The sequence below is a fragment of the Delphinus delphis genome, chromosome X, assembly GCF_949987515.2.
Source record: "Delphinus delphis chromosome X, mDelDel1.2, whole genome shotgun sequence".
NCBI classification, from domain to species: Eukaryota; Metazoa; Chordata; class Mammalia; order Artiodactyla; family Delphinidae; genus Delphinus; species Delphinus delphis.
In genome coordinates this window covers 273,741-417,919 of record NC_082704.1, presented here as the reverse complement: position 1 = coordinate 417,919, position 144,179 = coordinate 273,741, and the positions used below count along the sequence as shown (strand labels likewise).

Genomic DNA, 144,179 nt, shown 5'->3' with positions numbered 1-144,179 from the left:
TATTACTAACTCACTATTCTGTGTCACTTTCCCCATTTTACAATAAGGAGGATAAATTAATAGTCTCTGAGGGCCCTTCTTGCTCTGAACTTCTATGAAGCTGTACTTCTCACCATTTTTGTCCTTCTCCAAAACTGTGGGGAGAAGGAAAAGATATGTTGGATTACTTTTACTCTTTCAGCTTAACAATTAGCTCTTGAGTTGATTAATGCTCTGCTGGCAACGGCTGTATTTTAGTGAAGATGATTTAGTATCTCAGCAATTGCTAGTTGCTTATAAATGTGCCAGCTTGGTGTATTGAAATTAGTAGAGTTTCTAAAGGTATTTCAAATTTGCCTTAATTAATTAAATGCTGGATAGATGCAGTCCAAGGTTAACCACTTAATAAATCGGCAACCAAATAAAAAATGGAATCAAATATTTTGAGCAGTTTACTGGAATGGATCTGGGCTCTACACCAAGAGATCTGTAGCAATGCTGGCAGCAGAGTGGGTCATTTTCAAGCTCCTGACTCATTGTCACTATACCCTTTCACCCAGGACTGAATCCTTCCCCGCAAGAAAACTACACAGTATTGCTTCAGCTATAGCAATAATGGTTGTGTTAATATCCATAGACTAAAAGAAAATCTCCATATGAAATGTGAATGACTGTGACAAGAACCATCTTTAATTCACTGTGTATTTGAACATAAGAATATTGTAAAGGAGGATAATAATGATAGTTCTTAGTACGTAGAAAAGTTCTTTGCTGTTTCTCTGAGGTGGTATTTAAGTTGAAGACTAGATTAAAGGTAAAGGGAAGTTGCTTAGAAAAAGGAGTCATAAAGAAAGATGACACTGCTTAGAAGACTAAGATGACACTACAGAATGTTGTTGAAGATTTGAAAGCAAGAAGTAAGATTTGGCTGTGTACATAGTGAGTAGATTAATTCAGGAAAATTTCTGTTTTCTGAGAAACTAAAGGAATAGGTATTATCACTCAAGTTGCCAAGGAGCTGTATTTGTAAAAAATCTGAGCATATTGTTAAGCCAAATTATAAAGCTAACAAACACATTAAGCAGCTGCTTTGTACTCAGCTCTGTGCTAAGTGCTATGGAGAACATGAGGAAGAAATGAGATTCATGTCTGAGAGTACTTACCAAGACAGCATCATATAATGGAAAGAGTTATGGACTGAGAGTCAGAAGACTTGAATTCCACCAGCTTACTCTGTGACTTTGGCCAAGGGACTTCTCTCTGAGCTTCAGATTCTCAGACTGTTGAAATAATATTCAGTGAGATGGTATATGAGAGTACTTCAGAAATTAAGAAGAGCTGGTCAGATGCTGTCAATGACAATACAGTTGCTAATAACTGGAGGTAATAATGATGTAGTAAAAAGAACACATTGATATTCAAACAAACCTGGGGTTGAATTCTGTCTTTGTCATTTACTAGCTGTACTGGCTTTGGGTATTTACTTACCTTTATGAGCCTCAGTTCTCCATTTGTAAAATTAGGATAATGATAACAACAACAAATATTTATAATATTATTGCCTGTCACGTAGTAGGTATTTAGTAATGGTAGCGTTTATTACTCATACACAAAATGAATACAGTTAAGCAGGAAACTGTATGATATAAGCTGTAAAAGTAATGGGAATGTAAAATTCCATGTCAAAGTATATTGTGAGCAAAGTTTCATGATAGCAGAAATAACTGAGTAACCCTTTTCAGAAATTTTATATAATGAAAATAGGCCTTTAAAAGAACATGTTTGTATGTTTTAAGAAATGACGTGAGATGTGAGAGTTGATGAGGAAGTAAAATTTATAAAAGTTGATGACTCACTGGTGAGTGGAAACATGGCAAGTGAGGGAGAGTGACTTTCAAGTTTTTGTCTTGGGTGACTGAATATATGATGATACAATATATCATTCAACAAAAATTTATTGATGCGTACTATGTACCAGGCTCTGAAAATAAGGCGATAAGTTAGACATAGTTCTTGTCTACATGTATATTACAATCTAGTGGAGGAAACAAGATATAAATAAAATTAACAAAAAATGTAGTTTTGAAAATGAGTATTAAGTAAGAAAAGTAAAGAGTGCTATGTCAAACTATGTCGGAGAGACATACTAGTGAATACAGGAGGATAACAAGGTTTTGAGTGAAAAACAAAATGATGACTTCATTTTTTGAACATGTTAAGTTTTGAAGTATCAGTGGGAAATATAGTTGAAGATATCTAGAAGGCATATGAAGATATAGATTTGGAGCTCAGAATAAGATCTGGGTAGCAAACATTAAAAGAAAATTTATTCAAATGGTGATTGAAGTTATAGGATTACACGAAGTTACCTAAAAACAGCACACAGAGCAGGGGATCCCAGAGGGTGTGTGTGTGTGTCTGTGTGTGCAGTTTTTTTTTAGATTTTTAAGAATTTATTATTTTTTATTGAAGTATAGTTGATTTACAATGTTGTGTTAATTACTGCTGTACAGCAAAGTGATTCAGTTATACATTAATATACATTTAAAAAAATATATTCTTTTCCATTATGGTTTATCATAGGACATTGAGTATAGTTCTCCATGCTATATAGTAGGACCTTGTTGTTAGTTTTGTTTTAGTTTTAATTGGATTTGAATATCTTTTGTTGGGACACACACTCTATAAGTCAAACACAGTCCTTATCATTCCCTATTTTCTTATACCTGAACAACTTCAACCTCATAAATTTATTTTACCTGTTTGGCCTCTGGAAACATTTGAGTTTTCAATTTCTGGTATGGCCAGAAAAGTAGTGGGCTTCTTAACATTTAACATTAAAAAAAATTTTAAGCTAGCAAAATATTTTAATTATTATTTTTAAATTATGATACAGAAAAATGGACTTTTTCTATTTTGCTATACAGTTCTATTAATTTTAACATAGATAGATAGATAGATATAGATATAGATATGTAATCACCACCACAATGTGGATACAGTTTCAATGCCCCCCAAAACTCCTTCATTCTACCATTTTATAGTCATCCCCTCCCTCTGCTCATAAACCCTGACAATCTATTCTCCATCCTTATAGTTTTACCTTTTTCAGAATGCAATATAAATGAAAGAATGCAGTATGTAGCCCTTTGAGACAGGCATTTTTTATACAGCATCGTGTCTTTGAGAGTCATCTAAGTTGTGTATATCAATAGTTTGTTCTTTTTATGGTGAATAATATTTTATTATATGGGGGCACTACAGTTTGTTCATGCATTCACCCATTTAAGGACATTTGAAATCTTTCCAGGTTAGGGCAATTATGAATAGAGCTGATGTAAACATTGATGATCAGATAAAGTTTTCATTTCTCTGGTGTATAAACAGGAATTGCCAAACTATTTTCCAAAGTGGCTGTAACATTTTTCATTCCTTCTAGTAATGTATGAGAGTCACATTTGCTCACATTCTTTTCAGTACATGGTATTGCCAATATATATATTTTAAATTTATTTTTGGCTGCGTTGGGTATTTGTTGCTGCATGCGGGTTTTCTCTAGTTGAGGCGAGCGGGGGCTACACTTCGTTGCGGTGTGTGGGCTTCTAATTGCGGTGGCTTCGCTTGTAGCGGATCACGGGCTCTAGGTGTGCGGGTTTCAGTAGTTGCAGCTTGTGGGCTCAGTAGTTGTGGCTCATGGGCTCTAAAGCGCAGGCTCAGTAGTTGTGGCGCACGGGCTTAAATGCTCCACGGCATGCGGGATCTTCCCAGACCAGGGATCGAACCCGTGCCCCCTGCATTGGCAGGAGAATTCTTTTTTTTTCTTTTTAACATCTTTGTTGGAGTATAATTGCTTTACAACTGTGTGTTAGGTTTTGCTTTAAATCAAAGTAATTCAGCTGTACGTATACATATATCCCGATATCTCCTCCCTCTTGCATCTCCCTCCCACGGTCCCTATCCCACCCCTCTAGGTGGTCACAAAGCATTGAGCTGATCTCCCTGTGCTATGCGGCTGCTTCCCCCTAGCTATCTATTTTACATTCGATAATACATATATAAGTCCATGCCACTCTCTCACTTTGTCCCAGCTTACACTTCCCCCTCCCTGTGTCCTCAAGTCCATTCTCTACATCTGCGACTTTATTCCTGTCCTGCCCCTAGGTTCTTCATAACATTTTTTTTTTACATTCCATATATATGTGTTAGCATAGGGTATTTGTTTTTCTCTTTCTGACTTACTTCACTCTGTATGACAGACTCTAGGTCCATCCACCTCACTATAAATAAATCAATTTCTTTTCTTTTTATGGCTGAGTAATATTTCATTGTATATATGTGCCTCATCTTCTTTATCTATTCATCTGTCGATGGACACTTAGGTTGTTTCCATGTCCTGGCTATTGTAAAAAGAGCTGCAATGAACATTGTGGTACATGACTCTTTTTGAATTATGGTTTTCTCAGGGTATATGCCCAGTAGTGGGATTGCTGGGTCGTATGGTAGTTCTATTTTTAGTTTTCTAAGGAACCTCCATATGGTTCTGCATAGGGGCTATGTCAATTTACTTTCCCACCAACAGTGCAAGAGGGTTCCATTTTCTCCACACCCTCTCCAGCATTTATTGTTTCTAGATTTTTTGATAATGGCCATTCTGACTGGTGTGAGGTGATACCTCATTGTAGTTTTGATTTGCATTTCTCTAATGATTAGTGATGTTGAGCATTCTTTCATGTGTTTGTTGGCTATCTGTATATCTTCTTTGGAGAAATGTCTATTTATGGTCTTCTGCCCATTTTTGGATTGGGTTGTTTGTTTTTTTCATATTGAGCTGCATGAGCTGCTTGCAAACTTTGGAGATTAATCCTTTGACAGTTGCTTCATTTGCAAATATATTCTCCCATTCTGAGGGTTGTCTTTTGGTCTTGTTTACGGTTTCCTTTGCTGTGCAAAAGCTTTGAAATTTCATTAGGTCCCATTTGTTCATTTTTGTTTTTATTTCCATTTCTCTAAGAGGTGGGTCAAAAAGGATCTTGCTGTGGTTTATGTCATAGAGTGTTCTGCGTATGTATTCCTCTAAGAGTTTTATAGTGTCTGGCCTAACATTTAGGTCTTTAATCCATTTTGAGTTTATTTTTGTGTATGGTGTTAGGGAGCATTCTAATTTCATTCTTTACATGTAACTGTCCAGTTGGCCCAGCACCACTTGTTGAAGAGGCTGTCTTTTCTCCATTATATATTCTTGCCTCCTTTATCAAAAATAAGGTGACCACATGTGCATGGGTTTATCTCTGGGCTTTCTATCCTGTTCCATTGATCTATATTTCTGTTTTTCTGCCAGTACCATACTGTCTTGATTACTGTAGCTTTGTAGTAAAGTTTGAAGTCAGGGAGCCTGATTCCTCCAGCTCCGTTTTATTTCTCAAGATTGCTTTGGCTATTCGGGGTCTTTTGTGTTTCCATACAAATTGAGAAATTTTAAATTCTAGTTCTGTGAAAAATGCCATTGGTAGTTTGATAGGGATTGCTTTGAATCTGTAGATTGCTTTGGGTAGTAGAGTCATTTTTACAGTGTTGATTCTATCAATCCAAGCACATGGTATATCTCTCCGTCTGTTTGTATCATCTTTAATTTCTTTCATAAGTGTCTTATAGTTTTCTGCATACAGGTCTTTCGTCTCCTTAGGTAGGTTTATTCCTAGGTATTTTATTCTTTTTGTTGCAATTGTAAATGGAAGTATTTCCTTAATTTCTCTTTCAGATTTTTCATCATTAGTGTATAGGAATGCAAGAGATTTCTGTGCATTAATTTGTATCCTGCTACTTTACCAAATTCATTGATTAGCTCTAGTAGTTTTCTGGTAGCATCTTTAGGATTCTCTGTGTATAGTATTATGTCATCTGCAAACAGTGACAGCTTTCCTTCTTTTTCTCTGATTTGGATTCCTTTTATTTCTTTTTCTTCTCTGATTGCTGTGGCTAAAACTTCCAAACCTATGTTGAATAATAGTGGTGAGAGTGGGCAATCTTGTCTTGTTCCTGATCCTAGTGGAAATGGTTTCAGTGTTTCACCATTGAGAACTATGTTGGCTGAGGGTTTTGTCATATATGGCCTTTATTATGTTGAGGAAAGTTCCCTCTATGCCTACTCTCTGGAGGGTTTTTATCATAAATGGATGTTGAATTTTGTCAAAAGCTTTTTCTGCATCTATTGAGGTGATCATATGGCTTTTTTCCTTCAATTTGTTAATATGGTGTATCACGTTGATTGATTTGCATATATTGAAGAATCCTTGCGTTCCTGGAATAAACCCCACTTGATCATGGTGTATGATCCTTTTAACGTGCTATTGGATTCTGTTTGCTAGTATTTTGTTGAGGATTTTTGAATCTATGTTCATGAGTGATATTGGTCTGTAGTTTTCTTTCCTTGTGACATCTTTGTCTGGTTTTGGTATCAGGGTGATTGTGGCCTTGTAGAATGAGTTTGGGCGTGTTCCTCCATCTGCTATATTTTGGAAGAGTTTGAGAAGGATAGGTGTTAGCTCCTCTCTAAATGTTTGATAGAATCCACCTGTGAAGCCATCTGGTCCTGGGCTTTTGTTTGTTGGAAGATTTTTTTTTTTTTTTTTTTTGCGATACGCGGGCCTCTCACTGTTGTGGCCTCTCCCGTTGTGGAGCGCAGGCTCCGGACGCGCAGGGTCAGCAGCCATGGCTCACGGGCCCAGCCGCTCCGCGGCATGTGGGATCTTCCCGGACTGGGGCATGAACCCGTGTCCCCTGCATCGGTAGGCGGACTCTCAACCACTGCGCCACCAGGGAAGCCCTGTTGGAAGATTTTTAATCACAGTTTCAACTTCAGCGCTTGTGATTGGTCTGTTCATATTTTCTATTTCTTCCTGGTTCAGTCTCTGGAGGTTGTGCATTTCTAAGAATTTGTCCATTTCTTCCAGGTTGTCCATTTTATTGGCATAGAGTTGCTTGTTGTAATCTCTCATGATCCTTTGTATTTCTGCAGTGTCCATTGTTACTTCTTCTTTTTCATTTCTAATTCTATTGATTTGAGTCTTCTCCCTTTTTTTCGTGATGAATCTGGCTAATGGTTTATCAATTTTGTTTATCTTCTCAAAGAACCAGCTTTTAGTTTTATTGATCTTTGCTATCATTTCCTTCATTTCTTTTTCATTTATTTCTGATCTGATCTTTATGATTTCTTTCCTTCTGCTAACTTTGGGGTTTTTTTGTTCTTCCTTCTCTAATTGCTTTAGGTGCAAGGTTAGGTTGTTTTGTCGAGATGTTTCCTGTTTCTTAAGGTAGGATTGTATTGCTATAAACTTACCTCTTAGAACTGCTTTTGCTGCATCCCATAGATTTTGGGTCGTCATGTCTCCATTGTCATTTGTTTCTAGGTATTTTTTGATTTCCTCTTTGATTTCTTCAGTAATCACTTTGTTATTAAGTCGTGTATTGTTTAGCCTCCATGTGTTTGTATTTTTTATGGATCTTTTCCTGTAATTGATATCTAGTCTCATAGCGTTGTGGTCAGAAAAGATACTTGATACGATTTCAATTTTCTTAAATTTACCAAAGCTAGATTTGTGACCCAAGATATGATCTATCCTGGAGAAAGTTCCATGAGCACTTGAAAAAAATGTGTATTCTGTTGGTTTTGGATGGAATGCCCTATAAATATCAATTAAGTCCATCTTGTTTAATGTATCATTTAAAGCTTGTGTTTCCTTATTTATTTTCATTTTGGATGATCAGTCCATTGGTGAAAGTGGGGTGTTAAAGTTCCCTAGTATGATTGTGTTACTGTCGATTTCCCCTGTTATGGCTGTTAGTATTTGCCTTATGTATTGAGGTACTAATATGTTGGGTGCATAAATATTTATAATTGTTATATCGTCTTCTTGGATCGATCCCTTGATCATTATGTAGTGTCCTTCTTTGTCTCTTGTAATAGTCTTTGTTTTAAGATCTATTTTGTGTGATATGAGAATTGCTACTCCAGCTTTCTTCTGATTTCCACTTGCATGGAATATCTTTTTCCATCCCCTCACTTTCAGTCTGTATGTGTCCCTAGGTCTGAAGTGGGTCTCTTATAGACAGCATATATATGGGTCGTGTTTTTGTATCCATTCCGCCAGTCTGTGTCTTTTGGTGGGAGCATTTAATCCTTTTATTTTAAGGTTATTATCGGTATGTATGTTCCTATTCCCATTTTCTTAATTGTTTTGGGTTTGTTATTGTAGGTCTTTTCCTTCTCTTGTGTTTCTTGGCTAGAGAAGTTCCTTTAGCATTTGTTGTAATGCTGGTTTGGTGGTGCTGAACTCTCTCAGCTTTTGCTTGTCTGTAAAGGTTTTAATTTCTCCATCAAATCTGAATGATATCCTTGCTAGGTAGAGTAATCTTGGTTGTAGGTTTTTCTCCTTCATCACTTCAAATATGTCCTGCCACTCCCTTCTGGCTTGCACAGTTTCTGCTGAAAGATCAGCTGTTAACCTTATGGGGATTCCCTTGTATGTTATTTGTTGCTTTTCCCTTGCTGCTTTTAATATTTTTTTCTTTGTATTTAATTTTTAAAAATTAATTAATTTATTTTTGGCTGTGTTGAGTCTTCGTTTCTGTGTGAGGGCTTTCTCTAGTTGTGGCAAGCGGGGGCCACTCTTCATCACAGTGCACGGGCCTCTCACTATTGCGGCCTCTCTTGTTGCAGAGCACAAGCTCCAGGTGCGCAGGCTTAGTAGTTGTGGCTCACGGGCCTAGTGGCTCCGCGGCATATGGGATCTTCCCAGACCAGGGCTCAAACCCGTGTCCCCTTCATTGGCAGGCAGATTCTCAACCACTGCACCACCAGGGAAGCCCCGTATTTAATTTTTGATAGTTTGATTAATATGTGTCTTGGCATGTTTCTCCTTGGATTTATCCTGTATGGGACTCTCTGCACTTCCTGGACTTGATTGACTATTTCCTTTCCCATATTAGGGAACTTTTCCACTATAATCTCTTCAAATATTTTCTCAGCCCCTTTCTTTTTCTCTTCTTCTGGGACCCCTATAATTCGAATATTGCTGCATTTAATGTTGTCCCAGAGGTCTCTGAGACTGTCCTCAATTCTTTTCACTCTTTTTTCTTTATTCTGCTCTGCAGTAGTTATTTCCACTATTTTATCTTCCAGGTCATTTATCCGTTCTTCTGCCTCAGTTATTCTCCTCTTGATTCCTTCTAGAGAATTTTTAATTTCCTTTATTGTGTTGTTCTTCATTGTTTGTTTGCTCTTTAGTTCTTCTAGGTCCTTGTTAAACGTTTCTTGTATTTTCTCCATTCTATTTCCAAGATTTTGGATCATCTTTACTATCATGACTCTGAATTGTTTTTCAGGTAGACTGCCTATTTCCTCTCATTTGTTTGGTCTGGTGGGTTTTTACCTTGCTCATTCATCTGCTGTGTTTCTCTGTCTTCTCATTTTGCTTAACTTACTGTGTTTGGGGTCTCCATTTTGCAGGCTGTAGGTTCGTAGTTCCCATTATTTTTGGTGTCTGCCCCCAGGGGCTAAGGTTGGTTCAGTGGGTTGTGTAGGCTTCCTAGTGGAGGGGACTAGTGCCTGTGTTCTGGTGGATGAAGCTGGATCTTGTCTTTCTGGTGGGCAGGACCCCATCCGGTGGTGTGTTTTGGGGTGTCTGTGACCTTATTATGATTTTAGGCAGCCTCTCTGCTAATGAATGGGTGGGGTTGTGTTCCTGTCTTGCTAGTTGTTTGGCATAGGGTGTTCAGCATTGTAGCTTGCTGGTTGTTGTGTGTACCTGGGTCTTAGCATTGAGATGGAGATCTCTGGGAGAGCTTTCTCCATTTGATATTACATGGAGCCAGGAGGTCTCTGGTAGAGTGATGTCCTGAACTCGGCTCTCCCACCTCAGAGGCACAGGCCTGATACCCAGCTGGAGCACCGTGACCCTGTCAGCCACATGGCTCTTTTGGGAAGTCTGAGGTCTTCTGCCAGCATTCAGCAGGTGTTCTGTAGGAGGTGTTCCACATGTAGATGTATTTCTGATGTATTTGTGGGGAGGAAGGCAATCTCCACATCTCACTCCTCCACCATCTTGAAGGTCTCCCCCCAGCAGGAGAATTTTTAACCACTGCACCACAAGGGAAGTGCCACTGATATATATTTTTAAAATTTCTTTCCTGCTATAATAGTAAATGATTCATTTTTTTTAGTAAATATAAAATATAAGGTAAAATGTATGAAGTAAAATCCTCCATTGCCCCTTCCACTAACCATGAGAAAACTGTTAATGGTTTTGTGTATATCTTTTCAGAAGTATTTAACTTATTCATGAGTATATATGGACCTTTACAAGTACCCTTTTGTTACTTTTATAACTTTAAATCGTATTATAAGAGAATATGGTTCTGAACATAAATGTATATTGTATATGATATAAGGCTAAGGTTCAGGGGTTTTCTTTTTTGCTTGTCTTATTTTGTTTGTGTATTTATGTCCAATTGTTGCAACACCATTTGTTGGAAAAACTATCTTTACTGCATTGAATTACTTTTGCACCTTGGCCAAAAATCAATTGGCCATATTCATGTTGGTGTATTTCTGGGCTCTTTATTTTGCTCCACTGATCTATGTCTATTCCTTTGAAAATGCCATGCTCTTTTGATTACTGTAGCTTTACAGTAATTCTTAAAATAAGGTAATGTGATTGCTCCAAATTTATTTTTTCTTTTTCCAAATTGTTTTAGCTATTCTAGTTCATTTGTTTTCCTTATAAATTTTAGAATCAGTTTGTCTATATCTGCAAAAAAATCTTGCTGGGATTTTGATAATAATTGCATTAAACTTATAAATAAATTTGAGTAGAATTTGTATCTTTACTATGTTGAACCTTCTAATCCATGAACATGTTATGTCTCTCCAGGTCTTCTTTGATTTCTTTCATGAGTGTTTTATAGGTTTCAGTGTACAGAACCTATACATGTTTTGTTACATTTACACTTAAGTATTTAACCTCTTGGGGGTTATCATAAATTGTTTTATTTAAATTTTTTTATTTCCAATTGTACATTGATAGTATATAGAAGTACAATTGATTGTTGTTTGCTGGCCTTATATCCTTTGATTGCTAAACTCACTTATTATTTCTATAATTTTTGGCAGATTATGTTTATATATCACTGAATTAAATTTCCTAATACTTTGTGTTGGTTTTGCAACTGTGCTCTCCAGTGATGTTAATCTGTTGTTTCTTGTAATTTCTTGTAACATCTTTGGTTTGGTATAATAGTAACACTGGCCTCATCGAATAAACTGGTAAGTACACCCTCCTCTTCAATTTTTCTTAAGAATTTGTGTAGAACAAACTTCTTTCTTCCTTAAATGTTTGACAGAATTCACCAGTGCAAAACCATCTGAGCCGTGTGTTTATAATTTACATTATAAATTCAGTTTCTTTAATATAGATGAAGGTACTCAAGTGATCTATTTCTCCTTGAGTGAGCCTTTTTTTTCAGTTGGCAGCAGCAATCTACCATAGGACATGATTATCCCTTCAAGTCCTTGCTGGGTATGCCAAGAATGCAAGGCCCTGAACACTCTAACTGGATTGTTTCTCAGGGTTTTATTTTCAGTGAACGGTCTAGAGGGATGAGGTAATGTCCCTCCTTTGGACAGTGTAGTGGTTCACTATAAAAATGGTGAATACCCTGATATAAGTGTTTCTCTCCTGTAATGCAGCCCACTGAGTGTGTAAGTATCTATCTAGGAGTCTCATGTTTTCTGCCAGCATCCATGAAACAGTAAGACATTATCTCAATAGCTTGTCATAGGGTAAAATCGTAGACCCTCACAATTCTTGACAATTTTGGCAATGAGTATGGCTGTGGGCTGTGTTAGTGGATGTGAAAAGATTCCCCAGGATGTAATAGAGAATGTTTCTCCCCAGTGATGGGAGGGCCAAGGTGGAAATAAGGGTCCTCCACTGTTCTAGCTGTTAATGAGACCAAGGATTGCAAAAAAACCCTCCAATGATTTTATGATTATTGTTCACTCTCATCTGGGTGGGAGTTTGAAGAGATGTTAACATAACAATAGGGCAGCAAGCCCTGGAACTCCAGCCAAAATGCAATGTATGCTGAGTCAAAGGACCTCCAATGAGGATATAGTGTCAGCTATGTAGATATAGAGTTTTGAATGGAACAAAACATTAGAAGTTCTTTTGTTGAGCCTGAGCAAGTGTCCACTTGAAAACCAAAGTAAATGTAAAGGTTTGTTGTGGAACTTCTTTCTCTCTCTGCACCCCTGATGACTCTCTCCTCTTCTCCCCCAATCTCAAGTGATTTAAGAAAAAATCTGGGTTTACTCGGGAATTTGGAGGAAAGTAGGGACTCAAACTTTTATAACTCTATTAGATATAGGCACCCAAGTCACCATCTTACCTGGTCCTGTGAGGGTATTCAAAAACATTGAGGATTGCAGGACGAAGTTGCAGCAGCATGTGTGGGGGCAGAAAAGGCCTCTGGGCCTGGGTCCTTGATGGTCTCTAGGAGGTACATGGGGAAGAGGCAGCGCCAACTCTGTGTCAAGGAGCCAAAGGGGAAAAAAGCTTCTGTGCAGCTCAGCCTTATAAAATGTATCTGTAAAAATCCTGCAGCATATGTCATACCTAAAGATTGAAGAATTAATATTTTCTCTGTAAGATTATGAACAAGGCAAGGTTGTCAACTCTCATAATTTCTATTAAACATAGTACTGAAAATCCTAGTCAGTATGTAAGGGAAAAAAAGAAATAATCAGTATACTCATTGCAAAGGTAGAAGTAAACCTCTATTCATAAATGACATGATCATCTATGTATAATAACTTAAGGAATCTACTTAAAAAGCTATTTGAACTAGTAAGGTCACAAGACATAATGTCAATATACAAAAGTTAATTGTATTTCTATGTATGAAGCAATGAACAATTAGCAATTAAAAATTTTAAATGCCATTTACAAAAGCATACAAAAACATTAAACATGAATGGATAAATTAAATAAAATAAGTGCAAGACTTCTACACCTTAAAGCAGTGGTTCCCAACCTTTTTGGCACCAGGGACCAGTTTCGTGGAAGACAATTTTTCCATGGACGGGGTGAGTGGATGGTTTTGAGATGATCCAAGTGCATTACATTTATTGTGCACTTTATTTCTATTATTATTACATTGTAATATATAATGAAATAATTATACAACTCACCATAATGCTGACAGCAGACGGAGCTCAGGCAGTAATGTGAGCGATGGGGAGCTGCTGTAAATACAGATGAAGCCTCGCTTGCTCACCTGCTGCTTACCTCCTGCTGTGCGGCCCAGTTCCTAACAGGCCACGGACTGGTACCATTCCATGGCCCGGGGGTTGGAGACCCCTGCCTTAAAGTACAACACATTGTTGAGATGAATAAACAGAAGATATAAATAAATGGAGAGATATACCATGGTCATGTATTGGAAGGCTCAGTATTTTTTAGATACTGTGTTGGTTTTCTATTGTGTAAGAAATTACCACAAATTTAGCAACTTAAAACAACACAAATTTTTTATCTCATAACTTATATTAATCAGGAGTCAAGGTACAAGTTAGTTGGACCTTCTGTTCAGGGTTTCACCATGCTAGCTGAGATCAAGGTGTTGGCCAAGGCTATGCTCTCATCTGAGGCTCAGGGTCCTCTTCCAAGCTCACTGGTTATTGGAGAATTCGGTTACTTGCAGTTGTAGGACTGAGGATCAGAGAGTCACTGACAAGTCCTCTGAAACACTAGAGCAAATGGATAAGTTGGAGATTTTCAGGGTAATTTGAAAATTCAATTACATCTAGCCACTAAAGTAGAACAACGAAGTGGAAGCTCATGCAGCGGTCTATGGGAAGTTTTGCCTTTGTATAAGTTATAACCTCTTTGGGATCTAGCATCTGATGGTAGATCTGGGGCTGCTGTTGATCAGCAGGGTCAACAGTCAGAAATAAGAGTTACATGTTGAGCAGAGGAGAGCAATGACAAACTGGAATCTATCAGGCGCCTCTGCATCTATCACCATATTTGCAGATTTACATTTTTCAAAGATGGCTGCAACAATATCTTCCACCTTATATGCTCATGAGAAATATGACCTTGCCACTTCTCCATCAAGAGGTGCAGTCTATTTCTCACCCCACTGAATCTGGGCCCCACCTGTGACTACTTTGACTAACAGAACGTGGTGTAAGTAAAACTATGCCAGTTTTGAGCACAGCACTTTCCTGGCATAAAAACTTCTGATTGCTGCTTCTTGGAACACTCACTATTGGTACATTCCCTCAGGGAGCCCCGTTTCCATGCTGTAGAAACCCAAGCCTCACCTACACATGGTGAGGCCATATGTAAGTGCTCTAGTCCACAGCCCCAGCTGAGCTCCCAGCCAACAGCCAGCTATGTTCATGAATATCATAGTTGGACGTCCATTTCAGTTGATCTTTTAGATAAATTCAGCTCCAGATACCATCTGTCTGAAGCTGTGAGAGCCCAAGTGAGAGCCACTCAGCTGAATCCAGTCAATCCACAGTACCATAAGAGAGCATAAAGTTTTTCAGCCACTAAGTCTTGGGATGATTTGTTATGTCACAATAGATAATCAAAACAACATCTGATCATGAAGACCCTCCAAGGATTATAGCCATTGCTTCACTTCCACCTCCCAAATCTCACATAGATTCCTCTAACATGGAACCATTCAAATAAAGGGATTCTGGGAAATGTAGTTTCCAGCTCAACTAAGTTGACAATAGAACACTCGGTATACAGAGTTTAGGTATGTAACTGTGGCTACTGGAATATGAACTGACATGACACAAGCAGAGGCTTTAAATATGTTTGTGTGTTAGCTTATTCTTGCACTTTTGCCACCTGCCATGAGAATAACTTGCCCTGGGTAACCTCTGGTGTGATCCCACAATGATAGGATACATGGAGCAGACCTGAATCCAACCCTCAGTCTGGAATCAAGCCTAGCCAAGCCCAGCAGAGCCCAGCAGAACCACAAATGACTAGCAGATATTTGAATAAGAAATAAATACTTATTTAAGCCACTGAGATTTTGGAATTGTTTGTTACATGAAATTATTTCAGGCAATAACTATCTATTATAACTGGTAAATAAGTGGAAAAAAACCAAACATTTTTTCTGCCTTTCTTGATGAACGTACTTTAGGGTAACCAAATAGTTGATGTAAAAAAGTTCTTTATAGAAGAATCCCAGCTTATAAATGCAAGAATGTCACCATTTTGAAACCTATAATGAAATGACAGTTCTAGGCAAAGATCATCAAAAACTGCAAAAATTATTAGGTGAAAAGTCATTGGGTAAGTTTATAATGGACAGATCAGGCTGACAACACATGAACAACCTAATCAGAGTTAACGTCACAAAAAGAGAGAGACAACCAGATATTATGTGATGCGATAGGAAGTAAAAATAACACTACTTATAATTTATTCTTGCTAAAATTTGAATCTAAATCTGATATGCCTCTATGCCTTACTACAAGAAGTACAGGGGTCAGAGGAACTGGTGAGTGGTGGTACCAGTTAATGAGTTAGGGAAGGCTGGAAGAGGTTAAATGATACCATGGGAGAGGTGCACTTAGCAAAATCCAGAGTGTGGGAAATTTTACAGGACAAACAACTGACTTCTTCCACAAACACATTGAAAGGAAGGAAAAGAGAAATAGAACCTATAGATTAAAAAGAGATTAAAGACACACATCAATCAACTGCAACATATGCACATTGCTTGGATCCTGATTCAAATAAACAAATTGTAAAAGATGTAGGCATCAACCAGGGAAATTTGGATACTGAATGAATATTTGATGATATTAAATAATAGTTATCTTGGGCTTCCCTGGTGGCGCAGTGGTTGAGAGTCCGCCTGCCGATGCAGGGGACACGGGTTCGTGCCCCGCTCCGGGAGGATCCCACATGCCGCGGAGCGGCTGGGCCCGTGAGCCATGGCCGCTGAGCCTGCGCGTCTGGAGCCTGTGCTCCGCAACGGGAGGGGCCACAACAGTGAGAGGCCCGCGAACCGAAAAAAAAAAAAAAAAAAAAGTTATCTTGACTTTTAAAATTTTTATTGAAGTATAGTTGATTGACAGTGCTGTGTTAATTTCTGCTGTACAGCAAAGTGACTCAGTTATGCATATATATGTATATATATATACATATATATATATTCTTTTTCATATTCTTTTCCATTATGGTTTATCACAGGATTTTGAATATAGTTCCATGTGCTATACAGTAGGACTTTGTTGTTTATCCATTCTATATATAATAGTTTGCGTCTGATAATCCCAAACTCTCAATCCATCCCTCACCACCCCCACCTTGGCAACCGCAAGTCTGTTCTCTAAGTCTGTGAGTCTGTTTCTGTTTCATAGATATGTTCATTTGTGTTGTATTTTAGATTCCACATATAAGTGATATCATGTAGTATTTGTCTTTCTCTTTTTGACTTTCTTCGCTTCATATGATAATTTCTGGGTCCACCCATGTTGCTGCAAATGGCATTATTTCATTCTTTTTTATGGCTGAGTAATAATTCATTGTATGGCAATATATATATACATGTCACAACTTCTTTATCCATTCATCTGTTGATGGACATTTAGGTTGCTTGGCTATTGTAAATAGTACTGCTATGAACATTGGGGTGAATGTATTTTTTTAATAGAGATTTATTGGAGTATAATTGCTTCACAATACCATGTTAGTTCCTGTTTCACAACAAAGCAAATCAGCCATATGCATACACATGTCCCCATATCACCTCCCTCTTGAGCCTCCCTCCCATCCACCCTCTAGGTCATCACAAAGCACTGAGCCGATCTCCCTGTGCTATGCTGCTGCTTCCCACCAGCCAACCATTTTACATTTGGTATAGTGTTGTCTGGATATATTCCCAGGAGTGGGATTGCTGGATCATATGGCAACTCTATTTTTAGTTTTCTGAGGAATCTCCATACTGTTTTCCATAATGGCTGCACCAATTTACATTCCCACCAACAGTGTAGGAGAGTTTCCTTTTTTCTTCATCCCCTCCAGCACTTGTTATTTGTAGACTTTTATTTTAACCTCTTTTTTTTTTAAAATTGGAGTATAGCTGTTTTACAATGTTGCATTAGTTTCTACTGTACAGTGAAGTGGAGTTCTCTGTGCTATACAGCAGGTTCTCACTAGTTATCTATTTTATACGTATTAGTGTATATATGCCAATCCCAATCTCCCAATTCAACCCAGTCCCCCTTTCCCCCCTTGGTGTCCATACATTTGTTCCCTATGTCTGTGCCTCTATTTCTGCCTTGTGAACAGGTTCATCTGTACCACTTTTTTAGATTCCACATATATGTGTTAATATATGATATTTGTTTTTCTCTTTCTGACTTACTTCACTCTGTATGACAGTCTCTAGGTCCATCCACATCTCTACAAATGACCCAATTTCACTCCTTTTTATGGCTGAGTAATATTCCATTGTATGCATGTACCACATCTTCTTTATCCATTTGTCTGTTGATGGGCATTTAGGTTGCTTCCATGACCTGGCTATTGTAAATAGTGCTGCAATGAACACTGGGGTACATGTTTCTTTTTGAATTATGGTTTTCTCAGGGTATACGCCCAGTAGTGGGATTGCTGGGTCATATGGTAGTTCTATTTTTAGTTTTCTAAGGAACCTCTGTACTGTTCTCCATAGTGGCCGTATCAATTTACATTCCCACCAACAGTGCAAGAGGGTTCCCTTTTCTCCACACCCTCTCCAGCATTTATTGTTTGTAGATTTTTTGATGATGGCCATTCTGACTGGTGTGAGGTGATACCTCATTGTAGTTTTGATTTGCATTTCTCTAATAATTAGTGATGTCAAGCATCTTTTCATGTGTCTATTGGCCATCTGTATGTCTTCTTTAGAGGGATGTCTATTTAGGTCTGCCCATATTTTGATTGGGTTGTTTGTTTTTTTGATATTGAGTGGCATGAGCTGTTTCTATAATTTGGAGATTAATCCTTTGTCCGTTGATTCGTTTGCAAATATTTTCTCCCATTCTGAGGGTTGTCTTTTTGTCTTGTTTATGGTTTCCTTTGCTATGGAAAAGCTTTTAAGTTTCATTAGGTCTCATTTGTTTATTTTTGTTTTCATTTTCATTACTCTAGGAGGTGGGTCAAAAAAAATCTTGCTGCGATTTATGTCACAGAGTGTTCTGCCTATGTTTTCCTCTAAGAGTTTTATAGTATATGGCCTCACATTTAGGTCTTTAGTCCATTTTGAGTTTATTTTTGTGTTGTAGACTTTTTAATGATGGCCATTCTGACTGGTGTGAGCTGGTACCTCATTGTAGTTTTGATTTGAATTTCTCTAATAATTAGCTATGATGAGCATCTTTTCATGTGCCTATTGGCCATCTGTATGTCTTCTTTAGAGGAATGTCGATTTAGGTCTTCTGCCCAAGAATTAGTTATGTTTAGATGTGATAGTATCTTTTGATGCCACTAAGGAATAATTGTTATCTTTAATGTGGTATTGTGATTATGTTTAAAAATGAGTCCTTATCTTTTTGAGATATATAGTGAAATATTTATGAATGAAATGATACATCTTGGTCTTGTTTCAAAATCGGGGGGTATAGATGAAACAAGATTAGCTAACAACCTAGGTTTTGGCTGGAGCATTTGGGTGCATGGTGGTATAGTTAGTAAGATGTGGAAGCCAGAGAAACAGGTTTTGATTAGGAGAAGGAAAGTGCCAGATCAGGAGTTCTGCTTCTGATACATTAGTGTTGAAAAGCCTATTATATGTAGAAATGGAGCTATCAAGCAGATAATTAGATATGAGTCAGGTGTTCAGCTGAGAAGTCACACTGGAGATGTAACTTTGGGTGTCACCAGATCCTATAGTTTACACTCTCTCTATTTGATCTCATCTATCCACATGTCTTTAATACATTCTAGATGAAGTGGAGCTATTCTTTTCTCTAAAGTTCCTACCACTCCTACAGGGAGTATCAGTTTATTCAGCCATTTTGGATGACAAGTTAGCAGTGTGTATTAAAATTAAAATGCACATCCTCAATGACCAAACAATACCACTTCTCTGTATCTACACTAGAGTAACATTTGCACAAAAACAAAAGCAGACATGGCAAGGGTACTCCCACAACCTTATTTGTAACAGCAAAAAATTTGAAACAACCCAGATGTACACCAACAGGAGAATGGCTAAATTTAAAATATTTCCAAATCATGGAATATTATGCAATAGTTAAAAAAAGAATGCAGAATATCTCTGGGTACTGTAATTAAAAGAGCTCCAAGATATATTGCTGAATTTAAAAAGCAAGTTTCAGATACTTCTATTTCTATGTTGATACCTTATAAAAAAACAGTGTGTATGTATACATGCACATGTGTATACATATATTTGTATATATGTATTAAAAAGTTTTAAATATTTCAAATATTCTACGACACATAGCATTGGCTACATTTGGGTAGGATACTGGGTTTGGGGGCTGGTCAAGCAAAATTTTAGCTTTATTAGTAATGTTTTAGTTTTATAATGAAAAGATATTTACCTATTACTTGCAAAATTATCTTTTATCTAATTTAAAAGAGTGGAGTAATTTCATATAATTATCTGGAATCAAGTCATACTGAACTATAGTGAAGTGGTTAGGAACAGGGGCTTTGGAGTGGGGCTTCCTGTATTTGAATCCTGGCTCTGCAATTTAGTAGCTGTGTTTGAGCAAGATGCAAAAATTCTCCATGCTTCTGTTTCCTCATTTTTAAAATGGAGATAACAGTAGTACTTACTTCAAAGGATTGTGTTAAAATAATATATGCAAGAGGCTTTAAAAATTGCTTAGCACATAGTAAGTAATCAATAAATCTCAACCATTTTTATTATTATTGTTTTCATTTCCATTAATAGGCTTAATAGGTATATTAAAGGTGTCTGGATACTATTCTTGTGAATAAGATGATGAAATGTAGCCTGAATGTTATTGTTAGGATATTCATAGCGAATTCATTCATTAAATATTTTGCATGCATATTATGTGCAATTGTGTCCAAAGTGTTTTCATTCATAGATTGCTGTCTGCATGAAAAGCCATAGTGTAGTACTATTCAATGGTTTTGTCAAAAACTTGAGAAGAAAGAAAAAAATGAAGATCATATAAATCTTCAAAGGAATACCAATTCCACTGATAACATGCAATGTTGAATCCAATAAGATGAAAGTATTTTTTTCATAAAGTAAAATAAGCTTAAATTAGATCTTAAAGTTTCTTTCACCCAACAGCCTCTCAATGCTATAATATTCTCACCAGTATCCCAAATAAGAATCATTCTATCACTTATTAAACGTTGATTTGAACAGAGGACTCATTATTTCGTGATGCAGACGGTTCAATTGTTGGGCAGCTAGAACTGTAGCTTATGTTGATTCTAAATCAACAACTCTGCAACTTCAAGAGCTGGCTCCTTTTCCCACTAGAGCTACACAAATCAATTCTCTTTCATCTTTTACATGTCAAGTTTTTGAATATTTGTAGACATTGATCCTGCCATCCTAGAATCATTTCTTTTTCAAGCTAAAAATTCCTGCACTTATTTGGCTTCCTACCACCCTCTTTATCCTCTGAACCAATTCCAGTTCTTTGGTGTTCTACTTAAAGTGTAGGGCTTAGTATTTTTGTTGCTGGGAAAGTACATCTACTATTGCAACTCACCACTTTTGCACCTATCAGAGAGATAATCTGGAGCAGTTGTTCTATTGACCTCATATAATTAACCCTTGTGGTGTCTAATTAAAAAGAAATATATATCAGGGTCCCTATGTTTCCCTGTGGAACTGTTCTAATTCATCTTTGTCCTCTGGCTACTACTTTACATAAGATAACCATAGGGCAGTTAATTTTGGAAACACATATGATAGAAACTTGCAGTTCAGTCTTTTTTCCTTAATGTACTTTCAATCAATCCTTCTGGCTATACTCAATGATAATTTTCTTATACCTACTTATTCTTTCATCCCTAACCCTATGTAGGTGATACTAAAAATTAAACCTTAAAATGACATGGTCTAGGTTACCCTCATACTCAGACTTACCCAAGTTTCCCCTCTGAAGCCAGGTGACAGACATTTTCCTCAACTGGGGGAAATCTTGGCCTACTCTCTCTCAGAAGTAGGAGAAATCCAAGGGAGGCCACACCAGCATACCTGAGCCTGTTTCTTTAGGCTTTTATAGGCCCTTTGGTTATCAAGTTCTGACTCTTAGAGAGGCCACAATTTACTCTTTTATTCGGATCACTGAATTCAGTTATTTTGTTCCTCTGGCCCATTAAGGTAAATCTCAGGTGACTCCCATAAGACTAACTTCCAAGCACTAGGGCTCCATCCTTAGATCTCTTCTCTATCTATACTTACTCCCCTACCTCAACCAATCTTATAGTGTTAAATACCATACATATGCTGATAATACAAAATGTATGTCTCCTGTTCAAATCTCTCCCTTAAACTCTGCCATCCATGGTGTCAGATTCATCACAAGCCTGGCTCCTTTTAAAGTCATAGATGGCTGCTGGCAAACATCAGGACTACATTCCTCCTTGTTCCTATCTACTGGAAAATAGACTGCATTTCTTCCCAGAGTCAGAATTTTACCAAAGGCTTTGTCTATAATAATTTTCTATTATCATTTAGTTTTCTCTTTTAATCTGTTAATATAATGAATTACTTTTATACATTTTTTTTCAAATGTCACTTTTTATTCCAAAATTTCTTTTTTTGGCCATGCCACACAGCTTGCAGGATCTTAGTTTCCCAAGCAGGAACTGAACCTGGGCCCTTGGCAGTGAAAGCACGGAGTCCTAACCACTGGACTGCCAGGGAATTCCCTATACATTTTTAAATATTAAACCACTCTTGCATCTCTAATGTAAAACCAACCATTTGATTCAATTGTTAATGTTCCGTGTAGGATTTAACATATCTTTTTATAAATGAAATGGGCATGTCTCATAATGCTTTTACATTATGTGTTTTACAGAGTGTCTTTATCTGATCTTGGTATCATGATTATGCTGTCTTCAAAGAATAAATTAAGAAGTATCTCTTTTTTCTATTGCTTGAGAAAGTTTGATTAAAATTAGTGGATCTTCTTGAAATTTAGTCAAACTTGCCTGTAAATCAATCTGGACCAGGTGTTTTATTGGAGCAATATTTTTAAATACTGCTTTAATTTATTTCATGATTCTAGGACTATACAAAATTTTATATTTCCTTGGGTCACTATTGGTAAGTTTAAGTCAAACTTCTTAATTTTGATGTTGATATCTTCTATATTCTTCTGAATCATTTTCGTCTCCTTGACCTAACACTAATTGAAAGAAAAGTGTTGAAATCTACCTCTATGTGGTAGATTTGTCAACGTTTCCCTGTATTCTATCAGTTTTTGCTTCACAGTTTTGAGGCTATAAATATATTTAAAATGTAAACATTTACCATTCAGTGATGATCCTTTCTATGTCTAATATTTTTGTGTTAAAATCTATTTTATCTGAAATTAATGTAAGCACACCATTTTCCTTTTCTTAATATTTGCCTCGTATTCTTTTTTTTTCATCCTCTTACTGATAAAAAGTCTTTAATTGGGCTAAATTCTAAACATTTGATGCTATTATTGTAAGAATTACTTTTAACAATTTATAGGTAACCTTCAAATTAGCAAATTTGGATCACTTACCCTTTAATTCTAAATGGAAGTTAATTTAGAGAAATCTTAATTATGCAGTTGACCTATGACACATGCAGACTCAACTATACACATTCATTTGGGGAGTTAGTCCATAATGATTTCTATTCGTTCAAGCTTGCTGCAGGTATCGTTCGTGTCAACAACCCCTCTTTTACTACACACAGTGTATTCCTGTATTTAAATGGTGGACTTGAAATAATGGTAGTACAGTTGTAAAAATTAAGAGAAAAAGAACTTTGAGTTACTTCAATTCTATCATTTTGTTTGAACACTTGGAGTTTTTATTTGTTTTTAAATTCAAAACACTGTAACAGTATGAACTGTGAGATAGAACACTTGTTTCATAAGTGAGAGTTTTAGTTCACACATGAAATATTTTACTGAGTTGGATTAATGTGCTTAAAATTGAAATTTAGCATTTTAAAATTGTCATTTAAAAACTAAAGAAGAAATCAAAAAGATAATGATTTTTGCATATTGTTACATAGTATTGAAAATATTTTTTTCATATGAAGGAAGAGAGCATTAAAAAATTATCTACTTCAGGTGATAAATACATTAAGTATGCCACTGTTAGGCCATTTGCTCATTCTCTTTATAAGCTTTTAGAATTTTCTCCTCGAGAAATTCTGAAATTTCACTATGGCTAGGTGTGGGTTTTCCCTTGTTCTCCTTAAGAGTACTGCCAATAAGAAGTTGTTTGTCTCTAATTCTGGAAAATTTATCTACATTATTCCTTTACATTTTCATCTTCTCTATTTTAGTTTTTTTCTCCATTTCTTAGACTCCTATTACCCACATGTTAGCACCTCTACTTCTATTACACATACATATCCCCAAGGTTTCCTTTTATATTTTCCTTTTGATTGAAAAATTTCTTCAATCTGCTTCTATAATTTCTTAATCCGTTCTCCTATTTATCCCAGATATTGTTCTCTTTATTTCTTTATTTACCACAGATAGTGAACTCTTTTTTAATACTAAATATTTCTGCTTTGTTCTTTTTTGTAATGTTTTTAATCACTTTGAATCACTGAAATATAATTATATACAGTAAATGTACCCATTATCATCTCTTGAGTTTTGACAAATGTATATAATCATGTAACTACCATCAATATCAAAACGTTGAATATTTCCATCACCCACAAAAGTATTCTCAAGCCTCTCCCCCTCAACCCTCAGGCCCATCTGCTTTCTGTCACTGTAGTTTGCATTTGAATTCTTTTTCTTTCTTTCTTTCTTTCTTTCTTTCTTTCTTTCTTTCTTTCTTTCTTTTCTTTCTTTGTGTATGGATATCCAGTTGTTTCAGCATCACTTGCTATAAAGATTATCTTTTTCTCCCTTTAATTGTCTTGGCACCTTTATCAAAAATAAATTGACCATAACTATGTGGATCTATTTCAGGATGTTCTATTCTGTTCTATTGACCTACATTACTATCCTTTTGCGAACACCAAATTATCTTGATTTCTGCATCTTTATAGTAAGTGTTGAAATCAGGTAGTGTAAGTACTTCCACTTTATTTCACTTTTTTGAGCTTAATTGAATTACAATATTATATTAGTTTCAGGTGTTCAACATAGTGATTAGATATTTTTATACATTGCAAAATAATCATCACAATAATTCTAGTTATCTCTGTCACTATACAAAGTTATTTCAATATTACTGACAATATTCTCTATACTGTACATTACATCCCATGACTTATTTATTTTATAATTTTAAGTTTATACCTTTTAGTTTCCCTAACCTATTTCACTCATCCCCCTCCCCCATCCCCTCTGAAAACCAACAGTTTTTTTTTCTATATATATATATGAGTCTGTTTCTGTTTTGTTACATTTGTTTTGATTTTTAGATTCCACATATAAATGAAATCATACAGTATTTTTCTTTTTCTGTCTGACTTATTTCACACAGTGCAATACCCTCTAGGCCCATCCATGTTGTTGAAAATGGCAAGATTTCATTCTTTCTTATGGCTGAGTAATATTCCAGTTTATATATATCCATTCATCTATCAATGGACACTTACATGGCTTCCATATCTTGGCTGTTATAAATAGTTCTTCTATGAATGTTGGGGTGTACATATCTTTTCGAATTAGTGGGTTTTTTTAAAATTTTTTATTCTATATTGGAATATAGCCAATTAACAATGTTGTGATAGTTTCAGGTGCACAGCAAAGAGACTCAGCCATACATATACATGTATACATTCTCCCCCAAACTCCCCTCCCATCCAGGCTGTCACATAACATTGAGCAGAGTTCCTGTGCTACACAGTAGGTCCTTGTTGGTTATCCATTTTAAATATGGCAGTGTGTACATGTCGATCCCAAACTGCCTAACTATCCCTTCCCCCACCCTTCCTCCCTGGTAACCATAAGTTCACTCTCTAAGTCTGTGAGTCTGTTTCTGTTTTGTAAATAAGTTCATTTGTATCATTTCTTTTTAGATTCCACATATAAGGGATATCATGATATTTCTCTTTCTCTTTCTGACTTACTTCACTCAGTATGACAATCTCTAGGTCCATACATGTGGCTGCAAATGGCATTATTTCATTCCTTTTAGTGGCTGAGTAATATTCCATTTTGTGTATATATGTGTGTGTGTGTGTGTGTATATATATATATGTATACACACCACATCTTCTTTATCCATTCATCTATTAGTGGACACTTAGGTGGCTTTCATGTCTTGGCTTTTGTAAATAGTGCTTCTATTAATGTTGGGGTGTCTTTTTTCAAATTAGTGCTTTTGTTTTCTTTGGATATATACCCAAGAATGGAATTGCTGGATTATATGGTAGTTCTATTTTTAGTTTTTTGAGAAACCTCCATACTATTTCCCATAGAGGTTGAATCAATTTACATTCCCATCAAAAGTGCATGAGGGTTCCCTCTTTTCCACATCCTCACCAACATTTATTTGTTGTCTTTGTAATTAATTAATTAATTAATTAATTTTTGGCTGTGTTGGGTCTTCCTTGCTATGTGTGGGCTTTCTCTAGTTGCAGCGAGTAGGGGCTACTCTTCGTTGCCATGTGCAGGCTTCTCATTGCAGTGGCTTCTGTTGTCGTGGAGCGTGGGCTCTAGGTGCGCAGGCTCAGTAGTTGTGGTGCATGGGCTTAGCCGCTCCATGGCATGTGGGATCTTCCTGGGCCAGGGCTCGAACCCATGTCCCCTGCATTGGCAGGTGGATTTCTAACCACTGCGCCACCAGGGAAGCCCTGTTGTCTTTTTGATAATAGCCATTCTGACAGGTGTGAGGTGATATCACTGTGATTTTCATTTGCATTTCTCTAATAATTAGTGATGTTGAACATCTTTTCATGTGCCTGTTGGCCATGTGTATATCTTCTTTGGGAAAATGTCTACTCAGGTCCTCTGCCCATTTTTAAATTGGGTTCTTTGTTTTTTGATATTTAGTTGTATGAGTTCTTTTTATATTTCATCCAAAATATAAATATAACCCTTTATCAGATGTATTGTTTGAAAATATCTTTTCCTATCTAGTAGGTGGATTTTTCATTTTGTTGATAGTTTCCTTCACTGTGCAAAAGCTTTTTAGTTTGATGTAGTCCCATTTGTTCATTTTTGCTTTTATTTCCCTAACCTGAAGAGATGTATTCAAAAAAATATATATTACAATGCCAATCCAAAGAGTATACTACCTATGTTTTATTCTAGGAGATTTATGGTTTCAGGTCTTATATTTAAGTCTTTAATCCATTTTGAATTTACTTCTGCACGTTGCAAGTAATCCAGTTAGATTCTTTTGCATGTAGCTTCCCAGTTTTCCCAAAATCCATTTATTGAAGAGAATATTTCCCCCATTGTATATTCTTTCCTTCTCTGTCATAGATCATTTGGTCATATGTGCATGGATTTATTTCTGGGCTCTCTATTCTGTTCCATGGATCTATGTGTCTGTTTTTGTGCCAGTACCATACTGTTTTGATTACTGTAGCTTTATAGTATAGTTTGAAATAAGGGCGTGTGATACATCAAGGTTTGTTATTCTTTCTCAAGATTATTTTGGCTATTTGGGGTATTTTGTGTCCCCATACAAATTTTAGGGTTATTTGTTCTAGTTTTGTAAAAATTTCTTAAGTTCAAACACATCCTAACAATTCTGCATTTTTACTCCCTTCCCATACTTAATGATTTTAACATCTTATTTTACATCTTTTTGTTTTGTGTATCCCTTAACTACTTATTGTGGATATAGATTATTTTCCTACTTTTCTCTTTTAACGTTCCTACTAGCTTTATTAGTACTTGACCTACTACCTTTACTGTATAGTTGCCTAATAAGAACTTTCCTCCTATAATTTTCATATTTCTAGTTGTGGACTTTTATGTTAAGAGAAGTTCCTTTAACATTTCTTTTTTTTAATTTAATTTTTATTTTATATTGAAGTATAGTTGATATACAATGTTGTGTTAGTTTCCGGTGTACAGTAAAGTGATTCACCTATACATATACATATATCCATTCTTTTTCAGATTCTTTTCCCATATATGTTATTACAGAATATTGAGTAGAGTTCCCTGTGCTATACAGTAGGTCCTTGTTAATTATCTATTTTATATATAGTAACGTGTATCTGTTAATCCCAAACTCCTAATTTATCCCTGCCCCCGACGTTTCACCTTTGGTAACCTTAAGTTTGTTTTCAAAGTCAGTGAGTCTGTATCTGTTTTGTAAATAAGTTCATTTGTATCAATTTTTTAGATCCACATGTGATATCATATGATATTTGTCTTTGTCTGACTTACTTTACTTAGTATGATAATCTCGAGGTCCATCCATGTTGCTGCAAATGGCATTATCTTGTTACTTTTTACGGCTGAGTAATTATATATATGTAACACATCTTTATCTACTCCTCTGTCGATGGACATTTAGGTTACTTCCATGTCTTGGCTATCATAAATAGTGCTGCTATGAACATTGGGGTACATGTATCTTTTTTTGCGGTATGTGGGCCTCTCACTGTAGTGGCCTCTCCTGTTGCGGAGCACAGGCTCCGGACGCGCAGGCTCAGCGGCCGTGGCTTATGGGCCCAGCCGCTCCACGGCATGTGGGATCTTCCCGGATCGGGGCACGAACCCGTGTCCCCTGCATCAGCAGGCAGAGTCTCAACCACTGCACCACCAGGGAAGCCCCATGTATCTTTTTGAATTATGGTTTTCTCCAAATATATGCCCAAGAGTGGGATTGCTGGATCATATGGTTCTATTTTTACTTTTTTAAGGAACCTCCATACTATTCTCTATAGTGGTTGTACCAATTTACATTCCCACCAACAGTGTAGGAGGGTTTCCTTTTCTCCACACCCTCTCAAGCATTTATTATTTGTATACTTTTTGATGATGGCCATTCTGACCAGTGTGTGGTGACTGGAGTTTTGATTTGCATTTCTATAATAATTAGCAATGTTGAGCATTTTTCATGTGCTTTTTGGCCATCTGTATGTCTTCTTTGGAGAAAGTTCTATTTAAATCTTCTGCCCATTTTTTGATTGGGTTGTTTGGTATTTTTTATATTGAACTGCGTAAGCTGTTTGTATATTTTGAAGATTAATCCCTCGTTGGTTGCCTCATTTACAAATATTTTCTCCCATTCTGTGGGTTTCTTCTTGTTTTGTTTACAGTTTACTTTGCTGTGCAAAAGTTTTTAAGTTTCATTAGGTCCCATTTGTTTATTTTTGTTTTTATTTTCATTACTCTAGGAGGTGGATCCAAAAAGATATTGCTGTGATTTATGTCATAGAGTGTTCTGCCTATGTTTTTCTCTAAGAGTTTTATAATATCCAGTCTTATATTTAGGTCTTTAGTCCATTTTGAGTTTATTTTTCTGTATGGTGTTAGAGAATGTTCTAATTTCATTCTTTTACATGTAGCTGTCCAGTTATCCAAGCACCACTTATTGAAGAGATTGTCTTTTCTCCATTGTATCTTCTTGCTTCTTTTATCATAGATTAATTGACCATAAGTGCGTGGGTTTATTTCTGGGCTTTCTATCCTGTTCCATTGATCTATATTTCTGTTTTTGTGCCAGTACCATACTGTTTTGATGACTGTAGCTTTGTAGTATAGTCTGAAGTCAGGGAGCCTGATTCCTCCAGCTCTGTGGGTTTTTTCCCTCCCTCAGTATTGCTTTGGCTATTTGGGGTCTTTTGTTTTTGCATACAAATTAAAAAAATTTTTGTTCTAGTTCTGTGAAAAATGCCCTTGGTAATTTGATAAGGATTGCATTGAATCTGTAGATTGCCTTGAGTAGTATAGTAATTTTGACAACGTTGATTCTTCCAGTCCAAGAACATGGTATATATTTCCATCTCTTTGGGTCATCTTTGATTTCTTTCATCAGTGCCTTATGGTTTTTGGAGTACAGGTCTTTTGTCTCTGTCTCCTTAGGTAGACATTTTGGGTATTTTATTTTAGGTATTTTAGGTAGGTATTTTATTCTTTTTGATGCAGGCTTTAACATTTCTTATAAAGCTGGTTTGGTTGTGCTGAACTCTTTTAGCTTTTGCTTGTCTGTATCTCTCCTTCAAACCTGAATGCTAGCTTTGCTGGGTAGAGTATTCTTAATTATATATTTTTCCCTTTCTTCATTTTGAATATATAGTGCCACTCCCTTCTGGCCTGTGGGGTTTCTGCTGAAAAGTCTGCTCAGAGTTTTATGGGAGTTCCTTTGTACATAAATAGTTGCTTTTCTCTTACTGCTTTTTGTATTCCCACTTTATCTTTAATTTTTGCCATTTTAATTACAATGTGTCACGGCATCGTCCTCTTTGGGTTAATCCTGTTTGGGACTCTCCTTGCTTCCTGGACCTGGATGTTTGTTTCCTTTCCAAGGTTAGTGAAGTTTTCAGCTATTATTTCTTCAAATAAGTTCTCTGCCCCTTTCTCTCTTACTTGTCCTTTGGGACTCCTATAATGTGAATGTTAGTATATTTGGTGTTATCCCAAAGGTCTCTTAAACTGTCCTCGTTTTTTAAAAAACTATCCTCAGTTGTGAAAAATTCTTTTTTCTTTTTCTTTTTTCTATTCAGCTTGGGTAATTCCACTACTCCATCTTCCAGTTCACTGATCAATTCCTCTGTATCATGTAATCTACTGTTGATTCCTTCCAGTGTATTTTTTATTTCAGTTATTGTATTCTTTGGCTCTGTTTGGTTCTTTTTTATATTTTGTAACTTTTTGTTAAAATTCTCACTGTGTTCATCCATTCTTCTCCCGAGTTCTTTGAGCATCCTTATAATCATTACCTTGAACTCTTTATTGGGTAAATTCCTTATCTCTCTTTCGTGTAGTTCTTTTTCTGAGGGTTTGTCTTGTTCCTTCATTTCGATCATATTCCTCTTTTTCCTCATTCTCTGTGCTTATTTCTATGGATTAGGTAGGTCAGTTACACTTCCCAATCTTTAAAAATGGCCTTATGTGGAAGACATTCTATGGGCCTAAGCAGCATGCTTCCCTCTAGTCACCAGAGTTATATGTTTTAGGAGCGCCCCTATTTGGGCTGCACACACCCTTCTGGTGGAGAAGCCAGCTACTGTGGTAATGCTAGTAGGTGAGGCTGGCCCCTGGCCCAGTTGGCTGCCAGGACCTCCCTCATGCAGTGGCTGCCCCAATGGTAGGCAGGTCCAGTTCCCATCATGGTTGGTTGCAGGGCTTGAAGGTGTCTGGGCTTGTTACAGCCTCCCTGGGAGGCACGGACAGGTTCTGGGGTGGCTGGCTGTGGGGCCCTCAAGGACCTGGGTCTGGTACTGGCCCACTGGTGAATGAGGCCTTGTCCCAGAGCATCTGGCTGTGCCACCTGGGGTCACCAGGTCTGGTGCCAGCCTGCTGGTGGGCAGTGTTGGGTCCCAGGCTGCCTGGGTGTGGGGCTGGTAGTGTCCAGGGTTGGTGCCTGCCTAATGGTGGGTGGATTCCTGTCCCCACATCACTGGCTGCTTGTCTTAGGGAGTCCCAAATAATGGTGCCACCGGCTAGTGACCAGATAAGCTCCCAGGACTAATAGGCTAGAGGGAGGACTCCAAAATGGCAATTGTCAGCACCAGTGTCCTTGTGGTAGAGTGAGCTCCCCAAAATGGCTGCCACCAGTGTCTATGTCCCCAGGATGAGCTCCAGTTGCCTCCTGCCTCTCCAGGAAACTCTCCAGGATCAGCAAGTGGGTCTGACCCAGGCTCTTTTCAAATTAGTCCTCTGTGCTAGGACCCAGAGCATGTGAGATTTTTACACACATCTTTAAGAGTGAAGTCTCTTTTTCCTATAGACCTCCAGGTCTCTCATATTTAAGCTCTGCTTGCTTTCAAAGCCAGATATTTGGGGTCTTGTTTTCCTGGTGCAGAACACCCAGGCTGGGGAGACCAATGTGGGGCTTAGACTCCTTGCTCCTTGGGGAAAACCTCTGCAATTATGATTATCCTCCCATTTGTGGGTTGCGTACCATGGGAATGGGCCTTGACTATACTGCATCTGTCCTACCCATCTTGTATTTCCTTCTATCTTTAGTTGTGGAACGTCTTTTCTGCTAGTGTTCAAGTCATTCTCATAGATAGCTACTCTGTAAGTAGCTGTAATTTTGGTGTGCGCATGGGAGGAGATGATCTCAGAATCTTCCTATTCCACCATTTTGACCATACCTCCCCCACTTTGTTATTTTAGAAAATTCTTTCTGGCATTTATATCCTTCAGATTTCCACACAAATTTTAGTAACAGCTTATAAATATCTCTTAAAAACCTGTTGGGATATTGATCAGCTTGAGTTGAATCTATAAATTAATGAGGAGAGTTTGACACAACTGAGTCCGCCAATCTATGAATATAGTGTATTGCTCCATTTATTTAACTTTTCTTCTATTTCTGTCAGCAAAATTTGAAATGTTAAATGTGCAGGTTTTCACATATTTTGATAAATGTAGCTTTAAGCAATTCATATTTTTGGATACTATTTCAAATGTAATTGCTTTTTTGTGTCAGTATTCAATTGTTATTTGCTAGTTTATAAAAAATAATCAGTTTTTGTATGCTGATCTTATATTTTGTGACCTTGCTTAATTGTGTATTTAATAGCATTTCTGAAGATTCATTAGGATTTTCCATTATACAAAATGTCACCTGTGAATAAAGATAGTGTTGTTTTTTTCCTTTTCAATCTTTATGACTTTTATTTCATGTACTGGTCTCATTACATAGTGGCTAGGACCCCCAGTACAATGTTGAAAAGAGATGGCAAGAGTGGACATCCTTGCCTTGTTCTCAATCTTAAGGGTAAAACATTAGGGCCTTTTTGTAGATGACCTTTATCAGGTTAAGTACCCTTCAATTTCTTTTTGCTAAGAGATTTTTAAAAAATCATCAATTAGTCTTGATTTTTTTCAAATGCTTTTTCTGCATATTAAGATGATCATATGGTTTTTCTCCCTTATTCTGTTGATATGGTGAACAACAGTGTATTTTCTAATGTTAATACAACCTTGCATTCACAGAATAAACCCAACTTACCTGTGATGCATTTTTAGATAGATATTGCTGGATCCAATTTGCTAATATCTTTTTGAGTAATTTTATATCTTTGTTCATAAGGGATGTTGCTCTGTAGCTTTCTATTCTTGTGATATTTTAGTCTAGTTTTAATATCAGGGTAATGCTGGCCTAAAATTTATTTGAAAAGTGTCCTCTCTTCTAATTTCTGGAAGAGTTTGTGTAAGATTGATATTACTTCTTCTTAAATGTTTCATAGAATTCATCTTGTCCATCTGGTCCTATAGTGTTTTAAATGATGAATTCAATGTCTTTATAGAATATAAACTTATTCTGATTTTCTATTTTTTAGTCAATTTCAAAAATTTGATCTTTTTACAATCAGTTTGTGAATTTCATCTAGTTGTGAAATGTCTTGGCATAAAGTTATTCATAATACTTTCTTATTATCCTTTTAATATATGTAGGATATGTAGTGATAGCCCTCTTTTATTCCTGATATTCATAATTTGTTTCTTCTCCCTTTTATTCTTGACCATGTTAGTAAGGCTATTGAATCTTTTCAAATAACCAGCTCTTGGTTTCACTGATTTTCTCTATTGTTTTTCTGCTTTTAATGTCATTGATTCCCTTTCTTTATTATTTCCATCCTTCCACACCTTAGATTGAATTTGATCTTCTATTTCTAGTTATTCAGGTATAAGCTTATATTATTTACTTGAATACTTCTTTCCTTTCTAATAATCAATACCATAAATAACCCATAAGCAACTGCTTTAGCTATAACCCACAAATTTTGGTATGGCATATTTTCATTTTCATTCAGTTAAAAATATTTTCTAATTTAATTTATGATTTCTTTGACCCATGTGTTATATACAAATTTGTTTTCAATTCCAAATATTTAGGTAATTTTGAGATACCTTATAGTTATAGAGTCCTATTTTATTCTACTGTGGTCAGAGAACATACTTTGTATGATTTCACTCCTTTTAAATTTATTGAGACTTGTTTTATGGCTCCAAATATGGCTATTTTGGTGACTATTCCATATACAGTTGAAAAGAATGTGTATTTTGATGTGTGGAGTTTTCTATAAATGCCAATTAAATCATGTTGGTAGATCTAACTCTTCAAATATTTTATACTCTTATTGATGTTCTGTCTACTTGTTCTGTCAGTTACAGAGAAAAATGTGTTGAAATACCCAACTATAATCATGTTTTGTCTATTTTGCCTTTCATTTCTGTCAGTTTTTACTTCATATACATTCAATCCCTGTTGTTAGGTGCATACACATTTAGGATTGCTATGTCTTCCTAGAGAATCAACTTGTTTATCATTGTGAAATATCTGTCTTTATTCCTAATATTTCTTATTCTGAAATCTACTTTATATAATGTTAATATAGCCACTTCATCTTTCTTTAGATTATTTCTGCATTGTGTATCACTTGCCACATATTTCCTTTTTACCTTTCTGTGTCTGTATAATAGAGTCTCTTAATTGGGTCTTGGTTTTGTATCCAAGAGAGGAGAAGAGAAAATGTTTCTTTTCTTTTGTAATGTAAGGAACTCCTATTTGAAAGTCAAAGTAAGTGAAGTCAAATGAGTATATTTTCCAAGATGAGTCAATGCCACCTGACCCAACAGGATTTTAAAAAATCACAGTAAGAAATGAGGAAGAATTAAAAATACTTCTGGCAATATTTTGACATTGAATGAATAATGCATGACTCTCAAGCAGCATATAATACAAATTAAAAATTTTGAGTCAACAGCTCAGGCACATTTTATAATAAGATTGCAATAGAGAATGAAGTATAGGCCTAAGTCATAGACACAATTGAAATACAAATAGCTTTCAATTTTATGCCTTAGTATAAGGGAGCAGTGATATTAATGACCTTTAATGAGAAATAATCTGAAACTTATTTTTATTTGTCAGTGGAATAGACTGTAGTACATTGATATGTGTTCTTTTTTCTAGCAGTTTTACAATATACCAGGTAGTTAGGACACAACAATTAACAACACTATCACTATTCCTGCCCTCATGAAGTTTATATTTTAGCAGAAGAAAGAATGAAATATGTAATTAAATAATTACATGTAATTAAATAACTACTAGTAGTGAGAGCACTGAATGCTATAGAAGTGTATGTAATGAGGACATAATCTAGTCTTCAAGGGACCAGAACCAAAGGTTGTAGTTAAGATATCTAAAGAATGAGCAGGAGTAAGCTATGTGAAGAGGGTTGGTTTGATAGTCCAACATGGGCAAATGCCTGAGGCAGGAGCAAACTTGGTATGTTTAAGGAAATGAAAGAAGGCCCGCTTTATTCCAGTATACCTGGAATAAAGTGAGGGGGATAAGGTAGGATATGAGATAGGAAAGAACTAGGCAGTGACCTGGCAATGTTAAGAGGTTTGTTTTAGTAATTAGGAGGCTGCAAAGAACAATGGAAATCAAGGTAATGACATAATCAAATGTGCATGAAAATTTTTTACTCTTTGCTGTGTGAAGAAAATATTGGAGTGGAGACAAAAGTTTTATGCAGAAACTAGTTAAGAAGGTATTGGAGCAGTACAATTAAGCATTATTAATAGCTTTGTGGTTAGTGGGTATGATTATGGAGATGTAGAAAAATAAATTAATTGGAGATTTTTAAAAATAAATTTATTTATTTATGGCTGCATTGGGTCTTCATTTCTGCATGTGGGCTTTCTCTAGATGTGGTGAGCAGGGCTACTCTTTGTTGTGGTGCGTGGGCTTCTCATTGTGGTGGATTCTCTTGTGGAGCATGGGCTCTAGGCATGCGGGCTCAGTAGTTGTGGCACACGGACTCAGTAGTTGTGGCTTGTGGGCTCTAGAGCTCAGGCTCTATAGTTGTGGTGCACGGGCTTAGTTGCTCCGCGGCATGTGGGATCTTCCCAGACCAGGGCTTGAACCCGTGTCCCCTGCATTGGCAGGCGGATTCTTAACCACTGCTCCACCAGGGAAGTCCCAAGATATTTTTTTAAGAAAGTAAAATTGACAGGGCGTTTTTGATTCATTGTATATATGGGGTGAAGGAAAAGGAGAAAATAAGATTGATTCATAAACTTATGGCTTGAGCAGTTGAATAGATAGTATTACCATTTATTGAGTTTGGGAACCCCAGAAGATGAGCAGGTTTGAGGAAAAAAAGATAATTAGTTCAATTTTGAACATATTGAACTTGAAATATGCAGATGTAGAGTATGCAATTAGATATAGTATTGAGCTTAGAAAATGGTGTATGCTGGAAATCAAAGGTGGAAGTCATCAGCATATCAATGGTAGTTGAAGTCAAGAGTGGATGGCATTTCTTATGACAAGTGTGTAGAATTGAAAAGCCAAGTGTCCAGGAAGAGTCCTGGGTATTCCAACATTGAAAGGCCAGGTACAGGCGAGGGACCTAGAAAAAGAGACTTGGAAATGGCCACATAATAGGAGGGAAACCAGGAAAATATAGCTTAATGGAAGCCAAGGTAGGAAAGAACTTCAAGGAGGGAAGGGTCAATTGTGTTGAAAGCTGCTGATCTTGTAAAATGAAAAGGCAGGTTTAATTTTCATACACACATTCCAAATGGATATAATTAGCAAAGAAAGTGGTGTTGTAGAGTGCAAAGAACATGACATTTTATTGAGACAAACCTGGTTTAAAATCCTAGCTCAGGAAAGTAATGTCAGCAAGATAGTGGAATAAGGGTTTTAGCTCTCATCCCTCCACAGAAACACAGATTTTTTACAACCATCAATGATGAGAATACTTTTGTGGGCATGCAGAAGTCCATAGAGGGGTTCCAGCACCTCATTGGAGAAAAAATCCAAGAATAAACTAATTGAAGAGAATAAGAAGAACAGTTTTACTTTACCTGTGTAACCCCTCCCCAAAGGCGGCACAGCTCAGTGCCAAGAGAGATCCCCTTGGCCTGTGATTTCTCCCATGGGGGAAAGTGAGTGCTTGGCTTCTCTAGCTGCTTTGGAGGTCCACTTTATTTTCACTCCACCCATAACACTTAGGATATTGACAGAGTGAGTAGTCAGGAGGCAGCGAGGAGCAGGGAAAATGGATGGAGACTCAGAGCAACTTGTGTGTGGAACTCAACAAAGGGTCATGGATTCTACTACTCACCTCATGGAATCCACCAAGAGGTCTGTACACAAACCTTGTAGGATGCATCACCTGCAGGCTCCCCCAGCTGGTCCACAGGCGCCCCCAGAACTCCATGCATCCCTCAACCCCCTGGAGCTAGTGCCCTGTGCATGCCTCCATAAAAGGTACATGTAAGCCTCTGCAGATCATGCACAAGCACGTGCATTCAGCTGGCTTGTCTCTGCTGGGTTGGGAGAAGGCACATAACCTTGAATGCTTCAGGGCACTACTCTAGGGAAAATAAATGGGAGACTCTCAGTGCTTGGCCTGGCTTTGCAGGATTGAGAGAGTGCATACAAAATTGACTCCCCCACCCCTAAGAGGGAACAAGAGGAGTGGAGTGGGCACACCCACAGGAAAGGTCTGAGAGACCCCCAGAGTCCCTAGCTAAGCTGACTTGTGAAGGTCTTTCTCTCCCAGAGTCAGTCAGTAAAGACCAGAGGAGCTGACTGTTTCTTCAAATGCAAAGAAGGCAATGCAAGAATTCTAGGAATATAAAAAAAAAAAATCAAGGAAACATAACACTACCAAAAGAATGCATAATTTCCCAGTAACGAACCCCAAAGGAATGGAGATCTACAAATTTCCTGACAAATAATTGAAAATAATTGTTTAAGGAAGCTCAGAAAGCTACAAGAGAAAACATACAAAGTCAGAAAAACAACATAAGAACAAAATGAGAACTTCAGCAAAGAGGAAAAAAACCATAAAAAGAGAATGAAACAAATTCTGGAGCTGAAGATTATGATGCATGAAATGAGAAATGCAGTAGAAAGCTTCAACAGCAGACCTCATCAAATGGAAGAGAGAATCTGTGAACTCAAATACAGGTCACTTGAAATTTTCCAGTCAAGGGGAAAAAGAACAAAAAAGACTGAAGAAAACTTATGTGATTCATGGGGCTTCATCAAATGAACCAATAAACACATGGGACTCTGAACAAGAGATAGAAAAAAGGGCAGATGGTTTATTTAAAGATATAATTGCTGGGACTTTCCTGGTGGTACAGTAGTTAAGACTCTATACTCCCAATGCAGGGGGCCTGGGTTCGATCCCTGGCGAGGGAACTAGATTCCTCACAGCACAACTAAAAGATCCCACATGCCACAACTAAAGATCCTGCATGCCACAACGAAGATCCTGCATGCCACAATGAAGATCCCACATGCTATGCTGCAACAAAGACCTGGTGCAGCCAAATAAATAAATATTTTAAAAGTAGATAAATAAAATAAAGGTATAATTGCTGAAAATTTCAAATCATGGGAGGGATGTGGACATCCAGATATATGAAGCTCAGATCATCAAACAAGATCAACCAAAAGAAGATTAAACCTAGGCACATAATAATCAAATTCTCAAAAGTCAAAGACAGAGAATTTTGAAAGCAGCAAGAGAAAAGCAACTCATCATATACAAGAGAAATCCCATAAATCTATCACTGGATTTCTCAGCAGAAACCTTATAGACCAGGAGAGAGTGAGATGATATATATTCAAAGTGCTGAAAGAAAAAAAAAACCCCTGCAAACCAAGAGTAGTATACCTGGCAAAGATGTCCCTCAGAAATGAAGAAGAGATAAAGCTGAGGGAGTTTATAATCACTAGACCTGCCTAACAAGAAATGCTAAAGGGAGTTCTTCAAGTTGAAATTAGAGGATGCTATTAATAGCATGAATACATATGAAAGTATAAAACTCAAGTGGTAAAGCTAAGTATATAGTCAAATTCAGAATACCCTAATACTGTAAGAGTGGTGCTTAAATGACTTTTAACTCTAGCATAAAAGTTAAAAGTTAAAAGCATTAAAGAGAACTATAGTTAGAATATTTGATAATGGATACACGTTATAAAAATGATGTAAATCATGTCATCAATAACATAAAATGTGGGTTGGGGAGTAAAAGTACAGAGATTTGTATGCAATTGAAATTAAGTTGTTACCAGCTTAAAATAGACTTTTATAACTATAAGTTGTTTTATGTAAGCCTAATAGTAGCTATAAGGAAAAAATCTCTAGTAGATACACAAGAGATAAAGAGAAAGGAATCAAAGCATTGCACTACAAGAAGTCATCAAATCACAAAGGAAGACAGCAAGAGAGAAACAAAGGAACTTTAAAACCACAAAACAATGAACAAAATGGCAATAGTAAGTCCTTACCTATCAATGATTAACTCTAAATGGATTAAATTTCTCCAATCAAAAGACACAGAGTGGTTGAATGGACTTTTTAAAACTTTTTATTTTATATTGGAGTATAGTTGATTACCAATGTTATGATAGTTTCAGGTGTTCAGCAAAGTGATTCAGTTATACATACACATGTATCTATTCTTTTTCAAATTCTTTTCCCATTTAGGTTGGTACATAATATTGAGCAGAGTTCCCTGTGCTATACAGTAGGTCCTTGTTGGTAATCCATTTTAATATAGCAGTGTGTACATGTCAATCCCAAACTCCCTAACTTTCTCTTACCCCACCCTCCCGCCAGTAACCATAAGTTCGTTCTCTAAGTCTGTGAGTCTGTTTCTGTAAATAAGTTCATTTATATCATTTTATTTTTAATTCTTGATTTCTTTATTTTTTAAATAGATCTTTATTGGAGTATAATTGCTTCACAATACTGTGTTAGTTTCTGTTGCACAACAAAGTGAATCAGCCATATGCATACGTATATCTCTATATCCCCTTCCTCTTGAGCCACCCTCCCACCCTCCCTATCCCACCCCTCTCGGTCATTGAAAAGCACTGAGCTGATCTCCCTGTGCTATGCTGCTACTTCCCACTAGCTAACTGTTTTATATTTGGTAGTGTATATATGTGTCGATGCTACTCTCACTTTGCCCCAGCTTCCCCCGCCTTCCCCTCAATGTCCTCAAGTCCATTCTCTATGTCTACGGCTTTATTCCTGCCCTGCCACTAGGTTCATAAGTACCTTTTTTTTTTCTTTAGATTCCTTGCACAGCAAAGGAAACCATAAACAAGATGAAAAGACAACCCTCAGAATGGGAGAAAATACTTGCAAATGAAACAACGGACAAAGGATTAATCTCCAAAATATACACACAGCTTATGGAGCTCAATGTCAAAAAAACAAACAATCCAATTAAAAAAGGGGTGGAAGGCCTAAATAGACATTTCACCAAAGAAGACATACAGATGGTCAAGAGGCACATGAAAAGATGCTCAACATCACTAATTATCAGAGAAATGCAAATCAAAACTACAATGAGGTATCACCTCATACCGGTCAGAATGACCATTATCAAAAAATCTAGAAAGAATAAATGCTGGAAAGGGTGTGGTGAAAAGGAAACCCTCCTGCACTGTTGGTAGGAATGTAAATTGATACAACCACTATGGAGAACATTATGGAGGTTCCTTAAAAAACTAAAACTAAAACTACCATATGACCCAGCAGTCCCACTCCTGGACATATACCCTGAGAAAACCATAATTCAAAAAGAGACATGTACCACAATGTTTATTGCAGCACTATTTACAATAGCCAGGACATGGAAGCAACCTAAGTGTCCATCAACAGGTGAATGGATAAAGAAGATGTGGCACATATATACAATGGAATATTACTCAGCCATAAAAGGAAATGAAATTGAATTTTGTGGTGACGTGGATGGACCTAGAGTCTGTCATACAGAGTGAAGTAAGCCAGAAAAAGAAAAACAAATACCATATGCTAACGCATATATATGGAATCTAAAAAAAAAAGGTACTGATATTTAGATTCCGCATATAAGGGATATCATACAATATTTCTCTTTCTCTGTCTAACTTACTTCACTCGTATGACAATTTTTCGGTCCACCCATGTTGCTGCAAATGGCATTATTTCATTCTTTTTAATAGCTGAGTAATATTTCATTGTATATATGTGCCACATCTTCTTTATCCATTATTCTGTCAATGGACATTTAGGTTGCTTCCATGTCTTGGCTATTGTAAACAGCTCTGCAATGAACATTGGGGTGTATGTATCATTTCAGACCATGATTTTCTCCAGGTATATGTCCAGGAGTGGGATTGCACGGTCATATGGTAGCTCTAGTTTTAGTTTTTTAGGGAACCCTCCATACTGTTCTCCATAGTGGCTGTACCAATTTACACTCCCACCAATAGTGTAGGAGGGTTCCCTTCTCTCCACACCCTCTCCAGCATTTATTGTTTGTGGATTTTTGATGATAACCATTTTGACTGGTGTGAGATGATATCTCACTGTAGTTTTGATTTGCATTTCTCTAATAATTAGTGATGTTGAACATCTTTTCATGTGCCTTTTGGCCATCTGTATATCTTCTTTGGAGAAATGTCTATTTAGGCCTTCCACCCATTTTTTAATTGGGTTGTATGTTTTGATGATATTAAGCCACATGAGCTGTTTATAAATTTTGGAGACTAATTCCTTTTCAGTCACATCATTTGCAAATATTTTCCCCCAATCTGTGGGTTGTCTTTTTGTTTTGTTATGGTTTCCTTTGCTGTGCAAAAGCTTTTGAGTTTAATTAGGTCCCATATGTTTCTTTTTGTTTTTATTTCCATTACCCTGGGAGACAGAGTGAAAAAGATATTGCTGCATTTTATGTCAGAGAGTGTTCTGCCTATGTTTTCCTCTAAGAGTTTTATAGTGTCTGGTATCACATTTAGGTTTTTAATCCATTTTGAGCTTATTTTTCTGTATGGTGTTAAGGAATGTTCTAATTTCATTTTTTTTACATGTAGCTGTCCAGTTTTCCCAGCACCATTTTTTGAAAAGACTGTCTATCCACCATTGCATAGTCTTGCCTTCTTTGTTGTAGATTAATTGACTGCAGGTGCATGGGTTTATTACCGGGTTTTCTATCCTGTTCCATTGATCTATATTTCTATTTTTGTGCCATTACCATATTCTTTTGATGACTATAGCTTTGTGGTATAGTCTGAAGTCAGGATTCCTCATTCTTCCAGCTCTGTTTTTCTTTCTCAAGATTGCTTTGGCTATTTCAGGTCTTTTGTGTCTCCATACAAATTTTAAGATTTTTGTTCTAGTAATGTGAAAAATGCCCTTGGTAATTTGATAGAGATTGCATTGAATCTGTAGAGTGCCTTGGGTAGTACAGTCATTTTGACAATATTGATTCTTCCAATCCAAGAACATGGTATATCTTTCCATCTGGGTCATCTTCGCTTCCTTTCATCATCAGTGTCTTATAGTTTTTGGAGTAGAGGTCTTTTGTCTCCTTAGGTAGGTTTATTCCTAGATATTTTATTCTTTTTGATGTGATGGTAAATGGAACTGTTACTTTAATTTTTCTTTATGATCTTTTTTTGTTAGTGTATAGAAATGCAACAGATCTCTGTATATCAATTTTGTAACCTGCAACTTTACCAAATTTGTTGATGAGCTCTAGTAGTTTTCTGGTAGCATCTTTAGGATTTTCTATGTATAGTATCATGTCATCTGCAAACAGTGACAGTTTAACTTCTTCTTTTCCAATTTGGATTCCTTTTTTTTCTTTTTCGTCTCTGATTGCCATGGCTAGGACTTGAAAAACTATGTTGAATAAAAGTGGTGAGACTGGACATCCTTGTCTTATTCCTGATCTTAGAGGAAATACTTTCATCTTTTCACTGTTGAGTATGATGTTAGCTGTAGGTTTATCATATATGGCCTTTATTATGTTGAGGTATGCTCCCTCTATCCCCACTTTCTGGAGCGTTTTTATCATAAATGGGTGCTGAATTTTGTCAAAAGCTTTTTCTGCATCTATTTAGATGACATATGGTTTTTATTCTTCAGTTTGTTAATGTGGTATATCACACTGATTGATTTGTGGATATTGAAAAATCCTTGCATCCCTGGGATAAATCCCACTTGATCATGGTGTGTGATCCTTTTCAATGTATTGTTGGATTAGAATTGCTAGTATTTTGCTGAAGATTTTTGTGTCTATGTTCATCAGTGATATTGGCCTGTTATTTTCTTTTTTTGTGGTATCTTTTTCTGGTTTTGGTACCAGGGTGATGGTGGCCTCGTAGAGTGAGTTTGGGAGTTTTCCTCCCTCTACAATTTTTTGGAAGAGTTTGAGAAGGATAGGTGTTAGCTCTTCTCTAAATGTTTGATAGAATTCGCCTTTGGAGCCATCAGGTCCTGGACTTTTGTTTCTTGGGAGTTTTAAAAACACAGTTTCAATTTCATTACTTATGATTGGTCTGTTCATATTTTCTATTTCTTCCTGGTTCAGTTTTGGGAGATTGTACCTTTCTAAGAATTTGTCCATTTCTTCCAGGTTGTCCATTTTATTGGCATACAGTTGCTTGTAGTAGTCTCATATGATCCTTAGTATTTCTGTGGTGTCAATTGTAACTTCTCCTTTTTCATTTCTAATTTTATTGATTTGAGTCCTCTCCCTTTTTTTCTTTATGAGTCTGGCTAAAGGTTTATCAATTTTGTTTATCTTCTCAAAGAACCAGCTTTTGGTTTCATTGATCTTTGCTATTGTTTTCTTCCTTTCTATTTCATGTATTTCTGCTCTGATCTTTATGATTTCTTTCGTTCTACTAACTTTGGGTTTTGCTTGTTCTTCTTTCTCTAGTTGCTTTAGGTGTAAGTTTAGGTTGCTTTATTTTGAGATTTTTCTTGTTTCCTGAGGTAAGATTGTATTGCTATAAACTTCCCTTTTTGAACTGCTTTTGCTGCATCCCATAGGTTTTGGATCATTGTGCTTTCATTTTCATTGTCTCTAGGTATTTTTTGATTTCCTCTTTGATTTCTTCAGTGATCCATTGGTTTTTAATGACATATCGTTTAGCTGCCACGTGTTTGTGTTTTTTTACAGTTTTTTTCTAGTAGTTTATTTTTAATCTCATAGCATTATGGTTGGAAAAGATGCTTGATATGATTTCAATTTTCTTAAATTTACTGAGGCTTACTTTGTGGCCCAGCATGTGGTCAATCCTGGAGAATGCTCCATGTGCACTTGAGAAGAATGTGTATTCTGCTGCTTTGGGATGGAATGCTCTATAAATATCAATTAAGTCCATCTGGTAGAATGTGTCATTTAAGGCCTGAGTTTCCTTATTGATCTGTCTGGATGATCTGTCCATTGATGAAAGTGGGGTGTTAAAGTCCCCCACTATTATTGTGTTACTATTGATTTCTCCCTTTATGGCTATTAGTATTTGCCTTATATATTGAAGTACTCCTATGTTGGGTGCATATATATTTATAATTGTTATATCTTCTTCTTGGATTGATCCCTTGATCATTATGTAGGGTCCTTCTTTGTCTCTTATAACAGTCTTTTTTTTTAAAGTCTATTTTGTCTGATATGTTATTGCTACTCCAGCTTTCTTTTGATTTTCATTTGCATGGAATACCTTTTTCCATCCCCTCACTTTCAGTCTGCATGTGTCCCTAGCTCTGAAGTGGGTCTCTTGTAGATAGCATATATACAGGTCTTGTTTTTGTATCCATTCAGCCAGTCTATGTCTTTTGGTTGGAACACTTAATCCATTTACATTTAAGGTAATTCTCGATATGTATGTTCCTATTACCATTTTCTTAATTGTTTTGGGTTTGTTTTGTAGCTCTTTTTTCTTCTCTTCCTCTTTTGTCCTATTCTCTTATGGTTTGATGACCATCTTTAGTGTTGTGTTTGGGTTGCTTTTTCATTTTTGTGTGTGTATCTGTTGTAGTTTTGGGGTTTGCTGTTCCCATGAGGTTTTGATGTGGCAGTCTATATATGTACACGATTATTTTAAGTTGTTGATCTCTTTCCTGCCTCAAGGAGTTCCTTTAGAATTTGTTGCAAAGTTGGTCTGGTGGTGCTGAATTCTCTTAGCTTTTGATTGTCTGTAAAGCTTTTGATTTCTCTGTCAAATCTGAATGAGAACCTTGCTGGGTAGAGTACTCTTGGTTGTAGGTTCTTCCCTTTCATCACTTTAAATATATTGTGCCACTCCCTTCTGGCCTGCAGAGTTTCTGCTGAGAAATCAGCTGATAACCCTATGGGAGTTCCCTTGTATGTTATTTGTCATTTTTCCCTTGTTGCTTTTCATATTTTTTCTTTGTCTTTAATTTCTGTCAATTTGATTACTATGTATTTCAGCATGTTCCTCCTTGAGTTTATCCTGCCTGCGATTCTCTGCACTTCTTGGATTTGGGTGACTGTTTCTTTTCCCATGTTAGGGAAGTTTTCAGCTATTATCTCTTCAAATGTTTTCTCAGGTCCTTTCTCTCTCTCTTCCCCTCTGGGACCCCTATAATGCAAATGTTGGAGTGTTTAATGTTGTCCCAGAGGTCTCTTAGGCTGTTTTCATTTCTTTTCATTCTTTTTTCTTTATTCTGTTCTGCAGCAGTGAATTCCACCGTTCTGTCTTCCAGGTCACTTATCCATTCTTCTGCCTCAGTTATTCTGCTATTGATTCCTTCTAGTGTATTTTTCATTGCAGTTATTGTATTGTTCATCTCTGTTTGTTTGTCCTTTAGTTCTTCAAGTCTTTGTTAAATATTTCTTGCAACTTCTCAATCCTTGCCTCCATTCTTTTTCTGAGATCCTGGATCATCTTCACTATCATTATTCTGAACTCTTTTTCCAGAAGGTTGCCTAGCTCCACTTCACTTAATTGTTTTTCTGGGATTTTACCTTGTTCCTTCATCTGGGACATAATCCTCTGCCTTTTCATTTGTCTAACTTTCTGTGATTGTGGTTTTCGTTCTGCAGGCTGCAGGATTGTACTTCTTGCTTCTGCTGTCTGCCCTCTGGTGGATGAGGCTATCTAAGAGGCTTGTGCAAGCTTCCTGATGAGAGGGACTGGTGGTGGGTAGAGCTGGGTCTTGTTCCTCTGGTGGGCAGGGCTGTGCTCAGTAAAACTTTAATCCACTGGTCTGCTGATGGATGGGTCTGTGTTCCCTCCCTGTTGGTTGTTTGGCCTGAGGCAACCCAGCACTGGTGCCTACAAGCTGTTTGGTGGGGCTAATGGCGGCCTCCAGGAGGGCTCACACCAAGGAGTACTTCCCAGCACAGCTGCTGCCAGTGTCTTCATCCCTGCAGTGAGCCAAGCTGCCCCCCATCTCTGCAGGAGACCCTCCAATACTAGCAGGTAGGTTTGGCCCAGTCTTTTATGGGGTTACCACTTTTATGCCCTGGGTCCTGGTGCACACAAGACTTTGTGTGTGCCCTCCAAGAGTGGAGTTTCTATCTCCCCCAGTCCTGAGGAAGTATTGCAGTCAAACCCACTGGCCTTCCAAGCCAGGTTTTCTGGAGACTCCTTCTCCCATTTCCAGACCCCCAGGCTGGGAAGCCTGATGTGGGGCCCAGAACTTTCACTCCAATGGGAAATATTTTGTGGTATAATTGTTTTCCAGTTTTGGGGTCACACAATGGGTATGAGATTTGATTTTATTGCAATTGCACCCCTCCTACCATCTCGCTGTGGCTTCTTGATTGTCTTTGGATGTAGCGTATCTTTTTTGGTAGGTTCCAGCATTTTTTTTTCGATGGTTATTCAGCAGTTAGTTGTGATTCCAGTGTTCTTGTAAGAAGAGGCCAGCACACAGCCTTCTACTTTGCCATCTTGAGCTGTCAGGTTGAATGGATTTTTTTTAAAAAGGCACACACACACAAGATCCAACTATATGCTGCCTACAGGAAGCTCACTTAACTTTAAGGACACATATAAGCTGAAAGTGAAGGGATGGAAAAAGATACTTCATGCAAATAATCAAAAGAGAAGGGTTAGCTATAGTCAGACCAGAAAAATAGACTTTAAGTCAAAAACTGCCAGAAGAGACAAAATAGGTAATTATATAATTATAAAGGGGTAAATTCATCAAGAGGATATAGCTTTTATAAATACATAAGCATCCAACCCTGGAACACCTAAATATGTAAGACAAATATTAACAGAAATGACGGGAGAAATAGATAACAATAAAATAATAGCAGGAGCCTTCAATAGCCCACTTTCAACAATAGATCATCCAGACAGGAAATCAATAAGGACACAGAACACTTGAGTAACACTACAGACCAAATGAACCTACAGATATATACAGGACATTCTATCCAATGGCAGCAGAATGCACATTGTTCTCAAATGCACATGAAACATCTCAAGGATAGATCATATGTTGGGCCACAAAACAAGTTTTAACAAATTTAAGAGACTAAAATCATATCAGTATCTTTTCCAACTACAATTACCTCCACATAATAAAGGGTATATATGATAAGCCCGCAATTAACATCATAGTCAATGGTAAAAAGTTGAAAGATTTTCCTCTAAGATCAGGAACAAGACAAGAATGTCCACTCTCACCATTTCAATTCAACATAGCATTGGAAGTCCTAACCAGAGCAATTAGGCAAGAAAAAGAAATAAAAGGCATCCAAATGAGAAAAGAAGAAGTAATGTTTGTTTGCAGATGACATGATCTTATACACAGAAAACCCTAAAGATGTCACATAAACATTGTTAGAACTAATCAATGAATTTTAAAAAGTTGCAGGATACAAAATCCACACAAAAAAATAAGTTTCATTTCTATATACAATCAACCAACTATCCAAAAAAGAAATAAAGAAAACAATGCCGTTTACAATAACATCAAAAAGAATAAAATACTTAGGAATAAATTTAACAAAGGAAGAGAGCAATGTGTATACTGAAAAACTATAAAACATTGATGAAAGAAATTGAAGAAGACAAAAATGAATGGAAAGATATCCCGTGTCCATGAGTTGGAATAATTAATATTGTTAAAATATCCATACTGTCCAAAGTCATCTATAGATTCAATGCAACTCCTATTAAAATTTCAATGGCATTTTATACAGAAATAGGAAAAACAATTCTAAAATTCATATGGTACCACGAAAGACTCTGAGTAATCAAAGCAATCTTTTGCAAGAACTAAGATGGAAACAACACACTTCCTGTTTTCAAAATGTATTACAAAGCTAAAGTAATTGAAACAATAGGATACGGGCATAAAAATATACACACATACCAATGGAACAGAATAGAAAGCCTAGAAATAAATCTATACCCCTACAGTCAACTGATCCTTGACAAGGGTGCAAGAATATACAATGAGGAAAAATAATCATTTCAATAAATAGTATTGGGAAAATTGGATATTTACAAAAAGAAAATTTTCTTTTTGTAAATATCTAAGAATGGACTTGGACCCTTATCTCACACCTTATATGAAAATTAACTCAAATGGATTAAAGACTGAAACATAAGACCTGAAACTGTAAAACTACTAGAATAAATCACAGGGGAAAACTTCTTGACATGGGTCTGCACAATGATTTTTTTTGGATATGACCCTGTATTAGTCAGGGATCTTCCATGAAACAGAACCTTAGAGATAGAGACAGAGATAGATAGATAAATAGATAGATAGATAGATAGATAGATAGATATGAGATTTATTATAGGAATTGGCTCATGTGGTCATGGAGACAAGAAGTCCTACAATCTGCTATCTGAAAGCTGGAGAACCAGGAATTCTGATGGTATAATTCAGTCCACGTCTGAAGGCCTGAGAACCAGGGAAGCCAATGGTATGACTCTCAGTCCAACATCAAAGACCTGAGAACCAAAAAACCACTGATGTAAGTCCTGAAGTCTGAAGTCCCAAGAATCAGGAGCTCTGATGTCTGATGACAGGAAAAGATGGACATCCCGGCTCAAAAAAAGAGAGAGAATTTGCCCCTCCTTTGACTTTTTGCTCCATTCAGGTCCCCCAACAGATTCGATGTTCCCCTCCCACATTGTTGAGGGTAGATTTATTTACTCAGTCTATTGAATCAAATGGCTATCTCTTCTAGAAACATCCTCACAGACACACCAGAAATAATGATCTGCCAGCTATCTGGGCATTCCTTAGCCCAATCAAGTTAATACATGAAATTAAGCATCACAAACACCCAAAACAAAGGCAACAGAAGAAAAATAAACAAATGGAATTGCATGAAACCAAAAAGCTTCTGCACAGCAAGGAAACAATCAACAGAGTGAGGAAACAACCTATGGGATGAGAGAAAATATTTGTAAACCATACATCTAATAAGGGATTAATATCCAAAATATATAAGGAACTCAAACAAAAAGTGGGCTAAGGAAATGAATAGACATTTCTCCAAAGAAGATACACAAATGGCCAAGCATATGAATAGGCACTTATAATCACTAATCATCAGAAAATGCAAATCAAAACCAGTGTGGTACTGGGATAAAGACAGACATATTGATCAATGGAATATGATAGAGAGCCCAGAGATAAACTCTCATGCATATGGTCAAATAATTTTTGCAAGGTTACCAAGACCATTTAATGGGAGAAAGGACAGTCTTTTAAACAAATGGTGCTGGGAAAACTAAATATCCACATGCAAAAGAATGAAGTTGGACCCTAATCTAACACCATATAAAAAAATTAACTCAAAATAGGTCAGATAGATAAATGTAAGACATAAGACTCTAAAACTCTTAGAAAAAAGATAAGGGAAAATCTTCATGACATTGGATTTGGCAATGGTTTCTTGGATATGACACCAAGGGCACAAGAAACAAAAGGAAAAAATAGACAAATTGGAATTCATGAAAATTTTAAAACTTTGTGCATCAAAAGACAGTATAAACAGTAAAAAGGCAGCCCACAGCATGGGAGAAAATGTTTTCAGATCATATATCTGATAAAGGATCAATATCCAGAATATATAGTGAACTCCTAAAACTCAACAACAACAAACAACCTGATTCAAAAATGGAAAAAGCCCTTGAACAGACATTTCTCCAAAGAAGATATGGAGAAATCTAAATGGCCAATAAGCACATGAAAGGATTCTCAACATCATGAATCATCAGATGAATGCGAATCAAAACTCACACCCATTAGGATGGATAATATCTAAAGAACAGAAAATAATGTGTTGCAAGGCTGTACAGAAATTGGAGACCTTGTGCACTGTTGATGGTAATGTAAAATGGTACTATCACTGTAGGAAGCAGTATGGAAGTTTCTCAAAAAATGAAAAATAAAACTACCATATTATCCAGCAATTCCACTTTGGAGGTATACCCAAAAGAATTAGAAGCAGGGTCTTGAAGAGATAGTTGAACACCAATGTCCATAGCAGTATTATTTACAATAACTAAAATGTGGAAATAACCCAAGTGTCAATCAATGGATATATGGATAAGCAAAATGTGAATATATATATATGTGTGTGTGTGTGTATATATATATATATATATATATATATATATATATATATATATATATATATCACTATTGTACTGCGAGTCCTAGCCAGAGCACTCAGGCAAAAAAACTAAATAAAAGGTTCAAAATTGGAAAGGGAAAAGTAAAAATGTCTCTATTTGAAGGTGACATAATTTTATATATATAAAATCCTAAAGACTCCACCAAAAAAATGTTAGATCTAATCAATAAACTCAGTAAAGTTGTAGGATATAACATCAACATACAAAAACCAGCAGCATTTGTATACACTAACAATAAAATTATCCGAAAACGAAATAAAGAAAACAATCCCATTTATCATAGTATCAAAAACAACAAAATACTTGGGAATAAATTTAACCAAGAGGTGAAAGATCTCTACACTGAAAACTATAAGACACAGATGAAAGAAACTGAAGAAGACACAAAAAAATGGAAAGATATCCAGTGTTCATGGATTAAAAGAATTAATATTGGGACTTCCCTAGTGGTCCAGTTGTTAAGACTTCGCCTTCCAATGCAGGGGGTGTGGGTTCGATCCCTTGTTGGGGAGCTAAGGTCCCACATGCCTCATGGCCAAAAAACCACAACATAAAACAGAAGCAATATTGTAACAAATTCACTAAAGACTTTTAAAAATGGTCCACATCAAAAAAAATCTTATAAAGAAATGAATTAATATTGTTCAAATGTCCATACTTCCCAAAGCCATCTATAGATTAAATGCAATCCCTATCAAGATTCCAATGGAAAAATACCAGCAGTCAAACACACAATCCTAAAATTTGTTTGGAACCACAAAAGACCCCAAATAGCCAAAGAAATCCTGAGAAAGATGAACAAAGCTGGAGGAGGCATTGCACTTCTTGATTTCAAACAATATTATAGAGCTAATATAATAAAAAAATTGATTTATGTTTAAAATATAAATAAAAACAAACACATAGAAACAGATACATAGACCAATGGAACAGAACCAAGAGCCCAGAAATAAACCCATGCATACATGGCCAACTAATATTTGACAAGGGAACCAAGAATACTCAATGGAGGAAATTCAGTCTTTTCAATAAATAGTGCTAGGAAAATTGGATATTGACATGCAAAAGAATGAAACTAAGACTCTTATCTGACAACACTCACAAAACGTAATTCAAAATGGATTCCTGGTGGTGCAGTGGTTGAGAGTCTGCCTGTCGATGCAGGGGACGCGGGTTTGTGCCCTGGTCTGGGAGGATCCCACATGCCGTGGAGCGGCTGGGCCCGTGAGCCATGGCTGCTGAGCCTGCACGTCCGGAGCCTGTGCTCCACAGCAGGAGAGGCCACAACAGTGAGAGGCCCGCGTACCACAAAAAAAAAAAAAAAGGATTAAAGACAAATGCAAGACCTGAAACCATACAACTCTTCCAAGAAAACAAACGGAAAAAACCTTTCTGACATTGGTCTTGGCAATGAGTTTTTAGATATAACACCTAAATGACAAGCAACAAAATAAAGTAAGCAAGTAGGACTGCATCAAACTAAACAGCTTCTGCATAGCAAAAGGAATGATGAACAAAATGAAAAGGAAACCTACAGAATGGGGAAAATTATTTGCAAATCACATATCTGATAAGAGGTTAATATCCAAAATATATGAGGAACCCATTCAATTCAGTGTCAGAAAAACCCACAAATAATCCAAGTAAAAAATGGGCAAATTACCTGAATAGATATTTTCCCAAAGGTTTTCAAATGGGTATTCACATGAAAAGGTTCTCAACATCACTAATCATCAGAGAAAATGCAAATCAAAACCACAATGGGGGTGGACCTTCAAGATGGTGGAGGAGTAAGATGTGGAGATCACCTTCCTCCCCACAAATACATCAAAAATACAACTACAAAAAAAAAAAAAAATACAACTACATGTGGAACAACTCCTACAGAACACCTACTGAAGGCTGGCAGAAGATCTCAGACTTCCCTAAAGGCAAGAAACTCCCCACGTACCTGGGTGGGGCAAAAGAAAAAAGAAAAAAACAGAGACAAAAGAATAAGGATGGGACCTGAACCTCTGGGAGGGAGCTGTGAAGGAGGAAAAGTTTCCACACACTAGGAAGCCCCTTCACTGGTGGGAATGGGGGTGGGGTGGGGGGGGAACTTCGGAGCTACAGAGTAGAGTGCAGCACCAGAGGTGCAGAGGGCAAAGCGGACAGATTCCCGCACAGAGGGTCGGTGCTGACTGGCACTCACCAGCCCGAGAGGCTTGTCTGCTCACCCGCTGGGGCAGGTGGGGGCTGGGAGCTGAGGCTCGGGCTTCAGAGGTCAGACCCCAGGGAGAGGACTGGGGTTGGCTGCGTGAACACAGCCTGAAAGGGGCTAGTGTATGCCACAGCTAGCTGGGAGGGAGTCCAGGAAAAACTCTGGACCTGATGGAGAGGAAGGAGACCATTGTTTCGGGGTGCGCAAGGAGAGGGGCTTCCTGCTCCATGTGCCCACAGATAGCAGAGCACCACCTAAGTGAGCTTCAGAGACAGGCGTGAGCCACAGCTATCATCTAGGACCCCACAGGCAGGCATGGACCACTAACGCTGCCACCACTGCCACCAAGAATCCTGTGTGCAAGGGCAGTTCACTACCCACCTCCCCCCAGGAGCCTGTGCAGCTCACCAATTCCAGAGTCCCATGATCCAGGGACAACTTCCCTGGGAGAACACACAGCATGCATCAGGCTGTTGTAATGTCATGCCAGCCTCTGCTGCCATGGGCTCACCCCACATTCCAATTATGACTACCATATCCCTCCCTTTCCCTGGCCTGAGTGAGCAAGAGAGCCCTAATCAGCCGCTGCTTTAACCCTCTCCTGTCTGGGTGGGGAACAGAGGCCTGAGGGTGGCTTACATGCAGAGGTGGGGCCAAATCCAAAGCTGGACCCCAAGAGCTATGCGAACAAAGAAGAGAAAGGGAAATCTCTCCCAGCAGCCTCAGGAGCAGCGGATTAAATCTCCACAGTCAACTTGATGTACCCTGCATCTGTGGAATACCTGAATAGACAATGAATGTTCCCAAAATTGAAGCAGTGGACTTTGGGAGCAACTGTAGACTTAGGGTTTGCTTTCTGCATTTGATTTGTTTTTAGTTTTATGTTCATCTTAGCTTAGTTTTTAGTGCTTGTTATCATTGGTGGATTTGTTTATTGCTTTGGTTGCTCTCCTCCTTTTTTTTTTTTTTTTTCTCTTTTTGAGAGTGTATGTGTGTATGTTTCTTTGGGTGATTTTGTCTGTTTAGGTTTGCTTTTACCATTTGTCCTAGGGTTCTGTCTGTTTGTTTTTTTTGTTTGTTTGGTTTTTTTGTGTGTGTTTTTTTGTGGGGCTTTCTGTTTTTTCTTTTTATGACTGTGTGTGTGTCTATTTCTTTGTGTGACTTTGTCAGTTTAGTTTTGCTTTTACCATTTGTTTTGCAGTTCTATCTGTTCGGTTTCTCTTTCTTTTTTTACTTCCGAGCCATGTGGCTAGCAGGGTCTTGGTGCTCCAGCCAGGTGTTGGGTCTGAGCCTCCATGATGGGAGAGCCGAGTCCAGGAGATTAGACCACCAGAGACCTCCTGGCCCCATGTAATATCAATCAATGAGAGCTCTCCCAGAGATCTGCCTCTCAACACTAAGACCCAGTTGCACCCAACGGCCAGCAAGCTCCAGTGATGAATGCCCCATGCCAAACAACTAGCAAGACAGGAGCATAACCCCACCCCATAGAAGAGAGGCAGCCAAAAGTCATACTAAGTTCACAGACACCCCAAAACACACCACTGGATGTGGCCCTGCCCACCAGAAGGACAAGATCCACCCCACCCACCAGAACACAGGCACCAGTCCCCCCAACCAGGAAGCTTACACAAGTCACTGAACCATCCTCACCCACTGGGGGCAGACACCAAAAACAATGGGAGCTACAAACCTGCAGCTTGTGAAAAGGAGGCTTACCCCAAACACAGTAAGTTAAGCAAAATGAGAAGACAGAGAAGTATGCAGCAGATGAAGGAGCAAGGTAAAAACCCACTAGACCAAACAAATGAAGAGGAAATAGGCAGTCTACCTGACAAAGAATTCAGAGTAATGATAGTAAAGATATCCAAAACCTTGGAAATAGAATGGAGAAAATACAAGAAACGTTTAACAAAGACCTAGAAGAACTAAAGACCAAATAAACAATGCTGAACAGCACAATAAATGAAATTTAAAATACTCTAGAAGGAATCAATAGCAGAAAAACGGAGGCAGAAGAACAGATAAGTGACCTGGAAGATAGAATGGTGGAAATAACTTCCTCGGAGCAGAAAAAAGTAAACAGAAGGAAAAGAATTGAGGACAGTCTCAGAGACCTCTGGGACAACACTAAACGTACCAACACTTGAATTATAGATGTCCCAGAAGAAGAAGAGAGAAACAAAGGATCTGAGAAAATATTTGAAGAGATTATAGTTGAAAACTTCCCTAACATGGGAAAGGAAATAGTCAGTCAAGTTCAGAAAGCACAGAGAGTCCCATACAGGATAAATCCAAGGAGAAAAATGCCAAGAGACATATTAATCAAACTATCAAAAATTAAGTACAAAGAAAAAATATTACAAGCAGCAAGGAAAAAGCAGTAAATAACATACAAAGGAATCCATGAGGTTAATGGCTGATCGTTCAGCAGAAGCTCTGCAAGCCAGAAGGGAATGGCAAGACATATTTAACGTGATGAAAGGGAAGAGTCTACAACCAAGATTACTCTACACAGCAAGGATCTCATTCAGATTCAATGGAGAAATCAAAAGCTTTACAGACAAGCAAAAGTTAAGAGAATTCAGCACCACCAAACCAGCTTTACAACAAATGCTAAAGGAACTTCTCTAGGGAGGAAACACAAGGGAAGGAAAAGACCTACAAAAACAAACCAAAACAATTAAGAAAATGGTAATAGGAATACATATATTGATAATTACCTTAAATGTAAATGGATTAAATGCTCCAACCAAAAGACATAGACTGGCTGAATGGATACAAAAACAAGACCTGTATATATGCTATCTACAAGAGACCCACTTCAGAGCTAGGGACACATGCAGACTGAAAGTGAGGGGATGGAAAAAGGTATTCCATGCAAATGGAAATCAAAAGAAAGCTGGAGTAACAATTCTCATATCAGACAAAATAGACTTTAAAATAAAGACTATTACAAGAGACAAAGAAGGACACTATCGATCCTTGATAATGATCAAGGGATTGATCCAAGAAGATATAGCAATTGTAAATATTTATGCACCCAACATAGGAGCACCTCAACACATAAGGCAAATGCAAACAGCCATAAAAGGGGAAATCGACAGTAACACAATCATACTAGGGGACTTTAACACCCCACTTTCACCATTGGACAGATCATCCAAAATGAAAATAAATAAGGAAACACAAGCTTTAAATGACACATTAGACCAGATGAAATTAATTGATATTCATAGGACATTCCATCCCAAAACAACAGAATACACTTTCTTCTCAAGTGCTCATGGAACATTCTCCAGGATAGATCATATCTTGCGTCACAAATCAAGCCTCGGTAAATTTAAGAAAATTGAAATCGTATCAAGTATCTTTTCCGACCACAATGCTATGATACCAGATATCAATTACAGGAAAAAAAACTGTAAAAAATACAAACACATGGAGGCTAAACAAGACACTACTAAATAACCAAGAGATCACTGAAGAAATCAAAGAGGAAATAAAAAAATACCTAGAAACAAATGACAATGAAAACACGATGATCCAAAGCCTATGGGAGGCAACAACAGCAGCTCTAAGAGGGAAGTTTATAGCAATACAATCCTACTTCAATAAACTAGAAATATCTCAAATAAACAGCCTAACCTTACACCTAAAGCAACTAGAGAAAGAAGAACAAAAAACCCCCCAAAGTTAGCAGAAGGAAAGAAATCATAAAGATTAGATCAGAAATAAATGAAAAAGAAACGAAGGAAACAAGAGCAAAGATCAATAAAACTAAAAGCTGGTTCCTTGAGAAGATAAACAAAATTGAAAGCATTTTGAAAATTGAAAACAAAAACCATTAGCCAGACTCATCAAGAGAAAAAGGGAGAAGACACAATTGAACAGAATTAGAAATGAAAAAGGGGAAGTAACAACTGACACTGCAGAAATACAAAAGATCATGAGAGATTACTACAAGCAACCATATGCCAATAAAATGGACAACCTGGAAGAAATGGACAAATTCTTAGAAATGCACAACCTGCCAAGACTGAATCAGGAAGAAATAGAAAATATGCACAGACTAGTCACAAGCACTGAAATTGACACTGTGATTAAAAATCTTCCAACAAACAAAGGCCAGGACCAGATGGCTTCACAGGCGAATTCTATCAAACATTTAGAGAAGAGCTAACACCTATCCTTCTCAAACTCTTCAAAAAATGCAGAGGGAGGAACATTCCCAAACTCATTCTACGAGGCCACCATCACCCCGATACCAAAACAAGACAAAGATGTCACAAAAAATGAAAACTACAGGCCAATATCACTGATGAACATAGATGCAAAAATCCTGAACAAAATAGTAGCAAACAGAATCCAACAGCACATTAAAAGAATCATACACCATGATCAAGTGGGACTATTCCCAGGAATGTAATGATTCTTCAATATACGCAAATCAATCAATGTGATACACCCTATTAACAAATTGAAGGATAAGAACCATATGATAATCTCAATAGATGCAGAAAAACCTTTCAACAAAATTCAACACCCATTTATGATAAAAACTCTCCAGAAAGTGGGCATAGAGGGAACCTCCCTCAACATAATAAAGGCCATATATGACAAGCCCACAGCCACCATCATTCTCAATAGTGAAAAACTGAAACCATTTCCTGTAAGATCAGGAACATGACAAGGGTGCCCACTCTCACCACTATTATTCAACATAGTTTTGGAAGTTTTAGCCACGGCAATCAGAGAAGAAAAAGAAATAAATGGAATCCAAATCGGAAAAGAAAAGTAAAACTGTCACTGTTTGCAGATGATATGATACTATACATAGAGAATCCTAAAGATGCTACCAGAAAACTACTAGAGCTAATCAATGAATTTGGTAAAGTAGCAGGATACAAAATTAATGCACAGAAATCTCTGGCATTCCTATACACTAATGATGAAAAATCTTAAAGCGAAATCAAGAAAACACTCCCATTTACCACTGCAAAAAAAGAATAAAGTATCTAGGAATAAACCTACCTAAGGAGACAAAAGTCCTATATGCAGAAAACTATAAGCCACTGATGAAAGAAATTAAAGATGATACAAACAGATGGAGAGATATAGCATGTTCTTGGATTGGAAGAATCAACATTGTGAAAATGACTCTACTACCCAAAGCAATCTACAGGTTCAATGCAATCCCCATCAAACTACCAATGGCATTTTCACAGAACTCGAATAAAAAATTTAAAAATCTGTGTGGAAACACAAAAGACCCCGAATAGCCAAAGCAACCTTGAGAAAGAGAAACAGAGGTGGAGGAATCAGGCTCCCTGACTTCAGACTATACTACATAGCTACAGTAGTCAAGACACTATGGTAATGGCAAAAAACACAAAAATATAGATCAATGGAACAGGATAGAAATTCCAGAGGTAAACCCACGCACGTATGGTCGCCTTATCTTTGATAAAGGAGGCAAGAATATACAGTGGAGAAAAGACAGCCTCTTCAATAAGTGGTGCTGGGAAAACTGGACAGCTACATGTAAAAGACTGAAATGAGAACACTTCCTAACACCATAAACGAAATAAACTCAAAATGGATTAAAGGCCTAAATGTAAGGCCAGACACTCTAAAACTCTTAGTGGAAAACATAGGGAGAACCCTCTATGACATAAATCACAGCAAGATCTGTTTTGACCCACTCCTAGAGAAATGGAAATAAAACAAAAAATAAACAAATGGAACCTAATGAAACTCCAAAGCTTTTTCACAGCAAGGGAAACCATAAAAAAGACAAAAAGACATCCCTCAGAATGGGAGAAAATATTTGCAAATGAAGCAACTGACAAAGGGTTAATCTCCAAAATATACAAGCAGCTCAATATTAAAAAGCAAACAACCCAATCCAAAAATCGGCAGAAGACCTAAACAGACATTTCTCCAAAGAAGATATACAGATTGCCAACAAACACATGAAAGGATGCTCAACGTCATTAATCATTAGAGAAATGCAAATCAAAAGTAAAATGAGATATCATCTCACACCAGTCAGAATGGCCATCATCAAAAAGTCTACAAATAACAAATACTGGAGAGGGTGTGGAGAAAATGGAACCCTCTTGCACTGTTGGTGGGAATGTAAATTGATACAGCCACTATGGAGAACAGTATGGACGTTCCTTAAAAAACCAAAATTAGAACTACCATATGCCTTAGCAATACCACTACTGGGCATATACCCTGAGAAGACCATAATTCAAAAAGAGTCATGTACCACAATGTTCATTGCAGCACTATCTACAATAGCCAGGACATGGAAGCAACCTAAATGTCCATTGATAGATGAAGGGATAAAGAAGATGTGGCACATATATACAATGGACTATTACTAAGCCATAAAAAGAAGCGAAATTGAGTTTTGTAGTGAGGTGGTTGGGCCTAGAGTCTGTCATATAGAGTGAAGTAAGTCAGAAAGAGAGAAACAAATACCGTATGCTAACACATCTATATGGACTCTATAAAAAAATGGTTCTGGTGAACCTAGTGGTAGGACAGGAATAAAGGCACAGACATAGAGAATGGACTTGAGGATACAGTATGGGGGGAAGGGTAAGCTGGGATGAAGTGGGAGAGTGTCATGGACATATATACACTACCAAATGTAAAATAGATAGCTAGTGAGAAGCAGCCACGTAGCACAGGGAGATCATCTCGGTGCTTTTTGGCCACCTAGAGGGGTGGGATAGGGAGGGTGGGAAGGAGACACAAGAGGGAGGGGATATGGGGATATATGTATACATATAGCTGATCCACTTTGTGATACAGTGGAAACTAACACAACATTGTAAAGCAATTGTACTCTCATAAAATGTAAAAAAAAGTACATAAAAGAAAAAACCACAATGAGATTTCACCTCAAATCTGTTAGAATGGTTATTTTCAAAAGACAAGAAATAACAAGTGTTGGCAAGGATGAGGAGAAAAGGCAACTCTTGTGAGCTCTTGGTGGGAATGTAAATTGGTGCAGCCACTATGGAAAACAATATGGAGGTTCCTCAAAAAATAAAAGTAGAACTACCATATGATCTAGCAATTCCTTTTCCAGGTATTTATCCAAAGAAAACAAAATCACTAACTCAAAAAGATATATCCACCCCCATGTTCATTGCCACATTATTTACAATAGCCAAGACATGGAAGCAAGCTGTTCCTATCAATGGATGAATGGAAAAGAAAATGTTTTACACACACACACACACACACACACACACACACACACAATGGGATAGTATTCATTCATAAAAAGGAAGAAAATCTTACCATGTGCAATAACATCGATAGAACTTGAGGGCTTTATTCTAAATGAAATGAGTCAGACAGAGAAAGACAAATACTGTATGATCTCATATGTGGAATCTTGGGGAAAAAACTGAACTCAAAAATACAGAGAATAGAATGGTGGTTGCCAGAGGTGGGGGATTCGGGAGGGTGGGCAAAATAGGTGAAGGTGGTCAAAAGGTATGAACTTCCAGCTGTAAAACAAATAAATCCTGGGGATATAATATACAACCCAGTGGCTATAGTTAATAATGCTGCATTATATAATTGAAAGTTGCTAAGAGAGTAGATCTTCAAAGCTCTCATCACAAGAAAAAAAGGTGTAACTATGTGTGGTGATGGATGTTAACTAGACTTATTGTGGTGATCATTTCAAAATATATACAAATATTGGACCATTAGGTTCTACCTAAAACTAGTATAATGTTATATGTCAATTATATCTCAATTAAAATAAAAACAAAAACAATGTCATGCACACACATAGAAAGTCCTCATTATCCGAGGACAACTGGTACTTAAAATGCAACCTGAAGGGAATCAACCTAAAAGGGGAAAAAAATTTCATCACAAATGATGGATAAAAGGTTTGTTTGGGACTTCATCCAGAAAAATAAAGCCTAAGATTATGAAAATAAGCTTGCTTAATCTCATATTTAAAAGAATTTAGGTTTTAATTGCAGCTATGCACTAATTTTTAGATTGGACAAAGAATGAAATAAGAATTGTTTGGGGGATTTGGGGCATTTTTCCAATAAAAGTATCACATTATACAGTATCCTTCACCCCATTTATTGTTCTCCTAGCATAAAAAGGTGATTTTTGCCCAAACATTTGAACAATTCATTGTTTCTTCTAAAGACTCCTCATTAATTTGGTATCAAAATACCTATCAATCATCCTCCATGTAGATTTTCTTCACTTCAGTTGTTAACTGATCTAATTCATGTGTCAGTGGCTTTGGTGTATTGAAGCAATTATCCAACACTACTTTCAAATTTATGAAATCCTGTATCTTTTGCATGATTTATAATTTTCCCTTGCAATTCATTTGTCATTTTTTATTTTGGCCATGCCACGCAGCATGCACGGGATCTTAGTTCCCCAACCAGGGATTGAACCTGCGCCCCCTGCAGTGGAAGAGCAGAGTCTTAACCACTGAACCACCAGGGAATTCCCATTAATTTGTAATTTTTGCATTGTTAGCATTCAACAGTCAACGAAGGACCAATGATATGATGAAGAGTATAGATGCTATTGTTTAGGTTTTTGAGGCGGACTAATTTTATGTGATCAATTTATCGGTGGCCTTTTCCATGGTATAATGAATTTTGCTTTCCTATACAATGTCATAAATCATACACACTCAGAAAAAAATTAAAGTAATTTTTTACACACACATACACACGTCTATATACATGTAAAGTCTTGTGAGATATATACCCTAAATGGTAGGATTAAGGTTGATTTTTATATTTTCCTTATTACCTACTTGCATTTTCAGATTTTTCTATTACTGATCATGCATTACTTGTGTAACTTAAAAAACTTTTATGACTTATCAAATGAAAGTAGGTTTTGAATAAGGTTGGAAAATAATGAGGCTTATAGTCTGTCTAGTGACAGATTTCGTTTGCATTTGTTTTACAAAGTGGCAGCTGAAATTAGGCCTCGGTAGCAGTGTATCCTAGAGACTATGGACAGTAAATGGACTTGAAACTACAGGATGATAGATTTTGGTTATATCTACTAAACGACATTCTGTTTGTGTTGTTAACTCTGGTAGGCACTACTGCAAATTGAAAAATCTGATCCCAGTTTAGGATTAAATCTGATCCTATTTTGGAATTGGGGAATTAAATAGGTTTCCATAGTCTCTGCTTTTGCAGTATTTTCTAAGCTTATCAGCATCACTTGTGTTCCTTGCTACAAATACAGATACTCATCTTACACCCTCAAAAATGTGACTTTGTAGGCCAGGAATCTATGCTAACAGCTAACACCCCAGGTGATTCTTGTGTAGCCTATGCATACACTGGTGTTAAAGGATCAATGTTTTAGTCCAATGGTTCTAGGAAGAAACCACCAAATTCTTGGTGAATGGACATTTGCATTCACTTCTTCATGATCATATAATGAGAGTTTCTTAGGGTCCTCCTTGGGCAATAAAAATGTGATACAACTTCTATATGCATCAACTGCCAGCACCTGCCAACCAAGATACAGTGAAAGATTATTATGTTATTCCTCAGTATCAAGTACCAGACCATAGAATGCAGCAAAATTTGAAAAAGTAACCACTTAAAAAAGGCTTTTTGCCAGATTCTAATACAGCTAAATTATAAAAATTTTCTTAATGACCAGCTAATACAACCTCATAATTTATAGAGAGTCAGAAAGATGAAGTCATATGAATTGTATTGAAATCAGAATTGTAACAAAATCCAGGACAAAAATGTCTCAATTGCATATATTATGTAAGTCTTTTCAGAGCATGTATCTCTAGTACTTAGCATACTTCTTGGCACATTATGGCTCAGTAAAGTTTGTTGAACTGAACTGCTCTGTTTAATTGCAGGTAATCAAAGTCATGGCAATAACTTCTAAAAAAATTTCCTAGAATGTTGGCCTTCCTAATTTGGCAGGCTAAAATTGTATGAATAACTCAGTAAGTCTGGATAACTAAATCATGTTACCTTAATGACTGAAGAAAAGTTCTTTCTGTGGGATTTATTACATAAGCAGTAACCTTTGTCTCTATTATGCTCCTGTCCCACTCATCTTTTAAGATGCAGTTTGACTGTGAAGTCAGATTGGGCTTGGCCCCACAGGAAGCTGCATTGTATAAAGGTATATGGGGACCGTGGAGTAAAAAGAGACATTGGATTTGAATTTCTGATTTGCTATTAACATTTAACAAGAGTTAAGCCCAAGATTTCTCACCATTTTCACCATGTTCTTTTATATATCTACATAAAGAGATGTTTATGGATTGTTTGTGAAATTCTAGTTGTTACTGAAATTTTAAGATATGGACCTCAAGAAGATACTACCCAGGGTTGTTGGAATATTAACTGAGACCACATATATCTAAAAAAATGAATGTAAGAACGTGCCTGACACTTAGTAGGAACTCAGCCACTGCAGTCTCCAAGAGAGCAGGAACTGTGTTTTGTGTACTGTTGCAGTAGTATCTCGGACATAGCAGGGACTCATTAAATATATGTTCAATAAATAAAATGTTAATGTTTCCTTTCCTCTGCCTACTTTGTTCATAAAATCTCTCTCATATCAATTATTGTTCTACCATGCTAAGTACCTTGACCCAGATTGTGAACGTATGGTTTTATCCTTGTTTGTAGCCTCCCAGTTCTTGGTCTTCAGCAGGCTCCAATAAATGTTTGCTAAATAGAAGCCATTAGCCTGTATGTTGATTCAATCCTCTTAAATTTCTATATGACTTTCCATTATACTTAGAAACTTACTGTCTTCTTGCAAAAAGTATTTCCATCTCTCAACAAAGCTAATTATCTGCACAGCTGTGTGAAGATAGAATGCAGAGTTGAGCAAGAGTGTATCCTAGAGATCTTGTGAGCCACAGGATACGTGAATGAATTCCAGCCACTTTTTTTTTACACAGCTTCCAAAACACTCTGCAATTACTTCCCAGAAGGAGGTAAGATACCCAGATTAAAAACATATATCCCTTGATTTCCACCGTGTTACATATGGACTCACAGCTTTCAGATACTCTTAAAACATAGCATGAAAACCATTATCTTTACATGTAAGCTATCTGAAGCCTTTTTTTTTTTTTTTTTTTTTTTTTTTGCGGTATGCGGGCCTCTCACTGTTGCAGCCTCTCCCGTTGCAGAGCACAGGCTCCGACGCACAGGCTCAGCGGCCATGGCTCACGGGCCCAGCCGCTCCGCGGCATGTGGGATCTTCCCGGACTGGAGCACGAACCCGTGTCCCCTTCATCGGCAGGCGGACTCTCAACCACTGCACCACCAGGGAAGCCCTCTGAAGCCTTTTTAAATTTCTTTTCCTTACAGGGAACTACCGCGGCCACAGATTTGAAATAAAGTTGAAGGCTGTAGTGGGAAGGAAAACAAAAAGGCTTGTGATGCCTTGGGGACACCAAAGGTGTGGGTGGCAGCCGCCTTGGGTTCTAGTCCCAGCTCCACAGTCTCTAACCCCGGGATGATTTAGAGCAACCCCTGTGAGCCTTACTATTTTAGACTCTAGGACTGGACTCTATCGGTGGTCCCCACCCCGACCCCCCACCCTGTCAGAGAAGTGCTCCAGGTAAATCCCGAGCCGAGTGGGGAGGGAGATGAAATCCTGCTCACTGTGTTTTTGAGAAGCAATACAAGAAACAAAAGAAAACCAAAGCTAACCTGCTCTTCATGACTGTTCTGTTCCCTTGCCCCTTGAAGAAGGTGACAGGTTCGGTCGGTTTCCCGCTGCTTTTCCGAGCCGGGGTCACGAGCCCGCGTTCAGCGGCCATGTTCAGTATGGAAGGGTAGCGGCCCTCCTACCCTTCCATTCCTCACTGGAGCGCCGCACCCTTAGCAGAGAAGCTGCCACAGGCAGTGACACACCAGGCCTGCCTGGTCCCTGTCCCCTGACCTTGTTCCCGGCTCTGTTTCAAGCTCTGGGCCCCTTGGGCCCTTTCTGCCAAGGTCCCTGGGCTGTGTACTCTGAAATACTTCACCCTTCGGTAGCACTTACGGACTGTCTTACAACCATTTTGCTGAGAAATGTGAGATTTCTGCTCCTTCTCCCATCTCTGCGGCTTCTGCGTTGTAATCGTCCCTTTTCAAAGTGACAGGAAGGCCCAGGACACAGGAACAGAAATGGAGGGGACAAACGGAAGCAAACAGGTCGATTTAGTCAACCAACACTGATTGCCTATCCTTCCTTGCACTCCCTCTTAAGGAACTTCTGAAACTTATGAAAGACGGGGTGGGTTAGGAAGCCAAGACCTCGGGAGGCAAACCTTGGCCCCTTCAGTTTCTGTGCAACTTGGAGCCACGGTTTTCTTATCTGGAAAAAAAGGTTGATGACAATAATAACGACTTCCTACCATTACACCAATGATTAAATGCAGTAATATATATTTATCTTAGAATACTATTTGATACCAGAGAAAGACATGTGCACAGATATGGAGGTTCAGCGTTCAGTGCTGAGTAAACAGCTGATGCAAAAACTCAAAGGTAGGAACATACCAGCTCTGTTCCAAGATAGAAATCATGGACGTGCAATATGATCACGCCTTAGAGATGTATTTCTACCCCTGTGCATGTGGGGATAACTTATATAGGCATCTTCATCCCTACCAAGGAAGAGTTGGAGAATGGGGAAGACGTTGCTATGTGTCCTGGATGTTCTCTCATTATGAAAGTGATTGATGACAAAGATCAGTTTATGTGTGGAGAAACAATCCCAGCCCCTTCCACCAGCAAATCATTGGTTAAAGGCTGAAGGCTTGAGGAGTCAAAAATTCTAAACAATTGGAAATGAGGCAAGGTGGAAAAAACAAATGTCAAGTTACAGGCCTCTCCCATAGGGACACCAGTTTTGTGGTTTGTTATTGCGTTAGATTGTGGACTCTTTACATCAGATTATAAGTAAGCCAACGTATGGATTTTATGCTTAGAGCTTTGAACTCTAAGTGTTCTCAATTTTTCATCAGAATTGTAAAGGAGGATAATTTCAAGTCAGTGCTTTCTTTCCCTCTGTTTCATCATTTTAATGTCTTAAACCTAATTACTTGCTGTCTGATAGCAGCAGTATCTACCCCAAAGTCATTAGTATCCCTTATTTTTGACTTGGTTATAAAAATAATTCAAAGTAGCCCATTTTACAGTTTGACATCACCTTTGCTTTGGAAACTTTGGAACTTAAGACACTTAGTTGCCTTGTCAGTGCTGCACTTTCATCTCCTGCACCAAGCCTCAGGCTTGCCCTTGGTCTTGCCTTTTTGAGAATGCTCATGTTCTATGAAGCAGGCCTTTTCTGTTACACTCCATGCAGTGTTTGTCATGCCATTAAAGTGAAAATATAGTGAGCTGCCAATTTCTCCAGGACTAAATGTTCGTGGATAAAAAAGAAAAGTCAAAAAGTTAAACGGTCAAAAAACTTGGAATTTCCTCATGAATATTCTGTATTTTTTTTGAAAACTGGAAAAAGTCAAGGAGCTGAGGGAGGTAAAATTCATAACAGAATGAGAAGAGCAAAATATGCCAACTTAGTAAGTGGAACACTTGAATAATTTTGCCGGACCAGGGCAGATATTTCTATATCTGGATGCTCACTTGTTTTTAGAATAGGCTAATGAAATTGCTCTTCAGATGGGAGTTGATGTCAAGTCTTTATGACTGGCAACAATGCTTTCAGCATTATCGCAATATCATTTTACTTAACCTAAACAGTGAAGCACCTACAATAACTCTGTTTGCTGATGATTGTCTTGAAAATGAGAAGCCAAATCTGAATAGATGTGTCCTTGGGGGCATATCTAATGCACCTCTGTAATCTGTGACCAAACCAGAGGAACACTCTGACAGAAGAATGTTGTCCTGGAGAAAAATAAATATATAAAGAAAGCTGGGTCATCAGCTTTCCTCCATTAGAATGCTGAGAGGAGCAAGAAATTAGAATCAATATGGAAATTTGAAAACTCCCCTTTTATACACAACTTTCCTGTGTGTATATAAACTTAACAAAAATGCACTGATGTCTGGCAGGTTGTTTGGGAAATGGCTCCTGCAATTAGAAAGTAAAATGGCTTACCAGAATGTGAACATTCTATTACTGTTAGCTGCACATGGAAACAAGAGGTTTAAATTAAAACGTTTGTAGTCTTTTATTTTTGCCTGCCAGCACCATGGCTACGTGTAGCCATTTGACTGAGAAATAATAAATCATCAAAAGTTGGATGATGGAAATGCTTGGTATGTTATGAGAAGCACTGTTCTATTGCAGATGTAAAGAAACGGCATGTCCTTCGTATGATGAGAAATTTCATTGCTATGTGGGATAGAAACCTCAGAAGTAATCCACAGCTGCTTTGCCAAAGCTGGTGTTGGAACCATTGATGGCTAAGGCCAACAGAGCAGGAAGTGTGATGACACTAACTGGAATGAGCTACAAAGAGAAACAAACTGTCCCATACTCAAATGTCAATGATTTTGTAGATATTGATAATGTGTTAGCTCCCTCTACTGATTGTGAATTTCAAAGGAGAACAGGCATTCTCAAGGTAGATCTATTTCGAGCACAGACGAACAGGAAGAAAATTTGCCCAAGTCCAAATATCCAGGAGAAAAGAAGCATAAATAGCACTGGTGATCAGTGATAAATTGCAATAATGTGAATGATGTTGATGCCCAAACAACGGTCACTAGATTCGTTTGTGAACTACAAAATAACACATCACGATCCAATCCTGTTAAGCAGAATGTACAACCAGGATCTCTCAGATATGACTAGAGTTCTGTATGACATATGTATCTTATTTTAGCGCAACAGACAGTTCTGGAGCATCTACTATAAGAAAGCTAGTTTGTAATCCAGGCTCCATCTCTTCTTAGCTTTGTAATCTTTGTCATGTGTATAATTGGGAGACTGGATTAGGTTATCTAAACCATCAGTTCTATAATTCCAGGTTTGGTAGCTGCAGGAACTGAAATGGAAATTGAAACCTTTACTCCATAAGCTCATACTATCTAAAATCATGTATTATAAAAAAAGAGACTCCATTTTTCAGTAACCTGATGAAATGGTAACAGAACTTCTAAATTTGAAAATTATCAAATTATAAAGTCACCTATTTAAATGGTTCTGCATGCACTGTAGTATACACATCCAGAAGCACTCCTCTTGGAAACTACCCAACATATTTTGAAAACTGTACATATTAATTTATTACCAGGGTAGACAGTATATTGGTATGCTAAATAAAGCCAGATAATTTTTTGAAACCCATACATCATTTCACTCCTTTGCTTGAACCTCTCTATTTCCCATTACACTTAGAATAAAGTCCAAACTCCTTCTTCTAGCTTACGCAGCCTTGCAAGACCCTCTGGCCACAGAAAGATAAGAGGGAACAAACTCCAAGCAGAGAGAGCTGGTGCAAAGATATAAAGTGAGGAGGAGCTTGACATGTTTGAGGAGCAGAAAGGCCTGTGTGATCTCCTCTCCTACTACTCTCCCCTCACTTCCACTACCCTCCAGTCACTATGGCTTTATTTCTGTTCCCTCTGATCTTCTTATGGCTGATTCCTTCTTGACATTTATATTTCAGCTTAAATATTACCCCATCAGAGAGAACTTTCCCTGATTTCCCAGTATAAATGCTTGTGCTAGAGATACAAATTTTGAAGCACAGGTGAGATTACTTTAGGAGAGAATATAGAGTAACAAGACGGGCTTTGATAGAGCTCTAAAACCTCTAAATTGAGGCAACATTTAGAGTTCATATAGCTATTAACTCAGGACTGTCCGGATCCAAAACTTCTCTCTCTAAGATACTATGCTGTCGGGCTTCCCTGGCGGCGCAGTGGTTGAGAATCTGCCTGCTAATGCAGGAGACACAGGTTCGAGCCCTGGTCTGGGAAAATCCCACATGCCGTGGAGCAACTAGGCCCGTGAGTCACAACTACTGAGCCTGCGCGTCTGGAGCCTGTGCTCCGCAACAAGAGAGGCCGCGATAGTGAGAGGCCGGCGCACCGCGATGAAGAGCGGCCCCCGCTCGCCGCAACTAGAGAAAGCTCTTGCACAGAAACGAAGACCCAACACAGCCAAAAGTAAATAAATAATTTTTTTAAAAAAGTAACATCTCAAATAATAGGTATTGAATAAAATTAAATTAATATTAAGATGAAAAGTAAACCTTTGCAGAGGATGAAAAAGCTTAAAACAGCGTGTACTTGGCTGGAAAATTAAGAGGTGATATTTAAGATATGTCTTGAAGGGTAAATAAGACTTAGATAAGGGAGGCAGCCTGTGCAAAGTCACTGAGGCATGAAAGAGCATGGCATTGAAGTGTTAACTCCAGTAGGCAAGGACATTGTCTGTCTTGTTCACTGCTGTATCACCAGAATCCAGAATAGGCCTGGCTCATAGTAGGCACTTAGTACATATTTGTTGGAGGAATAGATAGATGGATGAATTAGTGAATGACACCATACAAGAGTAGGCTTGAGCACAGGATGTGTTGGTGAGAGAAGCAGAATATGAAGCAGGGAAGGTAGAGAGAGGTCAGGTCATTGAGGGCCTTGAATTCTCCGTTTAGAATCGTAGACTTTATCCTCTACATAATGGGGAGTGAATTAAGATTTTAAGTAGAAGTTGGAAATGATCAGATTTTGTTTTAGATAGAACAATTTCAAGTGATGAGGAGTGGGTGGGAGGGAGATGGTGAAGGAGATACTGTAGGTACAGAGATATTACTTCTGGTTTCTAGTGCTCAGATCATTTGTCATGAGTTTTTTAATGTCTATAGCCCAGCCAGAGCTGATAACAATAGATAAGGTATGGCATATATTGCACACATTAGAGTAGAACAGTTTGTATAGTGCCTCGTGACTACTGCTACATTTTTGTCATGATTGGAAAAATACTGAGGAATGCAGTGGATTGTAACCTACACAAAATATCTCACCATTTCTCATTTTCCTTTTCTTTCTCCCTAAGTATAAAGTAAATGCTAGCTATCATTATGTAAGACCTAATAAAGAAGAACTAATGACAAATATAATGCTTGTTCAATAAATGCTTATTGTCCTTGAGTGCTTACTCTTTGCCAGGCAGTATTGCTCATTTATCATTGCAGCAATCTTTGAAGACAGGTGCCATTATTATCTTCATTTCAAAGATGAGAAAACTGAAGTTTGACAAGTGAGATATTTAGGGAATGGAATTAACATGGCTTGCTGATTATTTGGATGTGAACTATGAGGGAGTGAAAGCATTCAAAATGATACCCAGCTTTCTGGTGCGGGCAACTGATTGCATGGTTGTGCCATTTACTGAGATGGGATTAGAGGAGAAGGAGGAGCAGCTTATGGGAGAGGGGAGAGTAGAAATGTATTAGGTCAACTAAAGACTACATTAAGTTTTAGGTGCCTGAAAGAGATGCCCCGCTTTCATTAGATATTTCAGTCTGGGTTACAGGAGTCTTGTCCGGGCTTCCTATATGTGAGAATCATCAGCATACAGATGATAATCAAAGCAATGGGATTAGTTAAGATCACCCAAGAAAAGTTTGACGACTAAGAAAAGAAGAGAGTGTAAGGAAGAGCCCTATGGAAAATGAACATTTCAAAGGAAAATGAGGATCTGCCACAAAAGTGGGAGGGGAACCAGAAGAGTGCAGCATCTTAGAAAAAGCTAAGAGAATAAAGGGTGCTATAAAGTGAATGTTTGTGTTCTTCCCACCCCAATTTATATATTAGAGCCTGGATCCTCAATGTGATTGTATTTGGAGGTGGATCTTTGGGAGTTAATTAGATCATGAGGGTGGGGCCCTCATGAATGGGATTAGTGCCCTTATAAGAGATGTGTGAGAGATACTATCTCTCCACCACATGAGGACACAACAAGAAGGCAGCAGTCTGCAAGCCAGGAAGCAGGTCCTCACCAGAACCCCACCATACTGTGGCACCCTAGTCTGAACCTTGCCAGCCTCCAGAACTGTGGAAAATTAATTTCTGCTTAAGCCATTCAGTCTGAGGTATTTTGTTAAAGCAGCCCAAACTAAGCGGGTTTCAAGAAGGAGGGAATAACCAATGTAAAATCCTGCAGAGTTGAAGTATTGTAATGGTTAAAAAGTGTCTATTCTAGCAACACGGTTGAGAATTTTGACTGGAAAGGAGAAGTTAAGTCTGTGTGTGGTGAGAGGTTTGGGGTGGTGTGGGGTTGAGAAAGCTGACTTTGGAATATTTTAGATGAGAGAAACTTTGACAATCTTTAAATGCTGATAATAAAGGGCAAATAAGCAGGGAGCCGTTGAGACACGAGACAGACTAGTTTATTAGTGGAGCTCGACTGAGTAAGAAGGAATAGGGATGTAAAGGGGATGAGGCAGTTTACATCAAAGGAGAAGTAGTTGGTTTATTATTATTATTACCATTTTTATTATTGCAAAAGAATGGGAGAAAGGATTGCTGAGGGATCCAAGGAGGTTCAAAAAATTTCGTGGCGAAAGTAGAGGGAATTCCTGTCAGATGAATTCTATCTTGTCTGTGAAGTAACAGGCGACGTTACCTGCTGAGACTAAGCAGGGAGACGGTGGGGAAAGCTCGGCTCTTCATTTATCCCGCCGGTGGACTTTTTGTGGCCGGGCATTCTCTCGCTTTCTCTAAGGAACAGCGCTTGATGTTGTTTATGACAAGAATTGTTGATGGAGCGAGTGACAGATTCGGCGATAGGCCAGCCGAAACTACCACTCCCAGAATGCAGTGCGGCTCCTGGGAAGTGCGGAGGCTGGGAACGCAGCAGGCCCCTCCCCTCCTCTCGCTCCCATTGGAGGAGCGCTCACATTCCCAGGAAGCCGCGCGCGGGCGGGGCGCTTTTGCGGAAGCCGGCGGCGTCTGGTTCAGCCTCCTCCGGGAGCAGGCAGTTGGCGACCCCGCGCTAACCGGCGCGGCTCTGTCCCGATCCCCGAGTTCTCACACGGTGTCCAGACAGGTAAAAGCAGCGGGCAGCGCTGGGCCGAAGGCGGGGAGACGATGGCAGAGGGAGGGCAGAGGTGTCGACGGGAAGGTGGAATTAGGAGGCACTGCAAGGTTGACTAGGGCTTCTCTGGTGTCGACAGTTCGAATTGTCGGACAGGTCCAGTTTTGGTGAAGTGCGTTTTATGCCGCTAACAGGGCCTCGAGTGAAAGAGTCAGAATGCGTCACTTAAGTTGTTACAGAGGAAAAAAGAATGTTAACTTTCCCTCAGTTTGCATTCTGCAAGACCTCTTTGTACCATTTGAATATCTTGAGATTTCTTGAATCTTCTAAAAACTCTCTACGCCCTTGTTTCGATGACGTCACTTTCTGGTTAACCTCCTACTTCTAGGCTCCTAGCCCTCTGCGTGCCCTTCCTCCAAGGCCCAGTGTTGTAATTCTTCTTCCTCAGTTCGGATAGGAGCTCTATATCTCTGCCCCGACCTATTTCCTCAGCGTCAGACCTGTACAGTGTTGTTCTTCTTATTACTATTGGCCAATATTCAAGAAACTGACCACGTACTAGACTCTTTAGTAAATGCTTTACACCTCCCTCCTCCATAACCCCCACAAACAATCAGTTATCAAGTCCTTTTCTTTTTGTCTTATTAATTGCTCTCAACTACCTGTACCTCCATTGTCCCACCCTTGATCCCGGAGTATACTGTCATGTTTCGGACATTTTTTCCCTTTGAAAAGCTGTGACTGAGAGCAGAGCCACTCATATGTTTTGTTTAACACACATTTATTGAACGGCTAATATGTGCTAGACACTCTTCTAAGTGCAAGGGATATAGCTGGAAACAAGACATAGGAGATCGCTACTCTCAGTAGCTTACATATTTGTGAGTGTGTGTGGAAGGGGCAAACGAGAATCAAGGTGATGTTATATGGTGGTGGTGGTTAAAGGAAAATAGAACAAATGTTTTACTTGACAGGGTAGTCTCCTGTCCTGAGAAAGTTAGAAGGGTTGGGTTGGGTCTCAGAGCATCACCCCAAAAGAATATTTGTAATACCAACAAGAATAGTCTTGATCTGTGACCAGACTTCAGGATTTTCATAAACACTTCTTCTTTTTCTCTCTCATATCAATGTTTGTTCTTCATTCTTCTGTCTCCTCCAAGGTTATTACATCAGAATTGGTGGCTTTTCTGTCATTTGCTTAGTTCCTCCCTAAGAAGAGTTGAGGACTGGATTATTCTCAGCTCGACTCCTTTATCTTAGGGAGATAGTTTGGTAATCAAACTATTGTTCCTGCCAGGTCCTACTGAATATAAAGTTATCTGTCATTTATAGTATATTTAAAACCAAAGCATGCTCAGTGTTTATTAGATATTTGAGGGATTATTATATGTCAGGCACTGTGCTGGACATTGAGAACCTAGTAAGGATAAAACAGACTTTGACCTCTCTTCCAAGAAGAAATAATTGTATACTGAGGGAATTCCCAATACATAGGCTGACACCTGCGGTTTTTTTTTCTTCATCCAAGATGAGATAATCACAAAACTTTAAGGAATCTTCTAAACAATTGGTGCATTCTTAGATTATTCACCCTTAAAGTCTATTGCATTTATTTGTTTATGTCTGTCTTCCATATTTTATTATGGTTTCCTTGAGTATAGACGTCCTTTCTTGCTGGTCTTCATACCTCCAGTGTTTACTATATTGGGTGCCATATAGTAAAGCCTTAGAACATGTGTTGAACTGAAATAGAAAAACTATTTGAGGAAATACAAGTTACTTAATTTATACAAGGCCTTCTTTTTACATATGGCCATTAGACTTATCCCCAAACCTTCTCATTTGCCAAATGTGGACCATTCCATCTCATCAGGCTAGTTTATTTACCTTCTCAAGCATGTTCTCACTTCTGTGCCTTCTCTTGTTTCATACCTGTCTCCTAAAATGAGTTCCCATCTTTTTCCTGAGCATCTTCCATGCCCCCCACATTTAATTTAATGGGACAATTTAATAGTATGCCCCATGATACAATGGTGGAAAAAATTTAATTTCCATAATGTATTTCCTGTGAAACATTCTGCTAATGAACTGTTGCAAGGATTAAACATAATACATTTCCTTGCAGTAATACAGATAATGATACAAAATGCTTTCTTTTGATTTGGCATTGGCTATTGCCATGCGCTATGTGACGAGTTAATTCTTCCATTTCTTTCTTCTGTTTGAATAGTTGCGCAGTGTTTATTCATATAGCACATTATAGTATCATTTGGGTTCCATTTGGTACAAACACCTTTGAGTATTATTTTTTGCTTAGCTTGAGATAATTTATGAGTTAGTTATTCTTCCACACTGTCATTTTCAGAATGTCAGAAAACTAAGTCTCAGTTCTTAAAAATAAAAGTCTTTTTCCATGCAGATATCTTTCAGATGTAAATCGTTACTGCAAAGTATAAATTTTGTCCTTATAACTGATTAAAAAACACAACAGGAATACAAGAGTGCTTGAGTCATGATTGTCATTATGATTTTAGGATGTGTCAGCCTAGGAGCAGCCAGACATGCCTCCAATACATTAAAAATTAAGCACTGTTTTAGGGAATTTCTTGGCACCTGTGCCTTCGTAATGCAAATGCAGCACTGAATTGTTTGCCATCACTCATTTATATGGTATACATGTAGATAATCCGGGTATTCGTATATATTTTTAATGTTATCAAAATAAAAATACAGAATTAAAAAATTTCTCAGAACACAAAGACTTGAGTGTGAGAAACACTGACTCGTCCTTTTACCCTACTCAGTTCCCTGAAACCATCTTCAACTTCCATTTGAAGATGCCTCCACTGAGGAGGGACATTTATGTTGTTGCTGTGCTATTTTGCTAGCAATATTTTTAATGCAGGCAATCCCTTACAAATGGATATATCCCAGAATTTCCTTTGTAAGATTATTGTTTGAAACCCTGGGTGCATTTTTTTCTATAAATAATGCTACTTATGACATTTCGGTTGTTAAGCCAACGAATAGCATCATATATAACCTTTAATGGACTTAAAGACCTTCACCACAATTTCTAATAATTCCTCTATAAAAAACTACATTCAGAATTCTCACTCGGATTCCCCCGTAGCATATCTTTTTTTTGGAATCCCAGCAACTGAAACAAAAATGTTCTTTCCTTAAAACTTTCTGGGCAGTAGAAACTGGTCTTTCTAACTCTAAGCTGTTGGAGGTTGCTCTTCTGGCCCATCGTTCTAAGGACAGGCCTCTAATATGATTATGGAAGGATGTGAGACAGAGGTTTTGGAGAAGAGAGGGAGGCAAGTTGGGGTGATATGAATATGTGGAGAGGGGAGAGTAGGAGTGATTTGGGAGGACTAGTGAGTTCCCAAGATGGGATTTGTTGTGTCCTCAAAAAAGATGTTGAATCCTGACCCCTGCTATCTGTGAATGGGACCATATTTGGAAATAGGGTCTTTGCAGATGTAATTAAGATGTAAGTTAAAGTGAGGTCATACAGGAGTAGGTGTCCTTATAAGAAGGGAAGAGACGCAGAGACTACCATGTGAAGACATAGACACACGTGGAGAATGCCATGTGACTATGGAGGCACAGATTGAAGTGCTGCAGCTACAAGCCAAGGAACGCCAAGGATTGCCAGCAAACCACCAGAAACTAGGAAGAGATTCTAGAAGAGATTCTCCCCTACAGATTTCAGAAGGAGCATGGACCTGCCAACATCTTGAATTCGAGCTTCTGGCCTCCAAAACTATGAGGCAATAAATTTCTGTTATTTTAAGCCTTGCATCTTTTGGTACTTTGTCACGCAGCCACAGGAAACTCATACAAGATTCTTAGCAGGAATGCAGTAGAATTGGGATGATGGCTATGGGACCAAGCAAGGAGTGAGGAAGAGAACAGGGAGGGACAGTGTTAAGACAACTTTCCTTTATATTCCATTATCTTTTTTTTCCCTTCTCTTTCTGGCTTATAGTTTAATTCTTTTTCTTCTTGAATCTGATCTTATATAGCACTTTATCATTTAATGGACATTCACATACTGCTAATAATTAGCAGAGCCATGTTTTCGGACTTCAAATGCAGTATTCTTTTGGCCACAGTTGTTTCTATTGTCCCAATACTCATTAAGACATTACAGATTCTATTGCAAGATAATAATAGTGGGCCCATGTGAGACTTGATTACAGGTGTGATTTTTAGCAGTATAGGAGAGAGTAAGAAATGCTTATTTGTTTTTAACATCTTTATTGGAGTATAATTGCTTTACAATGTTGTGTTAGTTTCTGCTGTATCACAAAGTGAATCAGCTATATGTACACATATATCCCCATACCCCTCCCTCTTGCATCTCCCTCCCACCCTCCCTATCCCACCGCTCTAGGTGGTCACAAAGCACCGAGCTGATCTCCCTGTGAGATGCAGCTGCTTCCCACTAGCTATCTGTTTTACATTTGGGGGTGTATATATGTCAGTGCTACTCTCCCACTTCATCCCAGCTTACCCTTCCCCCTCCCCGTGACTTCAAGTCCATTCTCTATGTCTGTGTCTTTATTCCTGTCCTGCCTCTAGGTTCTTCAGAACCATTTTTTTTTTTAGATTCTATATATATGTGTTAGCATACGGTATTTGTCTTTCTCTTTCTGGCTTACTTCACTCTGTATGACAGACTCTAGGTCCATCCACCTCACTACAAATAACTCAATTTAGTTTCTTTTTATGGCTGAGTAATATTCCATTGTATATATGTGCCACATCTTCTTTATCCATTCATCCGTTGATGGACACTTTAGGTTGCTTCCATGTCCTGGCTATTGTAAATAGTGCTGCAGTGAACACTGTGGTACATGACTCTTTGAATTATGGTTTTCTCAGGGTATATGCTCAGTAGTGGGATTGCTGGGGCATATGGTAGTTCTATTTTTAGTTTTTTAAAGGAAGTTCCATGCTGTTCTCCATAGTGGCTATATCAATTTACATTCCCACCAACAGTGCAAGAGGATTCCGTTTTCTCCACACCCTCTCCAGCATTTATTGTTTGTAGATTTTTGATGATGGCCATGCTGACTGGTGTGAGGTGATACCTCATTGTAGTTTTCATTTGCATTTCTCTAATGATTAGTGATGTTGATCATCCTTTCATGTGTTTGTTGGCAATCTGTATATCTTCTTTGGAGAAATGTCTATTTAGATCTTCTGCCCATTTTTGGATTGGGCTGTTTGTTTTTTTTTGATATTGAACTGCATGAGCTGCTTGTGTATTTTGGAGATTAATCCTTTGTCAGTTGCTTCATTTGCAGCTATTTTCTCCCATTCTGAGGATTGTCATTTAGTCTTGTTTATGGTGTCCTTTGCTGTGCAAAAGCTTTTGAGTTTCGTTAGATCCCATTTGTTTATTTTTGTTTTTATTTCCATTTCTCTAGGAGGTGGGTCAAAGAGAATCTTGCTGTGATTTATGTCATAAGGTGTTCTGCCTATATTTCGCTGTAAGAGTTTTATAGTGTCTGGGCTTACATTTAGGTTTTTAATCCATTTTGAGTTTATTTTTGTGTATGGTGTTAGGGAGTGTTCTATTTTCATTCTATTACATGTAGCTCTCCAGTTTTCCTGGCACCACTTATTGAAGAGGCTTTCTTTTGTCCATTGTCTATTCTTGCCTCCTTGATCAAAGATAAGGTGACCATATGTGCATGGGTTTATCTCTGGGCTTTCCATCCTGTTCCATTGATCTATATTTCTGTTTTTGTGCCAGTACCATACTGTCTTGATTACTGTAGCTTTGTAGTAAAGTGTGAAGTCAGGGAGCCTGATTCCTCCTGCTCTGTTTTTCTTTCTCAAGATTACTTTGGCTCTTCAGTGTCTTTTGTGTTTCCATACAAATGGTGAAATTTTTTGTCCTAGTTCTGTGATAAATGCCATTGGTAGTTAGATGGGGATTGCATTGAACCTGTAGGTTGCTTTGCATAGTATAGTCATCTTCACAATGTTGATTCTTCCAATCCAAGAACATGCTATATCTCTCCATCTGTTTGTATCGTCTTTAATTTCTTTCATCAGTGGCTTATAGTTTTCTGCATACAGGACTTTTGTCTCCTTAGGTAGGTTTATTCCTAGATACTTTATTCTTTTTGTTGCAATGGTAAATGGGAGTGTTTCCTTAACTTCCCTTTCAGATTTTTCATCATTAGTGTATAGGAATGCCAGAGACTTCTGTGCATTAGTTTTGTATCCTGCTACTTTACCAAATTCATTGATTAGCTGTAGTAGTTTTCTGGTAGCATCTTTAGGATTCTCTATGTATAGTATTACGTCATCTGCAAACAGTGACAGTTTTACTTTTCTTTTCCGATTTGGATTCCATTTATTTCTTTTTCTTCTCTGATTGCCGTGGCTAAAACTTCCAAAATTATGTTGAATAATAGTGGTGAGTGGGCACCCTTGTCACATTCCTGATCTTACAGGAAATATTTTCAGTTTTTCACCATTGAGAATGATGGTGGCTGTGGGCTTGTCATATATGGCCTTTATTATTTTGAGGGAGGTTCCCTCTATGCCCACTTTCTGGAGAGTTTTTATCATAAATGGGTGTTGAATTTTGTTGAAAGATTTGTCTACATCTATTGAGATTATCATATGGTTTTTATCCTTCAGTTTGTTAATATGGTGTATCACATTGACCGATTTGCGTATATTGAAGTATCCTTGCATTCCTGGGATAAGCCCCACTTGATCGTGGTGTATGATCCTTTTAATGTGCTGTTGGATTCTGCTAGTATATTGTTGAGAATTTTTGCATCTTTGTTCATCAGTGATATTGGCCTGTAGTTTTCATTTTTTGTGACATCTTTGTCTGGTTTTGGTATCAGGGTGATGGTGGCCTTGTAGAATGAGTTTGGGAGTGTTCCTTCCTCTGCATTTTTTGGAAGAGTTTGAGAAGGATAGGTGTTAGCTCTTCTCTAAATGTGTGATGGAATTCACCTGTGAAGCCACCTGGTCCTGGGCTTTTGTTTGTTGAAGATTTTTAATCACAGTTTCTATTTCAGTGCTTATGATTGGTCTGTTCATATTTTCTCTTTCTTCCGGTTCAGTCTTGGAAGGTTATACTTTTCTAAGAATTTGTCCATTTCTTCCAGGTTGTCCGTTTTATTGGCATACGGTTGCTCGTAGTTGTCGCATGATCATTTGTATTTCTGCAGAGTCAGTTGTTTCTTCTCTTTCTTCATTTCTAATTCTGTTGATTTGAGTCTTGTCCCTTTTTTTCTTGATGAGTCTGGCTAGTGGTTTATCAATTTTGTTTATCTTCTCAAGGAACCAGCTTTTCATTTCATTGGTCTTTGCTATTGTCTCCTTCGTTTCTTTTTCATTTATTTCTGAGCTGATCTTTATAATTTCTTTCCTTCTGCTAACTTTGGGGTATTTTTGTTCTTCTTTCTCTAATGGCTTTAGGTGTAAGGTTAGGTTGTTTATTTGAGATTTTTCTTGTTTCTTGATGTAGGATCACATTGCTATATACTTCCGTCTTAGAGCTGCTTTTCCTGTGTCCCGTAGGTTTTGGGTCATCGTATTTTCATTGTTATTTGTTTCTAGGTACTTTTTGATTTCCTCTTTGATTTCTTCAGTGATCTCTTGGTTATTTAGTAACGTATTGTTTAGCCTCTATGTGTTTGTATGTTTTACAGTTTTTTTTCCTGTGATTGATATCTAGTCTTATAGAGTTGTGGTCGGAAAAGATACTTGGTATGATTTCAATTTTCTTAAATTTACTGAGGCTTGATTTGTGAACCAAGATATGATCTATCCTGGAGAATTTTTCATGAGCACTTGCAAAGAAAGTGTATTCTGTTGTTTTTGGATGGAATGTCCTATACATTTTAATTAAGTCTGTCTTGTTTAATGTGTCATTTATTTTCATTTTGGATGATCTGTCCATTGGTGACAGTGGGGTGTTAAAGTCCCCTACTAATAGTGTGTTAGTGTCGATTTCCCCTTATGTATTGAGGTGCTCCTAGGTTGGGTGCATAAATATTTACAATTGTTATATTTTCTTCTTGGTTTGATCCTTTGATCATTATGTAGTGTCCGTTTTTTCTCCTGTTTTAGTCTTTATTTTAAAGTCAATTTTGTCTGATCTGAGAATTGCTACTTCAGCTTTCTTTTGATTTCCATTTGCATGGAATATCTTTTTCCATCCCCTCACTTTCAGTCTGTATGTGTCCCTAGGTCTGAAGTGGGTCTCTTGTATACAGCATATATACGGGTCTTGTTTTTGTATACATTCAGCCAGTGTATGTCTTTTGGTTGAAGCATTTAATCCATTTACATTTAAGATAATTATTGATACGTATGTTCCTATTACCATTTTCTTAGTTGTTTTGGGTTTGTTTTTGTAGGTCTTTTCCTTCTCTTGTGTTTCCTGCCTAGAGAAGTTCCTGTAGCATTTGTTGTAAAGTTGGTTTGGTGGTACTGAATTCTCTTAAATTTGTGTGTCTGTAAAGCTTTTGATTTCTTTGTCTAATCTGAATGAGATCCTTGCTGGGTAGAGTAATCTTGGTTGTAGGTTTTTCCCTTTCATCACTTTAAATATGTCCTGCCACTCCCTCTGGCTTGCAGAGTCTCTGCTGAAAGATCAGCTGTTAACCTTATGAGGATTCCCTTGTGTGTTATTTGTTGCTTTTTCCTTGCAGCTTTTAATATTTTTTCTTTGTATTTAATTTTTGGTAGTTTGATTAATATGTGTCTTGATGTGTTTCTCCTTGGATTTATCCTGTATGGGACTCTCTGCGCTTCCTGGTCTTGATTGACTATTTCCTTTCACATGTTATGGAAGTTTTCAGCTGTAATCTCTTTAAATATTTTCTCAGCCCCTTTCTTTTTCTCTTCTCCTTCTGGGGACCCCTATAATTTGTGTCTTGGTGTGGTTAATGTTGTCCCAGCAGTCTCTGAGACTGTTCTCAATTTTTTTCATTCTTTTTTCTTTATTCTGCTCTGTAGTAGTTATTTCCACTATTTTATCTTCCAGGTCACTTATCTGTTCTTCTGTTATTCTTCTATTGATTCCTTCTAGAGAATTTTTAATTTCATTTATTGTGTTGTTCATCATAGTTTGTTTGCTTTTTAGTTCTTCTAGGCCCTTGTTAAATATCTTGTATTTTCTCCATTCTGTTTTCAAGATTTTGGATCTTTACTATCATACTCTGAATTCTTTTTCAGGTAGACTGCCTATTTCCTCTTCATTTGTTTGGTATGGTGGGTTTTTACCTTGCTCATTCATCTGCTGTGTTCTCTGTCTTCTCATTTTGCTTAACTTACTGTGTTTGGGGTTCTCCTTTTCACAGGCTGCAGGTTCGTAGTTCCGTTGTTTTTGGTGTGTGCCCCCAGTGGGTAAGGTTGGTTCAGTGGATTGTGTAGGCTTCCTGGTGGAGGGGACATGTGCTTGTTTTCTGGTGGGCGGGGCTGGATCTTGTCTTTCTGGTGGGCAGGACGCAACCAGTGGTGTGTTTTGGGGTGTCTGTGAACTTAGTATGACTTTAGGCAGCCCCTCTGCTAATGTGTGGGGTTGTGTTCCTGTCTTGCTAGTTGTTTGGCATGGGGCATCCAGCACTGGAGCTTGCTGGCTGTTGGGTGGAGCTGGGTCTTAGCGTTGAGACGGAGATCCCTAGGAGAGCTCTCGCTGATTGATATTACGTGGGGCCACGAGTTCTCTGGTGGTCCAATGTCCTGAACTCAGCTCTCCCACCTCAGAGGCTCAGGCATGACACCAGGCCAGAGCATCATGACCCTGTCAGCTACACGGCTCAGAAGAAAAAGAGAAAAAAAGAATAATAATAAAAAGTTTTTTTAATAATTAAAATAAAAATAAATTTTAATTATTAAAATAAAAAGGTAATAATGAAAAAAAGAAGAGAGCAACCAAACCAATAAACAAATCCACTAATTATAATAAGTGCTAAAAACTATACTAAGATAAACATAAAAATCTGAAATCAGTTCCAGACAGCAGACCCCAAGTCAGTTACTCCCAAAGTCCACCGCCTCAACTTTGGGATGATTCATTTTCTATTCAGGTATTCCACAGATGCAGGGTACATCGAGTTGATTGTGAAGATTTAATCTGCTGCTCCTGAGGCTGCTGGGAGAAATTTCCCTTTCTCTTCTTTGTTCGCACAGCTCCTGGGGTTCAGCTTTGGGTTTGGCCCCGCCTCTGCATGTAGGTCGTCCTCAGGCATCTGTTCCTTCCAGACAGGACGGGGTTAAAGCAGCAGCTCATTAGGGGACTGTGGCTCACTCAGGCCAGTGTGGGGAGGGAGGGTTACGGAATGTGGGACAAGCCTGTGGCCGCAGAGGCCAGTATGACGTTGCAACAGCCTGAGGCACGCCGTGTGTTCTCCCAGGGAAGTTGTCCCTGGATCTCGGGACCCTGGCAGTGGTGGGCTGCACAGGTTCCCGGGAGGGGAGGTGTGGATAGTGACCTGTGCTTGCACACAGGCTTCTTGGCGGCTGCAGTAGCAGCCTTAGCATCTCATGCCCATCTCTGGTGTCCGAGCTGATAGCCATGGCTTGCGCCCGTCTCTGGAGCTCGTTTAGGCGGTACTCTGAATCCCCTCTCCTTGCGCACCCCAAAACAGTGGTCTCTTGCCTCTTAGGCAGGTCCAGTCAGCTCCCAGCCCCCACCCACCCCAGTGGGTGAGCAGACAAGCGTCTCAGGCTGGTGAGGCTGGTGGGCACCGATCCTCTGTGCAGGAATCTCTCCGCTTTGCCCTCTGCACCCCTGTTGCTGCGCTCTCCTCCGTGGCTCTGAAGCTTCCCCCACCATCTCCACCAGTGAAGGGGGCTTCCTAGGGTGTGGAAACTTTTCCTCCTTCACAGCTCCCTCCCAGAGGTGCAGGTCCCATCCCTATTCTTTTGTCTCTGTTTTTTCCTTTTTCTTTTGCCTTACCCAGCTACGTGGGGATTTTCTTGCCTTTTGGGAAGTCTGAGGTCTTCTGCCAGTGTTCAGTAGGTGTTCTGTAGGAGTTGTTCCACATGTAGATGTATTTTTGATATATTTGTGGGGAGGAAGGTGATTTTCACATCTTACTCCTGTGCTATCTTGAAGGTTCCCTCAAGAAATGTTTATTAGTGACATCTGAGAGGAAAGTAAAGTTTCGGTTGCGATGTACCCAATGTTTAATAGGCATTTTTAAAATTGAGGACTGCTTTTATTGAATAAAACACTGCTATGCATAACTTACATAGCTATCCTTATAACTTATATTCACTGTTCCTAGTTATATTCCAAATAATGTCCTCCCTCTTCTAGGTGACTATACTTTATATAAACTTGAAGATTGCTGTCTTTTTCATGTGTAATATTTCTAGTTCCTCTAGCCATTCTTCAAGTGATACAATCTCCAGGTCTCTCACCATACTTTGCCCTTCTGTCCAGTCTTAGAATACTGTACCTAGAACTGAACTCAGTATTACACATGTGTTCTAAATAGCACAGAGTATAATGGCAATAGTACTTAAAGAGATCAAGATACCCTGTTTCTTAATGTAATTTAAGATTACATAAGCATTTTAAGCAATTACATCATAACACTTCATAACGAACTTATGGTCCGCTAGCACACTAGATCTTTTTGTATTGTTGCTAAACTCAGTTTTCTTCTTGAAGCTGCTAAAGGACTGAGGCTGCTACCTTTTCATCTCTTTGTCTCAGGGACCATATGATTTCTCATCTCTGTTTCTCTTTGTGTTTTTTTCCCACTCCACTGCATGTCTCTTTGACCCTTCCCAATGACCTCCTTCCTTATAAAATTTCAGTGACTGTTTTATAGTCTTAATACTGTGTATCAGTGAACAGAGCTGGGAGGTGACACTTGTTCCTTCTTCAAGGTTTCTTTTCCTTTGGCTTCAAGGCCACCATACTCTTCTGGCTTTCCTTTCACTTTCCTGGTTGGTCCTCCTCCATCTTCTTTGTGGGCCTCTATTCATCTACCTTTCCCTCAACTATTTGGTATGCCTTGTGTTTTGTCTTTGGTTTTTCCCTCAACTTTGGTTGTGCCTTTGGTTTTTTCTGTATGCAATGTATCTTCAGCAAATAAAGCATGTTTAAAATGGCAGGTCTAGATGAGCTCATCTAGGATAAGAGAGTGTAGAACCAGTACCCATGGAAAGTCAACATTTAGAGGTCAGCTAGAGGAGAAGGATTCAGCAAGAAGACAGAAGGAACAGCCAGACATTTAGGAGTGTTCCCAGAAGGAGGGTTATTCAGATGTGTTGACTATTTCTGAGAGGTCAAGTAAGGTGAGAATAGAGAAATGACCACAGAAGTTTGCAATGTAGAGGCTGTTGGTGATCTTGACAAGCATGGTTTTGTGGAGTGTTGAGGGGAAAAGCCAGATTATAGAAGAGAAGAATTAAAAGAAGATAGAGAAGCAGAGATAGTGTGTAGATGATAATTTTAAGAAATGGAACAGTACCTGGAGCATGTTACATGGTCAGTTGAGGCTTTTAGGTTCAAGGGATATAGTGTATGAGAAAGTCATTTGGAAATTATAACATGCTACTACATATGTGTGTGGAGAAATCCAGAAAGAAGATGGCTGAGGACACAACCCTGCGAAACACCTTCATTTAGAGAGTGCAATGAAGAGACTCCAAGAGGAGTTCAGCTCAAGAGACACATGAGCATTTCTGTTCTGTATGCTGTCCTTCATACCAAAGGCATTCCAAGAGGGAATCAGTGGATTCCCTGACCTCAAGCATTTTATAGTTCCTGTGTTTCACAAAACGTGGTCATGTGAATCACCTGCATCCAGACAGGCTTGGCTCTTAAGTATATATTCCAGGGCCCCACCTCAGGCCTACTGAATCAGAATTTCAGGGAATTATACCAAGGATTTGAATTTTTAATAAGTGACTCTCACTTTGCCACCCAAGATGACTCTGGCTTATTGGATGAAACTGAACATGTTAACAAATAACATTAGGTTGAAGAGTTAGTTGAAGAATAGGAAGATATTCGTTCATCTCTTTTATAAGTTCATGCCATTAAATAAGAGAAACCAGGCTATTCTGTGGGGAAAAAAAATAGTACAAATTCATAAACATGAGGAAAATACAGGCATACCTCTTCTTATTGCACTTTGCTTTATTGTGCTTCACGGATATTGCTGGGGTTTTTTGTTGTTGTTTTTGTTTTTTTAACAAATCAAAGGTTTGTAGCAACCCTGCATTGAACAAGTCTGTCAGTGCCATTTTTCCAACAGTATTTTGCATACTTCGTGTCTCTGTGTCACATTTTAATAATTCTTGCAATATTTCAAACTTTTTCAGTATGTTTGTTATGGTGATCTGTGATCAGTGATCTCTGGTGTTACTGCTGTGACTCCCTGAAGGCTCAGATGACGGTTAGCATTTTTTAGCAATTAAGTTTTTTAAAATTAAGACATGTACATTGTGTTTTTTTAGGTATAATGCTATTGCATACTTAATAGACTACAGCATAGTGTAAACATAACTTTTGTATGCACTGGGAAACCAAAAAATTCATGTTACTTGTTTTATTGTGATATTTGCTTTATTGCGGTGGTCTGGAACTGAACTTGCAATACCTCCAAGGTATTACTGTAATCTTAAACTCATTCTGTATTGTTTTAGAACTATTTTGTTTATAAAGGATCTTACCATAATTTATAGAAGCATTCCTCTCTTGCAGAAGATTCGGGTTATTTTCAGTTTATTTCTGTGATGGATAATGCCTTCGTAGGACAGGCAGAATATAGTATAGGGATAAAATTGTGAGTTCTAGAACCATACTGCCTGGGTTTAAATACCATCTTTTACCACTTACTAGCTCTGTAATTCTGGACAAATTATTTAAGTCATTTATACTTCATTTTCCTCATTTTAATGTAAGTATCATGATAGTGTATTAATTTCATTGATGTAAGGATTAAATTAAGTGTTTAAAATGGTGCCTGGTGCATAGTAAGTGCTTAATAAATATGGGCTATTATTATTGTTAATAGGTATATTAGTGAATATGGAATCTAACTGCTGTTGAACTATTTCCCTAGGATAAATTTTCAGGATGGGATTACTTTATTAAAGGATGAAGACATTTTTTTTTTTTTTTTTTTTTTTTTTTGCGGTACGCGGGCCTCTCACTGTTGTGGCCTCTCCCGTTGTGGAGCACAGGCTCCGGACGCGCAGGCTCAGCGGCCATGGCTCACGGGCCCAGCCGCTCCGCGGCATGTGGGATCCTCCCGGACCGGGGCACGAACCCGTGTCCCCTGCATCGGCAGTCGGACTCTCAACCGCTGCGCCACCAGGGAAGCCCGATGAAGACATTTTTATGTCCCTTTGCCATCTATGGTCATTGCTTTTCAGAGGATGATAACAGTTTGTGCTGTGTAATTTGTAAATGCAACCTGTGTATCAGTGTAATGTATGTGTATGTATGCATGTATCACATATACATTACATTGTATATACACACACACATAAAAATATATTATGTGTATGCATTTGGTTTTTCTCTAAATATGAATGCATATCAGTGTGGTTTAGGTTATAAGTTTGTAGAAGACTGTGATTTTGTTAAGTCTGTTGTTAAGTCTGTTCTGTTTAATGTTACAGTGCCTTGGTCAGTACTGTCTCCAGATGGATGTTGATAACGATAGTAAGTTACTTTTGAAAGATTATGTCAAAGAAATATTCTAAGTCTTATGTGTCTTTTTTCCTTTTGATAGATCGAAGCCATGGCCATTCTTTTCGCTGTTGTTGCCAGGGGAACCACTATCCTTGCCAAACATGCTTGGTGTGGAGGCAACTTCCTGGAGGTGACAGAGCAGATTCTGGCTAAGATACCTTCTGAAAATAACAAGCTAACGTACTCACACGGCAAGTGAGTTCTGCTCTGTGTGGGTAGCGGGTGAAAGAAGTGAATTATATTATTATAATCAGAAAAGTAGAAAACTAGAAAAGCAAGCTTCTCAGTAGATAATCTGAATAAGCTGACAGAACAATAATCTTTACCAGCTTAGAAAATGTCTGGTTCTATTAATTTTAAATTTAACTAAAAATTATTTTATTCTGTCATCAAAGTGATATTAATATTTTAAAGAAAGATATGGAAATGTTAGATATAAAAGTGACTTTGCTATAGAGCTCTAGTACATGTGAAACTTGATGTAGTTAAGATAAAGAATATTTTTTTCTTTCATTCTTTCTGTAAATATTTACTGAGCACTTGACTATCGCCAGACGCTTTGCTTGGTGCTGGGGATACAAGAAATCACTCAGTATTTGCCCTCATGGAGGTTATAGTTTAATGAAGGAGACAGTCAAATCCATAGGTAATCACAGTAGAGGGTAGAAGCTAGTGGATAGGGGGATGGTATTCCAGGTAGAAGGAACAGCTGGTAGAGAAGTATGGAGGCATATTTAGCGAACTGCAGGTGTTTGTCTGTGACTGGTGCCCAACATGGTGAAAATAAAGCTAGAGAGACCGACAGAAGAGAAGTCCTGTAGGGCCTCATAGGCCATGTTAAGGGGTTGTACTTTACCGTATGGGCAATGGGAAGGCATTGAAAGTTTTCAGCTGGGGTGTGACTTGGTAAGCTTTTGCTTTAGAAAAATCACTGTCGTGGCTGGTTGGAGAATGAATTGGAGGGGGCATAGGTGGGAAATCTTAGTAATCATAAAAAGTGCCTCAACCTTCCTCCTCAGTACTTAACAATCTTTGGTTACCTAACTCATCCTAATTTCCTTAGACCCTATCTCAGAAGGAGGTCCTTATTGGTTTCCAGGGCCAACTCCTTGTATAATTTAGGATGTAGTCTAAGCTGCTGTAAGAGAGAGAACCCAAAATACAGTATTAATTTATGAGATAGCCCAGAGATGAGTGCTTCGGGACTGGTGGGGTGGCTCTGCCATTTTTCATTAGTGCCTTCCAACTCTGGCCAAGGCAGCTTCTTCTGTTCTTGTTACTTCCCTGTGCTTGCCCAGTATTTTTAAAGGCAAAGCCCAGAAGTGGCCTGACAGTTTATTGTTGACTGCATAGTTATGTAGCTAACCTAGCTGGAGTGGAGACTAGAATTTGTCATCTCTAGCTGTGCAGCCATATGCTCAGCTAAAACTCTGTTACTCTGGAGGAAGTTATAGGACATCAGGAGACAACTTGCAATCTTCCAGTCTACTCTTCTGGGCCACCAAAATATTAGGATGTACTCTTCTTCCCAAACATGGAGCATACCTCCTCTCTGCAGGAGGTGGCCCCAAAGACTCATCTGATCGCTGTGTCCAGCTCCAGGTCCAGACAGTCCGAGTGATACGCAGTCCTCTCCATCATGCACAGGAGTGGCTCCTGTGGCCCATTAACAACAAACTAAAAGACAAGTCATATGATCTCCCTGTTTCATCAGACCAACCCAATAGACATTGGTGGAATAAGAACAGCATCACCAAGTGGAAGTTGTAAACCTCGATTTAGAAAAGGGAAGAACAAGAAACACGTAGATGTCACTGCTTCTTAGCAATATTCAAATAACTACTCCACAGCAATTTCAGAGACTCTTATTCTGACCTGGGAGTGGTTAGTGCTTCTGCTTTCTTGGAAGAAATTCTTCATCTTTTCTCCCTTTCTTCTCCAGGAGGCTCTTCCTGGTCCATTATCCTCTCTGGCCACATCCAGAATGGGTGTTAGTGTGTCATCTTTGGGAACTGTATAGGTTTTGTAGTCTGTCACTTCCTGGTGTAGTTTAGGGACTAAGAAGTTACCTCTGGGTTAAATGACCTCAGTTTCTCGTGAGTATGGCTTTAGGGTTTCTTCAAAAATTTATTGGGCTCAACGATCGTGTTTCTAGTCAGTTCGCAGGAAAGTGCTCAGGGAAAGCACATGTCATCTTTGTAGAGGCAAGGCTGGGAAGTAGGGCATGTTTCTTCCACTCATATTTTATCAGGCAGAACTTAGTCACTAGCCATATCTATAGCTACAAGAGAAGCTAGACTATGTAATCCAATGAAAATGTGGTTATAGTGCAAGAAAGTGATGTTATCCATCTGCTGTGTCTTTCCACCAGCATCCTGACCCAGTCCTACCCGGTATCCTTTGGAGTAAGTCTCTATCACTGAGTTGTCTTTTCTTTTTAACCCTCTGCCTTAGTTTCTTTCCTATAATCATGTTCCATCATCCCAATCAGTTTGGGAATAAAATATCTTTTATTACTGTACACCAACAGAAAAAAGTACATTTTACTGTATGAAAATCATTTCTCCCTGAAATCTGACCTTCCTTTTGCTCTTTCTTTCTTTCTTTAATAGCATCACCAGTCATTCAGTTGGCTAAGCCTAAAACTTCAGAATCATATTTGACTCCTTAACCAAATCCTTGCCATTCTCCTCCAGGAGGTATTTCAATCTCCTCTATCCTCACTTGTCATAGCGTCTGTTCAGGCATTCATTGTTTCGCATTTCTAATAACCTCCTCCTAGCTGGTTTTTCTGCTTCTAGTTGATCCCTCCTTAAATCTGTATTTCACTTTCCTATGATTATACTTTCTTGCTTAAAACCCATTGCTTTTAGAATAAAGCCCAAACTCAGCCTTCACAATTTTGTCTATTCCTGACTTTTCTTTCCTTATCTCTATAGAAATCTTTGTCATTACCTGACCTATCTATGTTATTTCAAGCTTTGGTATACTTTTTTTCATGATTTTGTGTCTTGGAATGTCCTTCCATTCCTAGGCCCCCGGTAAATTTTTGCTCATTTTACAGGTTCCAAATGAAATACTTTCTTAATTGTCACTTTAATCCTTCTGATTAAAGGGCAGTTCTGATCATGTCCCTTCCTTCAGCAGGTACTCAGGGTAAAGTTCCTTAACACTACTTGAAAGATTCTTCAGGATCTGCCCCTGCTCCCTTCTCTGGCCTTATCTCTCTTTACTTGAGCCCTCAGTTTTGTTCTCCAGCCATACTCAGCTACGTGCATTTCAGTGTTGGGTTCTTTCTCTCTTCCTAGCCTTGCAATAGCTGTTACTTTTTAAAAATCTGAGTTTGTCTTCCTGAGCTTATACGTTTCCTCTTCTGGAAACCCCCGAATTCCAAGACTGGGCCAGGTGCCCCCTTTTTGTGTGTCTCCATAGCATCCTGTGTTTATTCATATTGTAACACTTATGAAGCAGTGTTATAATTGCTATCTTTATTTTTTGTCTCTGTCCTCTGACTATAGGCTCCTTGATGGCAAGGACCATATCTCATTACCTTCTGTGGTCTTTGCACCAACATACTCCCAAGTGTGGTTTAGGAGAAACAGATTTTGTGGGGGAAATGATGACTTTCATTTTTGCACCTGTAGTGTTTAAGTTGTCTGTGGTACTCCTGTTGGATATGTCTAGTAGACAGTAGCGTATGCAGGCCTGGAGCTCGGGAGATAGGTCAGATTTCGATTTGGGAATCATTATTATTGTAGTAGCTGAAAACAGATATCGACAGCAAAACAAGAGAGTGGATGCCACCCTCCAGGGAAGGTGTGTGAGAAAAGCAGGGGGCTCCGGATGCTGCAAGACATCAACAGAGAGCGAAAGAGACTACCATATAAACCAGGCAAGCCTGGTGTTAAGAAATCTAGTGGAGAGAAAACACTTTCTAGAGGAAGGAAGTGATCAGCACTATCAAATGTGTCAGAGAGAGCCACTGAATATGCAGTGTGGAAATCATTGGTGGAGTTGATGTCAGCAATTTCAGTGGTGGAGGAAGACATTTTGCCTGAGTTCCCGTACCTCCTTGTAATTCATATCAAGCCTCTATGTGAACATTAATAATACAATTCAGCAAGTATTCTTGTCTATCTACTTGCCCAGGGTGGAAGTCTGGGAAGCAAAATAGACTTATCCCTCTGCCTCACCCCCAGTAGCCAGTCATCAAGTGCTATTATTTCTTCTCAGTCCCTTCTTCACTGCCCATAGTACTTTAGTTTGTTTCTCTCACTGTTCTACTTCAACAGTCTTCTGTCTGGTCCTCCTTTCGGTCAGTTCTCCACACTTTAGCCTAAGCATCCTTTTATATGGCAAATCTGATCACACTCCCAGGCTAAAGCCCTTTGATGCTTGTTCATTGTTCTTAGGATAATGCATAGTGAGGTTTGAAAGTCTTATACAGCATGATATTTGCTTACTTACAACCTCATTTGTGCAAGCAGTTTATTTTTTCCTTACATTCTGTACTCTAGTCCAGGGGTCCTCAAGCCCCAGGCTGCGGACCGGTGGTGGTCCAAGGCCTGTTAGGAACCGGGCCACACAGCAGGAGGTGAGTGGCGTGTGACCAAGCAAAACATCATCTGTTGCTCCCCATCACTCCCATCACTCGCATTACTGCTTGAACTATTGCTCGCTCACATTCATTACCACCTGAACCATCCTCCCAGTCGCTCGCACGACCGCCTGAACCATCACCCCTTCCCCGCCTGTGGAAAAATTGTCTTCCACGAAACTGGTCCCTGGTGCCGAAAAGGTTGGGGACAACTGCTCTAGTCATATTAACTAATTTTACTTTTAAACCCAGTATTTGCTCTTTTATCTCAAAGCCCTTAAGCTTGTTGGTCTCTCACTCTGGAACACTCTTGCTTGTTCTTTTTGCCGTCTCTTACTTAGTCTTCAGGTCTCAGCTCAAACATCACTTGCTCCAGGATGTTTTCCTGTTACCCTTTGACAAACTCTGTTAGGTGTCACCTCTATGTCCTCACAGCACCATGTACTACCCTTAACTCCTTATCATCCTGCTTACTATGTTTGTTCCACAATTGCCTGCACTTTCATCTCTGTAAAGGCAGGGACTGATGGTTTTGCTTATTTGTATCCTCAGCACCTAGCCCAGTGACTAGTTCAAAGTAGATGACAAATAAATGTTACTGTTGAGTATTCAGTAGAAAAAGTGTTTGCTATGAAATCTTAGGAGAAGTCAAAGAAGACTGTATGGCCCATTTGGGGGTTATTCTTAATTACGTGTCCCTCAGATGTCATCTCTTGTTCAAACCTTAAGTATCTGGGAATTCCCTGGCGGTCCAGTGGTTAGCACTTGGCGCTTTCACTGCCAGGGCCCAGTTTCAATCCCTGGTTGGGGAACTAAGATCCTGCAAGGCACGTGGCACAGCCAAAAAAAAAAAGTCCAATTATGCTTTTGCAGTTATTATTTTAATGGGTAATGTGCATAACATTGCACTATGTAGCTTGTTTTAATTTCTTATTTATTTCTATCAGTTTGACTTCAGAGGAACATGTATATAGGGGAGAGGGAGAATAGACAGTATCTATAAATAATATGGTCACGTTGGCAGTACTAAAATTTCTTATACATAGATAGAAGTGAAAGGGATATTACTCATAACCACAGTAAGTTTTATATCTTTTATTCTACAGTTATTTGTTTCATTACATCTGCCAAGACAGGATTGTATATCTTTGTATCACTGATGATGTAAGTAACTTGAAGACATGTTGCTATTTAAGTATGTGTAATGTTAATAGAGCTGGTTCTTAATTATCTGTATCTGTGGTGGGTAAAGGTGATGTGAATATAATGTCTGTAGCTGGAAATTTTTTTCTATACTTTGTATTTATCATATAGAGCAGCAAAACAAAATAAAAGTTGATATCTGGGTATATGCAAATCAGCTTGGTTTTGTAGAGTTTTAGCTTAACCTCTTGTAATTTCTACATTTATTTTATTGTGTAGTGAGAATTGGTGTTCATAATTATGATTCTTTGGTATCAGACCCCCTCAAAATTTATTTATCTGAAATAGTAAATAGATTATTTCACTCCTCCAATCAATAGTGAATTTCTTTTAATGTATGTGGACTTTGGGAAAACAAAATCACAATACATTATGATCAGCTTTGTAAACCTGTAGTTCACATTGGTAGGTTGTTTTTGAGTATTTGTAGCTTCTAGATGGAAAATGCTCAATAACTTAACGGTGGTCATCAAGGTCCTTTCTCCTCTCTGCAATCCTAGTGTTAGCTTCTTCCTGGACACATTCCCCTTATGGTTGCATGGAGCCACATGCTTATTTATTTGTGTCCAAAAAAGACGGACTACGTCTTCTCAAGTCTCTTACTGTATGAATGAGGAAACTTCCCAGATGCACACCCTCCCCTCCCCGCGCTTTCAAAGTAGACTTCTTTTCATGACTTATTGGCTAGGACTAGGTTAAGTATTTATTTCTAAATTGATCACTGACAAGAGGCATGGAATTGGCATGATTGCCATAGGTCAGGGTTCTTACGTTTATTGTGTCACAGACCCCTTTGGCACTCATGGGCCCCTCCCAGAATTTTTTTAAATGTGTGATTATAAACAAAACCAATTATATTGAAATACAGTATTCAAAATATTTTAAATATTGATATAGTAATGTATATGCTTCTTTATGAATTCATTAAATAACAAGTTCTACTCATGGGTCTAATAAATAAAAATTATTTTGATGTGGTGATGAGTATAAATAATATTTTGAGAGATGTTTATAACTGATGGTATATGAAAAAAAGACTTCTCTTGGTGACAAAGTCACAGGTACTGTTAAATACTTCTCCGGTTTGTTACCACATTCACAATTGAAATTTGAGTTAAAGATTGGTGAAAATAATGATGAGATTTTTTTTTCATCCAAGTACATCAGCTCCTTGAATTTGGACCATTGACCCCACTTTAAGAACTCTTGGCTTAGACTAATCATCTTAGGTGAAATGGAGATGAGTGTCAACCACAGTGATCATCACAATGATTTATATTCCCTGATTTCACAGTATTTTCTAAAATTATTTTAAAAATACAGCTATATCTGAAATGACTGATGTGAAAGTGCTTGGAGTAGGTGAGAAATATCACTAAATTTGGGATGCTCAGAGTTGAGTCTTATATTTCTTGAGCTATAATTATATTTTTGTATATATGTTACACACACACACACACACACACACACATTTTGACTGGGACTAGATAAGAGTACATCCCTTGATCTTTTCAAATGTACCACCACTATTGAAAAAAATCAATTCAAACTTTATGTCAATAGTGTTATCTTTGTATGTGAAAGACTGTACTATTATGGATTTCTTAAGCATCTTCTTGTGCTGGGCTTTCTAATAGATCCTGTGAAAGATATAGATGGAGTAAAACCCAATTCCTGCTCTCAAGAAGCTAACCTAGGTACTGTTATCTTAGTTGGCAGTAATCAAACATATTTGGATTAGACTCTCAGCTCTTTCATTTACTAGTTGTTTCACCTTTGGCAAGTTAGTTACCTTTTCAGAGCTTTTGTTTCTTTATCAGTAAAATGAGGTCAGTTCCTCCTCATAGAATCGTTGTTAGTAAATGTTAGCTGTTCTTCTGGTTGTTGTTAATCATCCATATCGTCTTTGTTTACTGTAAGGTAAACTCTGTGTTGATCTCCTTTCAGGATTTTGAGCGTTCCAGAGCCTTTAATTTTCTGAATGAGATAAAAAAGAGGTTCCAGACTACATATGGTTCAAGAGCACAAACAGCGCTCCCATATGCCATGAATAGTGAGTTCTCAAGTGTCTTGGCTGCACAGCTGGTAAGATCTTTCTCAGGATATAGTATTTGATTCATATCTTCTTTATTACCTTAAAGCACCATGAATATAGGGGACTCTGACCTGCAGTGTATTTTTCTGATTGTGTTATTATATGCCAAGATAGTAAAACTTCCCTGATTAAAAAAATATATACAGGGGCCATTTTAGGATGGAAAGTGAATAATTGGTGGTATTCTCTATAAATGGTGCTCAGAGTATCTCAGGGTTGGGAAAGAGATTAAAGATCATCTACTTCAACTACCCATTTAATGTGTAAGTCCACTCAACATGCCAAATGGCCTCTTAACCTATACATTAACCTCTGCCCTCCCACGAGGCAAATTTAATTTTTGAACAGCTCAGTCATTTGAAAGTCTGCTCATCTGTATGAATACTTAATTATCCGCTCAGTAAAGTTGTACATATGTATACACCCGTGAGATACCACCCTTTTCAAGATACAAAACATCTCCATGACCCTAAAGGATTCCTCATATCCCTTTGCAGTCAGTTCCCTCCCCATCACTCTGCCTGAGGCCACCACTGCTCTATTTTCTTTCACCATAAATTAGTTTTATCTTTTCTAGAATTTCCTATCAATGGAATCATACATTATATACTCTTTTGTGTCTTCCTTGTTTTGTCAGTGTAAGCTTTTTGATATTCATCCATGTTGTATAAATCAGTAGTTTCCTTTTTTGCTGAGTAGTATTGTATGCATACACCACAATTTGTTTCTCCATTCACCTGTTGCTGGATATTTGAGTTACTTCCAGTTTTCAGCTATCACAAACAAAGCTGTTATGAACATCCATGTACAAATCTTTGTGCAGACGTGTTTTTATTTCTCCTTGGTAAATACCTAGGAATGGAATTGCTGGGTCATATGGTGAATGATGTTTAATTTTGTAATGAATTGTCAAACGTTTTTCCAAAGTGGTTGTACCATTTATATTCCCACTAGCACTTGCAGTGTTTCTGCATACTTGCCAACACTTGTTATGGTCTGTCTTTTTAATGTAATCCGTCCTTGTGGGTGTGTAATGATATCTCATTGTGGTCTTAATTTGCATTTCCCTGATGACTAAGGATGTGGAGACCTTAAAAAAATGCTTAGTTACCTTTTATCCATGAAACTATTTGAGTGCAAAGACATAAGTTTTATCTGTGATGGTGTTGTGAATGAGAAAAAGAGACTTACTGTAATTGAATACGTTCCTTTTCACTTCTCCTTTTTAATACCCTTTTTGAGGATTACACTTCTAAATATGCATCCTGTAGGGATGAAGTTCCTTTAAATAGTTATAAATCTTTATTATTCAATCAGTTGGTTTGTTTCATACTTCCGCTAGGAAACATTCATATATGTGAAGCTATGTAAAACATCACCAGCAAAATATATACCAGTGCCCATTTGAAAGTAAATAGGGTCAGGTTGGTGGCCAAGATGGTGGAATAGGAAGACCCTGAGCTCACCTCCTTCCATGGGCACTCCAAAATTACAACTATTACAACTATTTACAGAGCAACTATTGATGAGAAAGAACAGAAGACTAGTAGAAAAGATCTTATACAACTGAAGATATAAAGAAGGAACCACAGTAAGACAGAGGGGCAGAGACACAGTATAATCAAGATCCATACCTCTGGGTGGGTGACCCACAAATGGATAATTACAATTGCAGAGGTTCTCCCCAAGGAGCGAGGTGTCCAAGCCCCACATGAGGCTCCCCAGCCCTGGGGTCCTCCATTGGGAAGATGAGCCCCCAGAACATTTGGCTTCAAAGGCCAGCGGGACTTAATTTCAGGAGTGCCAGAGGGCTGTGGGAAATAGACTCCACTCTTAAAGAGCATGTATAAAATCTCACATGCTCTGGAAACCAGAGCAGAAGCAGTAATTTGAAAGGAGCCTGGATCAGACCCACCTGCTGATCTTGGAGAGTCTCCTGGAGAGGCAGGAGGCACCTGGAGCTCACTCTGGGGACATAGACACTGGTGGCAGCCTTTTTTGGGAGCTTGTTCTACCATCCTTTACTAATGGAGCTCGCAAGCACCATTTTAGAATCTTCCCTCTAGCGTATTAATGCCAGGACCTGGCCCTGCCCATCAGCCTATCTGCATCAGTACTGGGACACCTCAAGCCAAGCAACTAGCCAGGCAGGGACACACCTTCACCCACCAGCAGGCTGGTTGCCTTAAGAACCCTTGAGCCTACAGCTACTCCAGGACCTGGCTCTGCCCAACAAAGGGCCCAGGACCTGACCCTGAATAGCAGTGTGCCTGCACTAGCCCTAGGACCCGCTGGGCACTGGCCCTGCCTACCAGCAGACCAACACCAACTTCGGGACACCCCACACTCCACAGCCAGCCATCTCAGAAACTAGCTCTGCCCATCAGCAGGCCAACACCAGCTCTGGGATCCCCAGGGCCCTGCAACCAGAGACCCCAGGATCCCCTGGACCTCTACAGCCAGCTGCCTTGTGACCTGGCCCTGCCCACCAGCGGCTGACAGCCTCCACACAAGGCAGGATCTGGCAACCAGCCAGACTGGGGACCAGCCATGCCTACCAGATTATCCACAGTAGTCAGCCAGCCACAACAGAAGGACCCACACAGCCCATGTAGGAGGTATCCTTATAGCATACGGCTCTGGTGACCAGAGGGAAGTGCACTGCTGGGACTCGTAGGACGTCTCCTAGAAAAGGCCAACTTCTTCAAGGTCGGAAAATGTAATCAACTTACAAAATACATAGAAATAAAAAAAGGAAATTAGGAAAAATGAAGGCACAGAGGAACGTGTTCCAAACGAAGAAACAAGATAAAATCCCAGAAGAAGAGCTAAGTGAAGTGGAGATAAGCAATCTACCGAATAAAGAGTTCAAGGTAGTGATTGTAAAGATGATCAAAGAACCCAGGAGATGATTGGATTAACAGAGTGAGAAGTTAGAATTTTTTAACAAAGAGAAAGTGTAAACAATGACCAAACAAAGATGAATACAATAACTGAAGTAAATACACTAGAAGGAATCAACAGTGGATTAGATGATACAGAGGAATGGATCAGTGAGCAGGAAGACAGAGTAGTTGAAATCACTGAGGTGGAACAGAAAAAAGAATAAAAAGAAATGAGGACTGTTTAAGAAACCTCTAAAACAACATCAAATGTACTAACATTTGCATAATAGGGGTCCCAGAGGGAGAAGAGAGAGAAAAAGGGGCAGAGAACATATTTGAAAACATAATAGCTGAAAACTTCCTTAACCTGGGGAAAGAAACAGATATCTAGGTCCAGGAAGCACAGAGAGTCCCAAACAGGATCAATCCAAAGAGGACCACACCAAGACATTGTAATTAAAATGGCAAAAATTAAAGAAAGAATATTAAAAGCAGCTAGGGAAAAGCAAAGTGTCACATACAAGGGAATTCCCATAAGGCTGTCAACTGACTTTGCTGCAGAAACCCTGCAGGCCAGAATGAAGTGGCACGATATATTTAAAGTGATAAAAGGGAAAAACCTACAACCAAGAATGCTCAGCAAGGCTTTCATTCAGTTTTGGTGGAGAAATCAAAAGTTTTACAGAAAAGCAAAAGCTAAGAGTTCAGCACCGTCAAACCAGCTTTACAGGAAATGTTAAAGAGGCTTCTCCAAGCAAAAAAGAAAAGGCCACAAGAAGAAATATGAAAATTATGAAAGGAAAAATCTCATTGGTAAAGGCAAATATACAGTAAAGGTAGTAAACCAACCACATATAAAGCTAGGAGGAAGATTACAAGAAAAAGGAGTAAAATCACCTATAACCACAATAAAGGATACACAAAACAAAAAAGATGTAAAATATGTCAATGTGGTGGGAGGGGGCATAAAAATGCAGGGTTGTTAAAATGCATTTGAACTTAAGAGATGAGCAACTTACAATAATCACATATGTATATATAGATTGCTACATATAAACGTTATGGTAACCACAAACCAAAAATCTATACTAGATACACACACAAAAAAGGGAAGGGAATCCGAACATAACACTAAGATACTCATCAAATCACAAGGGAAGAGAGCAAAAGAAGAACAAAAAAGAAGTATAAAAACAACTGAAAAGCAGTTAACAAAATGACAATAAGTACATACCTGTCAATAATTAAATGTAAATGGATTAAATGCTCCAATCAAAAGACATAGAGTGGCTGAATGGATACAAAAACAAGACCCATATATATACTGCCTACAGGAGACTCAGTTCATATCTGAAGACGAAAACAGAAAGTGAAGGGATAAAAAAGGTATACCATGCAAATGGAAATGAAAGGGAAGCTGGGATAGCAATATTTATATCAGAGAAAATAGACTTTAAAACAAAGTCTGTAACAAGAGACAGAGAAGGACTACTTAATGATAAAGGAATCAATCCAAGAAGATATAACAATTGTAAATATATATGCACCCAACATAGGAGCACCTAAATACACAAAGCAAATATTAATAGACATAAAGTGAGAAATTGACAGCAACACAATAATAGTAGGAGACTTTAAAAAAAAATTAATTTATTTTTTTACTTTTGGCTGCATTGGGTCTTCGTTGGGTTGCGCGGGCTTCTCATTGCAGTGGCTTCTCTTGTTGTGGAGTACGGGCTCTAGGCTTGAGGGCTTTAGTAGTTGTGGCTCTCGGGCTCTAGAGCACAGGCTCAGTTGTAGCACACGGGCTTAGTTGCTCCCCAGCATGTGGGATCTTCCCGGACCAGGGCTCGAACCCATGTCCCCTGCATTGGCAGGCGGATTCTTAACCACTGTGCCACCTGGGAAGCCCAGTAGGAGACTTTAACACCACACTTACCTCAATGGACCGATCATCCAGATAGAAAATCAATGAGGAAACACTGGCCTTAAACAACACATTAGACCTAAATGGGCTTAATTGACATATATACAACATTCCATCCAAAATCAGCAGAATACACATTCTTTTCAAGTGCACATGGCACAGTCTCCAAGATAGATCACATGCTAGGCCACAAAACAAGCCTCAGCAAATTTAAGGAAATTGAAACCATATCAAGCATTTTTTCTGACCACAATGCTATGAGGCTAGAAATCAACTATAAGAAAAAAAACTGCAAAAGACACAAACACATGGAGGCTAAACAGTATGCTACTAAACAACCAATGGATCACTGAAGAAATCAAAGAGGAAATTAAAAAAGTACCTGGAGACAAATGAAAATGAAAACACAATGATTCAATATCTGTAGGATCCAGCAAAAGCAGTTCTAAGAGGGACATTTATAGCAATGCAAGCTTACCTCAGGAAACAAGAAGAATCTCAACCTAACATTACACCTAAAGGAGCCAGAAGGAGAACAAGCAAAACCCAAAGTTAGTAGAAGGAAAGAAATCATAAAGATCAGAGCAGAAATAAATGAAACTGAGACTAAGAAAACAATAGAAAGGATCAATGAAACTAAGAGCTAGTTCTTTGATAAGATAAACAAAACTGATAAACCTTTAGCCAGACTCATCAAGAAAAAAAAGAGAGGTCTCAAATCAATAAAATCAGAAATGAAAAAGGAGAAGTTACAACAGATACCACTGACATACAAAGGATCATAATAGACTGCTATGAACAATTATATGCCAATAAAGTGGACAACCTAGGAGAAATGGACAAATTCCTAGAAATGTACAATCTCACAAGACTGAACCAGGAAGAAATAGAAAACATGAACAGAACAACTACCAATAATGAAATTGAGTCAGTAATTTTAAAACTTCCAACAAACAAAAGTCTATGACCAGATGGCTTCACAGGTGAATTCTACCAAACATTTAAAGAAGAGTTAACACCTGTCCTTCATAAACTATTCCAAAAAATTGCAGAGCAAGGAACACTTCCAAACTCATTCTACAGGTCAGCATCACCCTGACACCAAAACCAGACACAGATATCACAAATAAAATTACAGGCCAGTATCACTAATGAACATAGATTCAGAAATCCTCAACAAAATATTAACAAACTGAATTCAACAATACATGAAAAGGATCATACAGCATGATCAGGTGGGATTTATTCCAGAGATGCAAGGATGGTTCAGTATCTGGAAATCAATGTGATATACCACAGTAACAAATTGAAGAATAAAAACCATATGATCATCTAAATAGATGCAGAAAAAGCTTGACAGAATTCAACATCCATTTATGATAAAACCTCTGAACAAAGGGGGAGCATACCCCCAAATAATAAAGGCTGTATATGACAAGCCCACAGTTAACATCATACTCAGTGGTGAAAAGCTAAAACCCTCTAAGATCAGCAACAAGACAAGGGTGCCCACTCTTGCCACTTTTGTTCAACATAGTATTGGAAGTCCTAACCACAGTAATCAGACATGAAAAAGAAAGAAAAGGAATCCAAATTCGAAAGTAAAACTGTCACTCTTTGTAGATGATGTGATACTATATATAGCAAATCCTAAAGATACTGCCAGAAAAACTGTTAGAAATAGTAAATTCAGTAAAATTGCAGGATACAAAATTAATATATAGAAATCTGTTGCATTTCTATACACTAACAACAAACTATCAGAAAGAGAAATTTAAAAACAATCCCCCTTACCATCACATCAAAAAGAATAAAATGCTTAGGAATACATCTAACTAGGGAGGTAAAAGACCTGTACTCTGAAAACTATTAAGACCCTGATGAAAGATATTGAAGAAGACACGGATGAAAAGATATACTGTGCTCATGGATTTGAAGAATTTATATTGTTAAAAATGACCATACTACCCAAGGCAATCTACAGATTCAATGCAATACCTATCAAAATACCAATGACATTTTTTACAGAACTATAACAAATAATTCTAAAGTTTGTATGGTGATGCAAAAGTTGCAGAATAGCCAAAACAATCTTGAGAAAGAAGAACAAAGCTTGAGGTGTTACACGCCCAGATTTCAAACTATACTACAAAGCTACAGTAGTCAAAACAGCATGGTACAGTCACAAAAACACATAGATCCATGGAACAGAACAGAGAGACCAGAAATGAACCCATGCTTATATGGTCAATTAATCTACGATAAAGGAGGTAAGAATATAGTGGGGAAAAAGCTGTCTTTTTCCCTCTTCACCAAATGGTGTGGGAAATCTGGACAGCTACAGCAAAAGAATCAAACTGGACTACTTTCTTACACCATGCACAAAAATAAATTCAAAATGGATTAAAGACTTAAATATAAAACCTGAAACCATGAAACTTCTAGAAGAAAACATAGGCAGTATGCTCTCTGACATTGGTACTAATAATATTTTTTTGGCTATGTCTCAGGCAAAGGAAACAAAACCAAAAATAAACAAATGGGACTTTATCAAATTGAAAAGCTTTTGCACAGTGAAGGAAACTACCAACGAAATGAAAAGGCTGCCTACCGAATGGGAGAAGATGTTTGCAAACAGTATATCCGATAAGGGCTTAATATCTACAATGTGCAAAGAACTGATAGAACTTCAACATATAAAAAACAAACCAACTATAAAGTGGGCAGAGGAGCTGGATAGCTGTCTTTCCAAAGAAGACATACAGATGGCCAACATCTTTTCATGGCCAACATGAAAAGATGCTCAACATCACTAATTGTCAGGGAAATGCAAATCAAAACCACAATGAGATATTACCTCACACGTGTCAGAATGGCTATTTTCAAAAAAGGCAACAAATAACAAGTGTTGGTGAGGATGTGGAGAAAAGGGAACCCTCCTGCACTGTTGATGGGATTGTAAATTGGTGCAGCCACTATGGAAAACAATATGGAGATTACTCCAAAAGTTAAAAATAGAACTATTGTATTATCCAGCAGTTCCACTCCTGGGTATTTATCCAAAGAAAACAAAAACAGTAATTAGAAAAGGTACATACACCCCTATGTTCATCGCAGCATTATTTACAACAGCCAAGATATAGAAGCAACCTAAATGCCCATCAAGAGATAAATGGATAAAGAAGATGTGGCATACAGACACACACACACAGGAATATTACTCAGCCATATAAAAGAATGAAATCTTGTCATTTGCAACAACATGGATGGATCTAGAGGCTATAATGCTAAGTGAAATAAGTCAGAGAAAGACAAACACTATGATTTCACTTATATGTGGAATCTAAAAAAACAAAACAAATGAACAAACTTAACCAAACATTAACAGAGTTATAGATACAGAGAACAAATAGATTGCCTGAGGGGAGAATGTTGGGGGTAGGAAAGAATAGGTGAAGGAGATTAAGAGTTACAGACTTCCAGTTGCAGTATAAATGAGTCACAGGTATGAAATGTGCTGTGTTGGGAATATAGTCATAACTATGTAATATCTTTGAATTTTGACATATCATAGCTAAACTTATTGTTGTGATCATTTTGAAATGTGTAGAAATATCAAATCACTATGTTGTGTAACAGGAAATAACATAGTGTTATAGGTCAATCATACTTTAAAAACAAACTCATAGAAAGATAGATCAGAGAAGCAGAGTTGTGAGGAGGGGAATTGGATGAAGGCAGTCAAAAAGTACAAACTTCCAGTTATAAGATAGATAAATACTGGGGATATAGTGGACAACATGATAAATATAATTAATAATGCTTTATGTTATGTATGAAAATTGTTAAGAGAGTAAATCCTAGGAGTTCTCATCACAAGGGGGGGAAAAGGTAAATAGGGTTAGCTGGCAGCAAAACTTTCAATTTAGCTGGTTTGTCTTTAGCTCCAGATGTGTGTGTGAACCTCTAAACAAATCTGTGCCAGGATCCTTGACTATAAATGGAGATAATAAAAATGGCATCTTCGTCATAGAGTTTTTGCATGGATTAAATAATATCCCTTATTTGAAGCACTTAGCACAGTGAAGTGACTGGCATATTGTGTATTAAGCAGTCCACAATTGTTTGCTATAGATAATAATTTCAAAATATATATACTATCTTCAGTGTCTTACATTTCTAGATCCTATAAGAAGCCAATGAAAATAGGATGCATACTCTGATCCCAACAGATAACAAGAACAGATGCTCAGAAGCTGGGCCAGTCCCTACCTCATCATACCCAAGAAATGGGGGAAAATTTAGAGTACCCTTTCCCTGTCCTGTTCCCCCTGCCCCCACTACAGTCTTTCTTCCTTTCTTCCTTGTCTGAGCACAGATTATATAACACCCTACTTCTGCCCCAGGAGTCTCAGATGTATATTTGATGTAACACGGTTAGCTTTATTTCATTTAAAATAAGGTGATCTTTTTATACTATAACAATTATATTTCATATGGTAGCAAGTTTTATGCTTGCCTATATTTTTGGTAACAATTTTTGAATGAAGTGACATCTATCTTTTGTGCCAAAGATAAAGACAGTTTTATAGCATTCTTCAATGTCATTCCTCTTCTTTTTGTTTTTGTATTGTAAATAATGTCTGGGTATCATGAGTTAAATCATATTCTTTTATAGAAGCATCACTCCGAGAATAAGGGCCTAGATAAAGTGATGGAGACTCAAGCCCAAGTGGATGAACTTAAAGGAATCATGGTCAGAAACATAGGTATGTTTCATGGCATACTCCGCATGCATGAGGGCAAAAATGATAATAGATTACTTGATTGGGGTCAAATCATTCTAGAGAGGCGGAAATAGCACTTCCTTATTCTTAATATTGGAAGCTAATTGTCAGCTGAGATATGGATATTACTTACCTATGATACTGCCTGCTGTATGATGGTTTCTTTTTAGCACTTATGACTATTCATTCTAAATTTGTTAGCTTGCTTAGCAAGACTAATTTCCAAGACCCTTAAACAGTTCAGCAACTTAGAATAATTTAGTCAGTTTTGGCTGGAAATACCCAGATAGTTGATACCATCAGTATAGACACTTAAAGTATAACTATTTGCCCTCCTTAGAAAGTTTGTAGCTCTTGACTGAGAAAGAATTGGACCAAAAAACTGTTGTATTCTTCAAGAGAATGAACTATGGCATGAATTCCATTGGCCTGTGTTTTGTCAAGAACCTATTTACCACATTAAAGTAATCCAGAGAAATGCACTGTTTATTTTTTAATTGATTATAACAGTGGTATTTAGATTTAGGATGATGTTAATTTTTTAATAGCACCAGTTCTCACAATATAGTCCCTGGGCCAGCAGCATCAGCATCCCCTGGGAACCTGTTACAAATGCAAATTTTCAGGCCCCACCCCAAGCCTACTGAATGAGAAACTCTTGGAGTGGGAAATCTGTGTTTTCACAAGCCCTCCAGAGGATTCCAGTGCACACTCAAGTTATAGAACCACTCTTAAATATATCTTCTAAGAGGAATGTCTTGCAGAGAATAAATTCTTAATATAAAATTGAACAAAAATTAGTATATAAATGCTTTACAAGATATTTAACTGAGATGTCATTTCATAAATGTCCATTTAGTTATAATTTTGAATTTACTATTTGAATTTTACATTTATTATTAGAACTCTTAAAAGTTATGAAAAGACATTTTAAAAAATTTACTTTGTCTCACCATCCTAAAGTTTTATTTACATTTTCTTTCCTTTAAATTTTTACTTACATGTATACATAGTTAATCATAGTTTATATTCAGTTTTGTGGAGGCAGTATAATAGAGTAATCAAGATTTGGAGTCATACATGCCTGAGTTTGAGTCCTGATTTCACTTCCTACCTGCTGTTAAACCTTGATCAGTCCTCTAACCTCTCTGACCTTTACTCCTTAATCTGCAAAAAGGAGGTAATAGAACCTGAGATTACCAGGATAAAAGAGGTAATGTATGTAAAACACTGTGTACAGTCCCTGGCACATAGTAAGAGCTGAATGATTGTTAGCTGTTAGTCTACTTTATGCTCATGCAGTATTTCTTTGAGTTATATCACAGGTTACCAATTATGTCCTTATGTTGGACACTTTGGGTCTTTAGAGCATTATTACTCAGAGTGCTGTTTTACAACCAGCAAGGAGCTTGCTCCAGAATAGAAGTCAGTGCTGTGCTTCCTTCATTGAGAACATCTTGCTATGAAAATGTCAATTTGACTGAACAGTATACTTGGAAACTTAGTTGAGCAGTAGCAAACACTCTTAGGTAGCACTGATTTAGAGTTTGTGTTATAGTAACAGTACTGTTATAAATGTTTCTGTGCCTATTATATTCTTCTTATTTTGTTGAGATTAGTTCCCAGGAATGGGATTAATAATCAAAAGGCAGAAACATTTTTATATTTCTTTTTTTTCTTTTCTTTTCTTTTCTTTCTTTTTTTTTTTTGTGGTACGCGGGCCTCTCACTGTTGTGGCCTCTCCCGTTGTGGAGCACAGGCTCTGGATGCGCAGGCTCAGTGGCCATGGCTCACGGGCCTAGCTGCTCCGTGGCAAGTGGGATCTTCCCGGACCGGGGCACGAACCCATGTCCCCTGCATCGGCAGGTGGACTCTCAAGCACTGCACCACCAGGGAAGCCCTATATTTCTTAATATGTATGTCTCTGGGTTATTTGAAGTGATTTCCTTTCATTGATTTTAGTTTTAAATATAGGTCTAGATGCAGACTAGAGAACTCTTAAATATATCTTTCAATATACCTATTGAAAAACTACTAATATTTTTCTCTTTTTTTGGTCACCAAATGTATTTATTTGGCCTAAAAGTGGAAGCAGCCAACTGCTACAATAGTATTTATTGCAGATGCATAATGTTTCCAGAAAATGAACCTTTTTAATCAACTCCTCTTAAATGACATTTATGTTTAGAATTACAGAAATAGCAAATTAAAAATGTAGCAAAAACCTTTCTAATCATCTCCCTTTGATTTTTTAACAGCTTTATTGACATATAATTCACATACCATACAATTTACCCATTTAAAGTATACAATCCAATGGTTTTTACTATGTCCACAGAGTTGTGTGACTATCACCACAATCAATTTTAGAATATTTTCATTACCCCCCAAAGAAATTCTTTACCCATTTACAGTCATTCCTCTTTTCCCCTCAACCTGCAGACCTAAGCAACAATTAATCTCCTTTCTGTCTGTATAGATTTGCTTGTTCTGGACATTTCATATAAATGGAGTTATATAAAATGTGGCCTTAGCAATTTTGAAGTATATAATACAGTATTGTTGACTACAATTAGTGTGCTGTACACTAGATGTTCAGAACTTACTAATCTTCTAGTTGCAAGTCTGTACCCTTTTACAACATCTCCCCAATTCCTGTACCCCCCCAGCCCCTGGTAACCACCATTCTACTCTGGTTCTATAAGGTTCACATTTTTAGATTCCACATATGAGTAATATCATACAATATTTGTCTTTCTTTGACTAGCTTATCTCACTAAGCATGGTGCCCTCAAGATCCATCCCTGTTGTTTCAAATGGCAGGATTTTCATTTTTCTCATGGCTCAATAATATTCCATTATATATGTACACTACATCTTCTTTATCCATGCATCCATTGACAGACACTTAGCTTGTTTCCATATCTTGGCTGTTGTGAAATAATGCTGCAATAAACATGGGAGTGCAGATATCCTTTCAATATCCTGCTTTCATTTCCTTCAGATAGAAACTCAGAAATGGAATTGCTAGATATATATGGTAGTTGTATTTTTAATTTTTTTAAGGAGACTCCATACTGTTTTTCATAGTGATTGAACCAATTTACATTCCCACCAGCAGTGCATAAGGGTTCCCTTTTCTCCATATAATCACCAACACTTATCTCTTTCTTCTTGATGATAGCCATTCTAACTGGTATGAGGTTGATATTTCATTGTGGTTTTTATTTGCATGTTCCTGATGACTTGCGATGTTGAGCATCTTTTAATGTACCTGTTGGCCATTTGTATATCTTCTTTGGAAAAATTCTATTCAGTTCCTCTGCCCATTTTTTAATCCAATTGTTTGTTTTTTTGTTACTGAGTTGTATTAATTCTTTATATATTTTGGATGATAACCCCTTATCCAATATATGGTGAATATTTTCTCCCTTTCTATAAGTTGCCTTTTCATTTTGTTGATTGTTTCTTTTCATGTCCAGAATCTCTGTAGTTTGATGTAGTCCAACTTGTTGATTTTGCTTTTATTGCTTGTGCTTTTGGTATGCTAAATATCATTGCAAAGACCAATGTCAAGAACTTTCTTCCCTATATTTTCTTCTAGGTGTTCTATTGGTTTCAGGTCTTACATTTAAGTCTTTAACCCATTTCAAGTTAATTTTTTGAGTGATGTATATAGGGATCCAATTTCAATTTTCTGCATGTGGCTATCCATGTGGTTTTCCCAACACCATTTGCTGAAGAGACCATCCTTTCCCCATTGAGTGTTCTTGACTCCCTTGTCAAATCTTAGTTGACTCTTTTTGTGGGGGTTTATTTCTGGTCTCTCTGTTTTGTTCCAATGGTCCATGTATCTATTTTTGCCAGCAATAGTGTTTTAATTACTATAGCTTTATAGTATAGTTTGAAATCAGGAAGTGTAATGCCTCTGGCCTTGTTCTTCTTTCTCAGGATTACTATGGCTATTTGGGATCTTTTGTGGTTTCATATACATTTTAGGATTGGTTTTTCTATTTCCGTCAAAAATGCCATTGGAATTTTGATAGAGATTGCATTGAATCTGTAGATGACTTTGGGTACTATGAATATTTTAACAATATTAATTTTTCTGATCCATGAACATGGGATGTATTTCCATTTGTTTGTAATTTCTTTCATCAAAGTCTTGTAGCTTTTATCACACAGATCTTCACTTCCTTGGTTAAGTTTATTCCTAAATATTTTATTATTTTTTATGGTATTCTGATTGGGATAGTTTTATTACTTTTGTTGATATTTTGTTATTATATAGAAACAACTGATTTCTGTATGTTGATTTTATATCCTGCAACTTGATTGAATTCATTGATTAGTTTAACAGTTTTTTTGGTTGAATCTTTTAAGATTTTCTATGTATAATATCATATCATCTTAAATAATGGCAATTTTACTTCTTCCTTTCCAATTTGGATGCCTTTTATTTCTTTGTCTTGCCTGATTGCTCTAGCTAGGATTTCTAGTATTTTATGAATAATAGTGATGAGAGTGGGCACCCTTGTCTTGTTCCTGATCTTAGAGGAAAAGCTTTCAATCTTTCATCATTGAGTATGATGTTAAGCTATGGGTGTGACATAATGGCCTTTATTATGTTGAAGTAAACACCTTCAATATTCAGTTTGTTGAGAGTTTTTGTCATGAAATTATGCTGAATTTTGTCAAATGTCTTTTCCCCATTTATTGAGATGATCATAAATATTTATCTTTCATTCTATTAACGTGGTATGTCACATGTATTGATTTGTGTATATCAAACTATCCTTGCATCCCAAGGATAAATCCCACCTAGTTGGTGTATGATTGTTTTGATGTGTTGTTGAATTCAATTTGCTAATATTTTTTTGAGAATTTTTGCACCTATATTCATCAGGAATATTGGTCTAGTTTTGTTTTCTCATAGTGTCCTTATCTGGCTTTGGTATCAGGGTAATGCTGGCCTTGTAAAATGCGTTTGGAAGTGTTTCCTCCTCTTCAGTTTTTTTCAAAGACTTTGAGATGAATTGGCATTAACTTTCCTTTAAACGTTTGGTAGAATTCACCAGTGAAGCCATTTGGTACTGCGCTTTTCTCTGTTGGGAGGCTTTTGATTACTGATTCAATCTCTTTGTTCATTATTAGAATCTTCAGAGTTTCTATTACTTTCCGATTTAGTCTTGGTAGGTTGTATGTTTCTAGGAATATATTCATTTCTTCTAGGTTATCCAGTTTGTTGGCATATAACTTTTCATAGTAGTCTCTTGTGATCCTTTGTATTTCTGAGCTATCATACGAGCTATCAGTTGTGATATCTTCTCTTTCATTTCTGATTTTATTTATTTGGGTCCTCTTTTTTTCTTAGTCTAGCCAAAGCTTTGTCAATTTTGTTTATCTTTTCAGAAAACCAGCTCTTAGTTTTGCTGATATTTTCTATTGTTTTTCTGGTCTCTATTTCAGTTATTTCCACCATGATATTTGTTATTTCCTTTCTTCTGCTAACTTTGGGCTTACTTTGTTCTTTTTCTAGTTCCTTGAAGTGTAAAGTTAGGTTGTTTATTTGAGGTCTTTCTGTTTTCTTAATATATGCATTTATCACTATAAATTTCCCTTTGAGACTGCTTTTGCAGCATCCTATAGGTTTTAGTATGTTGTCTTTCCATTTTCACTTGTTTCAAGATTTTTTTATTTCCATTTTGATTTATTCTTTGACCCATTGGTTGTTCAGGAGTGTGTTATTTAATTTCCACATATTTGTAGATTTTCTAGCTTTCCTTTTATTGTTGATATCTGGTTTCATACCATTGTGGACAAAACAGATAGTATGATTTCAATCTTCTTGAGTTAGTTAAGACTTGTTTTGTCCTATCAGATGATCTATCCTGGAGAATGTTCTGTGTGCACTTGAGAAGACTGTGTATTCTGCTTCTGTTGGATGAATTGTTTTGTACATGTCTGTTAGGTTCACTTGGTCTAATGTGTGTTTTGAGTCCAATGTTTCTTTTTTGATTTTCTGTCTGAATGATCTATCCATTGCTGAAAGTGGGGTATTGAAGTCCCCTAATATTATTGTATGGTCTATTTCTCCCTTCATATCTTTTAGTATTTGCCTAAGATAATTAGGTGCTCTGATACCATGTGAGCATATCATTGATTGTTATATCTTCTTAATGAATTGACCACTTTATTATTTTATAATGACCTAATGTGTCTCTTGTTACCATTTTTGGTGTACAGTCTTATTTTGTGTGATATAAGTATAGTTATACCCACTTTCTTTTGGTTTCTACTTGCATGGAATATCTTTTTCTATCCCTTCACTTTGAGCCTGTGTGTGGACTTAAATCTGGAGTGAGTCTCTTTGTAGGCAGCATGTAGTTGAGTCTTGTTTTTTTTTCTGTTTGGTTTGTTTGGTTTTGTTTTTTTTTGCGGTACGTGGGCCTCTCACTGTTGTGGCCTCTCCCGTTGCGGAGCACAGGCTCCGGACGCGCAGGCTCAGTGGCCATGGCTCACGGGCGCAGCCGCTCTGCGGCATGTGGGATCTTCCTGGACCAGGGCACGAACCCATGTCCCCTGCATCGGCAGGCAGACCCTCAACCACTGCGCCACCAGGGAAGCCCGAGTCTTTGTTTTTTAATCTGTCCAACCACTCTGTGCCTTTTGATTGGTAAATTCAGTCCATTTACAGTTTGAGTAATTATTGTTATGAAAGGACTTACTAATTACATTTCATTCATTGCTTTCTGCCTGTTTTATAGTTTCATTGTTCCTATTTCCCTCTACTTCTGCTTACCTTTTGAAATTGGTGATTTTCTGTGGTTGTGTCCTCTATTTCCCCTTTCTTTGTCTTTTGTGAATCTAATATAGATTTTTGTTTTGTGGTTTCCATTGGGCTTACATAAAGGCTCTTATAGATAAAATAGTCCATTTTAAGCTGATAGCAACTTAACTTTGCATACAACTCTCCACCCATTTACTATCCCTATTTTATCTTTTTGACATCACACTTTACCTCTTTTTATATTGTGCATTCATTAACAAATTATAGTAGCTGTAATTATTTTTTAATTAGTTTTTATTGGAGTATAGTTGCTTTACAATGTTGTATTAGTTTCTACTGTACAGCAAAATGAATCAGTTATACATACACATATATTGCCTCTTTTTGGATTTCCTTCCCATTTAGGTCACCAGAGTGCATTAAGTAGAGTTCCCTGTGCTATACAGTATGTTCTCATTTGTTGTCTATTTTATACATAGTATCACTAATGTATATGTATCAGTTTCAATTTCCTCACCCCCGCCCCACTTTCCCCCTTGGTATCCATACATTTGTTCTCAATGTCTGTGTCTGTTTCTGCTTTACAAATAAGATCATCTATACCATTTTTGTAGATTCCACATATGTGTGTTAATATATGATATTTGTTTTTCTCTTTCTGACTTACTCACTCTCTATGACATTCTCTAGGTCCATCCACGTCTCTGAAAATGACCCAGTTTCATTCCTTTTAATGGCTGAGTAATATTCCATTGTATATATGCACCACATCTTCTTTATCTGTCAGTAGACATTTAGGTTGTTTTCATGTGCTGGCTGTTGTAAATAGTGCTGCAATGAACACTGGGGTGCATGTCTCTTTTTGAATTATGGTTTTCTCAGGGTATATGCCCAGTAGTGGGATTGCTGGGTCATATGGTAGTTCTATTTTTAGTTTTCTAAGGAACCTCCATACTGTTTTCCATAGTGGTTGTATCAATTTACATTCCCACCAACAGTGCATAAGGGTTCCCTTTTCTCCACACCCCCTCCAGCATTTATTGTTTGTAGATTTTTTGACGATGGCCATTCTAACCGGTGTGAAGTGATACCTCATTGTAGTTTTGATTTGCATTTCTCTAATGATTAGTGATGTTGATTATCCTTTCATGTGCCTCTTGGCCATCTGTATGTCTTCTTTGGAGAAATATCTATTTAGGTCATCCACCCATTTTTTGATTGGGTTGTTTGTTTTTTTGATACTGAGCTGCATGAGCAGCTTGTATATTTTGGAGATTAATCCTTTGTCAGTTGCTTTGTTTGCAAATATTTCTCCCATTCTGAGGGCTGGCTTTTTGTCTTGTTTATGGTTTCCTTTGCTGTGCAAAAGCTTTGACGTTTCATTAGGTCCCATTTGTTTATTTTTGTTTTTATTCTCATTACTCTAGGAGGTGGATCAAAAAGGATCTTGCTGTGATTCATGTCAAAGAGTGTTCTGCCTGTGTTTTCCTCTAAGAATTTTCTAGTGTCTGGCCTTACATTTAGATCTTAAATCCATTTTGAACTTATTTTTGTGTATGGTGTTAGGGAGTGTTCTAATTTCATTCTTTTACATGTAGCTATCCAGTTTTCCCAGCACCACTTATTGAAGAGGCTGTCTTTTCTCCATTGTATATTTTTGCCTCTTTGCCATAGATTAGGTGACCATAGGTATGTCAGTTTATCTCTGGGCTTTCTATCCTGTTCCATTGATCTATATTTCTATTTTTGTGCCATTGCCATACTGTCTTGATTACGGTAGCTTTGTAGTATAGTCTGAAGTCCGGGAGCCTGATTCCTCCAGCTCCGTTTTTCTTTCTCAAGATTGCTTTGGTTATTTGGGGTATTTTGTGTTTCCATACAAATGGTGAACTTTTTTGTTCTAGTTCTGTGAAAGATGCCATTGGTAATTTGATAGGGATTGCATTGAATCTGTAGATTGCTTTGCATAGTATAGTCATTTTCAAAATATTGATTCTTCCAATCTAAGAACACAGTATATCTCTCCATCTGTTTTTGTCGTCTTTGATTTCTTTCATCAGTATCTTATAGTTTTCTGCATACAGGTCTTTTGCCTCCTTTGGTAGGTTTATCCTAGGTATTTTATTCTTTTTGTTGTAATGGTACATGGGATTGTTTCCTTGATTTCTCCTTCTGATCTTTTGTTGTTAGCGTATAGGAATGCAAGAGATTTCTGCGTATAAATTTTGTATCCTGCTACTTTACCAAATTCATAGATTAGCTCTAGTGGTTTTCTGGTGGCATCTTTAGGATTTTCTATGTACAGTATCATGTCATCTGCAAACAGTGACAGTTTTACTTCTTCTTTTCCGATTTGGATTCCTTGTATTTCTTTTTCTTCTCTGATTGACATGGCTAGGACTTCCAAAACTATGCTGAATAATAGTGGCGAGAGTGGACATCCTAGTCTTGTTCCTGATCTTAGAGGAAATGCTTTCAGTTTTTCACCATCGAGAATGATGTTTGCTGTGGGTTTGTCGTATATGGCCTTTGTTATATTGAGGTAGGTTCTCCCTATGCCCACTTTCTGGACAGTTTTTATCGTAAATGGGTGTTAAATTTTGTCAAAAGCTTTTTCTGCATCTATTGAGATGGTCATATGGTTTTTATTCTTCAATTAGTTAATATGGTGTATCACATTGATTTTCGTATGTTGAAGAATCCTTGCATCCCTGGTATAAATCCCTGTTGGTCATGGCGTATGATCCTTTTAATGTGTTGTTGGATTCTGTTTGCTAGTATTTTGTTCAGGATTTTTGAGTCTGTGTTCATCAGTGATATTGGCCTGTAAGTTTCTTTTTTGTATCTTTGTCTGGTTTTGGTGTCAGGGTGATGGTGGCCTCGCAGAGTGAATTTGGGAGTGTTCCAGCCTCTGCAGTTTTTTGGAAGAGTTTGAGAAGTATAGGTGTTAGCTCTTCTCTAAATGTTTGATAGAATTTACCTGTCAAGCCATCTGGTCCTGGACTTCTTTTTGTTGAACGATTTTTAATCACAGCTTCAATTTCATTATTTGTGATTTGTCTGGTCATATTTTCTATTTTTTGCTGGTTCAGTCTTGGATGGTTGTACTTTTCTAAGAATTTGTCCATTTCTTCCAGGTTATCCATTTTATTGGCATAGAGTTGCTTGTAGTAGTCTCTTATGATCTTCTGTATTTCTGTGGTGTCAATTGTGTCTTCTCAGTTTTCATTTCTAATTTTATTGATTTGGATCCTCTCTCTTTTTTACTTGATGAGTCTGGCTAAAGGTTTATCAATTTTGTTTATCTACTCAAAGAACCAGCTTTTAGTTTCATCTTTGCTATTGTTTTCTTCATTTCTATGTCATTTATTTCTGCTCTGATCTTTATGATTTCTTTCCTTCTACTAACTTTGGGTTTTGTTTGTTTTTTCTCTAGTTGCTTTAGGTGTAAGGTTAGCTTGTTTATTTGAGATTTTTCTTGTTTCTTGAGGTAGGGTTGTATTGCTGTAAACTTCCTTCTTAGAACTGCTTTTGCTGCATCCCATAAGTTTTGGGTCACTGTGTTTTCATTGTCATTTGTCTCTAGGTATTTCTTGATTTCCTCTTTGATTTCTTCAGTGATCTCTTGGTTATTTAGTAACATATTGTTTAGCCTCCATGTGTTTGTACTTTTTACAGTTTTTTTCCCCTGTAATTGATTTCCAATCTCATAGCATTGTGGTCAGAAAAGATGCTTGATATGATTTCAATTTTCTTAAATTTACTGAGGCTTGATTGTGACCCAAGATGTGATCTATCCTGGAGAAAATGTTCCGTGAGCACTTGAGAAGAAAGTGTATTCTGCCGCTTTTGGGTAGAATGTCCTATAAATATCAATTTAGTCTACGTGGTCTGTTGTATCATTTAAAGCTTGTGTTTCCTTATTTATTTTCTGTCTGGATGATCTGTCCATTGGTGTAAGTGGGGTGTTAAAGTCCTCCACTATTATTGTGTTACTGTCAGTTTCCCCTTTTATGGCTGTTAACATTTGCCTTATGTACTGAGATGCACCTGTGTTGGGTGTATAAATATTTACAATTGTTATATTTTCCTGGATTGATCCCTTGATCATTATGTAGTGTCCTTCATTATCTCTTATAATAGTCTTTATTTTAAAGTCTATCTTTTCTGATATGAGTATTGCTACTCCAGCTTTCTTTTGATTCCCATTTGTATGGAATATCTTTTTCCATCCCCTCACTCTCTGTGTGTATGTGTTTCTATGTCTGAAGTCAGTCTCTTGTAGACAGCATATATAGGAGTCTTGTTTTTGAATGCATTCATCTAGTCTGTGTCTTTTGGTTGGAGCATTTAATCCATTTGCACTTAAGGTAATTATAGATAATGTATGTTCCTATTACCATCTTCTTAATTGTTTTGGGTTTGTTCTTGTGGGTCTTTTCCTTCTCTTGTGTTTCTTGCCTAGAGAAGTTTCTTTAGCATTTGCTGAAAAGCTGGTTTGGTGGTGCTGAATTCTCTTAGCTTTTGCTTGTCTGTAAAGCTTTTGATTTCTCCATCGAATCTGAATGTGATCCTCGTTGAGTAGAGTAATCTTGGTTGTAGGTTTTTCCCTTTCATCACTTGAGATACGTCCTGCCACTCCCTTCTGGCCTGCAGAGTTTCTGCTGAAAAATAAGCTGATAACCTTATGGGGATTCCCTTTTTGGTTATTTGTTGATTTTCCCTTGCTGCATTTAATAGTTTTTCTTTGTATTTAATTTTTGTTAGTTTGATTAATATGTGTCTCTGTTTTTTCTCCTTGGGTTTATCCTGTATGGGACTCTCTGCACTTCCTAGACTTGATTGACTATTTCCTTTCCCACGTTAGGGAAGTTTTCACCTACAATCTCTTCACATATTTTCTCAGTACCTTTCCCTTTCTCTTTTTCTTGGACCCCTGTAATTCAAATGTTGGTGTGTTTAATGTTGTTCCAGAGGTCTCTTAGGGTGTCTTCATTTCTTTTCATTCTTTTTTCTTTATTCTTCTCCACGGCAGTTATTTCCACCATTCTATCTTCCAGCTCACTTCTCCGTTCTTTTGCCTCAGTTATTCTGCTGTTAATTCCTTCTAGTATATTTTTCATTTCAGTTATTGTGTTGTTCATCACTGATTGTTTGTTCTTTAGTTCTTCTAGGTGCTTGTTAAACATTTCTTGTATCTTCTCTATCCTTGCCTCCATTCTCTTTTCGAGATCTTGGATCATCTTTACTGTCATTACTCTGAATTATTTTTCAGGTAGATTTCCAATCTCCTCTTCATTTATTTGGTCTTGTGGGTTTTTATCTTGCTTCTTCATCTGCAACATATTTCTTTGTCTTCTTATTTTGTCTAACCTGCTGTGTTTATGGTCTCCTTTCCACAGGCTGCAGGGTCGTAATTCCTCTTGCTTCTGTTGTCTGCCACCTAGTGAGTGAAGTTGGTCCAGGGGCTTGTGTATGCTTCCTGGTGGAAGGGACTGGTGCCTGTGCTCTGGTGGGTGGAACTGAGTCTTTTCCCTCTTAGGGCAGGGCCGCGTCAGGTGGTGTGTTTTGGGGTTTCTGTGAGCTTAGTACAACTTTAGGCAGTCTGTCTGCTGATGGGTGGGGCTGTGTTCCTGTCTTGTTGGTTGTTTGGCGTGAAGTGTCCAGCACTGGAGCCTGCAGGCAGTTGTGTGGGCTGAGCCCTGGTGTTGATGTGGATACCCCAGGAGCACGAGCACCGATTAATATTCCCTGGGCCCAGGGATTCTCTGGCGGTCCAGTGTCCTGGAGTAGGCGCTCCCAGCCCAGAGGCCCAGGCCTGACCCCTGGCCAGGGAGCCAAGAGCCCGCAAACTTCACAGAGCGGCCAGAGAAGAAAGGAAAAATAGGAAAGAAAACAAACAGACAAACAAAATCCAAGACAAATAGAAAAAACAACAGCAAAGAGACAGCAGCAGCAACAAACACACACACAGAAAAAAGAAAATAAAATAAAAACAAAACAAGAGCACAAGCAAAGGAATTCAAAGATGAGAATAGTCCATAAGGACTAAACTAACAAAAACAAAAAAATGAAAAATAAAACTAAAACAGAAAGCAAACAGCAAAAAAAGTGAAGAAAACAAAATAGAGACATAAAAACAATAAAAAAGTAAAAGGGAAAGAACAAAAACAAGAATAAACCCACAAAACAACAAAAAAGTAAAGTAAAAATTTTAAAATATATATGTTAGGGGCTTCCCTGGTGGCGCAGTGGTTGAGAGTCTGCCTGCCGATGCAGGGGACATGGGTTCATGCCCTGGTCCGGGAAGATCCCACACGCCGTGGAGTGGCTGGGCCCATGAGCCATGGCTGCTGAGCCTGCGCATCCGGAGCCTGTGCTCTGCAACGGGAGAGGCCACAACGTGGCCTGCGTACCGCAAAAAAAAAAAAAAAAAAAAACATATATATATATATGTTAAAAATTATTTTTAAATAAAAATAAAGAATAGAAAGGTAAAAAATAATAAAATAATAAAAGCAACAGCACCAACAACTGAACAAAATGAAACAAACCAAAAACGAATAATAGTAATAAGAATATTTTCCTGGGGCATCCTCTGTCAGTGTCCTTGCCCCCACAGTGAGCCAGAGCCAATCCCTGTCTCCCCAGGAGGCCTTCCAATACCTCTAGTTAGGCCTCGGGACCTGCTGTGGGTACTGTGGGGCCAACTCAGACTCTGACCTGGCCAGACTCCTTGCCCCCAGAGTCCACTGCTGCAAAGGCTAGACTGGTCTCAGTTGTGGAACACTCGTTGTCTACTCAGGTATTCCACAGACACAGGATTTAGCAAGCCAACCTCAGGGATTTAATCCGTGGCTTGCACAGCTGCACAGAAAGATTTCCATTCCTCTTCCTTAGTCGCACTGTCCCTGGGCCTCAGCTTTGGTTTTGACCCCACCTCTGCGTGTGCACCACCCTCAGGCATCTGTTCCTTGCCCAGGCGAGAGGGAGGCGAAAGCAGTGGCTGCTTGCAGCCCACTTACTCAGGCCAGGGAGGGGTACAGCGGCCACAATTGGGCTGTGTGCAAATTGCCTGCGGTGGCAGAACCAGCAGGCAGTTGCAACAGACTGGCACACTCGCTCTGGTGAGAGTCCCTCCCAGTGCCCGCGGAGGCAGGAGCTGGAATGTGGGGGCGGTGGTGGCCCTGCCCCCCACGTGTCTCTCAACAGTGGTGCCTCATTTTCCAGGCAGACCACACTTCCTCTAGGGGCATTCCCAGCTGCGCATCCCCTCACTCCTGTCCCCTCTGCTATATCCACACAGCCAACAGTACTCCTCTCCCCAGACCCATTCTTCCAACCCCACACTTTAGTTCTCAGCCCCCACCAGCATCGACAGACTTTTTGTATCAGGCAGGGGTGCCCAGAGCTGGTTCCCAAGGAGGTTTTGGGGTGTGCAGCGCTCAGTCCCCCAGAGCCCACGGGCAGAGACCCCAGCTCGAGAGGCAAGTGGGCCTGCTCAGATGGGAGCCCCTCTCAGTGCCTGCAGAGGCTGAAGAAGCTGGTGGGTGGGGAAAGGGGTTGTAATGGCGGCTCCACCCCTCACGCACCACTGAACAATGACACCTTGATTCTATGGTATCCTGGATTTTTTCCACAGACTTTCCCAGTTGTGGAGCTCCTTACTCCTGTCCCTTCAGACTGTCTTTTCACAGCCAACAGCTGCCCCCTCCCTGGGTCTGCACTCCAAACCCCACTTTGCAGCACCCAGCCCCCCTCCACAACAGGCAACTCACGACTCAGGCCAGAATGTGCAGAGCTGCAGTGTAGACCATGCATGCAGTCTTTGTCCTGCCTTCCACAGAGTGTCCACTGCATTCTCCTTTGATCCCCCAAAGATCCGTTTCTGTCCCAGCTGATTTCCCCACTGTGAGGGAGTTTTTCTGAGTGTGGGGACCTCTCCTCACCTTCAGCTTCCCGCCAGATTGCTGGTCCCTGTTTTGATTCCTCTTTTCTTTTTTTCTTCTTTCTTTCATCCTACCTGGTTGTGAGGGAATTTTTCTTGTCCTTTTAGGTTGTCTGAAGTCCTCTGCTAATGTTCAGCAGGTGCTCTATGAGAGATGTATTGTATTGTAGATGTATTCTTGATGTACTTGTGAGGAGTGGCAAATTCCATGTCCTCCTATTCCACCATCTTGACTCCTCTCCAGTAGCTGTAGTTATTTTTAATACTCTTTTGCTTTAACCTTTATACTGTAGTCGTGTCTAACACACCAACCTATTACAGAATTAGAGTGTTCTAAATCTGCATGCTTACCTTTACCAGTGTATTATATACTTTCATATGTTTTCATTTCACTAATTAGAGTCTTCTCCATTCAGCATTTCTTGCATTGCAGGTCTGGTGGCGATGAAATCCCTCAGCTTACGTTTGTCTGGGAACATCTTTATTTCTCCTTCATATCTGAAGGATAACTTTTCCATATAGAGTATTCTTGGCTGACAGTTTTTTTCTTTCAACATTTTGAATATGTCATTCCACTCTCTCCTGGCACATAGGGTTTCTGCTGAGAAAACTGCTGATAACCTAATGGGGGTTCTTTTGTAGGTCACAGTCTTTTTCCTCTGGCTGCTTTTAGGAATTTCTCTTTGATTTTTGACAGGTTCATTGTAATTTATCTTAAGAAGGTCTTTTTGCATTGAGATAATAGGGTGATTAGCATCATGAATTTGGATGTCCCAGTCTTTCCTTGAGTTTGGGAAGTTCTCAGCTATTATATCTTTAATAACTTTTCTGCCTTTTATCCCTCTCTTTTCCTCTGGAACCCCAGTTATTATAATATTTGTATGTTTGATGGAGTCCTGTAGATCACATAGGCTTTCTAAATCACTCTTTTTCATTATTTTTTCTTCGTTATCCTCTGATTTCAAATTTCCTATCCTTTAGCTCATTTAATCTATCTTCCACTCAGTCTACTCTGAGATAGATGCTCTCTATTGCATTTTTCATTTTACTCATTGAATTCTTCAGCTCCAGAATTTCTGTTTGGTTATTTTCCATAATTTATATCTTTTTATTAAATTTCAGATTTTGTTCATGTACTGTTTTCCTGATATTGTTGAATTATCTTTCTGTGTTTTCTTGCTGCTCTTTTGGTTTCCTCAAAACTGCTATTTTGGGCTTCCCTGTTGGCAGCAGTGGTTGAGAATCTTCCTGCCAATGCAGGGGACACAGGTTTGAGCCCTGGTCTGGGAAGATCCCACATGCTGTGGAGCAACTAGGCCCGTGAGCCACAACTACTGAGCCTGCGCGTCTGGAGCTTGTGCTCCGTGACAGTGAGAGGCCCGTGCACCACGATGAAGAGTGGCCCCTGCTCGCCGCAACTAGAGAAAGCCCACGCACAGAAACGAAGACCCAACACAGCTAAAAATAAATAAATAAATAAACAAACAAAAACCTGCTATTTTGAATTCTTTATCAGCTAGATCCTAAAATTTCATGTCTTTGGTTATTGGTGAATGATTATTACCTTTTTTTTTTTTTTTTTTGCGGTACGCGGGCCTCTCACTGTTGTGGCCTCTTCCGTTGCGGAGCACAGGCTCCGGACGTGCAGGCTCAGCGGCCATGGCTCACGGGAAATATTGTTCATACGTCCTGTTACATCGGGGGTTTTCTCTGACCTTGTGTGGATATACCTGCTCCATGCTTCTTGCTCCCTCTTGTGGCATAATTATTCTTTTATGTCTTGTCTGGTCTTACAGCTCACCAGGATGTCTGCTAGAAACCTCTCTTTTGTTTTTCAGAAGGTAGCACTACAGTTCAAGTTTTTGGTTTCTCCCTTTCACATAGACCCTGGTCAGGTACTTTGAGAGCACTTCTTTTATTGGAGCTTGCTCTTGCCACTGAACTCAGGAGCACGTATAAGGAGCTGGCCGGAGAGTGGGGGGAGGTGTGAGTCTTGCCCTCTGGGCATTGGGGGTGACTGTGGGACTGGTGAGGGGATCATGGGTGAGGGTTTCCCAGAAGCTCACCGATGGACTTTCCACTGAAGTCTTGAACACAGTCATCAGGAACTATATCCCTTTAATATTGATATTCTTACCTGCTTCTTTCCTGATTTCTTCCCTTCCCCCTTCCCCCAGTCATGGAGGTCCCAGCCTCAAATTTGTTTTGTTTTGCTCCAGTAGCATGCTGGAATCTCCCCTCAGCAAGGCTGGAGTTATACAAATTCTCTTTTGTCCTTGGGTGCCTGCTCAAGTCAGTACTCTTCAGGTTTTCCCCAGCCCAACCATGGCCAAGAGGGATTGGGGCAGGTTCACCGGTCCTGCTGATTCCACAGCTCATACAATGGTCTTTCTGCCTATTACTGATGCACAGGTGGATGAGACTCCTCCCAGGTCCCTTGGCATATCTGGATCCCAGAACTCTAACAGAGGGACTTTTGTTCATGGATGGATGCCTAACTAGTTGTTTAAAAGGGGGGACAGAAAGGAATATCTTATGCCACTATGATGCTGACATCACTTGTCCTTGTTATATTCAGAGTTGAGCTCAGTCTCTCTCCCCTATTCCAATAATCTTGACCCCTATTGCAATAGTCTTGAATAAAGTCTTTCTTACCATTTTTGCCAAGTGCCAGAATAATTTCTTTTTAATAGTATCTCTCTTCCAACATCTTTCTTGCCTTGTTCCCATTTTTTTATGCTATTGTAAATTGAATTTTTCTCTTTTTTTCTTGGATTTTTCATTGCTCATGTATAGAAATACAGTTGGTTTTTGTATTTTGATCTTGTACAATCTTGTTGAACTCATTTAATAGTTCCATATGATTTTATATATATAGGATCATACCATCTGAAAGTAGAGTTTTAATTCTTCCTTTCCAATCTGGATAACTTTCATTTCTTTCTCCTGCCTAATTGCCCTGGCTAGAACCTCTGGTACAGTGTTGAATGAAAGTAGCAAGAGTGGACATCCTTGTCTTATTCCTGATCTTAGGAAGACTTTCACAGTTACGTATGATGTTAGCTGTGGTTCTTTCATAGGTGCCATTTGTCAGGTTCAGGAAGTTCCCTTCTATTTCTTGTTTGTTGAGTTATCATGTAAAGGTGTTGGTTTTTGTCAAGTCCTTTTTTGTATCTATTGAAATGATCATATTGGTTTTTGTCCTTTATTTTATTAAAACATTACAATAATTGACTTTTGAATACTAAATCAACCTTGCATTTCTGAAACAAATGCCACTTCATCATGGTGTATAATCCTTTTTATATATTGCTGGATTCATTTTGCCAGTACTTTACTGAGGACTTCTTATGTCTTTATTCATAAGAGATATTGATCTATTATTTTCTTGTGATACCTTTATCTGGTTTTGATACCAGAGTAATACTGACCTTATAGGATGAGTTGCAAGTATTCCCTCCTCTTCTATTTTTAAAAGAATTTGTAAAAAATTGGTATTAATTCTTCTTGAAATGTTTGGTAGAATTCACCCTTGAAGCCATCTGTGCTTGTGCTTTTCTTTCTGCAAAGTTTAAAAATTACTGATTCAATCTCTTTATTTGTTGTAGCTCTATTCAGATATTCTGTTTCTTCTTGAGTCTGTTTTGGTGGTTTGTGTCTTTCTAGGAATTTATCCATTTCATTTATCTAATATGTTGACATACTCTTGTTCATAGTATTCTCTTAGGATCCCTTTCATTTCTATGAATTCGATAGTTATTATTTTAGTAATTTGAGTATTCTCTCTTTTTTTGGTCTGTTTATGCAAATATTTGTCAATTTTGTTGACCTTTTCAAACCTACTTTTGGTTTCATTGATTTTCTCTATTTTTCTTTTATGATCTATATATTTTTTCTGCTCTAATGTTTATTATCTACTTCCCTCTGTTAGCTTTGGATTTAGTTTGCTCTTCTTTTTCCAGTTCCTTAAGATAGAACAATAGGTTATTAATTTGGGATCTTTTGTCTTAGTCAACTTAGAGTACTATAAAAAATTACTATAGACTGGGTGGCTTAAACAACAGAAATTGATTTTCTCACAGTTCTGGAGGCTGGAATTCTAAGGTCAGGGTGCCTGTATGGTTGGGCTCTGATGGGAACTCTCTTCCCAGCTTGCAGATGGCGCCTTATCACTGTGTCCTCACATGGCTGGAAGTAAGACAGGGAGCAAGCTCTCTGGTGTTTCTTCTTATAAGGCCACTAATCCCATCATAAGCCTTCATGGCCTCATCTAAATCTAATGATCTCCCAAAGGCCCCATCTCCAAGTACTATCACATTAGGGGTTAGGGATTCAATATATGAATTTGTGGGGACTCAATTCAGTCTATAACATTTTTCTTCTCTGTAATGTAGGTGTTTGCTGCTATAAATTTCCTTCTATTCACTGCTTTTACTTAATCCCATAAGTTTTCCTTGTTATTGATTTCTAATTTCATTTCATTGTTGAGTGAAGCAGCTGAGCTCCCCCTCCCCAAAGCAAGTTTCTAATTTCTGCTCTTTTTCCTGTGTATGGATCACACTTTCCTGTTTCTTTTCATATCATAACTTTTTTTGAAAATTGGACATTTTCAATAATGTAGCAATTCTGGGTACTGATTCCCAACCCCTAGGGTGTATTGTTTGCTGGTTTACTTGTTTAGTGACTTGGCTGCACCTTTTCTTTGAAGTCTATTTCTCCCACAGTGTGCAGCCTCTAATGTCACCTCTCAGAGGGAACAGCCTTGGGCATGCACACAGTCACCCTGGAATGACACAGCTTTCTTGTTTCTTTTCCTAATCTCCCTATTAAGCCTGCCTCTGTGGTACCTCGCCCAGCTGTTAGCCTCCACTAATTGCAGACTAATTGTTCCATTTTTATTTTTCTGACAGTTTCCCATACATAAAGTCCTCCAGTGATCTGATTAGATTTGGGTTCCCTTGTGTTTGAGGCCAGTCTTAGGTATTTGTTCGGACCTCAGGAGGGTTCTTCTTAGCTGACTCTTCCCCCAGGTACTCTGTTAAACTTCTAGCTGTCACATGGTTTAGCTTGTTATTCTCATGAAGCGCCCAGCTTCCTGTAACTGCTCATCTCTCAAATCTCCATTGTTTTTGACAGCACCCTTAGGCTTGAACTTCCCCATACTCTGTTCCAAATAAAGTCTGTTCTCTTAGGAAAGCTCTCTGTTCTTAAGTCCTGCCTTTCCCCCTGGGAACAATCTATGAACCACTGTTCTGGAGCTATGGATAGGGACAGTGGACTGCTTCTCTTGGAGTGACACCCTTGCCCTACCAGTGGAGTGCTGGGTAACCCTGGTTTTCTTGGCTTGCCTCTCCCAGGATGGAACCTCTACTCTATGAGTTACGTCAGGGCAGGGGCACTCAGAGCCCACTATTCTTGGCCTCCACCTGCGGTAGAGCTTCTGCCCTGTGCATGGGGGCTAGGTAGATGGAGGAAGCCTCACACCTACCAGTCATGCCATGCTAGAATAGAGCTTCTGCCTTATGGACCTGGGGATGGGGTGAGGTAGGAGGAGAAATGCTGATGAGTTGCTCCTCCTGGGGGCAAAGCATAGCCTTTGAATGGGACCTGAGGGGAAAGAGCGCTCCCAGGCTTTATTTGCCAGGAGTAGAGCTTCCATCTCACTGAACTGAAGCATGGAGTAGATCATGTCTCAAATACCATAGACTCTCACTTTTCTTACTAAGAATTCATTGATTTTCTTGTGTAAATGTTTCTTCATTTGCTGTATGCCCTTAGGACATTCACAGTTTTCAGAGACTTTAACTTGTTTTTGTTTGTTTTTATAATTTTTACCAGTTATGGTGGTTTTATTGGAGAGAGGCTCTGTGGAGCTCCTCACACTGCAGTTCTGGAAATGTCCAACTCTCATTTATTTTGAAGGTTCTTTTTTGGTTTTTACTCTCAGATCATACCCTTAATTCAGGTGTTTGCAAACTACAGCCCTTGGATCAAATCTGGCCTCTTTTTCTAAATAAAGTTTCATTGGAACACAGTCATGCCCATTCGTTTATTGTTTATGGCTGACAGAGTTCAGTAATTGCAATTGAGACCATTTGGCCCACAAAGCCTAAAATATTTAGTGTCTGGCCCTTTACAAAAAAACTGACAACACCTACTTTAGTTGATAAGCTTTACTAAAGTCTTTCATTACTTAAAGATATAAGTGCTTCCATAGTAAATATGAGTTGTCAAGAATACCAACAATAATTAAAATCAGATTTGGCTTAAAGGCAAAATTAGTAGATTTGTAATATAAACATGATATTTTTTGTTTTTCCAACATTTTCAGATCTGGTAGCTCAGCGAGGCGAAAGATTGGAATTATTGATAGATAAAACAGAAAATCTCGTGGATTCGGTAAGTATGGGGTATGGTAATATTTTTCCAGGGTGTAAACTAGAGAAACCGTGGTTGATGGCTAATATAATAGGGAAATGTCTTAAATTCAATACTTTAGTGGGGTTTTTTTCCCATTCTAACCCCCATTATGTGACTACATTGTGATCATGAGGGTATCAATGAGGCATAGAAAAAAGCCATAACCAATTAATAGCCATTAAGGAAGCTTTCATTTGGAAAACATACTCAATATAAAGAAACAATTCTTTAAAGCTTTGGATTGATGCCTACATAATTTAGCACCTTAGCTACATATACCAGTTTGTTCTCTGTATATTCGTAAAACACAAAACAAAAGTGCGGGCCAGTTGTGACCCATTGTGGATCCTAAAAATCAGACAGTTCAGTCACTTTCTTGCTTACCGTGACAGCTTGAGCTTTTCTTGTATTAAGCAAGAGGCAGAGATTGATAGGGAAGGATGTGTCCCTGTAACCTACTTATGCTACAATTACGTGTGTCTCTGCATTTTCCATCTGGTTGGTGGATGAAAGTTTTCAGGGAAGATGATACATATACAGTGAATAGAAGGAGGGCAGAGATCAGTTACAATTTGGGTCTATACAATTACAAATTTACATGAAGAGTAGAAATTTACCCCTTGAAACAGATATCAGTGAGTGATCTTGTTCATTCTTCCTGACAGGTAGATTGTAGTGGTTAAGAGCACAAGCTCTAGAGTCTGGTTGCCTGGGATTGAATCCCAGCTCTGTCACTCACTAGTTGTGTGACCTTAGGCAAGTTACTTAAACTCTCTATGCCTCAGTCATCATCATCTGTAAAATGAAGATGAATCTTCTTCATAGTGTTTTGAGGGTTAAAGCACACAATGCATGCAAAATCCCTAACACAGTGTCTGATACATAGTAAGAGCTATTTAAAGGTTTATTGTTATTGTTAGTTTTACAGAGACATCTATTAACGGTAGGTCTTAGGAGGATAATAGTTTTTTCACCAAAGTACATGGAAATTGGAGGAAGAGTGGCACCGTACAGGAAGTTAAGACACCAGTTCTATAATGGCTCACTTTGTAAACTGTTGCTTGGGGACAAAGAGAGACAGGTGTCTGATTGTAGATCTGATGACAAGTTTTTTTGTACTTCCAGTCTATCTCTTAGGTATCCTTAGTCCCTGAAGATGACCTTATTTAGCTGGAGTGGCCTGTGTTTGACCAGTACTAGTATAGTCTGCACTTTCCAAAAAAAGCTTTCTTAATTTTGTTGACTACATCACCCAGATTAACAAAAGGTACTCATTAACTGCTGCCTCTTTTTATGGAGGAATAACAAATACAATAAAGTGCAGTAAATGTACTACTTTTAATAAGTGTGCAGCTCAGTTATTTTTTTACATATGTTTATACCCATGTAACCACCACCTAGGTCAAGATATAAAACACTATCAGCACCTCAGAAGGCAGCCTCAAGCCCCTTCCAGTTAATAATCCCCAACAGAAGTAACTTTTCTGACTTATATCACCCTAGATAATGTTTTTCCCATTCTTAAAATGTATAGAAAAATGGAAACGTATGTTATATATTTGCATCTGTCCCCTTTCACTCACCAGTATGCCTATGAGATTCATCCATGTTGTTGAATGTAGTAATAATTTATTATTTTTTATTGTTTTGTACTACATATTCCATTGTATAAGTCTACCTACCACTATTTATCCATCCTCCTCTGTGGGGCTTTAATTCTGGATTCTCTATTTTGTTACATTGTTCTCTTTGTCTGTCTTTATGCCAGTACCACACTGTATTGCTAACTGTAGCTTTATAGAATTCCCTAAGTCCTTCACTCTGTTCTTCACCAGGACTGTCTTCACCATTTTAGGTCCTTTGCATTTCCGTTTGTGTTTCAGAATAAGCTTGTTATTTTCCATCCTTAAAAAAAATTTGTATCTTTGATTGTGATTGCATTTAACTGATAGGCCAACTTAAGGAGAATTGGTAATCTTGACAGCATTGAGTCTTCCTATCCATAAACTTGACATATGTCTGCTTTTGCATAGGATTTCTTTAATTTTTCTCACCAGTGCTTTTTAGTTTTTGGTGTACAAGTCTTGCACATATTTTGTGAAATATACCTTTGAGAATTTCATGCTTTTGCATTCTATTTTAAATTTTGTTTTCCAATATTTATTGCTAATTATATAGAAATGAAATTAATTTTTGTATATTGACCTGGTTTGTATCCTTCAACTTTCCAAAATTCACTTATTAGTTCTATGAGCTTTTTTGTAGGTGCTTACATTTTATTTCTTTTCCTTGTATTATTGCACTGGCTAGAACCTTCTACACAATAGTGAAGACAAGTTGTGACTGGACATTCTTGAATGAAGCACATCTTATGGGGAAAAATTCAATATTTTCACAATTATGTTGTTAGCTGTAGATTTTTTAATAGGTACCCTTTATCAGGTGAAAGAAGTTCCTTCAATTCCTCATTTCAGAGTTTTATTCATGAATTTTATCAAATATTTTTTCTCTATATATTGAGAAGATTATATGGTTTTTCTCCTTTAATCAGTTAATATGACTGAACCTAACTTACTAAACTAATATTTATTTCTGAATGTTAAACTAACCTTGCATTCCTGCAAGATCATGATACAGTATCCTTTTTATATAATACCTTACTGGATTTGCTATTGGTTTATTCAGAAATTTTGTATCTGTGTTCATGAGGGATGTTAGTCTATAATTTATTTTTCTTTTTGGGCTTTGGTATCAGGGATATACTGGCCCCATCAAACAGGTTGGGAAGTGTTACCTCTCTCTCTCTATCCTCCAAAAGAGTTTAGGTAGTATCGATATTATTTGCTTCTTTGCTGTTTGGAAGGATTCACCAGTGAAGCAGTCTCAGCCTGGAGTTTTTCTTTGTGGGAAGGTTTTAAATCTACCATTTTACTATTTGTTTCCTTTTTTTTTTTTTTACCATCTGTTCTTTGTTCCCTTCACTCTCTTTTTCTGCCTTCTGTTCCATTAATGAGTATGTCTTAAATTCCATTTTTATTCTGTTTTGTTATTTTGTGATTGCTTTAAGGTTTACAGTATAAGGCTTTAACTTATCATAGTCTACCTCCAAGTGGTATTATCCCACTTCACAAATAGTATGAGAACCTTATAATAGTATACCTCCAATTTTTACCTGGCCTTGGTGCTATTTTTGTCATACTTTTATACACACATATAACCTTCAAAAGAGATTTAAATAATAAGAAAAACATCTTTTCTATTTATCCATGTAGTTAATATTTCTCGTAACTCTTCATTCTTTTGTGTAGATCCAGATTTCCATCTGGTGACATTTTCTTTCTGCCTGTAGGATGTCTTTTAACATTTCTTGTAGTGTAGGTCTGCTAGTAATGAATTCTTTCAGTATTTGTATATCAGAAAAGTCTTTATTTCACTTCCTTTTCTTACAGATATTTTCACAGAATAGAATTCTATATTATTTTTTTCTTTCAATATTTGAAAGATGTTTCATCACTGTCTTTTATCTTCTTTCTGACAAAAATTCCACTGTTGTTTTTACGTATATAATTTGTCTTTTTTTCCTCTGGGTGCTTATAAGATTTTTCTATCATTGGTTTTAAGAAATTTGATTATAATATACTTTGGTGTAGTTTTCTTTATGTTTCTTCAGCTCTGGGTTTGTTGAACTGTGGGTTTGTAGTTTTTATCAAATTATGAAAACAGTCAGCTGTTATTTCTTCAAATATTTTTCTGTCCTTCTTTCCTTCTAGGACTCCAGTTATGTGTACATTAAAGCACTTGAAGTTGTCCCACAACTCACTGATGCTCTGTTCGTTTTTTTCAGTCTTTTTTCTTTCTGTGTTTCATTTAGGATAGTTTCTATTACAGTGTCTTCAAGTTTACTTATCTTTTTATGCTGCAGTTTGTAATCTGTTACTCCCATTTTGTGTATTTTTCATGTCTACAAGTTTGATTTTGATCTTTTTTATGTCTTTCATGTGTCTCCTTAACATTTGCATGCTTTCCTCTACATTGCTTAATATATAAAGTATATTTATAATTGAAATGTTTATTCCACTTACATGTAATATAAATATTGATAGAGTTGAGTTTAAGTAAGCTATGTTGCTCTTTGGTTTTTATTTGCTCTGTCCTCTTTGTTCCTCTTTTTTATTTTGTTTATTCAAATGTTTAAAAAATTGCTTCATTTTATCACCTCTTGGTTTTTCTAACAACCTTATTTAATTATTTATTTATTGATCAATAAATCACAGACCATACAGTTGACCCATTTAAAGTGTACAGTTCAATGGGTTTTGGCATATTACATTATAATTTTTAATTGTGGTGAAATATATACATATAATAAATTTGCCATTTTAACCATTTTAGTGTATAATTCAGTGACATTAATTACATTCATAGTGTTGTGCAGCCATCATCACTATCTATGTCCAAAACTTTGTCATTATGCCAAACAAATTCTGTAACTGTTAACCAATAAGTTCCCATTCCCACTCCCCCCAGCCCCTGGTAACCTCTTATCTACTTTCTGTCTCTATGAATTTGCCTATTCTAGAGATCTATAATTGGAATCCTACAATAATTTGTCCTTTTGTGTCTGGCTTAATTCACTTTGCATCATATTTTCAAGTTTCATCCATGTTGTAGCATGTGTCAGGACTTCATTTCTTTTTATGGCTGAATAATATTCCATTATAGGGATATACCACATTTTATTTATCCATTCATCTGTTGATGGACCACTGAGTTATTTCCATCTTTGGGCGCTTGTGAATAATTCTGCTATGAACACTGGCATACAAGTATCCATTCAAGTCCCTGCTTTTAGTTCCTTTGGGCATTTACCTAGGAGTGGAATTACTGGGTCATATGGTAATCCTATGTTTAGCTTTTTGAGGGACTACCAAACATTTTTTCATAACTGCCACACCATTTTACATTCCCAACATGTGCAAGGATACCAGTTTTTCCACATCTTCACCAGCACTTGTTATTTTCCGTATTTTTCTTATAGCCATCCTGGTGGGTATGAAGTGGTATGTCATTGTGGTTTTGATTTTCATTTCCCTAAGGACTAATGATGTTGATCATCTTTCCGTGTGCTTATTGACAATTTGTATATCTTCTTGGGAGAAATTATTCAAGTCCTTTGCCCATTTTTAGTGCATCATCAGCTGCTAGTGAAACCATCTACATGAAGTGGAGAGGCCATCAGGCTGGTCAGCTTGCCCTTGTCATTCTCACAGGGGTTTTTATATCTTTTTGTTCTTTTCTACTTACATCCACCCCCACCCATCCCCAAGGGAAGCTTTGGTAAGGTGTAACAATTGTTCTTTATAGTTGAACTGGTTTTAAACAGGTGATATATCAGTGTTCAAATACTGACCTGAGGATTGTGGAGAAATCTTCACCCCAACCTGTTGAATCACATAACTGTATTTAGGTTTATTAGTTTCATTGCTCACTACTTTTTCTTATTCATATTATCTTCCTCCTTCTTGGAGTCTTTATTGTGACTTAGTTTGTGAGTAATTGAAAAGAGTTTGGGCAACTGAGAAGTTCACCAACTATGTACAATTTAGAGGGCACAGTCCCCAAGCCTCCCTCAATTCTGACACCAGCTGCAAGTTTGTTCATTCCCCAAACCATTCTAAGGTTTGATAACTCACTAGAAGGACTCACAGAACTCTATGAAAGCTATTATAGTTATGGTTTTTACAGGCAAAGGTTACAGATTAAGCTCAGCCAAAAGAAGCAGCACATGGGGTGGAGTTGGAGAGGTAACAAACCCACAGTTTCTGTTGTTCTCTCCCCATGGGCTCATTACTCTCCCAGCATAGATGTGTGATGACATTGTCAACAAAGAATTAATCAGTCCATCTAAGAAAGAAATGGAAAATTTTATTTGAGCCAAATTTGAGAATTATAACCAGGGAAGAGAATCTCAGAAAGCTCAGAGAACTGTTCCGCCTGTTAGAAGTCAAGTCACAGTTCTATAAGGCTTTTGAGACAGAGGACTGGACATTAAATGACATATTATTGACACTTACATTATTGGAAGCATGAAGATGAAAAGGCTTTTCTGCTATCACGAAGAACTACTTCTAGTGCTCAACATCACATGCATTGCTGTGGTGGAGAAGAAAAAGGAGGGAATCCTTTCCAGTGGGCTCATACTGCTTACCATATATGTGGCAGAGTCCTGCTTTGTGGAACTAGTGATTATGAATGGCCAGTCTCTATCTGTGGAGAGGGAAGGGGTAAAAACCATTGAAACAGAATTTAATGAAAGTAAAAGTTTCGCAGGTATTATTGCAAATCAATCATGTAGTCAATGCCAGGGATCAGACAATTCATGCTTTTTTTTTTCTAGTCTGTCACCTTCAAAACAACCAGCAGAAATCTTGCCCGAGCCATGTGTATGAAGAATCTCAAGCTCACTATCATCATCATCATCATATCAGTCGTAAGTTTTTGTCCTTTTAATATATGATTTTATTTTTCAATCTCTAAGAAATTAGGTGCTGGAATTCTTTCTCAGTGATTAGCACTCTGAAAAAAAATGATTAGCACTCTGAAATGAGCTACATATAAATTTTAATGGTGAAACACATGACCAGGGATTAGCTTTCCTATGAAGTTTACTGTGTCATAGCATCCCTACTTAAACCCTATTTCCCTACTGAGAATTCTTATATGTAAGTAGTCGTTTAAGGCATTCCAGATATTCCTGATTATTTAATGGTTTTCTCACTGCTGAAATGGGACTCTTTTAAACTTGCATTTTCCAATTGAGTGAATATTTTCTAATTATATTTCTGTTTTCTAGTTAATTCTGTTTTCTGTTCCTTTGTTTCTGTTTTCTCTTTTCTAATTCATCTGTTTTGTTTCTGGCAACCTTGCATAATTTTTAGTAGTTGTAATAGTTTGTCAGTTGATTCTTCTGTGTGCTGTAGATCAGGAGTCAGCAAACTTTCTGTGAGGTCCAAATAGTAAATATTTTAGGCCTTGCAGTTCACATACAGTCTCTGTCACATATTATTTTTTTAAACAACTGTTGAAAAATATAAAAACCATTCTTAGCTCACAAGCAATGGCTGTAGTTTGTTGACTCCCGCTATAGATAAATTATGATACTGTCTATTAATAATCTTAACCTCATCATTTATTTATACACACACACACACACACACACACACACACACGCACACACACACACATTTCATTTACAAGCGGTGCTGAATAATTGTGGTATCAGTAGGAATCTTTATTTAGTTCCTGGTTTTAATTGGAATGCTTCTAATATTTATGAGTGATATTTACTATGAATTCTTGTCACTTTTATTGTGAAGTTAAAGAACATTTTATTTCTAGAGTGCTAAAAGTTTTTTTTAAGAAATGGTATTTCTCTACCCAATGAATTGATAATATAACAACATTTAATAATATATTGAATGACATTAATGAAAGCACTAATAATTAACTATTCTTTCATTTCTGGGATAAGTACTAAGAGGTCATTATGTAGTATTCCTTTTTTTTTTTTTTTTTTTTGTGGTACGCGGGCCTCTCACTGTTGTGGCCTCTCCCGTTGCGGAGCACAGGCTCCAGACGCGCAGGCTCAGCGGCCATGGCCCACGGGCCCAGCCGCTCCGCGGCATGTGGGATCTTCCCAGACCGGGGCACAAACCCGTGTCCCCTGCATCGGCAGGCGGACTCTCAACCACTGCGCCACCAGGGAAGCCTGTAGTATTCTTTTAATGCATGGTGAGTTCAGTTTCCTAATACTTACTTACTTACCCTTGTCTATAAATATAAAGTAGTCTAGGGACTTCCCTGGTGGTCCAGTGGTTAAGACTTTGCCTTCCAATGCAGCAGGTGCAGGTTCAATCCCTGGTTGGGGAGCTAAGATCCCACATGCCTCGTGGCCAAAAAATCCAAAACACAAAACGGAAGCAATATTGTAACAAATTCAATAAAGACTTTAAAAATGGTCCACATCAATATAAACAAAAAAAAATGTAGTCTGTATGCTGTCCTCCTTTTGGAACCCCAATATAAAAAGATATTGGACCTCTTTGAACTATCCTGCATGTCTGGTAACCTTTTTAATATGTTTAAACTCCTTTTTGCAACACATTCTGGGTGAATCATTCAGCTAACTCTTCCAGCTCTGTTCATTCTGCTATCCAGTTCTTCTTTTTAAAAATTAATTTTTAAATGTTTATTTTTTAAAGCCATGCTTTAAATTTCTAAGAACTTTTATTATTCTTATTTTACCATTTTTTTTTTCATAGAAGTTGTACTTGTTAACAAATATACTCTCTCCTTGAATTTGTCTGGATATATATTCAGAGATATATCATAGGGAATTCGTTTCTGCAAGGGCAAGAGCTGGCTAGGCAAGTCCAAAATCCACAGAGCAGGCTGTCAGGAAGGGCTGGCTGGACCTGAGGGGCAGGAGCAAACCTGTATATACAGGCAGAATATCTTCTTCAAGGAAACCTTGGCTCCACTCTTAAGGCCTTTTAACTGCTTGGATCAGGCTTATTCAGATTATGTAGGATAATCTGCCTTACTTAAAGTCAACTGATTTATGAGCTTTAATCACATCTACAAAATACAGCAACACCTTGATTAGTGTTTGATTGGATACCAGTGCAGTGTAGCCTCCCCAAGTTGACACACAAAACTGACCTCACAGAAATGTAGTTAGTTATGTTTATACGTAATGGGTGTATTTTTAAAATTTTATTTCTAATATGGTTAAGTGTTGATAGTTATAACCCACCTCTAAACAAGAGGTCTTTGGAGTCCTCACTAATTTTTAAGAGTGTAAAGAAGTCCTGAACCAAAAGCTTGAGAGCTGCTGCTCTAAGGAGTGGGGGAGGGATCCTTTGCTTTGGGGGTAGTTTGTGTCTGGGCAAAGCAGCATTTCCTCCTCATCCTTTTTTCATTTACAGATGCCCAAAGTTAACTCCTAGCAGATATCTCTGACTCAGCTCCACTTCTCCTTGACCCCTATTGAAGGTCTTCCACCTTAGACAGCTGGACTTGCCTAACAGAGAAGGGCAGCTATAGCTCTATTAATGTTGTACTGGAAATTGTGCCTTGATTGTTCCCTTGTTCAGGATCCTCAGGTGGCACATTCTTGGCTTCTCAGCTTAGCTTCTTCCTCCTTGTTTGGTCTAGGAATTTAGATTGATTTATAAAGGTAGATTATTATTAAATTCAGATTATATTTATTGATTACTTACTACATGCAGAGTACTTTGCCAACTTGCCAACCCTTTACCAGAAGGTGTTGTCACCTAACATATTGTACTTCAGCTTTAAAAATCCTTATATTTTAGCCGTGGCAAAGAGTCAACTTTCTATCAAATTGGAATATCTGTGTTTATGTGAATATGTTGAGTAGTTTAGCCTATTTATTAATAACCAGAATTTTCTATAACCCCTACCCCCAACATTTATAGAGAAGTAAGGAAAAACACTTTGCTGACTTTAGGTAGGGAGCATGTAATTCATAATGTATTTTTTTCTAAGTGTGTGAGTAATGAAATCAGTCACTTAAAGATCTTAGAAAGTTGCAATTTAAATCAGAACAAAATGACTGATTTAATGCGAACCTAAATTTTACAATGAATCTATTTTTGGAATGTAGTAATCTGAGCAAGCATATGCCATGCAGAATATCATAATTTAAAATTATAATACCATAATTAAAAAGCTAATACCTCTTTTTTGTTTTTTCAATTTTTAAAGCTTTTTAAAATTGAGATACTTAAAGGAAAATGCACATATCTTAAGCATACAGTTCAATGACAGATTCACACATTTGTGTAACCCATACTTTTATCAAGATACAGAGTGTTTTCATCCCCAGAAAGACGGTTCATGTCCTTTCTCAGTCAACCCCCACCCCCAGCTGAGTGGCTACCATTGTTCTGATTTCTTTTGCTGTGGACAACTTTTGCCTCTTCTAGGACTTCACGTAACAGAATCATACAGTGTATCCTGTTTTTGAGTCCTAAAACGCTAGTACATCTTTATTAGGACTAGTATTTTTGCTGTGTTACTTATAATTGGGTAATTATAATTATCATTGTAATCCACTGAAAGGTTCATGGCAACATTTTTGCTCATAGGTGATATAGATGTAGAGTCTACTCATGCTTTTTAATATTTTTAATCATCCTGATAATGAAAAATTAATCCATGTGCAAAAACCTAAAAATATACTTAATTATAAAATCATACTTAAGGGAATCATGCTAATCTGTGATCTTTATGACAATGATGTTATCAGTAGAGTTGCTTATATAATTCCATTCTGCCTACTTCCCAGTGAAGAGAAACAACCCCACTGCTTTCCCTACCAGAAAAGAAAACAGTGGAATTCAAGTGGATGTGGGTTATATCAAAAAAGATCATTTTAATTCCACTTCTGTGTTTGAAAATACTTGATTAGTATATTGTATTATTACACAACTCCTACTCTAATGGAACCAATATTTGTTCATCAGTCTTTATATATTATTTAGGAGCCTATGATGGATTCAAGAAAATAAAATTGCCTTCTCTGCCCCTCCCCAGGTATTCATCTATATTATTGTGTCACCACTCTGTGGTGGATTTACATGGCCAAGCTGTGTGAAGAAATAAAAAAGTTATCATTAACCAAGGATACGAGAGAACAAAGAGTTAAAAGCAATCCGTGTGATTCAAGCCTTTTAATACTGACAGATGGTGTCTGCCAGTCTCTTCAACCCTCTTCTTTCTCTTTTTTTAATATTCTTCTATGCCTCCAGATTTATCTTTGTCCTATCAACCAGTTTATTCCAGTGCACTTCAGACTGAACCATTTATTGCAGCAGTAGCCTTAAAAAGGCATTTTGTTTCTTTGGTTTGTTAACTAGTGTCATCTACTTATAGATACATTTTTGTCTATAACTGCACAAAGCTATCACCAAGGTAGAAACCACCTGTCTTATGAGCTGTCTACTGAAATGATGGATGACCTTTGTGCACACAAAAGTTTAAGAGACAGTATTGCTAACATCTCGTCTTAATGTCTTTTGATTTTGAAGGGTTTTAAGTGCTTGAAAATAAAATACATGGAAAATTGTTGTTATTTGGGGAATTGTAATTAATTGTTGGTGTTTCTAGGAGCCCAAGCAGGTAAAGTATTAAACATTTTATCTCAGTCAGATGGGGAACGTTTTGCTAGCCTGTTAGAAGCAAACAGAATTATCCTTGTCTGCCTATTATTAACTTTTAGGAAGAAAGTTTTGATCATTCACAAACCTCACAGAGCTTGATAGTCTCTGTTTCTCCATTGCAGTTGATTTGAGAAGACGGTGGTTTAAATATTGTTGAAGGTTGTGGTTTTTTACATATTCCTTTTTCTTTGGTGGGTATTTAGGGCAATTGTGTAGATAATAGAATGGGTAGTGGAGGGAGTGGGGAGACACATTCCTCTGGCTCACCAAAGAAAAGGAAGAGAACCACAGTGGAAAAGCCCAAACTGAATATAGTCAGCAATCAACTCCAGGGTTTGGGTTTGACTGGTGTTGAATAGTAGTTTGAGCATCCTTTGTGGTTTAGTAAGTTCTTTAATCTGCCTAGTTTTGAAGAATTCTTTTGGGAAACTTGAGAGTAGACAGTATGATACATAGAAACAGTACAAGACATTTTAGCTAACATCCATGTAACTGCAGTGTGAAATAACTGGAGTGTAATCATACTGCTTTGGCTACTCTGGCATCTGTTAGCTAGTGTGTACTTTTGGTGTGTATCTGAAAGGACAGCATTTGCTGCTGTAGATCTAATTGCATTTATTTATCAATAAATGCCAGTAAATGGAAATTATATTACATTTGACTATTTTCCCAATGAAAGAACAAATTGGTCTGTAAAACCTAGTCACCTTTTTAGCCTAATCATGTGCCTTGAATATTTATGTGTCACATAATCTGGCACCTGCTACCTGTTCTTCCATCTATATCTTTCAATTCATGCTGATTCGTTTATTTGACATATTTTCAACCCCTTGGGACTCTTTTCCTGGTGAACATGTATAGTGAAAATGTTTTTTCAGTCCTCTTTATCAACACTAATGCCTTTTAATTACATCAGCATTTCCTATTGGAAAACACATTTGTTCCATGAAAACATTTGGCATTCCTTAATAATAACTTCCAAATGTCTTTAATCCAAAGAAAAAGACTTAAAGCTTATTTCCCTTTCTTATACACACCTGAATAAAAATGATGTGCATGTTTTAGGGATAAATTACTTAACCATCCCTTGATCTATTTATGTATAAGAATGCTTTTTAAAGCACATATCTTGTTTTAAATGATGCACAAACTGAAGGCATTAATAAAATTTAAGAGTAATACAATGAGTTGCTTGTTTTAGAGTTTCTTCCTGCAGTCTGATTTCTTCTGATGACATTTTACTATAGTTTACAGAACAAAAGTATTTTACTTATGCTGAAAATACATTTAAAAGTGTGACCTGGAGCCTTACAGTAAAGAGCTATAGCACTGTCTCAGGTGTAAAAAATTTCTTCAAAACCAAAAGACACAAAAGAAGTTAAAAAAGTATGTAGGGCATACCAAAAACAATGAAAGATCATGAAATGACCACACAGCCTCTACAGCCATCATCCTGAGACCATGGTTGAGACAGAACAGGAAAAGAACCCCAGGGATTGTAATCCAGTTCAACACAACTGACTGGTTCTGAAATAGATGGCTCAAAGGAAGGCATTTGAGGGTGAGAGAGAATAATTTGTTGGAGCAAAACAGGTTTGGGTAAAGAAAAAAAGAAATAAGAGTGGCAAAGATGAAATGTACAAAAACTGGGCCACAACGAAACAATAATCTGTCACTTTGGGCCTTTGAACCTAGGTAACTGAAGTCAAGAATGGTAGAATATGTTTCTGTACATGCTAGAGCAACTCAAAAACAGCCCATTTAACTCTCCCCAGGCCTCATCCAGGTTTCAACTGAAGTGCGCATTCCCTAACCAGACAGAGGGGGAAAAAAGGCTATTTGGTTGTTATGAACAAAGAAAGAAGCGGTTAAAAGCTAATTATTTCTCTTTACTTCGAACCCTTGGCCACAAGGTCAAATAGTGTCACAGTCCCTAAGTTTCCTTCAGAATAGATGGATATGGCTTCCATCAGATAATGATTCTTCCTTGCTTAACTCTGCTTTCCCAGCCTCAAGATAGACGAAGAAATTGGGTTGCTTCCCTGGATATCTTAATGAAATTGATATAACAACAGAAATAACAGCCCTAGACCCTCCTACAGTGTTTTACATTAGAAGCAGATCTGTTTCTGACTACTCCATCTTTTAAAAAATAATAAATGGGGTAGAGTGGTGGTGGTGGTGGTGGTTAACCTATGATTCAGTTTGAATTCAATGAGTAAAACAGAGCCAACACAAGTATTACTGAAACAAGGGGTTTAATACTGTCTTCAAGCTTATACAGGTGTATGACAAAGTAGGAAGATAAAGTCTGGAAGGGAGGTGCCAGGGGATCAGAGGAACAGTCCTAAGCATTTCCACTTAAAGTGCTAGTGCTGTTGAACAGGTTGGAGCTTGTTGGAAAACCTGAGAATCCCTACACGTCTGTTTACCAAAATAGGTGTGTGACAAGAGTTGTGTGGAAAAGAAGCCACACAGGCTCAGTAAACCTGATGCCAAGTACCCAGTTGTGTCCCCAGTTGGTCAGCAGGGCCAGTTGTCAAGAGGATGAGCTGGATGCAGAGTGGAGGAGATAGAGAAAAAGCTAGGGTATGTCAGGCACCTTAGCGTCTTCATGTCTGACTGCCCTGACCTTCAAAGAGTATTGGCCTCCACTTTCCTTCTGCTTTCCAAGTCTTACGTGAGTTCATTTCACTGGCAAAACAATTCTAAAAGCATATAGGGAAGGGAATTTTAATGAAATTCCCAGCGTCTAGCAAGAACAGTGGTGCCAGTCTAGCACAGTCAAGTTCTTCCTATATTCATTTTTAAGATCAACTGCTTCATCTTAGGGAGAAAGACCATTTGGGAAGTTAAAGCATTCTTTTGGTCAAGGTACATTGTACAAAATTATTTTGGATGCGTGTTGTTTACTAAAACAAAACGTCTAAATTCAAAATATGTTGTGACTTGTTACATCTCTTCCAAAAAGAATAACTGTGAAAGAAAATTCATATGCACAGGTTGACACCCTGATTTACTTGTTTTTTATTTGCATTCCAATTTGAACCAGCATAAAGAAAAGTTTAAAAGTCTCATGCACAGAGAGAGAACATTAAATTCAGTAATACCCCTTACAGACTTCACTTCTGGCCAAGATAGAGTAACAGTGATTGTATTTACCCTCCTACCTGAAATAACCCAGTAAAGGACAAAATATTTGAAACAACTGTTTTTAAGACACTGGACTCCAGGCAATGAAGGGCAGTGATATTTCAAAGAGGTGAACCCAATTATTGCCCCAGCTTATTATGTTGAGAGAGTATCCAGGCTACAATGGAGTGAGAAGGAACCCAGGAAGAGCCTGGAAGATTCCTTAAGTTGACACATGACAGATACCCAGAGATGTTTGCAGGGCAGGGCATGGTACTAAAAATGAGACAGTTGCAGAGAGAGGACTCTAGAGATCTGAGGAAACTACCCAATGGCAGGGAAAGAACCACCCAAAGCCTAGAAGGAAGAATATCCTACACCCACACAGGGCTAGGAATAACCCTACAGATAGGAGATAGACAGGAAAACCTCATGAGTCACAGGGTATTGGGTAGAGTACTCAGAAGGGTCTTGCATAGACCAGGGTTTCTCAATCTTGGCACTGTTGGCCTTTGGGGCCAGATGTTCTTTGAGACTGTCCTGTGCATTGTGGGATGTTTAGCAGCATCCCTGACCACAACCCACTGGATGCCAGGAGCACCCTCTCTCCAATTGTGACAACTAAGAATGTCCCAAATGTTCCTGCAAAGTTGGGGTGGGGAACAAAATCAACCTTGGTTAAGAACCACTGGCCTAGGGCTTCCCTGGTGGCGCAGTGGTTGAGAGTCCGCCCGCCGATGCAGGGGACACGGGTTCGTGCCCCGGTCTGGGAAGATCCCACATGCCACGGAGCGGCTGGGCCCGTGAGCCATGGCCGCTGAGCCTGTGCATCCGGAGCCTGCGCTCTGCAATGGGAGAGGCCACAACAGTGAGAGGCCCGCATAACGCAAAAAAAAGAAAGAAGAAAAAAGAACCACTGGCCTAGACTTAACAGTCTCACCCAGGATAATAGATCTTAAAATCCAGACCTTAGAAGCTGTTTCCAAGTAACTGTCCTAGAACAAAGCTTAAGGATATATTTGTGGGAATATAAACAAGGTAAAAGAGTGTTGGGCAGGGCAGCAAATAAAAAATGACCAGTCACACAAAGAAGCAGAAAATATGACCAATAATAAGGGAAAAGCCATTCAATTAAAATAAACGTGGAACTGATACAGATGTTAGAATTACCAAAGACATAAAAAGTTGTTAATATTATATTTCATATGTTCCAAAAAGTAAGTAAAATATGGAATTTGAAAAGGCCCATTGAATTTTTAGAGATGAAGGCTAGGTTTTCTGAGATAAAAAATACACTGGATAGAATTAGTGACAGCATAGACGTTTCAGAAGAAAAGATTATTGACCTTGAAGACATAGCAATACAAACTATCTGAATGAAACATACCAGATAAATACATTGTTAAATGTCAAAATGAATTTTAAAAAAGGAAGAGTCAACTCTAAACGCCTATAAGAAACTCACTTTAAACATTAATGGGTTAAAGTAAAAATATGGAACAATATACATGCTGACACCAATCAAGAAAATTGGAATGGCTATTGTAATATCAGATGAAGTAGATTTCGGAGCAAAGAGTATCCAGGGATGGAGGAGTTTATGTGTCAGTTCATCGGGGGTCAGGGTATAGGGATTAATATTGGGGGATAGGTTTGGGGTCACCTCTAACTGCAGCCCTATAATATGGGGAAAAAAATAAATACTAGAGGTTGGTTTGTACTTCAGATTCTTGCTTAGAAACTAACCCTAGTAAAGAATTGTGACTGGAGGTACAGTGAGACATGAGAAATCAAAAGTATACCTTTATCAATTATATATTACTGCATAGCTACAATCCCAAAAGTGTGTGCCATTAGAAAATTACAAGCATTTTCCAGTGTTCGTGTTTATGATCAGGTTAAGGACTCCATAGGGGTCAGGGTAAGGGTCAGAATCAGGGGCCAGGGGTAGTTGTCCGGAGGAGGGGTAGGGGTCAGGGTTAGGGGCAGTTCAGTTGCTCATCATTGTGCATAGATAAAGCACAGATAAATACATGTTAAAGGTTACAATGTAGAGGCATGAATTTTAATTTAATTATTTGCTTTATGGTCTGCAAATACTTGCTACAGGTAAAACATACACAACAATCCTGAGGAAAATGAACACTGGGTTTCTGATTAGCGCTAACATTTCTGAAAGCCACTTTTTCTCTGATGGCTCCATGTGGCTTTTGAAGTAAATAAACTGAGCACACAAAGATCAACTTTGACCCACACACCAGTAAAACAAGCAACGCTGGTGAAAACTGTAAAGAAAAAAAAAAACAACCATTGCAGTCCTGGAAATTGACTTAAGGGCAGTCAGCACATGGAAAAAAATCAGGAAAGTCTGCTACATCTTGGTAAGAACAGTGAGATTCTGTGGCACTTTAACCCTGACCCACTCCCTCTCTTCCCCTCCAAACTCAAGCTTGATGGAGTGAGGCTAGAAGATAGGTATCCCTCCTCTTCCAGCTCCAGTCAAGAGATATGGAATCTCCCCAGGAGTGTCAGGCTGCCAGCCCTTCTTATGTCCCCAGCTCCACATTACAGAGGCTCAATCCTAGGTCAGTGCAGCCAAGAATCAAGGCTCCCTTCCTCCACCTAGTACCCCTTCATAGGGCAGAGGCTCCACCTCAGGTGCAGCATGATGAAAATACTGGGGCTCCAATCTCCCTCACCCCAGGTCAATTGTAGAGTACAGATTCTGTGCCAAGGCAAACAGGCTGCCACTCCAGCTCAGCACCCTGTCAGAAAGCACAGGTATCACTTTGAGGGAAGTGGGTTCCTGTCCCTAGCTCCAGAGAAGTGCCTTAGATATTCCACCCAGGGAGAGAGGCAAGAGATAGAAGGCTCTAAAGCTATCCCTAAAGGGACAGGCTATATATAGAACAGAGTGTGTGGGACGAAGCCTACGATGTAGATAATGGAGCAAAGCAATTGAGAGCAGACAGGAGATCAAGATGGAATAGAAGGACATGGAGGTCACCTCCTCCCACAAATGTATAAAAAATAGTTACATGTGGAATAATTCTCACAGAATACCTGCTGAACACTGGCAGGTGATATCATACAACCGGAGCTGCAAGATCACCACATAACTGGATAGGACGAAAGGGCAAAAAAAAAAAAAAAAAAAAGGAATCAGGACAGAACCTATGCCCCAGGGAGGGAACTCTGAAAGGGGAAAGGTGCCCTCATCCTGGGAACCCCCTTCACTGGCTGGGAGATTAGCTGGACAGATAGAGAGCTTCAGAGGCTCAGAGGAGAGTGCAGCAGCCTGCTTGCAGCAGGCAGAACAAAGATAGACCTGCACAGAAGGCCACCTGGCCACCTCACTGAACACCCCAGCCTGAGATGTGTACCTGCCAGTGTATGCATCGGCTGGGTGCTGAAATCCAGGCTTCAGTGGACAGACCCAGAGACAGGACTCAGTTTGGCTCTGTGGAGACAGCCCAAAGGACCTGGAGTGTGGTCTGAGCCACAACTGGTGGTGTGAGCAGGATGGAGTTCAGGTCCACAATAAGAGCCCCATGATCAATGCCTGCCTGAAGGGAGGGGTGTGGCCCCGCCATAGCAGCCTCATTCTTAGCTTGCTCACAATGGGCCTAGCTCCACTGCTATGAGTTCTTGGAGCACGCAAGCTCTGGGGGCAAGAGGGCTGAACTCGGAGCTGACTCCCAGTGGGTGTGCAACTTTGGCAGATTCATTCTGGCAGTTTTGTGAGCGCAGCACCTGGGGGACATCCAAGGTGATGACCGGTGCTCCCGTAGCTGAGATGGGTCCAGCACCAGCAGCAGCAGGCTTTATGGGTGCACACACACAGAGGTGGGGCTGAAATCTGAGCTGATTTGCAAGTGCTTCCACAGCAGAGGTGGACCCAAGTGTAGTGCCAACAACAGTGTACTTTGTGAGCACACACAGTGGGTGACAGGCAACATCACAGAGTACAAGTCTTGGAGGACAGCTCTTGGAGAGGAATACACAGTGACTCCTTTCCCAGCAGGAGCACTCCAATTCCACCTACCTCACACCTCAGCTTAAAACTGGATCTGGGGACTTGTACTCCAAAAACTGGAGAGCAGACCCTGTCCCCAAAAGGGCTGTGACAACCATGGAGCAAAGAGGAGGTCCTGTCTAACATCCAGTGCAGACTCTGGTCACCACAGCACTTATCATGCCCCCTATCAAGGGGATAATGACCAACACATCCTGAGGAAAGATATGACAGGCATCCATACCAAAAACAGCCCTTGCACCAAAAATATTAGACTTGTGCAGGCTACACAGGGATGACCCCACATAAAAACAGGCCTTCAAGACAACAGTAGATAACTGTTTCTCCTAAATTCATAGCGTCAGAGAAATATAAGCAAAATGAAGAAGCAGAGGAACCACTCCCAATTAAAAGAACAAGAGAAATCCCCTGAAAGAACAAACAATGAAACAGACCTTCAGTCTACCAGACCCTTTGTTCAATAAGTAGGTAATAAAAATGCTGAAGGAATTAAGATAGGCTATCAATAGAAATGCAGATCACTGTAACAAGGAACTAAAAACTTTAAAGAGAAGTCAATCAAAACTAGACAACTCAATTGCCAAGATGAAAACTGAGCTAAAGGCAATAAATAGCAAGGTAAATAATACAGAAGAACAAATAAGTGATCTGAAAGATAGAATAATGGAAATCATCTGATCTGAACAGCAGACAGAAAGACAAATGAAAAAAAATAAAAGCAACATATGAGACTTATGGGATAATATAAAGCATGCCAATAGGGATCCCCAAGGGAGAAGAAAGAGAAAAGGGGATCAAAAATGTGCTTGAATAAATTATAGCTGAAAACTTCCCAAACCTAAAGAAAGAAACATATCCAGGTACAGGAAACACAGAGGGTCCCAAACAAGATGAACCCAAACAGACCTAAACCAAGGCAAATCAGGATTCTAAAGGCAGCAAGAGAAAAACAAAGTGTTAGTTACAAGGGAACCCTCATAAAGCTATCACCTGGTTTTGCTACAGAAACTTTGCAGAAGGGAGTGGCAAGATGAATCCAAAGTCCTGAAGGGGAAAAACCTGCAAGCTAGGATACTTTACCCACCAAGATTATCATTTAGAATAGAAGAGAAAGAATTTCTCAGACAAGCAAAAACTAAAAGAATATAGCAATACTAAACCTATCCTAAAAGAAATATTGAGGGCTTCCCTGGTGGCACAGTGGTTGGGAGTCTGCCTGCCGATGCGGGGGGCGTGGGTTCGTGCCCCAGTCCGGGGGGATCCCACATGCCGTGGAGCGGCTGGGCCCGTGGGCCGTGGCCGCTGAGCCTGCGTGTCCGGAGCCTGTGCTCCACGGCAGGAGGGGCCG

The 144,179-nt window shown here is 38.1% G+C and overlaps 1 protein-coding gene across 1 annotated transcript; it reads left to right on the top strand.

Moving 5' to 3' along the window:
• Positions 1-70,941: 70,941 nt before the first annotated feature.
• On the top strand, positions 70,942-136,843 carry VAMP7 (vesicle associated membrane protein 7). The gene is made up of 8 exons (XM_060001823.1): positions 70,942-71,058; positions 85,806-85,960; positions 91,469-91,526; positions 93,513-93,650; positions 103,151-103,241; positions 124,329-124,396; positions 130,815-130,907; positions 135,038-136,843. The coding sequence occupies exons 2-8, from the start codon at positions 85,815-85,817 to the stop codon at positions 135,104-135,106; spliced, it is 663 nt and encodes a 220-aa protein (XP_059857806.1). The 5' UTR covers positions 70,942-71,058; positions 85,806-85,814; the 3' UTR covers positions 135,107-136,843.
• Positions 136,844-144,179: the final 7,336 nt, after the last annotated feature.

What these genes read in the sequence shown, in the direction of transcription:
- VAMP7 (XM_060001823.1), top strand. Translation starts at nt 85,815, where the DNA reads ATGGCCATTCTTTTCGCTGTTGTTGCCAGGGGAACCACTATCCTTGCC. An exon ending in ATCTTTGTATCACTGATGAT is followed by an intron (nt 91,527 to 93,512) that starts GTAAGTAACTTG and finishes ATCTCCTTTCAG; the next exon opens with GATTTTGAGCGTTCCAGAGC. An exon ending in GTGTCTTGGCTGCACAGCTG is followed by an intron (nt 93,651 to 103,150) that starts GTAAGATCTTTC and finishes ATTCTTTTATAG; the next exon opens with AAGCATCACTCCGAGAATAA.